At 44.0% G+C, this 144,179-nt stretch overlaps 1 protein-coding gene across 5 annotated transcripts; it reads left to right on the top strand.

Annotated features, from left to right (window-relative positions):
• The first annotated feature begins 36,851 nt into the window (after nucleotides 1–36,851).
• Nucleotides 36,852–139,966, top strand: ATP2B1 (ATPase plasma membrane Ca2+ transporting 1). Of its 5 annotated transcripts, none has more exons than XM_044280503.1 (22): nucleotides 36,852–36,929; nucleotides 66,031–66,458; nucleotides 91,903–92,100; nucleotides 96,323–96,577; nucleotides 96,654–96,779; nucleotides 101,423–101,554; nucleotides 112,617–112,655; nucleotides 112,847–113,002; nucleotides 115,200–115,414; nucleotides 116,490–116,732; nucleotides 118,168–118,409; nucleotides 119,720–119,957; nucleotides 120,076–120,255; nucleotides 120,339–120,426; nucleotides 120,588–120,694; nucleotides 131,057–131,248; nucleotides 131,810–132,023; nucleotides 132,328–132,539; nucleotides 134,270–134,377; nucleotides 134,640–134,822; nucleotides 135,175–135,261; nucleotides 138,539–139,966. In XM_044280503.1, the coding sequence occupies exons 2-22, from the start codon at nucleotides 66,260–66,262 to the stop codon at nucleotides 138,851–138,853; spliced, it is 3,729 nt and encodes a 1,242-aa protein (XP_044136438.1). In that variant the 5' UTR covers nucleotides 36,852–36,929; nucleotides 66,031–66,259; the 3' UTR covers nucleotides 138,854–139,966. The 5 variants fall into 5 exon arrangements, with proteins under 5 accessions (XP_044136438.1, XP_044136437.1, XP_044136441.1 ...); XM_044280502.1 differs by lacking the exon at nucleotides 36,852–36,929 and adding an exon at nucleotides 36,940–37,378; XM_044280505.1 differs by lacking the exon at nucleotides 36,852–36,929 and adding an exon at nucleotides 39,295–39,413.
• Nucleotides 139,967–144,179: the final 4,213 nt, after the last annotated feature.

The raw sequence follows: 144,179 nt of genomic DNA, 5'->3' as shown, positions 1-144,179 counted from the left end.
TGGTGGTCAAGCCAGATTCCTTACCCATGGGAGTCAAGGTAGAGAATTATCCTGAAGAACCCATGCAGCTGGGAATGACCAGAAAGGATCAGAGACGTCTAATGGGTGCCTGCTTTTATTGCGGAGAATCTGACCACTGGGTACGACAATGCCCTAAGACTCATCTCTCCCAAAGATCATCACGGCCGGACATCTTGAAGGTTAAGGTACTCCCAGAAGTAGATAATAAGAAAGTATTAGTACCGGTGGTTATTTCTTTGGGTTCTTGTAATGGTTCTGGGAAGGTGTTTATTGACTCCGGGTCTGCTTCTAATTTTATTGACCATAATTTTTCACTTTCCATTGGGGTACCCATGTTGTCTCTTCCTAACCCTGTCCATATTATTGCTATTGATTCTACTCCTTTGGTGGGCGGAACTGTGGAATTTTGTACTCCTGAAGTAACCTTGACTGTGGGTGCCCTTCATACTCAAATTTGTTCTTTTTTTATACTAAAACATTTACCCGTGGAGGTAGTTTTGAGCATGCCTTGGCTCCAGATTCCTAACCCAGTCATTAACTGATTTATGGGTGAATAAGAGAAATAGGGACTAAAATGTAATTCATACTGTCTACCTGTTATTCAGTCTGGAATCACTACTGAGTCGAAAACCCTTCCCCCATACATCGGTGACTTCGCTGATGTTTTTTCCATGTCCGATGCTGAGTTTCTTCTCCCTCATAGACCATACGATTGTACCATAGATCTTATTCCAGGATCCAAATACCCTAAGGGTTGTATTTATAATTTGTCCAGTCCTGAAAGACAATCTATGAGGGATTATTTGAAGGAAAGTTTGCAAAAAGGTCATATTAGACCCCCAGTTTCTCCTATGGGGGCAGGGTTTTTCTTTGTTGAAAAAAAAGATGGAGGATTGAGACTTTGTATTGATTACAGAGAGTTAAACAAAATTACTATAAAAATCAGTATTCTTTGCTGTTGATTCCTGACCTGTTCTCAAGTTTATCAAGTTCTTGGGGCTCACTGGTTTACCAAACTCGATCTCAGGGGGGCCTATAATCTCATTCGAATTAAGGAGGGGGGTGAGTGGAAAACGGCCTTTAATACCCCTGAGGGCCATTATTAATATTTAGTGATGCCAATTGGTCTAAGTAATGCCCCGGCGTTTTTCCAAAATTTTGTCAATGATATTTTTTGACAATTTATTGGGAAATTCATGATTGTGTATTTGGATGATATTTTGATTTATTCACCTGACTGGGATTCTCACATTAAAGGGAGTCTTTCACGCAGATTCACCCTATTAACCTAATAACAGTGCTATGTCCACGGCATCCCCCCTATTAAAACTGTGCTTACCATTAGTTCCTTGCTAGCATCGTTGTGCAGAAAAACACTTTTAATCCGTATGAAAATGAGGCTGTGAAGGTGCCCATGGGTCATTTTCATACGAAGCCACTCCCCCTCCACCGCGTCTGCCCGCTCTTAGTCTCTGCTCTAACCTCCCTCCTCCCGTCCGTAATCCTGCGCATGCGCCGATGAACGAACACAGTCGGGCCGGGGCATCGCAGTTTACTGTGCGTTATCGCGTTAATCGGCGCATGCGCGGGATTACGTATGGGAGGAGGGAGGTTAGAGCAGAGACTAAGGGCGGGCATACGTGGCGGAGGGGGAGTGGCTTCGTATGAAAGTGACCCAGGGCCGGCCCCTGGGCACCTTCACAGCCGCATTTGCATACGGATTAAAAGCGTTTTTCTGCACAACGATGCCAGCAAGGAACTAACGGTAAGCACAGTTTTAATCGTTGTGCAGAAAAACACTTTAAATCCATATGCAAATGCGGCTGTGAAGGTGCCCAGGGGCGGTGTTACAACGACCGGTGCCCAAGCCACTCCCCCTCCGCCACATATGCCCGCCCTTAGTCTCTGCTCTAACCTCCCTCCTCCCATCCGTAATCCTGCGCATGCGCCGATTAACGCGATGAAACACAGTAAACTGCGATGCCCCGGCCCGACTGTGTTCATTCATCGGCGCATGCGCAGGATTACGGATGGGAGGAGGGAGGTTAGAGCAGAGACTAAGAGCGGGCAGACGCGGTGGAGGGGGAGTGGCTTCATATGAAAATGACCCATGGGCACCTTCACAGCCTCATTTGCATACGGATTAAAAGTGTTTTTCTGCATAACGATGCTAGTAAGAAACTAACGGTAAGCACAGTTTTAATAGGGGGTATGCCGTGGAAATAACACTGTTATTAGTTTAATAGGGTGAATCTGCGTGAAAGACTCCCTTTAACCATATTAGACAGGTACTGGAGGTTCTTCGTGAAAACCAACTATTTGCTAAAGGTGAAAAGTGTATCTTTGGGGTACAGAAAATTTAGTTTTTGGGATATATTCTCACACCCCAATCCTTTAAGATGGATCCAGGGAAGGTGCGGGCTATTCTGGAATGGGTAAGACCCTCCTCCCTTTAAGCATTACAACACTTTTTGGGTTTTTATAATTATTATCGAAAATTTATTAAAATCTAGATCTAGTGAATTGGTCACCGGAGGCCATAACAGCTATTGAAACAGTCAAGAGGTGTTTTGTTAACGCCCCAATATTGGTGCAACCAGACCAATAGAGGCCTTTTGAAGTTGAGGTCGATGCCTCCGAGGATGGGGTACGAGCAGTACTCTCTCAGGGGTCATCAACTTCCACTAATCTGAGACCCTGTACGTTCTTTTCTTGTAAGTTCTCTTCCAAACTAAAAAGCAGGAAGTGCTCAACCCCATATGCAGTGGTGCATCTATACCGGGGGGGGGGGGGCAGATCCTGAACTTGTGGTCCACTGCTAATGGCAATCCCCAGCAAAAATGCATACAATGGAGGATGCCTGCAGCGGACCACAAGTATCACAATGGACATCCTACACAGGATAGCAAATGTGTGGATGTGGTAAACAGTATATATAATATAACAAAAACAAAGACAGGTGCACTCTGCGGTCTTACTAAGCCCTCAAACTGGTGTTAAAATTAAGAGATTAGTCAACATGTCCTACGTGAGGACATGTCTGAGCACGAGCACCGCACCAAGGTTTCTCAAGTAGCTCGGGACCTAACGCTAAACCTACCTGGGCCGTATGGGCAATACCAGGAGCCAGTGGGCGAATTACAGGAGCGCAAGGTCCGACTCAAAGCAATCTCCCAGTAACTTCCAGCATGTGACCATGCATACAATGGGAGGAGGCAGAGAGCTCTGAGCCCCACCCAAGACTGGCTGATATAGCCCAAGCCTCACATGTGCACCAGTATGCTGCCTGTAGATGTAAATAAAGGCACATTCAGACTAGGGGTTTCTACACCTGCAAAAAATTCCCGAGCCACTTGAGAAACCTTGGCGCGGTGCTCAGACATGTCCTCACGCAGGACATGTTGGCTAATCTCTCAATTTTAACACCAGTTTGAGGGCTTAGTAAGACCGCAGAGTGCACCTGTCTTTGTTTTTGTTATATTGTGAGTTCTCTTCCACTGAGAGAAATTATGATATTGAGAACTAAGAGTTACTTGCTATTAAATGGGCCTTTGAAGAATGGTGTCATTTTTTGGAGGGGGCTCAACATCATATTACGGTTCTTACGGATCATAAGAATGTATTGTTTTTGGAATCTGCTAAACGTTTGAATCCCAAACAGGCTAGGTGGGCATTATCCTTTACACGGTTTAACTTTTGTATTACTTTAAGGCCAGGAAGTAAAAATATCAAGGCAGATGCCCTATCCCGGAGTTTTTGTGCTTTTCAACCTCCTAAGACGCCATCAGAATCGATATTACCAGCAGGTGTCATTGTGGCTTCGGTCTCCTCCAACCTGACGACCGAAACAACTGCGGGACAACACATGGCTCCGGTACAATCCCTTGCTGATAAATTATTTGTCCCCGCTTATTTGTCCCCGCTGAGGCTAGTTTCACACTAGCGTTCGGCTGTCCGCTCGTGAGCTCCGTTTAAAGGGGCTCACGAGCGGACCCGAACGCTTCCGTCCAGCCCTGATGCAGTCTGAATGGATGCGGATCCGCTCAGACTGCATCAGTCTGGCGGCGTTCAGCCTCCGCTCCGCTCAGCAGGCGGACACCTGAACGCTGCTTGCAGATGTAAGTCAATGGGGACGGATCCGTTTGAAGATACCACAATATGGCTCAATCTTCAAACGGATCCGTCCCCCATTGACTTTCAATGTAAAAGTCTGGACGGATCCGCTCAGGCTAATTTCACACTTAGCTTTTTTTTGCCAATATAATGCAGACGGATCCGTTCTGAACGGAGCCACCGTCTGCATTAATATGATCGGATCCGTTCAGAACGGATCCGATCGAACGCTAGTGTGAAAGTAGCCTAAGACTGTTGGGTGAGTGCCATAATTCTGTGTTTAGTGGACATCTGGGTATTAATGCCACCAAGGAATTCGTCTCCAGGTTTTACTGGTGGCCCACTTTGTCAAGAGATGTCCACTCATATGTGTCCTCATGACAGGTCCAAGACTCCTAGGTCCTGTCCAGTGGCTGAGTTGCGACAGTTACCCATCCTGAGTAGACCTTGGTCCCATATCTCCATGAATTTTATCACCGACCTACCGGTTTCTATGGGTAAGTCGGTGGTATGGGTGGTTGTTGACTAATTTTGTAAGATGGTGCATTTTATTCCTCTATCAAAACTGCCTAATGCTAAGATCTTGCACTCCCTGTTTGTAGATCATGTGGTACACTTACACGGGATTCCAGAGAATGTGATTTCAGATAGAGGCGTTCAATTCATCTCAAGGTTTTGAAGGGCTTTTTGGCATAAGTTTAATATCTCTTTGTCTATTTCTTCGGCATTTCATCCTGAAACCAACGGCCAAACTGAACTTTGGAATCAATCTCTAGAACAATATTTGAGGTGTTATGTCTCTGACAACCAACATCGGTGGTTGGAATACTTGTCTGTGGCGGAATTCGCCATTAACAATCAGGTGAATTTGTCTACGGGGATGTCTCCTTTCTTTTGTAATCTTGGTTTCCATCCACAATTTAGTTCAGTTTCGCCGTTCTCCTCACAGGTTCCTGAAGCTGATGTAGTACTTAAAGAACTGTGCACAGTCTGGGCCCATGTTCAGTCGAACCTGAAAAAAGCTCAGGAGATTCAAAAAAGTTAAGGCTGACAGGAGGCGGTCGCGAGGAGTGGATTCTGGGTTGGGAGATAAAGTATGGTTGTCTACCAGGAATTTGTCTCTGAAGGTATCTTCAAGTAAATTTGCAACGTGCTTTATTGGTCCATATGAAATCATTGAAATCATTAAACCTGTGTCTTTTAAGTTATGGTTACCTGACTCCTTTCGTATCCATAATGTTTTCCATAAAGCATTACTCAAAAAGTATGTACCGCCTGCATCCGCTACTCAGGAATCTCCGCCACCAGTGGGGGTTGCCGGCCAAATAGAATTCGAAATTTCTAGAATCCTTGATGTGAGAAAGGTCCGGAATTCGTTGTAATATTTGGATCACTGGAAGGGTTATGGTCCTGAGGAGAGGTCTTGAGTACCAGCTAGCAAGATGCATGCTAAGAGGTGGGTAAATATTTTTCATTTAGCTCACCCGGAGAAACCAACTCCAGTGATGATGGGTCTGGTGGCCCCTCGAAGAGTGGGGGTACTGTCGCTTGGAGCCGGTGGCACGCTCTTCGCTCACAGGGCCACGACTGTATATATCAGTAAGTCCACGTGGCATTGTATTCATTTTGTTTATCTTGTTATATGCATTTTTAAGGTTTTGTCTTGAATGATTTGATTTGTATCTGATTTACGTTTCTGTTTGTAGGAGAGAAGATAAGAATGTCCATTATTAGCCAGAAATTGTGTTTTTAATATGTTACTTTCTCCCTGAATATCTGTGTGTGAATGGATTGTTGAGTTACAGGAAAGCTGGGTACTTGTATTAAGGGAGACAGTGGGGGTTAAGTAGCTGTGAGTGGAGTGACCTCATGACTGAAAAGGGATAATGGAATGTGTAGCTGAAGTGTTGTCCTCATAAATTGATTGTTTGAGTGTGTGAAGTTTGTAGACAAGGGCGAATGTGAATGGTTGATAAGTCACTGAGTGTTTAGAGAGAGTTAATAATCATGTGTGTTTTATGCGCTTTCATATAATGTGTATGGAGCTCCAGGAAAACCTATTGTTTGTTGTTAGTTAAAGGAAATTGTGTGTGTTAATGTATGGAAATGTTTCTTTGTGTCTGTCTCCAGATGATGTTTCTATGTCTGTTCTACATAGAATGCTATGTCGGTTCCTTGTTATGTCTGTGTGGAACTGAGTTCTGACCTTGTTTCAAATAGATTTGGGGTAGTACTCAGTGGTTCTGCACCCTGTAACCATAGGATCTACATTTGTTCATGAACAGTTGGGGCTGCAGCTAAATCTGTTAAAAAGCTGCAAGTGCTCCATGCGGTGTCTGAAATTTTACCAAACCAGACACCTGGCTACAGCTAGCCCAAACACCTTTCCAAGGTTAGATTAATCAGATATGAGGTTTCACTTCTCTTACCCTCCAATCTAGTTAAGTGTTGCAATATTCTGAATCCAACCAACTTGCTGCTCATTTAGTTGGGAAAGGGGGGGGGGGGGGGGGTTATGGAGAAAGCGGAGAACAAGTTGACATCCAGTCTTTAATTTTCCAATTAGTCAGTGAGGAATGCCCAGGTAACATGACACAAAAATATGATTGTATTGTTGGGTATGAAAACATTCCTGGTGTACCACTAAATAATCCTTCTGCTGAGTATTTTATAGATGGCTCGAGATCATGGGACAAAGACCAAGAAAGATTTGTCACTGGGTATGCCGTAGTCCAAACTACGATATAGAAATCACTCCCCTTTAGTTGCTTGACACAAGATGTGGAGCTGAAGGCGATCACTGCAACGAGTGTTAATCTGGGTAAGGGAAAAGAGGTGAACATCCATATGGACTTGAGGTACGGGTTTGGTGTAGCACATGACTTTGGAGCCATTTGGCGGAGCTGCAGTTTCTTGAGCTCTGTAGGTAAACTTAGAATACTGAGGTTGTACAACAGTTATTGGACTGATATTACATAAAAGGGCAGCCGTAGTGAAGGTGTCAGCATACACCAAAGAGCAGACCCGCTGAAACTCTGATGAATACATTGTCAGATCAGGCGGCCAGAAAGGCAGCATTACTCCCCTTGATGGTGGCTGCCTTATCGGCCATGCCTGCAGTAGAAGTAGAACTGCTATGGACCCTCCAGAACCAGACATCCCCTCATAAGTATGGATGGATGGAGGGAGGTGCCATACAAGGAGAAGAAGGTTCCTGGCGTATACGCACTAAGGTCTGTCTGCCCTGTTGTTTGTTTTTCATGATGTCCGCCAGTCAGTGGTCCATAACGTCATACCTTCAGTTACAGAACTAGTTTACCCCAGGGTTTCAGAATGTGGCTGAAGAAAAAATTGCACAGGGATGCCTTACATGTGCAAGGCATAACCCTGGTAAGCCTACCCGAGTACCCAGGAAGAGCACCACAGGACCACATTACCTGTTTCAGAGATTGCAGGTGGACTACATACAGCGACCCGAAATCCAAATAGTCCTGAAGAGAGCCACTCTTTGGGATCAGGATACTGGGTGGTCCTGAGGAGACCCTCAATTTGATGAACCCTTTCAAGTCTTCTTCACAACTGCCACTACAAGTAAACAGCTTGGGTCCATGCATTTCAAGAACGTTTTGAGTGTTGAAACTGGAAAAGATGATGCCTCTCATTCCCCTTGTGTGACTATTGATCTTGATGCCAACAATATGGACTCTTAATGAGACGTTGAAAGGGGACTGGGACAATAAGTTTCTTAAACATAACCAAATATTGCATAGAGACTTGAATCTTAGTAATTGCCAGATTTGTACCCACAGCCCTGTGAGCTCAAGGACTATGCATTTTCTTGCAATTCCTCTGACTTTTTATGAACTCGCCCATATGTCTTGCTGGCCATTTGCCTCAAAGTGGAGAGAGGGACACGATGACCAAAAATATAACTCCATAGTAGTGGCCCTTCCTATAACTGGGTGGGTAGAGGCCCCTTGGTGGCAAGCAAATGTCACTGCTCAGAAGGATGAAACAGTACAGGTGTGGGATTTTGATGGACAGAAGTGAGATAGAAAAAAGGTGCCACAACTTCATTTGGGAGATTAGGGTTCACTATCCAGGTATCATTTGAACTTTTAGAATGGCTAGGCAGTATGCAGGGGCTAGTCAGAACCCTCCACAACCAGTCATGGGAACAGAACTAGTTCTTTCCCCTAGGCAGTGAAGGTGACTGCAGGGGTTACAATAACAGGTCCATAATAGAACCAGGTTTAAATTACTCCTGTCAATTTGCTGTAGTATGGGAGGTGACTGATGACCTTTGCTTTGCCTGTGGAGTCGCAGCCTACAAGTGGATCCCTCCTGGGGCCTCTGGAACATGCATCCTGGTCCGGCTGATACCTGCCACTTCTATCTTACCACATGATAAAGTATGTGGTCTCCAAGCACACCCTATATAAGAGGGCAGCTGAGAATCACCTCAGACCAAGTGGGAGGCCACATGAAGTGTTGATGAAGGAGGCAAATAGATTTTTCTGTACACTATTCTTATATCCTATGGTGATGCATGTAATTGTTATGTAATTTGCAGGATGCTCAGGAGGGAATCAGGTGAAGAGGTAGCAAGTCCTGGATGTGTGATTAGCACATGTCAATGTACCTTCTGAGCAATACCTGAAATTATTCACAAAAGGGGGGATTGGTGAGGGAAATTATAAGGCGTCCATTTTGTATACTTATTCATCTTATATCTATGTTTAACCTGTACTTACACAAGAGGGGGATTTAGCCTTGGAAGGCAGGAATACCAATTCCACAATGGGCCCCTACTCCCCTTATGCGCAGGAAGACAGCATCTGGAGGATAAGGAAGAGACTCTGCCTCCCACGGACATTATACCCGCCAGTAGTCCAGTGGGCACATGGGGCTACACACCTATCTAAGGGATTGATGAATTACTTGATCAACAAACTTTATGTGGCCCCTGGGATAACTTCAGTGACAGACAGATACTACAAGTCATGTGCCATATCTGCAAAATGCAATCCAGGTCGCACTGAGAACCCCCCACAGAAACATTCAGCCAAACCAAGGACTGGGACGAGCATGAACCTTACACTAAACATAGAAAACCTCAGTCCTGGGGACGCAGGTACATATATTCTTGGTGCTTGGATGGCAGGGGGAACCAGAGGCAGACAAGGGAAGTTTCAGATAAAAGATATGTACAAATCTTCAGACTGGCAACCCGTGGCAACAAGTGCACCTGTTAATTCCCTAGAACCTCACGTCTCCACTTTCAAAAATATGATAGCCATAGCAGATCCCACCTTTGAGGACATTATGGCCTCAGAAACAGGATATTTAGATATCAACCTGTGGTTGGGGTGGATGAAATACAGTGTGAATTCACACAACCAATCCAACTGCTATGTATGTGGAGGAGCACGTTCCCACCTAGGTACCGTACCCCTGAACCTTCCCAAGGACATAGAAAGCTGTTTTCTCAGTCTTTCAACAAACACCTCATCCAATCACTCTACTTGTCAGGATTGGAAGGCTATATACCCCATAGTTACCAAAACCCCAAAGCCCGGTGAAGGTCTGACCATATACCTCGTTGATTACACCTGCTACACAAACTATGGGAAAGGGAAAAAGGTTCTTAGGGAACTTCACAATAGAGTACTGTTCCATCTATAGTGACCTGACAGGAGAGGAGACACAGAATCAGGTGCAATCCCTTGATGACATCTATTGGATCTGTGGGGACATGAAAATCAGAACCCGGTTAGAAGGTAACTGGACTGGTGAATGTGCTCTGGCAAAGGCCATTATGCCCTTGCACATCCTAGGAGAGAAGGCCCCTATGGCAGAAAACAAACAAAGGAAAAGGGGGTCCCGAGGGGGGGTACCAAATGAATTTGATTTGAGTCCTTGATTCCCATAATTACCATCAACAAAAATGTCAATTGGATAAACTACATATACTACAACTAGTAGAGGTTCATAAACTACACTAGGGATGCTCTGAAAAGCCCAGCGGAACAATTGTAATACACCTCTCAGATGACATTTCAAAATAGACTAGCTCTAGACATGGTTCTGGCAGAGAAAGGTGGGGTCTGCAAGATGCTCCCTGATGCTGGTGTATGCTGCACGTACTGTATATTCCAGACAATACTGGTCCAAATGGGAATGTCGCTCTAGCCATTAATAAGTTGGAGAACTGGTAAATAGAACTAAAAAAGAACTCAGGGATTATTGATCCCTGGGACCAGTACTTTAGTTGGATGAATGGGTGGCAGAAGATCCTTGCCCAAATAGGGATTATGGTTCTAATAATCCTGGTTATCCTAGCATTGGTAGTCTGTTGTGTCCTGCCTTGTATCCGGAAGATGATAGAGAAGACTGTTGAGGTAACCACACCCACCTTCCTCCAATATGATGATACCGAAACAGGAAAACCCTACTCTCCCTTACAGTCACTTCCAGTTAATTATCGAGTCATTCAGCCATGAGGGACACACATCTGAATTTTCTATGGCCAAAGAATGTAACAAGGGGGGTGGTGGACAAGCCATCACTCGTCTAAAAGAGTTCCTAGGCACATACTGTATATAAATGGACAGATGTAATAGGACAATTCATCTAGGGATAGTAAAATGTAATTTTAAGGGGGACTGTGAGGGACAGTGAGGAAATTAGAAAAAGCTCATTTCACTTGCCTATACATTCCTTACTCAAAAATGGTTGCCAGCTCTTCCTCTCCTCCCCCGAGTGAAGCTTACAGAAACTAAGATGACTCCTCCATTTGGGACCCACCCTATGCACATGAGATAAGGGCCCTGGGTGAAGACGACCTTATATGGAACCAGCCAATCATTAGTGATGAGCGGCAGGGGTCATATTCGAATTTGCGATATTTCGCGAATATTTTGTAGAATATTCGGTGAATATTCGCAAATTCAAATATTCGCAATTTTTTTCTAAAAAAAATCAGCAAAGTAATGATTGTGTAATATGCGAATTTTTGTAATTCGAATTTTCGGATTCGAATTTATTATTGCAAATTTTTCACCCTTCAACTATTAGACAAAGAAGATTATAGCACTATATTAGCTAAATTACTCTATATTCGATTTTTTTCGAATATTCACTATATTGCTATAACTTAGTTTTTTCGAATATTTTTTGAAAAAAAACGAATATAGAGCAATTTAGTTAATATAGTGCTATAATCTTCTTTGTCTAATAGTTATAATTTTTTTCTCATCTGGAGTTCAGATTGGAAAAAAATTACAACTATAAAAAAAAAGATTATAGCACTATATTAGCTAGATTGCTCTATATTCGTTTTTTTCGAATATTCGCTATATTGCTATAACTTCGTTTTTTCGAATATTTGTAATATTCTAAAACAAGAATATATTGCAATATAGCGAATATTCGAAAAAAACGAATATAGAGCAAAATTCTCAAACACTACTACTCCTAAAGTCAAGTATATTGCAGCCTTCTTATTGGCCCACAAGCTAGAAGCAGGGAGGGATCATGTGTACTGATTAAAAAATAAAAATAAAAAAAAGGATTTTTTTTTTCCGAATATTCGAAATTACGAATATATATAACTATATTGTAAATATTCGCAAATTTTCGAAGTACCTATATTCGCGATAAAAATTCAAAATTCAAATATTCGTGATCAACACTAATCATTAACTGCCAAATGTACTATAGCACATTGCCTGTGTAAACCTATGTTGTGTGTCCTATATAAGGCATCACCCCGCCCTATTAAAGGGAGAGAATCTTGGAAGTGCTCCAACTGAACAGTGTGTGTCAGTGTGTTCTTCCGGCGTGCACGCATTCTATTAATTAGGCTCAACAGCAGATCACCACATTTAATCTGAGGTTTATCAGATCAAAATCAGTATGTATACACACTTACACAAAGAATGGTATAAATCACTGATAACACCTCCCCTGTGTACAACTATCAGTGACTGACAGCTATCTCTGTAAACACACTTACACAGAGAATGCTATTGCTCACTGGTGACGCTTAGGGCTCTTTCACACGAGCAGATGCCGTGCGTGGAATCTGCAGCGTGAAAGACAGCCAAGCCCCACTCTGGACAGCAGAGACACGGACATAACATGATTGATAATGCTCTGTGCCTCCCTGTGATCTTTTTACTACAAAATCACAGTGAGATAAAGTTGTCACCATGATTTTGTAGTAAAAAGATCACAGAGAGGCACAGAGCTTTGTCAGTCATGTTAATGCTCAGTGTCTGCTGTCCAGAGCGGGGCTTGGCACTCTTTCACGCAGCGGATTCCACGCACGGCATCCACTCGTGAAAAAGAGCCTTTACCAAGTGTACAAATAAGTCATAAATAGAAGGGACTTAAGTGAATAAATTACATGTTTCACTGAATCCTTAACCACAAAACTATATACAGTATCAATCCACGAAGCTCCGGAAGCCGTATAACATGCTGTCTGCAGATTGTGATAAAGGTTCTCTTGAAATACTTTGGTGGTATTTTTTTTATTGAAATTCATGTATTTTTGGCTAAAAATCATTACTGTTACTTGTCAGGCCCTACACTGGCCATTTACATCCATATCTGGACTCTATGGGGTACCCCAAAAAGCACTGTACTGCTGTAGCTATCCACAGCATGTGCACGTCTAGATTTAATTGGATTGTAAGGTTTGATCTGTCAACTGTTATATTCATAGCCCCCACAGGACCTACAATCAATCAATGTTTGTTATCACTATAAATACAGTATAAAAGGCTATTCGTTAATCCCACAAAAATTTGACTCTAGTGAGAACCTATTGGTTCCAAAAACCGCTTCAAGAAGTTTTCTGCTGGAATTTTGGGGAGCTATTGTAACAGATGAATATTAGGCCTCTTTCACACGACCATATGGCTTTTTCAGTGTTTTGCGGGCCGTTTTTTCTGGATCCGTTGTTCCTTTTTGTGGTTCCGTTTTTCCGTATGGCATATACAGTATACAGGAATTACATAGAAAAAAATTGGGCTGGGAATAATATTTTCCATAGACAGTTCCGCAAAAAACGGAACGGATACGGAAGACATACGGATGCATTTTTTTTGCGGACCCATTTACTTGAATGGAGCCACGGAACGTGATTTGCGGACAATAATAGGACAAGACTCAAAATTACGTTTCCGTATGTCTGCATTTCCGTTCCGCTACATCTTGAGTCTTGTCCTATTATTGTCCGCAAATCATATTCCATTGCTCCATTCAAGTCAATGGGTCCGCAACAAAAAAACAGAACACATACGGAAATGCATCCGTATGTCTTCCGTATCCGTTCCGTTTTTGCGGAACCATCTATTGAAAATGTTATGCCCAGCCCAATTTTTTCTATGTAATTACTGTATACTGTATATGCCATACGGAAAAACGGAACGGAAATGGAAACACAACGGAAACTTGAAAAACGGTCCACAAAACACTGAAAAGGCCATACGGTCGTGTGAACAAGCCCTTATAGTGTCAGAACCTAGGCCCACCTCTTATATTATTCTGATAGGCCAGTGCAACTCTGGTACCACCTAAATACGGTATATCATATCTCTGCATCTCGGCACACTTATTTATGAAGCCTTCTACAGAAAAGGTCTGTTCCATATCTACAAGTTTGTTTATTACACCATCATTTTAGCTAAACCTGTTGAATAAAGTTTAACTATGGTTTTAAACCTAGGTTATTTGTATGTGCAGACGGAAGGGAAAAAAATGAACAATTTTCCAAGTCGTAAAGAAATATAAAAAGTTTTATGATCACAATGGAAAAAACGTAACAAGTTTATAATTGTAATATAACATATATTACATTTGTAAGGTTATTTTATTCAATTCAATCAGCAGAAGTGAACCGACTTTATGGATTTATTGCATATATTTCCAACAGAAGAGTTGCCTTCTTGTTATCACACATTTTATGAATGTCTGTATTGATTTGCATCCATGCTAATATGTTTTATTACTGCAATGTAATAGGTTATCGGCATGAAATGACTTGTTTCCAGTCACACTTTCCAAAGCAAAAACATTTTCCATAGCAAGTCGTATAAAAATGGTTTAGCACAATGCTCTTTAAGCCGTGTTCCTGAGGACAATAGTCAGCACATTATGAGACCCACTTCCTTTTAAGATATTGTAAAATATGAGGGAGACATTCTGCGTTTGCTGATAAGGGGAAATTTTCATGCTACAAAGTCAGTTCATAGTTTCGCATTCATATTTGCCAGAAAAGAGGAAGACAATAGAAAATGTTAAGGAAATGAATTTTGACATATCGTATTATACACGGCTTTATTTTTACAGAAAGGACAATGGGGCAAGATGGCAGTATACTTTTTTTTCCATAGAAAGTGTTATTCAGATTCTGAGCCAGGCAAATTAAAGTGAAGCTCCTCTTATGGGCAACAGTGTCCAGAATGTGAAAAAATAAAAATAAAAACAATCTAGAAAAGCTGGAAGTTCTGCTGCAAATGCTTGAAGAGCATCTGTCAGCAGTTTTGCACCTATGAAACCGGCAGACCTCTTGCATGTGTGCTTGGCTGCTGAAGACATCTTTGTTGGCCCCATGTTCATACTGTATGTGTATGTGAAACCGCCACGCCTCCTGCACTTTGACTGACAGGCCTAGACAGTTAAAACATCATTAGAGATGAGCAAATTATTGGAAAATTTGCGAAAAAACGCTTTGTGACTAATTACTTTGTCAGTAGTGGGTGCAGTGACAGGGAGCGGCAATTGTGACATTGTACCTCTCAGATGCCATGTTCATACATGATCACGGCAACTAACAGAGTGTTAATAAAAAAATCAAAAATCATACTTACTTATCCATTTGCTGGGCCGCCCGCTGTCATCTTGCTTGAAGATCTGGCACGAAATCTCATGAGGCCCGAGGTGGCGTCATCATGCTGGCTGATGTGGTGACAGCATACGTCACCACGCACGGGATTTTGTGCGAGATCTTCAAGCAAGATAACGGCAGCTGGCCCGTCGCAGGCAAATGGATGAGGTAAGTATAATATTTTAGTTTTTTACACTATTTCTGGTTAAATTGATTCGCTACCACGAAGCATGAGGAAATTTGGCTTTGCGGCTAATCAAATTTATCCTGAAATTCGTATCGAAGTGGACTTTGATTCGCTCAACACTAGTCATCATACCTGGCTCTGACTTCTAAAGTCTTGTGCTGCGCAGTGCACTTCAGTATCCAGCACAGTACAGGAAAGAGGCTCACCGACAGTTTTTTCTGTACTGCAAGCCTCCTTCCTGTACTGCGACTGCGCCAGATACTGGAGCGCATGGTGCAGCACGGGACTTTAGGGGGTCAGGTCCAGACGTGATCATTTACACTGCTTGGCCCTGTCAAAGTACGGCAGCTGCAGAGAGAGCTGAACCTCTAGGTGCAATGGCAATGCCCCCATTGCTCATAGAGGCTCATTTACATATTTTAAAACTTCATTTTTCTCAGCAATGCGGCCACTTATAAACATAAGACCAACACAGACATGCAACAGGTCAACCAGTTTCATAAGTGCAAATCTGCTGACAGATGTCCTTTAATACCACATTAGTCAAAGTTCTACTTTATGATTGACCTTTTTTTGTCACTAAGCAAAGTAGTATGACTTCTTGATGGAACATGACAATGATAACTTTATGATGAAGGGTATTTGTCTTTTTCAGTAGTTCATGTTCATAGTTTTTACACTTTTTTAATTAAATTGTGATCCTCACATGTAAAGAGGTTGCCCAGGATTAGAAAAACCTAGCTGCTTTTTTCCAGACGTGGTGCCACACCTGTCCACTGGGTGCATGTGGTATTGCAGCACTTATCCACTGAAGTAATTTGATTTCAGCGGCAAGATCACACTATTTCTGGAAGAAACTGACGTGCTGCGCCGGAACTCCGCCCCATCCCCATTATAGTGAATGGGGACGGAGCGGCGGTCCGGTGGCATGGCGAAATAGTGTCAGGACAGATCCGACAGGGTGAACAGCCTGTCGGATCCGTCCTGTCGCTAGTGTGAAAGTAGCCTTGGAAAGTATGCCATAATGTGCCAATGTTGTCCTTAGGTCCAGTCTTTCATTTTCTAACCTTCACTGGAGAAGAAAAGCTGGTATTTTTGTTTGCCCAGATTGGAGGAAAGTGCTGGAAGTTAGCCCGTGTTCATACATCTAGCATATTTCTCTCAGTTTGTGACCAGGCTAAAATATTAGCGTGGCAAAAGCCTACAATGAGCACTGTTATTTATCACCTCTTTTTAAAAAACTTTTGGCCTTTTTTTTCTGTGCTTTTCAACTAGCTTCATGATATATATAATCTGTGTACATAATTGATCATGATTCTTTTATAGAACAAAAATGCCTTATAATTTATGCAATATGCCACAAGCATCTAAGAGTATTGACCCGCTCTTTTAATATCAGTGTCCAGCATGCCTATTTCCTTGTGATCTAGCTGGAGACTGTGATAGTTTCTTTTCTGAAAGGGATGTGGAGACAGATAGGGTTAGTGACTGGTATCCAGTGGAAGAGGGAGGGATAGCCACATGGTTGGTGTCTAGTAGGAAGTCAATGCAAAAGTTAACTGCGGAACTGCTGGAAATTCTCACTGAAGAGCTGACATGATTAGCACACAGCGGCAAAATAGTTTAAGCCCACTGTGGTGCCATGTCATAGTGATAGCCAGCCACAAAGTCTATTAGAGACCCCCATACTAATGTTTGTTGGCCCCAATGGCTACCATAACATTGCCAGCCCAGCAAAATATCCTGTATCGATTTCAGCAAGTGACAGAGCCCCAATACTAAACTAAACCACCACAATATGCCTATAACCGTGCAAGTCTATCAACATGTATAAAAGTGACAGCCCATCACAGTGCTAAGTAACAGTTCCTGCCAGTCCCACAATCCACGTTATCTTCTTCACAATAGAGGATATGTACCTGAACTTTAACCTTTCCTGGGGTTTATTCTGATGCATTCTTCCAAGGGCTGAATACAATGACCCATTGTATGGTAATGCTGCTTGTGTGTCTTCTTGGATTACTGGTAAAGCAGAGTACTGGGGTGGAAAGCACTGCTAACTCCAGTCAGTAAGCTGAGCATGGCTGGTGCAGGTCTTGCAAAATCCGACATCTGACTAGTAACAACCCATCACTTATAGTGTTTGGGAAACCCTTTGAAGGAAAAAAAAAACCTTTGTCTCAGCTACCTTGCGACCAATCTATGTAGTCTTGCCCTCAAATTTCAATTGCTGTAAAATTGAAGGAGTTATGCTACTAATAAAACGTATCCCCTATCCACAGGATGCGTTTGATCGCTGGAGTTCTGATTGTTGGGACCCACTGTGATCACAAGAATCGGCGTTCACAAGTGCACACTGACCAATGATAATGATTGTGTCCTCCACTTCACTCACTTCTATGGAGCTCCAGTGAGCACTGTACTCGGCAGTCTCACAGAAGTGCATGGAGCAGAGGATACACATGCGTATCACCTCCCCATTCTTGGGTGCAGTTTGCAGGCACTTGCAGACCCCCACTCTCGTTGGTGGTCCCAGTGGTCAGACCCCCAGCAATCACTTTTCCCCTATTCTGTTTACAGGGTATAAGTCTAAATGAGGGCACATTCCCTTTAAATATGTCTCATGTTATTGATCACGTAGGTGCATGATTAGTGGTTGGATGGCAGCGGAATGGAGGGGTTGGAGCTTATATTATCAGAAGTTTTATTCTGTTAAGCACTTTTCGTGCAAGTGCACTGGGGCCGACCTTCAATGTGAAGTTGTCTCTGCTCTGGACATTGAGCTTCTTCATAGTGTCTCCTCTGCTCTGAGTGTAAGCTGGAGTGGTCTCCTGTTTGGATGCTACAGCTGTCACTCACAGCAGAGGAATGGGGCTATAAAGAAGCTCAATTTAGAGAGCACTTCACAGTGATGCATCACCTCCAGCGCACTTGCAGGACCAATGCCTAGCAGAATAAAGGTCTTTTTCACACTACTCCTGATACTAAAAACACTGCAAAATGTATGTTTGTCCTGCTCTCCCCAGTCACAAAACTGCTGCCAGACTCCCTTAAAAGGGCATCTGTCAGCAGATTTGTACCTTTGAAACTGACTGACCTGTTCCATGGGCACTTGGCAGCTGAAGACATCTGTGTTGGTCCCATGTTCATATGTGCCCACATTTCTGAGAAAAATGATGTTTTAATATATAGAAATGAGCCTCTAGGAGCAGTGGGGGCGTTGCCGTTACACCTACAGGGTCTGCTATCTGCAATTGCGGCTCCCTCTTCAATTTGATTGACAGACCCAGGCGCTGAAAACGACATCACACCTGGCCCTTGTCAGTCAAAGTAGAGATCGTATGTCAGCTGCAGAGAGGGACCATGGTGATAGACCATGTGATGAGCGCAGTGACGTCATCAAAGGTCCTTTAAGCGATCAAGTGGATGAGGTGAGTTAAATTTATTTATAATTTTTTAACCCCTTAATGGACATTTTACTTAGCATTCTGTATTAAGAATGCAAATTTTTTCCCTTATAACCATGTTATAAGGGAAAATAATAAAATAACCTACACAACACCGATCCCAAACCCGAACTTCTAAGTCCGGGTTCGGGTCTGGGTACCAAACATGCTGATTTTTCTCACACGCATTCAAAACGCATTAAAAAGCTTCGCACTCACGTGGAAAAATTGCGCATTTTCCCGCAACACACCCGCATCTTGTCCGCCCCTTACACGCGACGCCCGTGTGAAAGAGGCTTTAGAAGTTTAGAAGCAAATCTTGAAATTTTTCAGAAAATTTCCAAAACCCACTTTTTAAGGACCAGTTCAGGTCTGAAGTCACTTTGTGAGGCTTACATAATAGAAACCACCCAAAACTGACCCCATTTTAGAAACTACATCCCTCAAGGTATTTAAAACAGATTTTACAAACTTTGTTAACCCTTTAGATGTTTCACAAGAATTAATGGAAAATGGAGAGGAAATTTCTGAATTTCAATTTTTTGGCAGATTTTGCATTTTTATCTATTTTTCTCCGCTAACAAAGCAAGGGTTAACAGCCAAACAAAACCCAATATTTTTTTACCTGATTCTGTAGTTTGCAGAAACACCCCATATGTGGTTGTAAACTGCTATATGGGCACACGGCAGGGCGCAGAAGGAAAGGAATGCCATATAGTTTTTGGAAGGCAGATTTTGCGGGACTGTTTTTTTTTACACTATGTCCCATTTGAAGACCAACTGATGCACCCTATATGGTTTTTGGAAGGCAGATTTTGCGGGACTGTTTTTTTGACACCATGTCCCATTTGAAGCCCCCTGATGCACCCCTAGAGTGGAAACTCCCCCAAAAATTACCCCATTTTGGAAACTACGGGATAAGGTGGCAGTTTTCTTGGTATTATTTTAGGGTACATATGATTTTTGGTTGCTCTATATTTTTTGTGAAGCACGTTAACAAAAATAGCTGTTTTGGCACCATTTTTATTTTTTGTTATTTACACTGACAGCTTAGATCATGTGGTATTTTTATAGAGCAGGTTGTTATGGATGCGACAATACCAAATATTGCTTCAGTTTTACATAATAAAGCGTTTTTGAAAAACAATGATTTTTTTGTGTCTCCATATTCTGAAAGCCATAGTTTTTAATTTTATTTTGGGAGACTGTCTTATATAGGGGGATCATTTTTTTCAGTAGTATGAGATGACGGTTTGATGGTACCATTTTAGGGTGCATATGACTTTTGATCTCTTGGTATTTCACTTTTTGTGATGTAGGGTGACAAAAAAATGGCTTTTTTAACACAATTTTGTTTATGGTGTTCACCTGAGGGGTTAGGTCATGTGATATTTTTATAGAGCAGGTTGTTACGGATGCGTCAATACCTAATATCTATACTTTTTTTTTTTTTCACTTCAGCACAATAATAACAGTTTTGAAGCAAAAAAAAATCATATTTTAGTGTCTCCATTGTCTGAGAGCTATAGTTTTTATATTTTTTGACCGATTATCTTAAAGTAGGATCTAATTTTTTGCAGGATGGGATGACAGTTTGATTTATCCTATTTTGGGGGGCATATGCCTTTTTGAGTGCTTGGTGTTGCAATTTTTGTGATGTAAGGTGACAAAAAATGGCTTTTTTGGCACTGTTTTTATTAAATTTTTTGGTTGTTAGGTCATGTGATATTTTTATAGAGCAGGTTGTTACAGATGCGGGAATAGCTAATATGTATACTTTTTTTTTATTTCACTTTAGCACAATAATAGCAGTTTTGAAGGGGAAAAAAATCATATTTTAGTGTCTCCATTGTCTGAGAGCCATAGCTTTTTTATTTTTTGACCGATTGTCTTAGGTAGGAACTAATTTTTTGCAAGATGAGGTGATGGTTAGATTGATACTATTTTGGGGAGCATACACCTTTTTGATCACTTGGTGTTGCACTTGTGATGCAAGGTGATAAAAAATGTTTTTTTTAGCGCAGTTTTTATTTTATATTTTTAATGGTGTTCACCTGAGGGGTTAGGTAATGTGATATTTTTTTTATAAATCCGGTCGATAAAGATGTGGCAATACCGAATATGTCTACTTTTCTTTCTTTTTTTTTCCCCAATTTTTTAAAAAAAATTTACTTTATTTTCAGAAAAGGACGCTTTTTTATTTTTTTAAAACTCAAATTTTTTTTTTTTTTACTTTATTTTTTTCACTTTTTTGTCCCACTCTGAGACTTCAACTTTTGGGGGTCTGATCCCCTTTACAATGCATTACAATACTTCTGTATTGTAATGCATTGGCTGTAAGTATACCACTGTAATACGCTTACAGCCTACTTGCCTGTGAGATCCAAGGGGCTGGATCTCACAGGCTCTCCCAGAAGGCAGCCACAGAAGCTCGGGGACCCCATGGACACCGGCACCCCTGAGGATACCGCACCTGCCGCGGTCAGTGCTGACCACGGCCGTGCAAGGGTTAATGCGCCGGCGCATACAGCAGGGGTCCGGCTATCAGTGAAGCAGTATTGTTTGAGCCAAAATCAGAATTCAATCCAATCCTTTGAAATCTGGAAAGCCTCTAACTGGACAGGATGTGATCCATCTAGTCTTTCTTTATTTGGTATATACGGTTCCTACATAAAACTATAATAAACCCATGTTCCTTTTTTTATATCTATTTTATTTATCTATCTAATTTCCCTTACCCAAAATTCCTCTTCATGGGACATTCATGTACAAGGAAGAAGTGGAGTAACAGCAATTGTTACATAGATGACTATATGAAGAAACAAGTGGTGTTGAACCACTTGGAGGCACAATCATATCTGATATTGCTCCTCCATGTATAAATTAACAAACAAAAATCTGTAATATACCTTATCGAGAAGAAATTTCAATTTTTTCCTCTTCTCATCCCACTTTTTCTCACCCTCTTGCTTCCTAAACTAACATTCTCTTTGAATTCTGTGAAAAATCAATGTTGTGAGCTGCCTGCTCACTGAAGGATCAGATTACATCATACCATAGAAGGCTATGGGGAGGAAGGAGGAGGAGTGAGCATCATTACTGTAATGCTTAAGGCACACAACCATGTTTGCATTGCGGTTGATAAACCACAGAACAGCAAAATACGGACACCTTCAGTGTGTACTCAGCATTGTTCTCACTCTGAACACTAGAAATAACTATTCTTGTCTGCAATAAGGACAAGAATAGGACATGTTCTATAATTTGTGGAATGGACATATGGATGCACACAGCACAGTCTGTTTCACATCTGTGTTTTCCATTTTTCTGATCTGTCAGAAGAGAAAAATGAAAAATAACTGATACGTCTTATTTTTTGAGCATCAGTTGTGATCAGTTGCATTAGTTTGCATCAGTATGTTTCAGTGCTGTCAGACATCCGTTATTTATGACGGAAGAAAAAGTCCTACAGTTTTCACACTCAGTACTTCTGCAGGCTATTGCTTCCCCCTTCTCAGTGAATCCGTCAGAGAGCTGCTCTGACCGCTCGATCTGTAACCCTTATCTCTGAACTCATTACAACTGTTAGGAAAATATAGAGAAGGGCTGCAGATCAAGCCACAGAGCAGCTCTCTGAGGGGTTCTCTGAACATGGAGAAGCAATAGACTGCAGATGCCCTGGAAAGCAATAGAGTACAAAAGAACAGAAGAAAAAAATGATTTTTAGCCTAAAATTTGTAGAATGCAGTGATTAAAAAATTGCCCCCAAAGGTGTCCAAAGCCTTTAAGATGGACATAGACATTAGATCTACAGTACAGTTAAAATAATTGATTTTGGAGTGTTGAGCCTATCATCTAAGGGCTCATTCAGGCGACCGTATCCATTTTTTGTGGTCGACAAATTGCGGATCCACAAAACATGGATACTGCCCAATTATAGAAATGCATATTCTTGTCCGCAATTGCGGACAAGAATAGGACATGTTCTATCTTTTTTGCTTGGCCACGGAACGGAAGTGCGGATGCAGACAGCACACGGTGTGCAGTCTGCATCTTTTGCGGCCCTATTGAAAATGAATGGGTCTGCATCAGTTCTGCAAAATTGCGGATCCAAATATATGGTCATATGAATGGCCCCTAATGCATATGGGATCTCCCAGAGGGGAATATTGCTAAAAATGTGTTATTCCTTGTATATACACATAACAGCTTATTCTACAAAGTTACAAATCCGTTATGCAGCCCATAGACTTTTATTATGGCGGAATGAATAATGGAATGCCTCTAAAGGCATTCTGTTATGCATTCTGTCATAGAATTACGTTATGGTCCGGGGTAATGGAATCCATAACGCAACTCTGCTTTTACCACCAAACGAAGCGTCAACGAATTTCATAACATGAAATTCGCTCATCTCTAGTGATCTCCTCTGAATTCCCGTGTACAGAACCTTGTTTGTTTTCTGATTCTGCTCCTCGCTGCTTGCCCCAACCTTGTAACTAAGATCTGGATTATGCTTGTACTCAGCCTGCCCTGACGTTGGAACTGCTATCTAGAATATGCAAGTAGCCTGCCCTGACTATTGGACTGTGTTCAGACTACACTTTTTGTCTGTGTCCTTCGTACTTCTCACTGGTGTCTCTGAACTCCGTGGGTTGGCAGCCAACTACACCAGGACTACTCCAGAAGGTAGCGGCCTGGTTGGTTCATTGCAGCAAAGTCTATATCCCTGTGTAGGGGTTAAAGAGGTTGTTTAATCTTATGAAGTGATACTTATGTTGTTTAATAACCTAATAGAAGTAGCTTACCAATATACTCTACGTGACCATAATGCCTCCTGTTCTCACTTCTCCAAATTGTCCTTGTCATTATAAACTGCTCGTCTCTAGGGGATATGGCCACCGCTACAATGCCTTAGCGGTGGCCGCGCTTGCGCTGTGAAAAAAGCCAAAGCCGACCTTTCTGATTGCCAGGATAGCGGGAACGAGCGCTAGTCTCCCGCGCATGCGCATTAGCTCATGCCCCTGACCACCTTGTATTGCCTTGAGTCTGAAGTGCCTTTTAGTATTAACCTCCTATGTGGTATGGAGCTGCCACAGTGCTGCACCCCCGGCTATCCTTCTGCTGAGCCGAACAATGATTAATAGCCTCGGGAGTGTGGATGTACAGGCCAGGGGAGGGAATTACATCATCCCAGTGCCGCTGGCCTGTGCTGCCACTCATGTTAGCAGGCACTGCCCACTAGACCACCCGAAGTCCGGACCTGCGGCGCTGAACACAGAAGGTGAGACAACCCCTTTTAAGGGTGAATACCAGGGAACCGTCAGGACAATGCCCTTAGGTTTAGCCCAAAGCCAGAAGGGTTAGTTGGCACTGTGGGTCCACACTCACTGACTGTAACATTTGGGCACTCACCGAAATGTGATATTGGATCATTTTCCTCAATAAATAAATGACCAGGTCTGAAGATTTTGACTGATTTGCTTGATTTGGTTATCTTTATCTACTTTAAGGACCTGTGTGAAAATCTGATGACAATTTTTGGTCAAATTTATGCAGAAATATAAAAGATTCTGAAGGGTTCACAAACTTTCAAGCATCACTGTATTTATATAAATATACACATGTGCCTCAGCCACAGTATACATAGCTATGGGAGCTGATCTTCTATCACATACAAACATCTTCCTTTATCTAGATCCCATGAACCTATATCACATCTGGTGGTGGTAGCATGGGGACAACCATAAATGTATAGAAGGATGACATTCCAACTGTCCTTAATTGGACGTGTACAAACACATTCCTTCACTAAATGATGATATGACCAATTAGGACAGGCCACATTATAGTCATTTGGTAGAAGGTGGATGAAAAGTGGGTTCAAGCAGGAGGTAGGGAGGAGAAAAAAGAAAGGCAGATAGAAGGACATCGACCATCACCTCCTGGACAACAAGCAGCACCACGGACAAGATCCTCAGACTACAGGCTGATAAGTATCATAACCTACTGCCCTACACTATCCCACACACCCTTTCTACTTCTCCTTGTGCTCCTCTACTTTCTGTCCAAAGGCCTCTTAGCCTGATAGACTTATGCCTGTATAACCCAATATTTATTTAGTTTAATTTTATGCAGCTACTTATAGCGCTACTATATTCTGCAGCACTTTACAGACACTATCATCCAACTGTCCCCAATAGGGCTCACAATCAAAGTTCCCTATCAGTATGTCTTTAGAGTGTGGTAGGAAACGGGAGTACCCGGAGGAACATGGGGGAAGGGGGGGGGGGGGGGAGATCATACAAACTCCATGCAGATGTTGTCGGGTTGGAACCTAGGGCCCCAGGATAACCACTGAGCCAGCTTGCTAGATCCAAGTTCCCTTTATAAACTACCATTCTCCAAACCACATCTCATTCCTTGAGGCTGCTAGAGACTGGCAGTGCAGGTGCTTAGTCTACACTAAAGGATGCCACGGACATTATACGTGGACATTAGTGATGTGCATACTGAAAGAGGGTAAGCTGCCACCAGGATTGCTTTAGAATACTTTCTCCTTTGTGTCCCTCCAGTGGGCAGTGAGGTAGACACGGAACTTAAAGGGGTAATGCATGTTTAGGGAGGGTTTCAGAACCACCACCCGCCCTTTTGGGCAGACCAGCAAAGGGAAGCATACTTACTTGCTTCACAGCGTTGGCTCCTGTGCTCTCCAGCCTTTATTGCTCCGCTTGGGTCCCTGGATGTAAACTTCAGGTTTGACACCACTGCAGCCAATCATTGGCCGCAGCGATGAGCTGCTCCTCTTACGTCAGGTCAAACTGTCATGTGATGCAGGGGGAGCAGATCACCGCTGTGCCCAGCGGCATTGGCTGCAGCGGCATCAAACAGTAATCAAGGGAGCTGAGTAGAACAGAGGATGCCAGGGGGGGAAGGAAAAGGGAGATAACGGTAGGAAGCAGGTAAGTGTACCCAGGAGGGGGAGGTTTGCCAACCCCCTTCCCCACGAATGTGCACCTCTTTCCATTCCTTATCACAAGCCTAGTTATCAAGGTATAAAAAAAAATCTGGCTGCGGAATATGTGTAGAAATCACTATACAGATAATACTCCCCTATTAAACTATATTCATACAACACTTTTTACAGTCTGAAAAACACGATACTGGTTCTGAGAGAAGTCAGCAGCACATTTTCCAACGTTTTTCATTTTTGTGTGTGTATTTGATGAGTATTCTCTGCCTCCCATTGCCAATGAGAAAATCTGGAGCATAATCCACACAGAATACTTGTAAAGAAGTGACACGTCACTTCCTTCTTCATGCCGTGTGGGGTTCAAAAGAGCAGCACAAAAACATGTGATGTAAACCAAAGGATACATTTCCTATCGAAATCAATGGGATGTGGTTTGTGGGCATATTTTAATTTCAGATAAGAATATGCAATATTCTGCACTAAAACACAAATTAAAAAACATTGTGTGAACATATCCTTAAGGTGTTTTCCAGGACTAGAACATCTTCAGAATAGGCCATCAATATCTGATTGGTGAGGGTTTGACTTCCGTCACAGCTACCCAATTGCTGTTTGAAGAAGGGGGAGGTGCTCTGTTCCCTACTCACAGCATACCAAGCACAGCGATTGTATATAGCGGCTGTACATTGTATAGCGGCTGTGCTTGGCATTGCAGCCAAGGTCCATTCACTTGAATAGGACAGAGTGGCACATAGGTCATGTGACTAATTAATGTGACATCACTGGCCTAGGAAGAGGCGGCAGTGCTCCGTGGAGCATCTAGGCCTCTTCAAACAGCTGATCTGCAGAGGTTCTGGGAGTCAGACCCCCACCGATCAGACTTGATGACCTGTCCTGAAAATAAGGCATGATTGATGTAAAAAATGAGAAATCAGACATCATATAGTACAGGACAATCTTTCTAACAAAGCTAGAACCAGTCCTGTACTACATTTACTGCTCCAATTGCTCTGCTAGATTATCTCCAGCCTGGCAGCTCAGGGGATGTGTCCTTTCTGTTGCAGCTCAGGGGGCGCGTCCTTTCTCTTACAGCTCTCCCCCTGTAACTGCCACAGCTTCTAACAGAACACATGGCTAGTGGCAGTTGAAGGCACGTTCAACCAGCTCTTTAAGACGGACAAAGAATAAGGAAAAGAACAACCAGCAGGTGGCGCTATACAGATACATTTTATTTTATTGAATAGCTCACTGGCGATACTAAATGTTTAATTACATGCAATTTCAAAAGTATTCTAATGAAAAGTTTTGAATATGTTCGGTGACACAACCTTTACAATCTTACTCCCGGAAGACCCCTTTAAATCCTTCCTTTGCTCCAGCTTTTGTGGCCTGAAGTCCAGTCTCTGTTTAGCAGAAGCAATGACTTGATGCACCAACACATGATCACTGCAGCCATGTAGAGACCGGACAAGGGATCACTGGTTGCAACAGACGTGTGCCATTACTGCTGTGCCTAATGACCAACCATGTGACAGCACATCATCAGAAAGAGCTGCTGGAAATTGGGAATCACCAGCTTTTCACCTACACTTTCTACATCGCCCTTTACTGGAGCGAGAGCACAACATTTGATCACGATGATATCAAGCAGCGGAAAGGTTGCGCGACACAAAAATATGTGCAACTTCTTGTCGTGCGACTATTTTAGAGCTGGGATTTGGGTATAAAAGTATAGCTAAGTCGCAGGTGAGTCATGTGTCATGCGCAACTTACATTGAAGTCAATGGCAATAGTTTCCTACTTTTTGATGCAGGAACCCACATTGTGCCAGAAAAATAGCAGGCGCAGGTATGGAGCAGAACAGGGCATGTAGTATTGCACTGTACTGTAGATAGGCGCTACTAGACAGCCAATCATTGCATGCACGTCAGTAATACAGGTGTTTTACCTGTGAAACGTCCTTGCTGACTGGCTGCATCATCCAGACAGGTCTGTCTGTGTGGTGAATGAGACTTCCAGTTACAATGACCATTTCCATGTATTGCAATAAATGAAGGAGGGCATACGTGTCCCGGACCATGATTTTAGCGCCATCTGGGCACACGTTACGGCTTTAGGCATGTACTATCACAGGCCTGGAGATTTGCTGTTTGTGGAACAACTTGTAATCTTGTTTTAGTAAGAGATGGAACATTTTTACCACAATGTAAACGATTCCTGCTGCTACACTCCAGAAACAGGAAGACAAGTGTAAACCACAGAGCCAACCATCAAACATCTCAGACAAATGAGGAGTATTAGAAGAAGCCCTTTCTGGCCTTATTTCACATTAATCCTAAAGGGATTTATTCCTATTTTTAATTTCAGCCGCCAAGTATAGTAATGGAGTCTCCGCTGGGTATCTGAATAGTGCCCTAATTTCTGAAATACAATTGCAAACGTGCAAGAAGGGATTTCTGAAAATAGTGACTAGTGAACTAGATCAGGGGTTTTTAAGAAATCTGAAATACTGCAGAATGAAGAAAGTTCATTTATCATCATTGCGAAATTCATTGACAGCAGGCAAAGGTCTTAAAGGGCATCTGTCAGCACATGTATTCCTATGAAACTGGCTGCTTGGCAGCTGAAGGCATCTATGTTGGTCCCATGTCCATATGTGCCCACATTGCTAAGTAACATTATGTTTCATTATATGCAAATGAGCCTCTAGGAGCAACGGGGGTGTTGCTGTTACACCTACAGGCTCATCTCTCTCTGCCACTGCCACGCCCTCTCCACTTTGATTGACAGTGCCAGGCAGTGCAAATGTGATCACGCATGGCCCTGTCAATCAGAGAGAGCAGAGCCTCTAGGTGTAATGGCAACGCCCCCATTCGTCCTAGAGGCCCATTTGCATATAATTAAACATCATTTTTCTCAGCAATGTGGGCACATATGGACATAAGACCAACACAGATGTCTTCAGCTGCCAAGTGCACATGTAACAGGTCAGTTTCAAAGGTACAAATCTGCTGACAGGTGTCCTTTAAATAAGATGGCTGAATTTATTTGAAAATGGGCCCATAAATGTGACCAAATAATAAAAGATCAGATTTTCCAGTGCTGCTCCTCCAGTCCTCACCACCAATCTGTATCTGTAGGTTCCAGGAATGATGTAGCTGCATACAGCAATCACTGACCTGAGCAGTCTCACACTGTATACCACTGAGACCAGTGATTGGCTGCAGTAGTCACGTGCAATCAGGGCCGGCGTTGGGGGGGGGGGGGGACAGGGCAATTGCCCAGGGCCCCCTTTCCAAAAGGGGCCCTCCTGAAGTTAGATACTTAAGTATCCCCCCACAGACAGTCTCCCCACCAGAGCTCGGTGACAGGCCAGCATTATCCACAATCCTGATGCCACAGACCAGCATCAGGGCGTTCTGTGTGGGTGGAGCTAGCATAGCTCAGCCCCCCACCCTTTCCCTGCACTTGCTCCAGGCTGTAAGGCCCAAACGTCAGACTGGGATGATTGGCTTTTTGCTGTGTCCGACCCACAGGCTCTGAGCTCAGCTGCTGGACTGCAGGAGCTCCCAGGACCCTCCTATTAAAGCACCTGGTAAGCCCATCTAGTAAGAAGCATGCAACAGTGTCTATGGAGGGGGTGCAGGCTGCGGGGGTCACACTCTTATTGTAGCAGCCCTGCACTGCCCTCAACTACTGATGGTCACTGTCCTGTGAGTTCACACTGTCAGCTCTGTGTTTCCCCTATGCCCCCTCCTGTTAGGTCCCTGTGCACTCCCTCTGCCCCCTCCTATGCACTCCCCGTGTCCCCTCCTGTGCGCTCCCTGTGCCCCCTCTGTGTGAGCTCCCTATGCCCCCTCTGTGTGCTCCCTGTGCGTGTTTCCTGTGCCCCCCACCGTGTGAGCTCCTGTGCCTCTGTGTGAGCTACTTGTGTCCTGTGTGCTTAGTGTGACTCCAGGGCACAATCAAACGGCATGCTCGTGTGGTCCTTGTGACGTGGCCATGCTGCGTTCAATTACCACATGGCTGTCTGGGCTATAGAGAGCTCTAGTTAAACTAATGAAGACGACATTGTTTAGGTGGTCTGCATTGTTAATGGGGGCGGGGGAGCGTTGGAGTATAGATTAAGAACCTGAGTCCAAATTAGCAGTGTCTTTTTTTTTTTTTTTTTTCAGTACTTGGGGGGAGCAGACCAGGACTGCTAATAAAGGAATCTGTAAAGCTAAGTCAGACATTCTGGCCGTATCACAGACAGATACCCCATAACAGTGTGTTCTCCACAGGTCCCCCATAACAGTGTGTTCTCCACAGGTCCCCCATAACAGTGTGTTCTCCACAGATCCCTCATAACAGTGTGTTCTCCACAGATCCCTCATAATAGTGTGTCCTCCACAGATCCTCCATAACAGTGTGTTCTCCACAGATCCCTCATGATAGTGTGTCCTCCATAACAGTGTGTTCTCCACAGATCCCTCATAACAGTGTGTTCTCCACAGATCCCTCATAACAGTGTGTTCTCCACAGATCCCTCATAACAGTGTGTTCTCCACAGATCCTCCATAACAGTGTGTTCTCCACAGATCCCTCATAACAGTGTGTTCTCCACAGATCCCTCATAACAGTGTGTTCTCCACAGATCCTCCATAACAGTGTATTCTCCACAGATCCCCATAACAGTGTGTTCTCCACAGATCCTCCATAACAGTGTGTTCTCCACAGATCCTCCATAACAGTGTGTTCTCCACAGATCCTCCATAACAGTGTGTTCTCCACAGATCCCTCATGATAGTGTGTCCTCCATAACAGTGTGTTCTCCACAGATCCCTCATGATAGTGTGTCCTCCATAACAGTGTGTTCTCCACAGATCCCTCATAACAGTGTGTTCTCCACAGATCCCTCATAACAGTGTGTTCTCCACAGATCCTCCATAACAGTGTGTTCTCCACAGATCCCTCATAACTGTGTGTTCTCCACAGATCCCTCATAACAGTGTGTTCTCCACAGATCCTCCATAACAGTGTATTCTCCACAGATCCCCATAACAGTGTGTTCTCCACAGATCCTCCATAACAGTGTGTTCTCCACAGATCCTCCATAACAGTGTGTTCTCCACAGATCCTCCATAACAGTATGTTCTCCACAGATCCTCCATAACAGTGTGTTCTCCACAGATCCCCATAACAGTGTGTCCTCCACAGATCATCCATAACAGTGTGTCCTCCACAGATCCCTCATAACAGTGTGTCCTCCACAGATCCCTCATAACAGTGTGTTCTCCACAGATCCCTCATAACTGTGTGTTCTCCACAGATCCTCCATAACAGTATGTTCTCCACAGATCCTCCATAACAGTGTGTTCTCCACAGATCCCCATAACAGTGTGTCCTCCACAGATCATCCATAACAGTGTGTCCTCCACAGATCCCTCATAACAGTGTGTTCTCCACAGATCCTCCATAACAGTGTATTCTCCACAGATCCCCATAACAGTGTGTTCTCTACAGATCCTCCATAACAGTGTGTTCTCCACAGATCCTCCATAACAGTGTGTTCTCCACAGATCCTCCATAACAGTATGTTCTCCACAGATCCTCCATAACAGTGTGTTCTCCACAGATCCCCATAACAGTGTGTCCTCCACAGATCATCCATAACAGTGTGTCCTCCACAGATCCCTCATAACAGTGTGTCCTCCACAGATCCCTCATAACAGTGTGTTCTCCACAGATCCCTCATAACTGTGTGTTCTCCACAGATCCCTCATAACAGTGTGTTCTCCACAGATCCCTCATAACAGTGTGTTCTCCACAGATCCTCCATAACAGTGTGTTCTCCACAGATCTCCATAACAGTGTGTTCTCCACAGATCCCCATAACAGTGTGTCCTCCACAGATCATCCATAACAGTGTGTCCTCCACAGATCCCTCATAACAGTGTGTCCTCCACAGATCCCCCATAACAGTGTGTCCTCCACAGATCCCTCATAACAGTGTGTCCTCCACAGATCCCCATAACAGTGTGTTCTCCACAGATCATCCATAACAGTGTGTCCTCCACAGATCCTCCATAACAGTGTGTTCTCCACAGATCCCTCATAACAGTGTGTCCTCAACAGATCCCCCATAACAGTGTGTCCTCCACAGATCCCCCATAACAGTGTGTCCTCCACAGACTCCCCATAACAGTGTGTTCTCCACAGGTCCCTCATAACAGTGTGTTCTCCACAGGTCCCTCATAACAGTGTGTTCTCCACAGATCCCTCATAACAGTGTGTTCTCCACAGATCCTCCATAACAGTGTATTCTCCACAGATCCCCATAACAGTGTGTTCTCCACAGATCCTCCATAACAGTGTGTTCTCCACAGATCCTCCATAACAGTGTGTTCTCCACAGATCCTCCATAACAGTATGTTCTCCACAGATCCTCCATAACAGTGTGTTCTCCACAGATCCCCATAACAGTGTGTCCTCCACAGATCATCCATAACAGTGTGTCCTCCACAGATCCCTCATAACAGTGTGTCCTCCACAGATCCCTCATAACAGTGTGTTCTCCACAGATCCCTCATAACTGTGTGTTCTCCACAGATCCTCCATAACAGTATGTTCTCCACAGATCCTCCATAACAGTGTGTTCTCCACAGATCCCCATAACAGTGTGTCCTCCACAGATCATCCATAACAGTGTGTCCTCCACAGATCCCTCATAACAGTGTGTTCTCCACAGATCCTCCATAACAGTGTATTCTCCACAGATCCCCATAACAGTGTGTTCTCTACAGATCCTCCATAACAGTGTGTTCTCCACAGATCCTCCATAACAGTGTGTTCTCCACAGATCCTCCATAACAGTATGTTCTCCACAGATCCTCCATAACAGTGTGTTCTCCACAGATCCCCATAACAGTGTGTCCTCCACAGATCATCCATAACAGTGTGTCCTCCACAGATCCCTCATAACAGTGTGTCCTCCACAGATCCCTCATAACAGTGTGTTCTCCACAGATCCCTCATAACTGTGTGTTCTCCACAGATCCCTCATAACAGTGTGTTCTCCACAGATCCCTCATAACAGTGTGTTCTCCACAGATCCTCCATAACAGTGTGTTCTCCACAGATCTCCATAACAGTGTGTTCTCCACAGATCCCCATAACAGTGTGTCCTCCACAGATCATCCATAACAGTGTGTCCTCCACAGATCCCTCATAACAGTGTGTCCTCCACAGATCCCCCATAACAGTGTGTCCTCCACAGATCCCTCATAACAGTGTGTCCTCCACAGATCCCCATAACAGTGTGTTCTCCACAGATCATCCATAACAGTGTGTCCTCCACAGATCCTCCATAACAGTGTGTTCTCCACAGATCCCTCATAACAGTGTGTCCTCAACAGATCCCCCATAACAGTGTGTCCTCCACAGATCCCCCATAACAGTGTGTCCTCCACAGACTCCCCATAACAGTGTGTTCTCCACAGGTCCCTCATAACAGTGTGTTCTCCACAGGTCCCTCATAACAGTGTGTTCTCCACAGATCCCTCATAACAGTGTGTTCTCCACAGATCCCTCATAACAGTGTGTTCTCCACAGATCCTCCATAACAGTGTCCTCCACAGATCCTCCATAACAGTGTGTTCTCCACAGATCCCTCATAACAGTGTGTCCTCCACAGATCCCCCATAACAGTGTGTTCTCCACAGATCATCCATAACAGTGTGTCCTCCACAGATCCTCCATAACAGTGTGTTCTCCACAGATCCATCATAACAGTGTGTCCTCCACAGATCCCCCATAACAGTGTGTCCTCCACAGAGCCCCCATAACAGTGTGTTCTCCACAGGTCCCCCATAAGTGTGTTTTCCACAGGTCCCCCATAACAGTATGTCATTCACAGGTCCCCCATAAGTGTCATCCACAGGTACCCCATAACAGTGTCATCCATAGACCCCCCATAATAGTGTCATCCATAGACCCCCCATAATAGTGTCATCCACAGATCCTCCATAAAAGTGTCATCCACAGATCATCCATAACAGTGTGTCATCCACAGGTCCTCCATAACAGTGTGTCATCCACAGATCATCCATAACAGTGTGTCATCCACAGGACCCCCATAACAGTGTGACATTCACAGGTCCCCCATAACAGTGTGTCATCCACAGATCCCCATAACAGTGTGTCATTCACAGATACCCCATAACAGTGTGTCATCCACAGATCCTCCATAAAAGTGTCATCCACAGATCATCCATAACAGTGTGTCATCCACAGGTTCCCCATAACAGTGTGTCATCCACAGGTCCTCCATAACAGTGTGTCATCCACAGATCATCCATAACAGTGTGTCATCCACAGGACCCCCATAACAGTGTGACATTCACAGGTCCCCCATAACAGTGTGACATCCACATGTCCCCCATAAGAGCGTGAGTAGGGTGGTAGACGGAAATGAGGGAGGAAATGTATGGAGGGGCAGCGGTGAGGAGGTTGAACTGTATTCTGTGGTGGATGGGCAACCAGTGAAGTGACTAGTAGCACAGACTAGTAGCATCAGTGTAGCGGTTGGTTGGATGGATAGATGAGCCTGGCTGCAGCATTTAGGACAGACTGAAGGGGGGAGAGTTTAGTGAGAGGTAGTACAGTAGTCAAGACGAGAATGAATCAAAGTAACAAGAGTTTTTGCTGTTTCCATTGTGAAAAAAGGGAGGATTCTTGAGATGTTCTTGAGGTGCAGACGACACGTGTTTTATCATGTTTAGTGGGGCGTCACAGATCTCAAATATTTCGGTCAACCTCTCTAAAAATGGTGATAAAATGAAACAGAAGGAAAGTCAGAGCACATTGATGTAAAGGCTCATGCACACAAACATATTTTCTCTCCATGTCGTTCCGTTTTTTTAGGACCGTATCCGGAACCATTTACTTCAATGGGTCTGCAAAAAAAACTGAAGTTAGGGCTTATTGACACGACCGTGCCATTTTCTGCGGTCCGCAAAACACAGATGGCGCCCGTGTCTCTTCCGCAATTTGCGGAACGGAACAGAAGGCCTATTATAGAAATGCCTATTCTTGTCTGCAAAACGGACAAGAATAGGACAGGACTCATAATTTTTGCGGGGCCACGGAACGGAGCAATAGATGCGGACAGCACACAGAGTGCTGTCCGCATCTTTTGCAGACCCATTGAAATGGTTTAGTATACGGACCATATGCGGAACGCAAAAAAAATGGACCGTGTACGGAACACAAAATACGTTTGTGTGAACGAGCCCTTACTTCGTGTGCATTCCGTTTCCGTTCCGCAAAAAAATAGAACATGTCCTATTATTGCCCGCATTACGGACAAGGATAGTATTGTTCTATTAGGGGCCAGCTGTTTTGTTCCGCAAAATACGGAATGCACACGGACGTCATCCGTATTTTTTGCAGATCCGTTTTTTGCGGACTGCAAAATACATACTGTTGTGTGCTTGAGCCCTTAAAGGGTATTTCCATTTGAGGCATTGATCTCATATTGCGAGGATATGCTATCAGATAGGTGCAGGTCCCACCTCTGTGACCAGCTCCTAAGTCCAGTACTAGTCACCTGAAGTGAAGGGAGAGCAGGCACGCAACCAAAACCATCCTCCATTCACTGTTATGGGAGTTCCGAAAATAGACAAGCGCTGGTTTGTCTATTTCGGGCATTCCCATAGCGGTGTAGAGGTGGCCGTGCATGTGGGGTGCACTCTCCACTATGGGACTTCTCAAAATAGTCGAGTGTGCTTGCTCAGCTATTTTCTGAACTCCCATAGCAATGAATAGACAGCACGCTCGCTGTGCATACAGCGCTCTCCTTCGCTTCGGGGCGGGTTTCAAAGGTGGGACGCATACTTATTTGACACTGATGGAATATCCTAGCAATATGCCATCAATGTCTGACTCTGAGGCTAAACGGGATCATGTGTCTTGTGACAGATGTCTCAGAAAGTCTTGTGACAATAATAAGTGGCAGGTAACATGACTTGCAGTGTGGTCCACGAGAGCAAAGTTGTGTGTGACTGTACTTACACTGCACGCCTGGTGTCAGACCCCCATCCATCGCATATTGATCTATATTATTTCCAGGAGAACCCCTTTAACCTCATGTCTTAGCCAGGGTGGAAACAACCCACTCGCACTGTAATGCTTAACTTTCCCTGTGGTGGCGCTGCAGAGAAATTGGACAGGGGAGGACAGTTTGTGCAGACCCCAGGCTTTCCTTCACCTGGAGAAACGTCCAGTCATTGCCCGATATCTAAGTGCCCTGGCTTGCTGCCCCCTTCCTTCAGCTATCCCCGAATTTGTGACCGGCTGATTGTCAAGGAACGTAACAAGTACAGACGGTCCTTGAAGTCATTTTGAGGAGTTACTTCTGTCACACACGGACATTAGAATCCTGTGGTCTCTTCCCGTGTACCTCCGTGTGTAAGGCTCGCCATGGTTTGGATGTATGTTATCAGAGATACCATAAGCACTCATGCACACGGTCCGCAAATTGCGAATCCACAAAACACGGATGCCGCCAACAGAATGGGCCACCAATAATAGAAATGCCTATTATTTTCTGCAAAACAAACAAGGATAGGACGTGTTCTATATATATATATATATATATATATATTTAATTTTTTTTGCGTGGCCACGGAACGGAGCAACGGATGCGGACAGCACACATCGAAGTGAATGGGTCTGCAAAAAATGCGGCTCGGATGCGGACCCAAACAACGTTCGTGTGCACAAGCCCTAAGGCTGGATACATGGATGCAAATTAAAAAAAATGATAAAAAATAAATGATGTAAACGGTGCCTGAGGTAAGTGGACGGTAAGTTCTGGACTTACCGTGTGGTAAATGTACGATTTTACAGCACTTTATGCCTATGAAGTGTCTAGAAAACGAGGCATAATGAGATTTATCATACAGGGGGCGCCTGTACCTCTACTTCTTACATGAGTTCCTCCCCTAGAGAATGGTACAGTCTACCATGTAGTGTGAACAGCAGCGAGGGACCGCAGGACTGTGCGGGGCGGCACACAGCCGCGCACTGTCACCAGCTTCCAGCACTCCTCTATCTCCACACATAGAGACACAATGTGCAGGGCGACGTCATGGAAAGAACTACGTCACGACCAATTAGCCAACGGGAAGGGGCCGGGTGGGCGTGTCCAGTGGAGGGGGGAGCGCGGTAGGCGCGCACACTGCCAGTGCCTATTCCGGGGCGCGGACCAATGTCCAAGCAGAGGCGCTGAGGACGAGACGTCACAGCCCGGTGAGCGAGGACCACGTGACGGCCTGAGGCAGGGCGGGAGGGCACCACTAAGGGGGTGTGAGGAGGGTAGTGACCCTCCTCGTCCAGCGGCTTCTTTCTGTGCTCCTCCCAACGTGCAATTACAAAATAGTGAGCGCCTCGGAGTTCCCCCTACGAGTGCGGGCAGTGCCAGTGGACGCTGACAGCAGGCTAGCTGGGCTGCCCGCGGCCGGCTCTGTGTTTGTCATTTCAGTCAGGTCTGTGCAGCCAGCCGGTCCTCCCCCTCCTCATCCTGCTCACCACTCCCTCCTCCCTCCCCCATCACTTCTCCAGCTCCTGCCGCCTTCAGTCTGCGTGTGAGGGAGAGAGCGGCCGGCGGGGGAGCCGGGGGACACCATGCTGTGATCAGGCGCCTCCTCTCTCCCCCACAACTAGACCTCCACCTGCATCGCCGCCTCCTCCTCGTCCAGGTAAGCGGCCCAGGCTGACACATAACGGAATGGAGTGGCCATCCTCGCCGCCCGTGTCATTGACAGGTGCCCTTTGTACTGGTATGCCAGCCGCTGTCACCTCGCCTCATCCATCCACGTCCTCACGCCGCCTCCCCCCCTCATTGTCCGGCCAGATGCCTTCACAGGCCAGTCCTCTGCTCTGCTGATGCCACCACGGGGGAGGAGGAGGGTGATGGTGGTGGGATTAGATGGATGTGGCAGCAGCACAGGTCCCGCTCGGTGGAGGTGGGCGCTTGGACACCTGGTGCCCTCTGGCTCTGGGGGCACACACCAGTTGAATCTCCTGGCTGATGTGTGGTCGCTTTGACCTTGAATGAGAATTGTACCTTCATCTCTGTGAGGTAACCTTGGCTGTGCATTGATTGTGGGGAGCCCCTGGCATGCTGCAGGTCAGGGGGTCAGTGCCAGTAGGTGCCCTGTGCAGGTGCTGCTGCCTACTGGAGGTCTGCCCCAGGATTGTGACCACTGTTGGGACACATGCTGCTGCTTCCCCTGGGTGATGGCACTGTCAGCTGGAGCCTGGCTGCTGCTGCTACATGAATTGTGCTTGTGAACGGTTTTGCGTGTGCTGGTCGGATTAAGTAGCTGGGATTAGTCTCCTGGCTGCTTACTATTTCAGATGGAGGAGAGCCTTCCTATGCTGTGTGCTGGGGACACGGCCATAATCTGCAGTGGAACCTCCTCTCCGATTCTGACACTTTGCCTTTTAATCGCTCCCTGGTCCTGTTTAGGAGCCTCTGGATGTGTCTGTTACAGCTGGATCTGTCTTTTTTTTAGTTATCCATCCTATTGCCCCTTCTGGTTTACGCTGGAAATTCCCTTCTATGTTCTTATCTTTTATTTTACTTGTTCTTGGACTGCTCTGTAAGTTGGATTGTATATTGTAGGGTATGGTAGCCTGTGGAAGAATGCACCAGGTATTGGGCCAGGGGGCGTAAAAAGGCTGCTGATGCAGGTTGTGTTCTGGAATGACCAGTACGGCCGCCCTGAACATGGTAGATCCACTTCATGGGCTTTTAGGCTGTCACCAGACGCTGTAGATGTGATAGACTAGACAAGGAGCCTCAGGGCTATGTTCCTGCTCATGTTTCATAGTCATGAGGAGTATTGACAGCACTGCGATTCAACCAAGTGACCTGGTATGTGATGGTATTAATAAGAGTGGCGGTGGTGCCAGAGAGAGGACTTCTTCAGACCTGGTATATGATTGTATTAATAGGAGTGACGGTGGTGCCAAAGAGAGGACTTTTTCAGACCCATTATATGATTGTATTAATAGGAGTGACGGTGGTGCCATAGAGAGGACTTCTTCAGACCTGGTATATGATTGTATTAATAGGAGTGACGGTGGTGCCAAAGAGAGGACTTTTTCAGACCCATTATATGATTGTATTAATAGGAGTGACGGTGGTGCCATAGAGAGGACTTCTTCAGACCCATTATATGATTGTATTAATAGGAGTGACGGTGGTTCCAGAGAGGGGACCTCTTCAGGTTGTCGTCTTGAGCTTTGATCTCTAGCCTTTGATCTTCCTCACAGTCCTTCAGTATTTCCAGTGTGATTTAGATTAGAGGAGTGCAAGGGTTGAGCTTTGCACTCCAGTTGTTCTTATGGATGTTGCTTTTTTTGTATTTCTTCTATTTGACCGTTTTGGTTATGAGCCATTTGTATGGTTCACATCCCACATATTCGTAGTTCAGCTAATATTGCAGAATATATTCCCTTATTAGTGAACACGAACTAAGTGGCATACTGGTACAGAAGGGGAGAAGACCCTACTGGTGAGGGCTCACAAGGGAAGGAGGCAGAAGCTGCTCAGATGGTAACATACCGGCAGTAGGTTGTTGGGGGCTTCCCTGTTGGTTTTGAAGGTCGGGGAGTGTCTGTGTTGAGGCAGTCGGCTGCTGGGGGAAGTCTTGGAGACATTTACTTGTGCTATTTAGGAAGCAGTCCTTTCTGCCATCGCTCAGCAGATTGACCCTTTCCTACCTGGTAAGGCACAGGCTACCCCATTGTGTTTTTGGATATTATAAGAGTCCATCTGATAATCTGTATGTTAGTCTTTGTTATATTGTGGGGCTTGCATGGAATAATGTCTTTATTTCTGCTATGTACATAAGACAGGGAGAGCCTTCTGGCCAACAGGTCACCATGCTACAAGTGTTGGGCTTTCCGTGGCTGCCATGACAACAGGTGGACTCCTCATTTATCATTGTGAAGGGGTCAGTTGACCGTTTCTCCAGTGTCACCCTCCTATGCATATCTGCCAGTGTTAGAAGGAACCCTTTCAGAGAGTGTTGAGGTTCAGGGCACCTGCTGGCTTTGTGTCACCAGTACAGAGTGCTTTCTTCCACCCCTCCCCCTCATCTGATAAAAAGATGACTGCAGATTGACAGAGGGAAGTGAGAAAACCGCCGATAGATTTTCTGCTAAGTTGCCTTATACGTCATAATGTGATTTCTAGCCGACACATCCAGCTCGTTTCACGTAGCATTTCCCCACTCGTTTCTTGCTTGCCTAGTAGAGCTGGAGGCCTGGGATTCTTATAGGAAAGGAACCTTTGTGGTCGGCGGCTGAAATCGTAAACAAATGTAAGGTCCGATTAACAGCAGAACATAGTTCATACTGCGCACCTTGATATTGAATTTTTATTTTTTTTTGCCTTTTTAATGCTTTATAATCGAGATATTTGGCCATTGTTTTACATTTCAGTGTTTTGTGTCCATTTTATTTTGTGTGAGGTAGTCACGGGTCAGTGACCAGACTAATGTCCGTCTGTAATGGAGCATGTAGCATCGTATGCACGTTGTAGAGACAGAACGTTACTCGGATGGAGTCCATCCCCCTGTCAGGAGGCGAGTGAACAGTCAGTTTGTGAATTTGATGTGTTGGAAGCAAGAGAAAATGGGCAAGGGTGGGGATCTGACCCCCACAGAAAATATACTGTGCCCCAAATTGCTGCATGTGATTAGGACACAGTATGTAATGGCAGAAGTCACTAGAGTGGGCATCAAAAGTGGAGGCATCGCATTTACCTGTGTATCACGCATGGAAAGGGGACATCCCTGTGCGGTGAATAGGGCTTTTCATATGAAGTATTACTGCAGCATATGTACAATAGAAATATTGTTAGGTTTTTATGTATATTACCTTTTACTCTCTAGTAACCCCATATGCGTGAAATTCTGGTCCACCTTCTGCATTCGGTAGCGGACTTTATATGCTCAATAGCTTTCTTTTCTCTTCTGGGGGCCGGTGTAGTGTGGCATTGCATACCTTAGTGCTGGGGAGGTGTGTGCGGGACTCTTTTTCTATGTAGGGGAGAAACACAGGAATAGGACTTGAAGGGGTTATCCAGGTTGCGCCACAATCCTGTCCGGTGGCCACGTCTGTGGTCATGTGATCCTAACCTGGGGTTAGAACCCGCAGCGCATGTTTGAGTACAAATCTCTCGCCACAGCGCTAGCACATGATTCCGGAAGTGGCCACCGCATGGGATAGCGGTGCAACCTGGATAAACCCTTTTAACAAGAGATAACTGCAGTGCACTCCTGGGAGATGCAGGTGCTTGATGGTCACGTAGGATGAGCTACTGCCCACCCACAGAAAGGGAAAAAGGAGAACTGGAGAGTTGAATAGCAAAAAAGAATGAAAAAGGTGAAAATTATACAGGAGAGCATGATTTTTATTTTTTGCGTTTATATAGTTAAAATTGATGGTGTGCCTTACTCCAGATATTTTCTATTTATTTCATGGGCTAACCCTTTTAAATAGGCAGGCATGCTGCGGATCGCACACGGGTCTAGCCCCATTCCATGTGACTAATCCTGTGTGCTCATCTGCTGTGGTTTTCCTGAGCATGCCATCACGTGAATCTCCAGTCTGCAACTGGGAATATCGATGCCATATGAACTACAGTGGGAGTGGGAGTGTAAGCAGATGCCATGCAGATTTCAGAGTGCAATATGCGACAGAATCGTAGAAAACCTGTTGTGTGAACACGGCCTAATATGTCCCTAAACACAGAAAAACTTGTCAAGGGACGGTTTGAGGAACACGAGAAAGAGTTCAGGATGATGACTTTGCCTCCAAATTCACCATCATCTGTGGGATGTACTGGGGAAACAAGTCTGATCCATGGAGACCCCACCTCACCACTGATATTGATGACCAACCCGAGGATAGGTCATCAATATCAGATCGGCAGGGTGCTAGGAGTCAAAGCTGTATGACGAGTGGCGGTTGTGCGAACGCTGCCTCCATTTGGAAATCGCACGCAGTCTATTTACTCCTATTCATTCCATTCAAGTGAATAGCTGTAATTGCACTGTGCAGGTCACCAATATTGTAGCACTGCACAACTCCCCAGGATAGGCCAATCATATCTGATCAGCGGGGGTCCAACATCCCACCCCCACCTGCATCGGACCTACTACTTTTCAATTCTGTAGTGGAGCTGGTGGAAGTGAATGGGAGCCCCCAGCACCATCCACTACAGAAATGGACAGCAGCTCGGCGGTGGTGTGGGGTGTCGGACCCCCGCTGATGAGATAAAGCACCTGTTGCTGTCGTCTTCATAGTTCCTGCTTTGACGGGGGGAACCTGGGTAGGGCTTAGTTGTGCTTTCTCCTCGTGGAAGAGGATATTGTGCCTATTAATGATGACTGGATTAGCAGTGTGGTCCTTGACTTTTGTCCTGCCCCTCATGACTTGGTATTGTTCGCCTGCCGCCTCATTAATTGCTCCAACGAGCGCGTTGGCACTGACCCCGCTGCTTGCCAGAGCATTATTGCTACTTTTGTCAGAGCATCCTTTGTTACCGAACATTTGGGTTAGTTTGTATCAAGTTGCGTATTAGGAGCTGGTGACATGGACGGCATGTGACTGGAACAGGGGTTTGTCATTAGCAGGCGTCCTCTACAACCAGCGTCTCGAATCGCCGCTTATTCCGATTTTATCACTGGCATTTTCCAATTCATCAAACACTTGCGAAACGGCCAGAGTTTCCTCCTGTGAACTGTTGTTGTTTTTTTGTCTTTCTGACTTGGCTTAGATGCGGTTTAAGTAGTTTTATTTTTATTTATTTTTTCATGGTTTTTGCGCTGGTGTATGTACTGCACTTCTGTAATATAGAATATAGTCAGGGGCAGTTTTAAACAAAATGCCTTGTAAAAAAGGTCTCTCGTGTACTTAGTTTTGTCACCAATGAGAATGTGGTAACAAAATATGGTGTTTTCCATAAAAAAAAAAGCTTGTCTTGTAGCCGAGGAGGTAGGATATCATGTGTAGCTGCCATATGCCTCCTTCAGGTTTCGCATGAAAATACGGATCAAATAATACTTTTTTTTTTTTTCCAGCTTTTTAGTTCTGTATTGTATCCGTTTTTGTTCTAAATTTTGCTATAAATTGTCCATTGTTCAATTTTTTATTTTTTGTGTTGCTGAAATACAGATAAAAAATAAATAAAATGGAATTTGCATATGTGATCTATGCAACTATGGAGCACGTGTTTTTAAACTGCGTGCACCTCTGTGTTTATTTCACATTGTATGGAGGAGGGGGCTGGCCTAACTGGCCCATTCATGGGGGGCTGGCCCATGCACTCATCCATTTAATTAGAGCATGGTATAGCTGGATCCTGCTTCGCCCTGAATTCATTTTGCAGGCTTAGGCCCCCGGAGTGTCATGTTTCCATCTAAAGAGACTACCTTGGTGGGTGGTGGACCTACAAAATTTTGATCAAAATTGTGCGCCAAGCGCGTGATGCTCAGTAAGTATAGCGGTAGTGCCGTTCAGAATAAGCCATGTTTTCAGTGTCGGCGCGTGTCTTTGTGCATGGAGTAGTGTGTGGCTACGTGTAGTATTTCTTTTACGCCGCTCTTTGAGATCTTCTGTGCTAATTAGGCGCATCCTCCGGCAGTCCGTGTGCCGAAAGGAAATCTCTAGCATCTCAGAGTCTTCATATGCGCCTGGAAACTTGCGCAAACGAAATGTTCTGGGCCCGCTGGTACCCCCCACCCTCCCCCACCAAAAAGCAGGCGCAGAGAGAGATGATAAATCTCCCCCATGGTTTGTAATTTCCCATTGACTTCTGTGGGCTAAAAATGGTGCCAGTACTGCTCTATTGGAAGGTAACGTTCACATGACGTCTGAGCTAGAGATGAGCGAATTTCATGTTATGGAATGCGTTCACGCTTCGTTTGGTGGTAAAATCAGAATTGCGTTATGGATTCCGTTACCACGGACCATAACGCAGTTCTATGATGGAATGCCTTTAGAGACATTCCGTCATAATAGAAGTCTATGGGCTGCTAAACAGATCCGCCCCGTTTCCATTATGCAGAGGAGTCCTCTCCCCTGTTGTAGAATTGCGTTATGGTCCGTGATAACGGAATTCATAACTCAATTCTGCTTTGACCACCAAACAAAATATGACATTGGCTCATCTCCAGTCGGAGCCTTCTGTCAGGTGTACGCGCTGGGAGTCCTGCCTAACATACTTCTGATGGAAGGCTCCGACATAGGTCCACTGTACAAGCCTTTTAAAGGGCCACTAACTTTTTCTATAAACTTTTGATATGTCCTAGAGACATATCAAGGGTTTAGATCAGTGGAGGTATGAGTGCCGAGACCCCTACCAGTCCCTAAAATGGAAACCGCTTTATTTTCTAGATCCATGGTAAGTAGAGGTCGGCAGAGATTTCAAATTCTATTCTTTTTTTCTGTATCCACGTGGAAACTGCTTTCCATTGCTATGCCTTGTAGTTTAAGGCTACTTTCCCTTTCCGCTATTGAGATCCGTCATGGGAAAACACTTCATTGTTAATGGGGACAAAACTGAACTGAACGGAGTGACCAGAATGCGTTCCGTTTAATTGCGTTCCCATGACGCACACAGACGTGCTGATAGCAGCGTTTTTTGAGTGCATCCTGGGATGAGGAGCAAGACAGATTCGTCATGACTCGCAATGTAAGTCAATGGTGACAGATCAGTTTTCTCTGACGCAAAAGAAAACTCATCCGTCCCCCATTGACTTACAATGGTTTTAGAGACTGATCCGTCATGGCTATTTTAGAGATCATACAACCGGATACATTCAGAACGGATGCAGACGGTTGTATTATCATGATGGAAGTGTTTGTGCTGATCCGTGACAGATCCAGCAATAACGCAGATGTGACAGTAGCCTAGGGCGGTAAAGTTTCTGTGCCACGGAAAGAAAAAAAAAAAAAATGTTCCTTGACTGTATGGAGCTAAATCTGTGGCATACCAACTGCAAACCTTGGCAGAAAGCCAGTGGTCAGCCTCAGATGTCTGAACATACCCTTAGTGATCCCCCGGGAGGTGCCAGTCACTAGGACGGTATGCAGTATCATAGCTGAATCCATGGGGCAGTATATATAATGCAGATACAGGGCGCTGGCACCCTCTTCATTCTCTTCCAGCAGGCCCTCTAAGCCTATGCACCCGAGTCTTTTAGACTGAGGATTTCTCCTGCAGCATGTATGTACTGTATTGGAATGCTGCGGTCATACAAGGTCACTTTGCCAAAAATAGAAGCCTGCTACCTGTTAGCGTTATATAGAATTACAGGATCTCGTGCAAATGGTTCCTTTTGTCGTTTTCAGGAGGCCTGATCTGAAAGCGTCCAGGAAGATTTACTGCTGGGTGATAATGAAAAGGTATCGGGGGGGGGATGTCCCCATGTCTCCACCTTCATTATCGCCTTCACGGTCTTTGGTTACACACATTCTTGCTCTGTGTCATTGCAGGTGGTCAGGTATCGGAAAGCGTAGTGGCTTGGCCTGCATTGTGTACGAGGTATGGTGCGGAGTGGTCACCATGGCCACATACATAGGAGTTTGTGTTACTTCTGAATAAATAACACTTGTGCAGATATCAGATTACTGCCTGACTTGTAGAGTCTACCTTCCCAGTCATGTAATGACAATACGTTCTGAAATGAGATTAGACATTTATTAAGGGCATTACGCCACTATCGTGGTGTAAAAAAGTCGCAAATTATGACGGAACATATTTTAATAAATTGGGCACCTCTCACGCCAGTGCAGGTAGATCAAGACCGGCCGATGGGTACTCGGTGTTGATAAGCTGTGTTATGTCTGTAAGGACATGTTCACATGTAGGCACAGACTACTTAGGGTACTTTCACACTTGCGGCAGGATGGATCCGATAGGCTGTTCACCATGTCGGATCCGCCAGACTAAAAAGTCGGACACGCAGGACTTCTTAGTCCGGCGGCTTTCGCCGTGCTGCGCCGGAGCTCCGCCCCCGTCCCCATTATAGTCAATGGGGACGGTCCGGCGGCACGGCGAAATAGCCGCAGGACGGAACCGACATGCTGAACAGCCTGTTGGATCCGCCCTGCCGCAAGTGTGAAAGTACCCTTAGAAGACCTGTAACTACTTGCACTCCACATGTAATACCAATTCTGGAGCCTCTCTTCTTATGACTCTGTTGAGCCATTCCTTTATTAATCCTGCTAGAACTTATGAATAAATTGCTAGCTGTTTGCAATGAAGGTCCAGATGGGGGTGTGCCCCTACACAGTCTGACACTGGCAGAATGATTGGATAGTGTCAAACTATTCTGGGACCAACCCTCAAGTGATAACACTCATCTGGACCTGCTTTTAATAAATTCATAACGTCTAGTAGGAATAATAAAGGAACGGCACATCATTGTCATAAGAATAGGTGCTCCAAGCCAGACATCATATATTACAGCCCAGAGATAATTGCTTAGTAAATACTTGCATTTCTCATAAAGTAGTTCTCAAGGCCTTAGGCTACTTTCACACTTGCATTCGATCGGATCCGCTCAAATTAATGCAGACGGTGGCTCCGTTCAGAACGGATCCGTCTGCATTAGAACTTAGAAAATTTTCTACGTCTGAAAGTAGCCTGAGCGGATCCGTTCCGACTTTACATTGAAAGTCAATGGGGGACGGATCCGCTTGAAGATTGATCCATATGGTGTCATCTTCAAGCGGATCCGTCCCCATTGACTTACATTGTAAGTCGGAACGGATCCGCTCGCCTCCGCACGGCCAGGCGGACACCCGAACGCTGCTTGCAGCGTTCAGGTGTCCGCTCACTGAGCGGAGCGGAGGCTGAGCGCTGGCAGGCGGATGCATTCTCAGTGGATCCGCCTCCACTGAGAATGCATTAGGGCCAGACGGCTGCGTTCAGGGCCGCTTGTGAGCCCCTTCAAACAGAGCTCACGAGCGGACACCTGAACGCAGGTGTGAAAGGAGCCTTAGAACTCTCATTTGTACTGTTCCTCTGCTGATCCTCTTGGGCTGGTTTTGATTTCTTCCAGTTTTTCTTTCCAGGTATGGATCCCTCCTGAGAGCAGGAGCGCACGGCATCACTGGTTGCTATGACGCTGTGCGCTCCCTGCTGCCGGCACAGTACAGTAATACACTGGTATAGATCATACCAGTGTATTACTGTATTGCGGCGGCAGCAGGGAGTGCACAGCGTCATAGCAACCAGTGACGCCGTGCGCTCCTGCTCTCAGGAGGGATCCAGGCCGCGGTTCCACGGCCCGCACACGGCCGGCCTAAGAGTGGTGGATCAATGCTAACCGGAGGTGCTGCTGAGGTTCTTAGTGCTAATCTCCATCTGAAGCCTTCTTCACTCCAGCTGCTGCAAAACTACAACTCCCAGTTCGCGCACTTGTAACGGTTCTTGGAACTCCATCGAAGTGAAAGGAGGATTTTGGGAGTTGTATTTTCAGTACAGCCGGAGTGCTGGAGGTTGCTGATCCTTGATATAGGTCAGTATTCCAATTTTCTAGATATGTGAGGCTCGACCAGGGTTTGTCTACCTCCAGTTTGTGCTGGATGTTAGGAAAGCTCATTCTGTTAGATACCTTCCAGAAGAGAGGGAAACGTGGCTGAGCGCAGTCCACGTCCTCTTCTCTATCTGGAGATCTTGCAGCATCAACAGTTCAGAGAAAGGAAAAAATGTTAACAACTGTAGATTCTTCGATGGGCGTCTTATCTCCGCACACCATGCCCTTTGTACTTCTCTGCCACTTGTCATTTGCTTGTATGTTCTTTTTTTTTTTTTTTCCCTTTTTGTCTTTTTGGTAACTTCTTTTGGGTTTGTGCTAAGGGTAAAAATAGGAGGGCTAATGTTTTAGCGGAAGCCAGATGGTACAGTGTAGCAAATAGGATAGTATTTTACAGGATCTCCATTTCCATAGACAGTTGTAGGAATGTCCCGAACGTGTGCATGAAATGTATGCCCTCCTGCGGCACTGTTACCGCCATGTAAATGTAGCCCGAAGCCTGATGGAAGGTTAGGCCGCATTCGCAGACTCCTAGAAGTCCACACATTTTACCCCACCAGTGCATGCTGTGGACTTGGAAGTCTGCAGGATTTTTATGTTGTAAGTGAATGAAATGGAAAACTATTGTACTATACTGTACTTTGTGGGATTTCTGTGCAGATGCACATTGCTGGTGTTCTGCCAAATCTCTGTACCTTGCCAAAAGTCTATACCGGAAGTGACAAGATCGCCAAGGAATCAGCTGGAGGAGGGTGTGCGCGGCACTGCACAAGCGCATATCCACCGGCTTAGCAAAGAATTATTGCAGCGCCGCGATATAAGTACTTCGTACACGGCCAGGGCTCCAGATGGCGACCAAAATGGTCGCCAATGCGACTTAGAATTTACAAATGGCGACAACACTTTTTAGTCTTGTCGCCATTTGCGACTAGACCCGCCACCGCAGCTCTACCGTTGAACAGTGACGGGCACAGGAGCTGATAGTTCTCTGCCCCGCCGCCGATGTTCTCAGTCTGAGTCAGCTCAGTCACAGCACACAATAGCAGAGCCGCTGGCAGCAGGGAGGGGAGGGGCTCGGGAGGAGTGTAATCTGATCCTAGAGTGGAAGCTGCTTCTGCCAGCCCCGCCCACCAACCAATCAGAGCTGAGGCAAGGCAAGCACTAGCAGCTCTGAGTCTTGAGTCACTGACACAAGTGCAGGGAGTTAGAAAGAATCGAATGAGTCACAGGTTAAAAGAACTAAAGATCCAACTTAGTGACTCATTCGATTCTTTCTTAGACTCCCTGTACAGTGTGCCCCCCAACACCCCAGTATAAGAAACATTGGTGGCACAGTGTGCCCCCCCCAACACCCCAGTATAAGAAACATTGGTGGCACAGTGTGCCCCCCCCCAACACCCCAGTATAAGAAACATTGGTGGTACAGTGTGCCCCCCCCCCCAACACCCCAGTATAAGAAACATTGGTAGCACAGTGTGCCCCCCCCCCCCAACACCCCAGTATAAGAAAAATTGGTGGCACAGTGTGCCCCCCCCCCCTTCCCAACACCCCAGTATAAGAAACATTGGTGGCTCAGTGGGAAGTGCCAATGAGGGGTAAAAAATAATTTAAAAAAAATTAACTCGCCTCCTCCAGTTGATCGTGTAGCTGCCGGTCTCCTGTTCTTTCTTCAGGACCTGTGGTGACGTCACTGAACTCATCACATGGTCCATTACCATGGTGATGAATCATGTGATGTATCATGTGATGAGCACAGTGACGTCACCACAGGTCCTTTGACAGGTCGTGAAGAAAGAACAGGAGACTATCAATTGGAGGAGGTGAGTTAATTTTTATTTATTTTTTTAACCCTCATTGGCACTGCCCACTGCGCCACCAATGTTAATTATATTGATGGGGGGGCGCACTACGCCACCAATGTTTATTATATTGAGGGGGGGCACACTACGCCACCAATGTTTATTATACTGGGGTGTTGGGGGGGGGGGGTGGGTGCTCCACCAATGTTTATTATATTGACCTTCTACTCTGCATTCTGTATTAAAGAATGCTATTATTTTCCCTTAGAACCATGTTATAAGGGAAAATAATACAGTGAATAGACTTTCATCCTAGCAACCATGAGTGAAAATCGCACCGCATCCGCACTTGCTTGCGGATGCTTGCGATTTTCACGCAGCCCCATTAGCTTCTACGGGGCCTGCGTTGCGTGAAAAACGCACAACATAGAGCATGCTGCGATTTTCACGCAACGCACAAGTGATGTGTGAAAATCACCGCTCATGTGCACAGCCCCATAGAAGTGAATGGGTCCGGATTTAGTGCGGGTGCATTCCAGTATTTTGAATGCCAGATCCGGCACTAATACATTCCTATGGGAAAAAATGCTGGATCCGGCATTCAGGCAAATCTTCAGTTTTTTTCGCCGGAGATAGAACCGTAGCATGCTGCAGTTTTATCTTTTGCCTGATCAGTCAAAACGACTGAACTGAAGACATCCTGATGCATCCTGAACGGATTACTCCCCATTCAGAATGCATGGGGATATGCCTCATCAGTTCTTTTCTGGTATAGAGCCCCTGTGACGGAACTCTATGCCGGAAAAGAAAACCACTAGTGTGAAAGTACCCTAAAATATTTTAAATCCCCCCCTTTCCCAATTTTACATATAAAATATATAAAAAATAAACATATTACATAGCGCTGTCCAAACCATTACATTATTAAAAAAATATCTCCTATGCGGTTAGCATTCGCCATTTTTTAGTCACCTTGTCACCCCAAAAAATAGGATAGGACTGTTCTATTATGGGCTGAATGCACGCTGCTTTTTTTGGTGTTTCTTATTTTTTGCGCGGTATTGAGTATCGCAATACTTTTTTATGGTGACGAAAGCTAATCCAAATTTTGGTATCAAAACAACCCTATGCCGATCTGATCGGCGTAGTGTTGTCACGATACCAAAATTTTGATTCGGTTTCGATTTGGCGACTAAAAATTTGATTTGGCTCCTAAATCTTTCAGTTCAGGAGCCAATGGCTACTAGGTATTTATTTTAGTCTGGAGCACTGACGGCGCGTGCGCACTTAGGGGTATAGAGATTTTGCAGCGCAAAATGTTTCATCATATCTCCCTACCCCTGAGTGCGCAGGCGCCCACAATTCATCAGTTGCAGTTCATCTTTACTGCAGAGCTGAGTGCTGGATACCGAGCTCACCACATAGTAGAGCTGAACCGCAACTGATGATTTGTGGGCGCCTGCGCACTCAGGGGTAGGGAGATCTGATGAAACATTTTGTGCTGCAAAATCTCTAAGTGCGCACGCGCCGTGTACGAAGTACTTCTATCGTGGCGCTGCTAAGCCGGTGGATGTGCGCTTGTGCAGCGCCGCACACAACCTCCAGCTGATTCCTTGGCGATCTTGTCACTTCCGGTATAGACTTTTGGCAAGGTATGTGAATGGAGCCTTAAGATTAGGGATGAGCGCACTCAGCGTACAAGGTTTGGGTTATCTAAGAATTCCGTTACCACGGAATATTATCTTATTCCCGATAATCGCCTGCCTGAGAGCAGAGTTGATCTCTGTATTTTCATGCCGCTATCACCTCAGTATGGGCACAAATGATCACTACTGTGACTTTTGGTCCCCATACAGGACGTATTCATTGTTTGCTGGCAGGAGATCTCTGGCTCCAAAGGGCGGTGTGCTGCTGGCAACCAGTGATCCTAGGTGCCGCACCTGATGAGTGTCTGCTTGTCCATAGGGTGGTCAGCGACACGTTTATATGGTGAACGAGTGTTGGTTTGAACATTCCCGGTAATTGGTCCAAAAAATTATCTGACCATACAACTGATGGCCAGATTACTTTTTTAAATGACTGGTTGTTTGTGAGCAATAGTACCATTGCTTGCAGCCAACTCTCTCTCCCACCACCCCCATAAGTAGTGTACCATAGGTATCTTGTAGAAACCCTTCTTTCCCAGGGGACATATTTCTATATGAATGAATGTGTATTCGCTAAGCTCTTCTGGTTGTCCCTGCTCCAGGCCTGGCCAATCCCTGGTCATGTAACAGAGCTCCACAGGAGTGAAGGGGAAGGAGTTAACACCATACTCGGTGTTCTTGTGGAGTCTCGGAGGAGAAGGCATTAACACGTTGGAAATGAACAGTATCAGCTAGACAGATGGTAGCAAATGCATACTTCTGCCAGCAGCAAACACCGTTTGAGTCATCCTCACACATACAGTGGAGCAGATGGAGTTGCTCAGTAGAAAATAAGTTCATTTCACCAAATCTTTCCTTTGGAGTGTAACTTGAGAATCCAGCAGTGGTTCTGTACAGGCTGTGATCAAAGCAAGCAAGGAAGTCATGCACGTGGCTTGCGGACCGAGTCCCTGTGAGGCCGAATTACGGTCCAGTAGCCATGCTGTCCTACACTTACTAATTCTGTCTAATAGCTGAGACCAGGCGCTCCAAGACGTGCCAGATTTATCGCTCTGGTGAAGGCCTTGTGATAGATTTGACACTTTTCTTATTTTAAGCTAAAATGAAATTAAAGTTAGGCTCCATTCACACGTCCACAATTTAGTTATGCATTTATATGGGGCAGCACAATGTGCTGCTCGGATCCGCACTTCCGATCCCGAAAAAAATAGAACATGTCATATATTCTTGTTCGCAATTGCACGTTAACTATAAGGGGATCTGGCTGGTTTCCGGCACTGGTACCAGGTTTTGGCTGGATAAAAACCTGTGCATTCAGCAGTTTTTGTCCGCAGGAAACTGGCTGGATCCCATTATTGTCAATGGGGGTCTGCCAGTGAATGTCCGTATCGGGTTATGCCAGATATACAGAAATCTGGTAGTCTGTTCCTCTGCCGGAACAGATTACTAAATCGGGTAGTAAAGACGTGATTGTAGTATTAATTATCTTACTTTAGACCAGGGATGCCCAACCTGCGGCTCTCCAGCTGTTGTAAAACTACAACTCCCACCATGCCCTGCTGTAGGCAGATAGCTGTAGTCTGTCAAGGCATGCTGGGAGTTGTAGTTTTACAACGGCTGGAGAGCTGCAGGTTGGGCTTCCCTGCTTTAGACCATTATTTATTTATGGCAGAACGTTGGTGCTCTCCTGTAATAAGTCTACCGCATTTTACAATTCCACAAAAACTATACCCCCTTTCTAGACACATTTGAAAAGTTCCTAGTGAGGCCCAACCATCTGGAAATCGATAATAAGTAGTGTAAATTGATTTGCACTAAAAAGAGGGCACAACTAAGGCTACTTTCACACTTGCGTTTGATCGGATCCGTTCTGAACGGATCCGATCATATTAATGCAGACGGAGGCTCCGTTCAGTACGGATCCGTCTGCATTAATAACTTAGAAAAATTTCTAAGTGCGAAAGTAGCCTGAGCGGATCCGTTCAGACTTTCAATGTAAAGTCAATGGGGGACGGATCCGCTTGAAGATTGAGCCATATGGTGTCATCAAGCGGATCCGTTCCCATTGACTTACATTGTAAGTCTGGACGGATCCGCACGGCCAGGCGGACAGCTGAACGCTGCAAGCAGCGTTCAGCTGTCCGCCTGGCCGTGCGCTGGCGAGCGGAGCGGAGGCTGAACGCCGCCAGACTGATGCAGTCTGAGCGGATCCGCATCCATTCAGACTGCATCAGGGCTGGACGGAAGCGTTCTGCTCCGCTCGTGAGCTCCTTCAAACGGAGCTCACGAGCGGACAGCAGAACGCTAGTGTGAAAGTAGCCTTACACCCAGATGCTGGTGCAAAGAGCTTAGTAAATGTGTCCCTTGTGGTGTGCTGTCTCCTGGAAGCATTTACTGCTGTATGAGCCTACAGCATCCTTTGAGTACTGTACTAAAGGGGTTATCCGGCAATTAATATTGATGACCTGTCCTCAGGACTCCCAACGATAAGCTATTAGAAGACGCTGGCGCTCTGTGAGCACCCCAACTTCTTTCTAGGACGTGTGACGTCACCATACATCGGTCACATGGCCTAGTTGAAGCTCAGCCCTATGGAAGTGAATTAGACTGTGCTGCAATACCAAGCGTTACCACTATAAAATGTATGGCGCTGTCCTTGGCTTGCTGCTGGGAGCCCGCAGCACTCGCCAGAGCTTCAGTGAACATGGCGGCTCCCTTAAACAGATCGGCAGGGGTGCCAGAACCAAGACCTCTGCCAAAGTGATAATGGTGATCTATCCTGTGAATATTTCATCATTATCCATTCCTAGGTAATCCCTTTTAAGACAGGGCCATCAATATTTGATCCGCGGGTGTTTGACTCCAGGCACAGCCTCTTCATTGTTTACGTTGCTCCATACTGCACCACATAGTCTGTGCTGGGTACTGCAACTTTAGGGCATGGCTGTAATACCCAGCGCAACCACTGTGAAAAGTACAGCGCTGCGCAGTGAGAACCAGTGTAAAAAAAACAAAATGAAGAAAATGCAGCAGCAGTCAGTGCCCAGGCCCCTTGAAATAGCTCTGCAGATCCTCAGATCTGATATCAATGGCCTTTCAGCATTCATACTACATTACCTTGTAATATACTAGTGTGCATGAAGCATTAGTTGTGCTCTTTTATCTTTAGGGTCCATTATGAGACTGATGTGTTTGGCATAGTTGTACTGGTCCCAAGAATGATAGTGCTTCCTCTGCATCCTCTATACCTGCGATGGCTAACCTTTGGCACTCCAGCTGTGGTAAAACTACAACTCCCAAGATGTACACTTGCTTGGCTGTTCTCAGAACTCCACAGAAATGGAGCATGCTGGGAGTTGTAGTTTCACCACAGCTGGAGTGCCAGAGGTTAGCCATCACTGCTTTTCAGCTACATATTGGGAAGCTCATGGTAGTATGATAGCACTAGCAAAGAATTCAAGTACTGTTTAAACATTTCATTTTGGATTAAAAGTTTGGCTTGGTCTCTTTGTGTGTGTGTGTGTGTGTGTGTGTGTGTGTGTGTGTGTGTGTGTGGGGGGGGGGGGGGGGGGTGTTTTTTTTTTTTTTTTTAAATCTTAATCCTCAGTTAACACATGTTGAATTTACCATTGCTGTACTTCTGTTTCTCAAGACAGCAATACATTTCAATCAGTGTTTCCAAATTTTGTAATAAATCTTACCTCCACAAATCATGAGAACAAGCGTCCCACGTGCCCCGTTTCAATGGAGCGATGGTCAAGCATGCAAAGAAAAATTTGGGGTCAGTGAACACATCCAGTGCGCAGGTGCACGTTGCCATGGCTGAAAGCACAAAATATATACAATGTGACAGTACTCTGCAAACCAAATAAAGTACAATAATGCCAAAGTAATAGAAAGTATTCTGGTGCTAATGCTGCGCTAATAAATTTGAGATCCTTGGCAAATCATTTTGTACAAAATTATTTGGGCCCGTCTGCCAAACGTCAAGGCGATCTCAGTAAGACGTCTTACTGAGATCGCCTTGACGTTTGGCGGCGGGCCCAAATAATTTTGTACAAAATGATTTGCCAAGGATCTCAAATTTATTAGCGCAGCATTAGCACCAGAATACTTTCTATTACTTTGGCATTATTGTACTTTATTTGGTTTGCAGAGTACTGTCACATTGTGTGTGTGTATGTATATGTGTGTATATATGTATATGTGTGTGTGTGTGTATATATATATATATATAGCTCACTGCCTCGCCATTCCAAGTCTAATAGACAGCTAAGCGATGTGCTATCTTTACAGTAATATGGGAGCCCACGTCCCCATTCTTCATTTGGGCTCCTACCGATCAGTTACTTATCCCCCCCCCCCCCCCCCCCCCCTCATCCTGTGGATGACTTGTACTAACTTGAATACCCCTTTAATTGTGTCATGACAGATGCACCTGTATAATTCACTGTTTCACTTCTTCATTCCTCAAGTCAGTTCCATACTTTTCTGTGTGCTTCCAGTCTATGCATTTGGATTGATGTGGCAGGAAAAACGCTACTTCCCATTAAAAGAGAAAATCCATTTCATTTACCGACTATTTATGACAGAGCCGTCAAACTGTATAACAGCTATATATGGTTTTAATGTACGTGTTTAGAGGATTTGTAAGAAGATGACAAATTGGTGTACAGTAGCACCATTCATTGGATGTAAATTTCTCCTAGTACGGCAGTGTTCCTCATTCACTGAGAGCAAACAGAGGTATTCTTGTCAGCTTGGGTGGGAGGGTTCCAAAAAGGGGAACTGAAAGCTTTCTTAATGCTACCCCTGATGACCTCTGCTTTGTTCATCATGTGTAGGAGGTTTCATTACAGTAAAATATGTATCCTTTTGTATCTCAGACAGGGTGTTGCGTTTTGCATGCAACACGATTGGAACGGAATGGCCCCAGGGGGGCAGTTTACATGCGGTGAGGGACATGTCGCTTCTGACTGATTAGGTGACATGGGCGTCACTGTATCACGCAGGGTGATATACACTCTACCTGACCAGTCCAAGACCCCATACATTTAATGAGGAACATCCTCAGCATTTACAGTGCAAGCAACATGGGTGGGATTTTAGAAACCTCATCCACCCTCTGAAGAGGAAACCTGAAAGGTCCTGGCAGATCCGCTACGTGTGGCCAAGGGTTGGACCACTCCATATCATTTCTAACACTAATGAAACCTAAAGGATGTATTGATCCAGTACTTACCCTGGAGAAATCCTTTATTAGCAGATGAGTAGCGCTTTACATACAGGCTTCCCAGTGATCTTACATATATTAGTACTGGCTTCTGCTGGTTGTTTATATGTATTGTGGGAGTATAGAACCCACTCACGGGAAACACTCTCTGCGGTAATGGTGATTGGCAGATGGAATTTTGAGCATATCAGATCTGTTTTCTGGCAGACCTAGCCTTCAGTCAGATCAACTGGTCATTTCTAACCAATTTATGTCTCATGTACACGAATACGTCCTGCCGTCTATAGAACAGCCCTGTCTTTAGATGGACAACAATAGGACATGTATTTTTCTGCGGGTGCAACGGATGCGGACAGCACACTGAGTGCTGTGCGCAACTTTTGCCGCCCCTTTGAAGTGAATGGGTCTTTATCCATCTCGCAAATAATGTCGATCGGATGTGGACAAAAGCCAGTCGTGTGCATGAGCCCCCATAGATTGATAGTGGTCTGGCTGGAGAAGAACTAGCTGGAAACGCACTTTTTTTTTTTTTGGGCACATGCTTGTTTTGGTGCAATGTTTGCTGTAAAAACATTATCTCCAGATGATATATGGGACATACAAGCCTTTCCTTTTCTTTTTTTTCTCTCGCAGCTTTTCATCCCCTTCTCTGTAGGGTAAAAAGGTCCTACCATACATTTGTATTGCATAACTCACAAAAAAAATCTAGAAATTTCATGCGTTAGATGGTGTTTTTAGTGGTAAAACCAACACTGTAGACAAAGTTCGTGTGTAGGGGCCCTGGACTATGTTCTGCTAAAAGATAATGGTCTTTGGTCAGAACCAGTCATGTGCCAATCTCACAAAAAGACCACAGTAAAACTGTTATCTGTAGTAAGGTTGATGCCCATTTTTTCCACTCGGTGCATAATTTATGGCAAAATGACCTCATGCACACGACCAATGTTCTGGTCTGCATCCGAGCCGCAGTTTTTGCATCTCTGGTGCGGACCCATTCACTTCAATGGCACCGCAAAAAAATGCGGACAGCACTCCGTGTGCTGTCCGCATCCATTGCTCCGTTATGTAGCCCCGCCAAAAAATATAACTTATCCTATTCTTGTCCGTTTTGCAGCCAAGAATAGGTATTTCTAAAATGGGCCGCCTGTTCCGTTCCGCAAACTGCGGAAGGCACACGGACGGCTTCTGTGTTTTGTGCATCCGCAATTTGCGGCCCGCAAAAACCGGAAAGGTCGTGTGCATGAGGCCTAAAGGGGTATTCCAGTTAAAGTTAACTACGTCCACGGGATAGGGGATAACTATTAGATAGGTTAGGGTCCAACCGCTGGGGCAACCACTGGTTACGAGAACGGGAGCCTCTTACCCCCTGTAGCCCTCCTCAAGTTAACGGAGCAGCCGGTCACACATGTCCGTAGCCCCTCTATTCATTTCTATGGGTGTTCCAGGGGTTGCCAAATACAGCGCTCAGCTATCTCCCGAATTCTCTGTTCATTTCTGGGGGCTGCAGGGGGTACGGGGTCTCCATTCTCGTGATCGGTGGGGGTCCAAGCAGTAGCACCGATCTAATAGATACCCTCTTTTCTGTGGATAGAGGATTACTTAATCTAACCGGAATACCCCTTTAAGGCAGAGATCGAAAAAATTAAAGCAAGTTAGACCAACCATGAACGACATGACATTCAGAAAGTCTTTCAGGTAGAGTATTTTTCTGAAGCTGTCCGGTTTGACAGACCATAGCTGGCCGTGGCAGGACTAATGTGTATGGGGGCCTACTGACTCTCAGCACATACGGAGTGGACACTTGATGTCAGCTGCCCTGTCCTTTGGTTCTCGAGGAGATAAGCTGCTGACAGAGGTGTCTGTGATGCCTAAACTTTATTCTTTTTATAGTCTTCTGTCCCCAAATGACCCCTGTTTCTGATAATTAATGGTGATTGTCTAGCACTGCCAAAAACGGATTGTGGAAGATAACCCCTATAGCCCCTATTATCATCTTCTGGTTACACAAACTGGTTGGTCAAGCTGCTAGCAACATATGAATAAGCATTTTAACCCTACTGGTGCTGCTCATGAGTGTGGTGGTTGTTTAATGGCTTAACTCCGCAAAGTGGTTTGGAAAATCTAAATTTCTTTCCTCTGCTAGGAGAAAAAAAAAATGCCCAAATGGTCTTTTTGATACTATTAAATAGAATAGGAATGACCGGCGGTGTCTCTGACATCACCCGACTGCAGGCAGTCCTAATAACTCTGGGATTAGTAATACTGTAAGTACTGATATTTTCCTATGTCGGGGCTCAGGATATGTTCTGTTGATCTTAGACCTGCAGCACATAATGGCCTAATAGCCCCTGTGTACCTCACATCGGGCAAACAGAGGTCTTATTTGTCACATGGTGAGTTACGTTTAGGGGCGAATACATTAGTATATGGCGGTGCAAAGAGATGGGCCGCCATATGGGTTACTATACAAACATGTTATCTGAGATGTAATATATACAATGAAATTCTGTTAGGCCAGAACCTTCTGATGGTCGGACAATTCTAATAATCCTCAAAAAACAACAACTCATAACTGAGAGGAATCCAAAAGTAATTTACTGTAGATAAGATAACATCCTGACAGAGGCATCCGGATGAAGTCAAAACGTTATAACTTTTCATTATCTTTTATGTGCAATAAATTACTTATGGATTCATCATCTCCATGGTGAACAATCACTAACTGGACGTGCCCAGGTACTGGGCAGCCATCTCCTCCTCTTGTCCACTTTTACGTCTAATGTTGAAGTCTAAATTAAGAAATTCTTGTAAATTTGCTGTAGGAGAGTGGCCTTTCCCATTCCTCTTTCTTGCAATCCAGTGACTGGCTGTAACCGGAGACCTAGAGAGTAAAGCCCCATCCCTGTGCTATAAAGATGGAAGAGATCAACAGAAAGCTAACCCTTGAGTACTTTGCAGGATTTCTACAAGACTTGATTCAGAAACTTGCAGAAATCCTGTAGGGTGGACAATGCATTTCTAATCTCTGCTTGCAAGAGAGGTCTGTCACTGATTGCAGAATTTTTTAATTCTCCTCTAACAACCACATACTTTTCCTCTTTGAGAAGAAGTTCTTTAGCAGCTAAAGTTCACCTCAGATGCTGTGGACCACCTTTTTGACAGATTATGAACATTTCGAATCAGTAAGTGAAGGATAGTAAGGGTAGAAAAGTGTTTGGTCCATGGTTTAATAGTCAAAGGAAGTTATTCTTCGGCTTATCTCCTCGGCTTACAAAAAAAAAAAACCTTGGTCCCAACCCTTATTTCCCCTGTCATCTGCCACTGGGAAAAAGTTAGGGCACCATTTTACACACAGGATACTCAACTGGTCATGTCAAAGTCAGCGAATTATGGTACTATTATGTATACCTGAGTTAGTCTGTCAATGATTGTCAAAAAGGTCTGTAATTACCTTATAATAACCGCTTTAATTAATGTCCTCTGTCCCTTTCCACTGCTCCCTTAAAAGACCGTTGCTATGGCTTGTCTGTCTCTGGCTAAGAAGATAGGAAGACTGAGGGGCGGTCCTTCACACTGCATGCTTGCTTTAGGCTTGAGAGTGAGGAGCCTTGTCTCTCAGTAATCCAATCTGATTGTCTGGCAGGGAGCTGCTGACTACAGCAAGTGTGTATGGAAAGTGAGGGAAAGCAGTTTTGGCCTCAGAGAACTGGCAGAGGAGCCATCTTGAGAAGGTCCTCATAATTGTAAATGTGGACCGTAACTAAGGGAAAAATTCAAGGAAAACTGTGATATGTGAAAAAACTAATGATTGCTTTATGCATAATGCTGCTGCTGCAGTAACATATGCTAATATTGATTTTATTAGATTTTTTTAATGAAAACATGACCGTTACACTTCAAGTTACTAAATCTTGTCCTCCTTTGCAAATATCATTTCCCAGCTCCTCATACAAGAAAGCAGCTGTCATAGTTACTTTACAAGCCTCTGAGACTGCGATATATAAAGAGATGCCATCAGGGACCATGTTGAACAATGTTTTGCAGGAGTAATGAAATGCATTGCATGTACTGTCATCCTTTGTTTTCCAATTGGCCTACTTGTACAATGGCTTTCTAATTGTGTAAGATGGAGGACTGTAAAGTGAGGGGTGTATTCCATTTATAATGATGCCAGTATCTAAGCAGGATACATCGCACTACGCCAATGTCATACATTCTTCTTAGTGGTGGAATATGTGGATGAGTGGTTTGGCATTAGTGGACAGTAGGATCTTATGGGGCTGTACTGTCATTTTCATATATAGATAGTTAAATGCCATGATGTGGAGGTACCATGTTACACTGTACACAGCGTCTTTGGGTCGGCAGTAGGGGGCTATACTGTGTGCTGTACAGGCACTGTGCGAGGGCTGATGACCATGGTTTACTCTTGTGTTTGCCAAAACCACTGTTGGAAATGCATCTGATTCTTTGAAAATGGCATTTGGTAGTCAAGGGCGTTCCAAAGAAGCTTCTGCAGGCTGATGGAATTTGCCCTTGATATGCCAATGTGCTTGTTATCTGACGAGTATAGCCTTCTAGCCAATGTAACAGTTACAGTGATCCCTCGAGATCCAATGGTCTTGGGATACAATATTTTCAACATGCAGTGGTCTTTCCTGGGCAATTGTATCTATGAACTAGACTCGAGACACATTGACTCATCCAACTAATCAACAAGGGCATTTCTTGCAAAAAAACACCTTTACTGGCTGTTGAGTAGCTCCTTTGAGGTACTACAAGACCCTGAAGAAGCTCCTGTTCTCAACATAGAAGGTGACTTACAGTTTACAGCATCTATTCCAGTCTGCTTTATGAAGAGATTTGCTTTATTTGGATGACATTTTTGGTTTTGAAACGAATTACTGGTTTTCCAGAATTGTGGGCTCAATTTACAATGGTTGTCCCAGAACCAATGAATATTGTAATTTAAGGGACTGCTGTACTTGGTTTGTTGATCTGAATAACTTGGAATGATGTCATCTGTAGTTGTCCTCTGTGACATTTATTAGCCCCTGTATGTGAAACACAGTGAAGTTATTGGAACAGTCCAATATAAAGGAAGGGCTTCTCTTTCCCATTCCTACAGGATTCATTTATGGTTTTGACTTAATGTATGATTCGAGTCTAAGGGCTCATACACACGGCCGTTGCCCCGCCATGGCCGTATTCCGCCCCGCAAGCTGTGTGCACCCCGCACTACTTTTTTTGCGATCCACATGCGGTTGCCCCACGGTGCCTGTGAGGCCGGCCGGCACATAGTTGTGTGCATGACCCCCTTAAGGTGCATTTATATGTACCGACCAAGCGGGCAATGATCCGTAAGTGACCGTTCCTTACCAGTAAGGGCTTATTCACACAACCGTGCTTGGTCTGGCGAACACAGTCCATGTTTTGCCTGCATCTCCTGGACAGTCAGCAGCTCTCCTGACCTGTACTGAATAGATCAGTGTTTTATGATACTGACTGTTCCTATCAGATTGTGAGTCTTTTGTACTACGATGCAGTCAGTTCAGGGGAGCTGAGGTCACTCTAGGGTAGGGCGATGTCAAAAATATTTCCATGACAACGATAATAAAAAAATTATTGTGATAATGATATATTGCAAAAACTACCCATTTAGAAGAAAAAGCATTTGGGGCTAAAAGGAGACAATATATTCTATGGGGCAACGGTTCACAAGGAGACATTATACTATATTATACAAGTTGTAGCCCGAATACGATATACTGTCTTTGTTGCCCCCATAGTATAATGCCTATCACTGCAACCTCCTATGCCAGGTCAGCGGCAGCACAATGACGTGGTCATTGCGCTGACTGTGACCCGACACAGGAGGTCACTGACATAATCACTACATCCTGGGCCGTTCTACTGCCTCATGGGCTTTAGGGCCGAATGGCTGGGACGGGGACCAGAGGCTCCTGTGCCCCGCGGCCAACTGCTGCCCTTGCCTCATGGCAGAAGCAGGCATGACATCACTAAAATACAGCGCTAATTAAGAAACGGCTATATAGTCATATCTCCCTTTCTTAATACTGCAGTATATTGTACATACTGGTTACTCGCCCAACACTAGGTCAGTCCAGGAGACGCAGCCGACACAAGGACCATGTTTCCTGGACCGACTGTTCCATTGATGAGCAGGCAGTTAGGCAGAGAGCTGCGTTTCCATGCGGCGATCATGTCCTCTGTATGGGGACCAGTGATGGCTTTGCCCTTGCTCGTCCTCATACAGATGCACTGTTTCTGTGCAGAAGATCACACAGCACAATCTGCGTGCCAGAAACAATGGTTTAATGTGTCGCATGAAAGATCATTTAAGAACATTTTGCTCGTTCATTGGGTGATCAGGAGATTATTGGAAACGAGCGTCCGTAGTAACATTCTTTCCTGGTAATTGTGCAGGTAGATCTGCCTTTCCGGATTTGTAGGGTGAGTTGTACCAGCTCAGGGTGCCTCCCTGCAGGGGGTTTGTCTATGGGGGGGGAAAATACTGCATGCACTGGCTGAATTATATGGCGGTGTGCACCAGTGTATATAATCTCTTGGCGTTTGTGTATTTTGTATAGGTTTTTCCAGCAGTTAATAGTTGGAGCGTTAATGCAGTATTGGGGTGTTTCTGTGCAGAGTTTAATTGGCATGTACTACGGATGGTTTGCAGCCATTTCTTTAGAATGGCCGTATAGACCTTTTTTGTTTTTGGCTTGGATCCACGTGGCTTCATTGCAACAAGTGTCTACATAAAGAGTTGCTGGACCCTATATCTAATGCTGTAGGTACAGAATTACTTGATGGCACTTGCTCTGCTGATACAGATCCTCCTGTCTGTTCTGTGCGTTGTAATCGCCTGTGTCACACGGCCGTATAAATGGACCGCCATGTGTGGCACACCAGCCTGTAAACGGTCTTTTTCTCCCTGTTCAATGATGAGCTTTCCTGAGGACAGGTCATCAGAATCTAAGTTCCAGAAATATGGCCCCGTGCACACCGTGATAGCTGATTTTTGGTCTGCAAAAAAAGTGAGGTTCTTGGTCTGGGCACACAAACTTGGAAATTACGGATATATATGCGGCCTAGTGAATTGTATGGGTCTGTGTACCTTCTGTTTTAAAAATTAGGGAAAAAAAATCCAGTGGTGTGTTCGAGGCCTAACTTTAGAGCAGAATCTAGGGCGCTGCAGGCATGCATGCATACCCGGTGGCGGCTCGGAGAAGAGATACTTCTCTTTAGATCCAACAGCAGGCACATACGTTGAGGGAGCGGGCAGTATTAATTTTTGCTGTGTTCTGTAACGTCGCCCTGCATGGGTTTGTCAGGCCTCAGATGAACTAATTAGATTAAGCAAGAAGCTTTCCTTAGATAATCATTTCGGGAGCCATTGCTTGTGCTGGAGCTCGCTGCTGGTAATGTGCAGTTGAAGGTCAAATGCTTAGCAGAGGATAGCAGCAGCGGCTTAATCTCAGGCAGGCAGTGCTTTAACATTACTTAACGATTGGCTTTATACATATCCCGGCAAATCGTGCCCGGACCCCGGCATATACTGCAGTGCTGTCCGCTGGTGTTTGTCATCCGGATCCAGTTGCCCTTTAAATTAGACCCATTTGGCCGAGTTTGTCAATGAAAGCTGACTCTCACATTTATCAGGCGGAAGTGCGTGTAAGGGCTCATGCACACGACTATATATTTTGCGGTCCGCAAAAAATACAGATGACATCCGTGTGCATTTTGTATTTTCTGCAATGGAACAGCTGGCCCCTAATAGAACAGTCCTATCCTTGTCCGTAATGTGACAATAATAGGACATTTTCAATTTTTTGGGAAGAACACAAATACGGACGTACAGAAATGGAATGCACACTGAGTAACTTCCGATTTTTTTTTTGTGGACCCATTGAAGTGAATGGTTCCGCATATGGTCCGCAAAAAAAAAAACGGAACGGACACAATGAAAATACGCTTGTGTACATGAGCCTTAAAGGGGGGATTTAACACCCTAATTTTCTCTGTTAATGAAAATAATTGCAGAGTTTGTCACCACTTCTGGCCTTCCCTAACAGTTCTGGAGCGTCTTGTGCCATTCCTCCGGTATTGCTCCTGAGTATTTTTGAATTAAGTGACAACTGGGCATTACCAGTCCTCCAGTGGTGGCGCCATGTTGTCACTTTACAGGAGAAATACCAGGGACAGCACGACACAGCGGGGCAGATTTCCTAATTCTGAAGGTGGTGACAACTTAGACAGGTAGTCTAGACACGCACCTCGGGCCGGATGATATGTTTTGTACAGGGATAGACACTTTTTTGTGTAACTTTATACCAACTATTGGTTGGCACAGAATGCCACATGTTGAGCCCCACCCCCTCGGTGAGACAGACCCAGGGTATTTTTCAAAAACTAGAAGTGCCAATGTGGCGAAAAAATTCCGGACTAACATTAGTAAGAAAAGCTGCTTCAGGATCATTACGGTATATCATAATGTACGTACGTGTGTTTAGTAAATTAGACTCGTTGGAAGGCTACGTGGACATGCTGCGTATTTGTATGCAGAAAATCCGCACCAAAATTGCTTAAGAACATGCATAAATCACCACTATTTATTGAAGATTTTCTGTTTATTTTAACCCTATTGATGTTTCTGGGGAAACCCACTATGTACAAAGTGCGGATTCGCACAAATTTTAAGCCAAGAAAGGTAGTCGGCTCTGAAGGCATAAACCAAATGTTTCATAGTAACTAAAACACCAATAGTAGAAGCAGTCATAAAAAGGTTGATAAAATATATACTTAGGATATAAGTTACCACATGCTGCAGATATTAAAATCTCCACGGCAGATTTCACACGTTAAAAAGGGAAAGTGTAAATAAGATTTATCAAATCCCATTAATTTTTTAGGGCAGTTACACTTGAAGGGGTTGTTTATTGTAAAGATATTGGTGGCCTATAGGGTCCACCTCCCAGCACCCCTGCCGATCAACTGTTTGAAGGGGTAGCGACAATCTTGGTTGTCAGTAGTATGTGGATCCTCACAAATACTATATCAAACCAGTATTGTTAGAGGGAGGCAGCAGTTCAGTTTGCAGGCCGATGGTTTAAAGCGCGGCATGTCTCTTCTTGGCGCAGCGTCGGGACAGACGTCACTTGACATTGCGGCAGGTGTCCACTTGACATTTAGCTCCACTCCATGGATCAAGAGCAGAACGGCTTTTATTAAATGCATGCAAAGTGTAAAGTGTGTGTAGTCTAAGGCTACTTTCACATTAGCGGTTTTTGCTCTTCCGTTACAATAATACAACCGCATGCATCAGTCATGAACAGATCCGGCTGTATTAGGTCTTCTATAGCCATGACGTCTTGAACACCATTGCAAGTCAATGGGTGACGGATCAGTTTTTTACTGTGTCAGAGAAAACTGATCCGTCCCCATTGACTTAGTGTGTGTCAGGACGGATCCGTCTTTCTCCGCACCACATCACGGACAGAAAAAACGCTGCTTGCAGCATTTTTCTCTCTGCGATGGGGATGCAACCAAATGGAACGAAAAGCACTTTGGTGGATTCCGTTTCGTTCCGTTCAGTTTTGTAGCTATTGACAATGAATGGGGACAAAACTGAAGCGTTTTCTTCTGCTATTGAGATCCTATGGCGGATCTCAATAGCGGAATAGAAAACGCTAGTGTGAAAGTAGCCTTAGTTGTAAGTCTACAGCTCCTGCGCAGACTTGTCTCCACAGTAGTAGACTGGTCCTGTAGTCATGGCCATGCTTCCAGACCTAAGCTGTAGGGGACAGGTGGATGGCTGGTTTGTATCTTACCATGGAGACAGAGTCTAGCTCTAATGAACACTGTGAAATTGCATTTTTTATATTATGTGTTGAAAAAATAAAAAAAACTGATGTGAAGGTGGACTTTATTTGTGATTTAAGATTTCTGAATATATTGCCAACTGGGTGTGACCTTACAATAAATTAAAGCCGCCATTTGCGGAGAGCCGATGGGGCCTCTTCTGTATGCACAGTGTGTAGCGTTGGTTTCTTTGCACTGATTTTCACATTCTTTCTCTTTCCTTAGTGCATCCTGGATACCGTCACATGAAATGATGCAGAAGTTTACCATGGAGCAGTATTCACGACATATTGGTGGAAGTCCCCTTTGAGTTCCTTTTTTGGACACCCCTTTAACATGAACTTGGCATAAAGTTCTTACCAAGGATTGTTTCATCAGTTTGGCTGAAGACCCTGCTGGATTTCCCGAATCTGTCTGTTCCTTTGACTGCTCCAAGGGATTGTCTGTGGCAAACATGGCAAACAATTCAGTTGCATATAGTGGGGTCAAAAACTCCATAAATGAAGCAAATCATGGTGGTGACTTTGGGATCACGGTGGAAGAGCTTCGAGCTCTTATGGAATTGAGATCAACGGATGCATTACAGAAAGTCCAAGATTGTTATGGAGATGTCTATGGTATTTGTAGTAGGTTGAAAACCTCACCGCACGAAGGTAAATGACAATATTTCTTCTCATTTGCAAAAGCAGTTGATGTTCATGTTTTCAGAGTTCTGAGTGATTTGAAGACCTGGAGCTGAGACCATGGTTGTTTATGTATCAGATCACACCAGTGCTATACTAAAACAGGGGGGAAAACCAGGAAAAAACTTGTCTTGGGCTACATGCACACGACCGTATGTCATCTGTGTGTTTTTTTTTTTGTTTTTTTTTTTTTTTGTATATTTTTTTTTATTTTATTTTTTTAATTTGTAACAATCCCTAAAACGGACAAGAATAGAACTTGTTCTATTTTTCTTGCGGGCCCACGGAACGGACATACTAATGCGGACAGCACACGGTGTGCTGTCCGTATTTTTTGAGGACCCATTGAAATGAATGGGTCCACATCCTATCCGCCAAAAAAAAAACTGAACAGACATGGAAACGAACAACGTTTGTGTGCATGTAGCCTTAATCTGACCTAAAGGGGGTTGTCAGAAATGGCCAGCCTTTCAGACACACAGGCTTAGCCTCTCTCAAAGTCCAATCAGTGCTCCGTGGACTGCCAATAGTGGTCCACAATGCGCGGGCACCAGACGTATGCACTCTGTTTCCAGATGCGGACCTATTGACAGGAATGGGTCCGCTATCTGCAAGATATAGCTAAAGATAGGACATCTCCTATCCTTTGAGGTGCAGAGGCATGGCCCAGGAAGCCCGCGGCCACAGTACGGGCACGGAGCACTTATGGTTGTCTGAATGGACCCTTGGGCTAACTGCACACGTTAGGGATTTGTAAGCATGAAATTCAAACCAAAACACAAAAAAAACACACACAAATCTGCACTATTTATTTTCATTTTGTAAAAACGCTCCTAATCGGCGTTGTGTGTTCCCTTCAGCCTCTGTTTGTGAGTTGCTCTGTGCTCAAGGCAATAGAAGGGGTTCCCAGGTAGGGCAAACATCTGTGATGTCCATACATCCAGGGCTGGCTTCATGTCAGAACCCAACAAAAGTAATGATGACCCCCTGAAACCCAGTACCCCCGGAGTTTCTCTTGCATGTGCTGCTCCCTCCTCCACTGACTTCCCTCCATTATTGCAGCAATGTGCATGAAGCATGTGCGAAAACGTTACCTAAACCACAGTCCGAGTGAACGCTTAACCTATCCTCAGGACCCCCCCCCAACGACCAGCTGTTAGACTGAGTGTGTCTTCCTAGGTCATGTGACATCACCATACATCGGTAACATGGCCTAGTTGCTGTTTAGCCCCATTGAAGTGAATGGGGCTGAGCTGCAATACCAGTGGCAGCCGATGTATGGTGCTATGCTTGGAGAGGCGCTGGCGGGTGTGGCTGATCCCTGAAACAGCTGATCAGTGTGGGCCCGATTCCTGGGAGATCGGTCATCATTATCAATGTCTGGATAACCCCTTTTTAAGTGTGCTTAGAATTTCTCTGATCCTGTGTCTAAATGTCCGCTTTATATCTCTGAATATGTTATTTTACAATATGCAGGAGAGTGTGCTGGTAGCATCAATATCTGCCTGTGGGCACCCTGACCGCTTTACCGCACCCACCAGGAGCTCACCCAACCCCTCATGTGAATGTATTAATCCTTTCAATGATGCTGGGCAGCTCCTCCACAATCTTCAGCAGCATGTAGCATATAGTGCCTGGGACATTAATAAATGGCATTATCATGACTTTCTGATCAGCCTCAATCCAAGCATCTTGGTCCCCCCATTTATTTTACTGTCTGTGTCTCCCAGCCCCAGTATGCCCTCATGCCTTGTAGGAGAGATGAGGCCATGGATTTACATTTGTAGGAGGAATACCAGAGGAACGGCACAATGCAGAGTTAAGATTAAAGATGTTCCCGAGTTATTTAATGAGAAATACAAGTATTTACTAAGGGCTCATGCACACAAACGTATTTACTTTCCACTTCCGTGCCATGTGTTTTTTTTTTTTTTTTTTTTTTTTGGGTGGACTGTATGTGGAACCATTCACTTCAATGGGGCTGTAGAAAATACAGACGTTACTCCGTGTGCATTCCATTTGTCCGCATGGCCATTCCGCAGAAAAGTTGTGCATGTCTTATTGTCCGCAAATCATGGTCCGAGGCCCCATTCAAGTCAATGGGTCCGGAAAAAAAATACGGCACGCACATGGAAAACATCAGTTTTTTGCGGATCCATACTATAGAAGTGCTATGCCCAGCCCATACTGCTCATGTGTTTGGTGATTAATAAGTTACTGTTTCTGTATACGATCCGCAAAAAACTGATCAAATACGGAAACCATACGATATGTTTTGTGCAATAACGGAACGGAAGAGGTCTTGAATCGGAGGGAAAAAAAAAATCTGATACGGAACAATGGATCAGTGAAAAACAGACCGCAAAACAACAACTGTCGTGTGCATGAGCCCTAAAACAGATGTCAGGAGAGGCGACAGGTCCACTTTAAGGAAGAAGATGATCTCCTCTAATCTGCCTTCTCTTTTTTTCAAGAGCCCCATAGGAGCCGCAGGGCTAAAGGCTGAAACTATGGTCATCCCACCCCGCCATTTTTGGTGGAACTGCTGGTTGACAAAGTAATGTGTATTGGGGATCTCCTAACTCCCCCCAGACACCCAGTCCTGTTGTATTCAGGGAGATAACCCTTCATAGGTCTCTGGCAGCGGCTTGCTTCTTTCTCCCCATTGAACCGAGCATGCATGTGTATACGGGAGTTCATTACGAGCATACCTATTACTACAGTTGGCGTAGTCTACTTCTTATGCGTGCGTTGAGGTCTCCAGCCATGAATATTCTAATAAAACCTGCAGCATAAAGACTTGAGGTACACCTAGGAACATCCTGACATTTACCATTGTACTTCTTATTCCCTACAAGGCATTAAGTCATTTGCTGCCTGTATTTTACCAGGGCAGGTCAAAAATTACCCGCACTCTGGCGGTGGAATTATTTTAATCGACTTTCAGAAAAGACACCTACCTCCTTTTTGACATAATCTCCCCAGGCCGAGCTGTGTAGTCTTGAAGCGTTACGTCAGTTCATTTGTGACTGTGGTGCGAGAGACATCGGCTGCTTCACTTGTGATTTGCCAGAAAGAAGAGCAGCGTGCAGCGATTTTAGTTTTTTGTGCTTTGAGGGACATTTATCGGACTTCGTGCACCGTGTAGAGAAAGTGCTTTCTGTGTATGAATGGATGGAGAAGTGTGAACCATGAAGGAGCCAGATACCTGTCCATAACTGACGTGGGAGTGCACGTGAACTGATTGTTCGATAGATGTGTGACAGTGGAATATCGGCCACGGCTCTGCGGTGAAGACAGCGGTGCATTCCTGGCTCACAGCTCAGCCTAAAATATTTTTAATGAGGGGATATGAAAGCTTGTGGACAAGGTGAGAAGCAGGGAGATTATGTCAAAAATGATGCATTTGTCTTTTCTGAAAGCAGATTAAAATAAATTCTACAGGGGATTTTTGACTCAATATTTATAGAAAACCATTTTTTTAAAGAATTTTTGGCTCTTTTTATATATTTTTTTTATTTCAACAGACAAAATATTGTCCTTCTATAGCAGCACAAAGATAACTTTTGAACAGATAGGTATCCTTTACTGCTGCTGCGTGAGAAACTGTTAGTAGTAATAGTAGATTGGTAGAATTGGGATGACGTTGAGAGCCCTATTGTCCTGCTAGGACAAGATACTCTGACTCCCTCTCCCTGATCTGACTGAGAAATTCATGTGAGGCTGTGGAGTCAGGGACCAAGTAAGTATGACGCTTGGTTCACACCTGAGCGTTCGCGATGGAGCGCTCTGTATGCGCGATTGTATGGGCGTTTTCAATCGCGCATACAGAGACAAGCGAACGCCCATTGTCGCGCGTTCCCGCTGAAGTCTATGTACGGGAACGCGCGACAACACGCCCCAAAGAAGCTCATGTACTTGGGGTGTCGGGTGTTTTACAGAGCGATCGTACGCGCTGTAAAATGCTCAGGTGTGAACCATTCCCATAGGAAATAATTGGTTCTTGCCTGTTGAGCGTTTTACAGCGCGTAGGAACGCGCTGTAAAACGCTCAGGTGTGAACCCAGCCTGATTCTTCTATTTATGGAGCAGGCTGAGGGCATTACATAAAAAAAATAAAAAAAAAATACAAATTCCCAGAGAACCCCTTTAAGGAGAGAGGCTTGCACCGTTGTGGGCAGTGAAATCCCATTCATTGACTGCTTGGCAATGTAGTTTCATGCTCAGCATGTTCTTGGATAACCTGGCATTTGCTGAGCTTATGACTCCCATGGGGAGAACTTTCCACATTGTATGGAATCACTTGCCTCAAGTAAAATGATGGTTCTTGGTGACTATTTGCTCAGGTGGTGAGTTCAGAAACCTAAAGCGTGCGCTCCAGTTGCGGAGATTTGCTGCATGCCATTCACCATTCTGCCGATTGCTCCTCAGTATCTGACAAGTGCACACGTTCTAAGGAATTGCCGGTTGGTCACATGTGGATTATTAACTGGCTGACGTCTAAATGTCATTCAGATAATCTTTGTGCAAAATGTCAGTTTTTTCCATATGATATGTCGATGAGTAAAAGTAGATGTTAGGGGAGCTACCCCAGTCCGATATCTCCTGTGCCGCTGGACAGCGATGAAGCTTATGGCGAGCCTCATCATAAGGCTACTTTCACACTGGCGTTTCTGGGTCCGCTTGTGAGATCTGTATTAGGGCTCTCACAAGCGGCCCAAAACGGATTAGTTCAGCCCCAATGCATTCTGAATGGATAAGGATCCGTTCAGAATGCATCAGTTTGGCTGCGTTTGGTCTCAGTTCCGCTTTTGAGGTGGACACTAAAACGCAGCGTGCAGCGTTTTGGTGTCCGCCTGACTATGTGAGCCAAACGGATCCGTCCTGACTTACAATGTAAGTCAATGGGGACAGATCCGTTTTCACTGACACAATATGGTGCAATTGAAAACGGATCCGTCCCCCATTGACTTTTAATGTAAGTCAAGACGGATTCGTTTTGACTAAGGGCTCTTTCACACCTGCGTTATTGTCTTCCGGCATAGAGTTCCGTCGTCGAGGCTCTATGCCGGAAGAATCCTGATCAGTTTTATCCTAATGCATTCTGAATGGAGTGAAATCCGTTCAGGATGCATCAGGATGTCTTCAGTTCAGGACCGGAACGTTTTTGGGCCGGAGAAAATACAGCAGCATGCTGCGCTTTTTGCTCCGGCCAAAAATCCTGAACACTTGCCGCAAGGCCGGATCTGGAATTAATGCCCATTGAAAGGCATTGATCCGGATCTGGCCTTAAGCTAAACGTCGTTTCGGCGCATTGCCGGATCCGACGTTTAGCTTTTTCTGAATGGTTACCATGGCTGCCAGGACGCTAAAGTTCTGGCAGCCGTGGTAAACTGTAGCGGGGAGCAGCATACTTACCGTCCATGCGGCTCCCGGGGCGCTCCAGAGTGACGTCAGGGCGCCCCAGGCGCATGGATCACATGGCACGTCATCCATGAGCATGGGGCGCTCTGACGTCATTCTGGAGCGCCCCGGGAGCCGCACGGACTGTAAGTATACCGTCCCCCCGCTCCTACTATGGCAACCAGGGCTTTAATAGCGTCCTGGTTGCCATAGTAACACTGAAAGCATTTTGAAGACGGATCCGTCTTCAAATGCTTTCAGTACACTTGCGTTTTTTTTTCCGGATCCGGCGTGTAACTTCCGGCAAGTGGAGTACACGCCGGATCCGGACAACGCAAGTGTGAAAGAGGCCTTAGACTTTTTTTATGATCAATGCAAACGGTTCCGTTCTGAACGGATACAAGCGTTTGCATTATCTGTGCGGATCCCTCTGTGCAGATACAAGACTGATCCGCACCGAACGCAGGTGTGAAAGTAGCCTAAATTAAGAGCACCCTCCTACAGTCTGTGCACCAGAAAACCAGTGTAAGTGATGAATACTCCCTTTTTATAAAATTCACATCCCCACCCATCCATTGGTTGGTCGAATGACGGCTATACAATGTACGGCGCTGTGCTTGGTGAGCACGCAGGTGGCCACGGTGCTCCCAGGAACGCCAGTGCCTTCTCAAACAGCTTATTGCTGTCGGACCCCCACCAATCAGATACTGATGACCTATCCAGAGGACAGGTCATCAGTATTTAAATCTCGGAAAACCTGCATTTTTATTTTTTATTCCAGTTTCCCGAGAAGGGGGTGTAGTAAACGACCCCCAGCGTGTACAAACCGGTAAAACCTGCTTGGTCTTGGACCCTCTCAGTAAAATGGGTTAACCCAGCCTTACTCGTCCGCCCTGTTTAACGTCAGGCAGTTGACCTTTTTCTCCCAGGCCACTGACTAATAGAAGTTTCCAGCCATTATTGTCCAAGCCAATTTAGGTTTACCATTAAACGCTGTGAGCACGCTGCTGGAAGTATTGGCGGATTTCCTTTTAAGACTCCGTATAGAAGTGTGTGCCCTAAGTGCTTTGGTCCCTAATCAGGGAAAGGGCTTTTAGAAGTCTGTCCAATCTGAAGACTATTGTGACGCGCAGTGTCCGCATTCCTCACCGGCTCTCCGAGAGGAGGAGAATCCAGGCATGCCTCATTCACCATTGGAGTAGCTGGTCGGTTGCCATGGAAACTGAACAGTCATTAAAAAAACACTATCTTTAGATCCTGCGTTACTAAGACGCTCCATGATTTTAGTGATGTGGATTTTTCACTGCATACATTTACATTTCTACAAGAGGCTGTTAATCCACGGGAGATGGGCTGCTACTCATTAACTGCCCCCCCTGACTGGACGCAGTCTACCTTATCTCAGTGTGCAGTGCCTTTAAGTGCAATTTATCCTTTCACGTGAGCTCAATTTATTTTTCCATGTAAGCTATTACTTGAGGCTGAAGAGAGATGGACTGCAGTGTTCTTCAGTAGACCAGAAATCCAGCAAGGGCTGACCTTGTGATTGATACTTTGATCCAAAGCCCTCAAATAATGAAGGCAGAAGCTTTTTCGTATTAGAACCCTTATATAAACACATACAGTATGAATAAAAAAATAAATAAAAATAATATATATATATTAATTATAAATGTTTTAAATTTTTTTGGTTCTTGTTTACACGTTTCTATTTTACCTGTTCCTTGTCTGCTTTTTGCTTTTCTTTTCAAGCCTTGCTCTCTGTCCCCTTCCTTCGCTCTCGCACTGACATGGCTGTACAAACTGGGATTTCTGTGGGGAGATGGTCCTCCGAAGTGTCCTCCTAAATAGATAATGGGCGATGCATGACTGCAGGGTTTGTCTCCAGCCATTCAGCAGCCGTTACATAGAAGCTGACCGAAACAAAGGTTATAAGGCATAATGAAAAGGTCCAACCTGTAGGTTGCTGCCATAGGTCGTGGCTATGCTGCGTTTTGAGTGCGACAAAAAAAAAAAAAAAACGCATCAGCCAAAAAACACATTGCAGTTTTTGCAGCAGCCTATCCACATTTACGTTTCGTTTTCTTACAGCAGAGGGAAAAAAATTTGCGAATCGCACACTGCAAAACTGAATTACATTAATTACAAAACAGAGTTACATTAATCTAATTTAAGGCCTCTTTCACACGTTTTTTTTTTCCATTTTGTGGGCCGTTTTTTGCGTTCAGTATACGGAACCATTCATTTCAATGGTTCCACAAAAAAAACGGAATGTACTCCATATGCATTCCGTTTCGGTATTTCCGTTTTTCTGTTCCGTTGAAATATAGAACATGTCCTATTATTGCCCGCAAATCACGTTCTGTGACTCCATTCAAGTCAATGGTCAGTTTTTGCGGAACCAACTTATCCATCTATTAACTTATACGTTTTATGTATATGTTAAACAGATGGCAAGAACGGAATGTGAACCCACCCTAAGTCTGATCTCCCCTTGTTAGCTTTTTGGGCTTCCTAGAAGAAAACTAAAAAAGTGGGAAGTGATATCCCTTCATTAAAGTACTGCCAGATTGCATAGGAGGGAGACACCCACTGCTTGTGAGAGAAATGCATCTAGCTGAAACGAGGGATAATATGGCTGAGGAAGATGGTATGGAAGCCCAAAAGAGACCTGTTCCCTCAGTTATGATTTCTACAATGAAGCACAGCCATTAGGCAAACTTTTTTTTATTTTATTTTTTACTCTGGTATGCTTTAAAGCATACCAGAGTAAAAAAAATAAAAGTTTGCCTAATGGCTGTGCTTCATTGTAGAAATCATAACTGAGGGAACCTGCTTCAGAGTGTAGCAAGCGCCATAGCCACCAGTTTCTGCTGTTTCACACAGCAGACATTTAGCCCCTCAGATATTGCGGTCAGTTATGCCATGCTCAGGAGGGTTTTGCCCTCCTGCTGTCCAGACGGCTTCTCTGCACTTCTTTCTCTCAGAGGCAAGTAAATGTTTTTAAATATAAACATTTTTTTTTATTAAAATCATCCATTTCTCCATAATAGAAACAAAGATAATTTGCAACGCCATGTCCCAAAACGCCTGAACTGTTAAAATAAAAATTGCAGATTTGCTGTTTAATTATCCCCTAAAAATTGAATAAAAAGCGATCCAAAAGTTATAAACACCCCAATGGTATCACTGAAAATTACAAATCGTCCCTAAGAGTCCTCACGCAGCTCTGTAGATAAATGTAAAAAACTTATGAGGGCCAAAATAAGGCGATGAAGACAATTTTTTTCCAAAGTTTTCAATTTTTAAAATATTTAAACACAAGAAAAACTCTATAAATGTGGTATTGCTGTAATATACTGGCCCAGAGAATGAAGGGCACAGGTCAGTTTTACCACATAAGGAACGCCATAAAAACAAAACCTATAAAACCTATTTTTTTTTTTCCAGCTTGCCACAACATCATATGCAGTGTTACGCTGGGTTCAGACCTGAGCGTTCTGAAACGAGCGCTCTGTATGCGCGATTGTACGGGCGTTTACAATCGCGCATACAGAGACTGGCGTTCACACATTGTCGCGCGTTCCCGAATTTCTATGTGCGGGAACGCGCGACAAACGCCCAAAAAAAAGCTCAAGCACTTGTTTGAGCGTCGGGCGTTTTACAGCGCGATCGTACGCGCTGTAAAACGCCCAGGTGAGAACCATTCCCATAGGGAATCATTGGTTCTTGCCTGTTGTGCGTTTTACAGCGCGTAGGAAAGCGCTGTAAAACGCTCAGGTGTGAACCCAGCCTTAGGCTACTTTCACACTAGCGTTCGGGTGTCCGCTTGTGAGCTCTGTTTGAAGGCTCTCACAAGCGGACCCGAACGCATCCGTCCAGCCCTAATTCATTCTGAGTGGATGCGGATCCGCTCAGAATGCATCAGTCTGGCAGCGTTCAGCCTCCGCTGAACTCAGCAAGCGGACACCCGAACGCTGCTTGCAGCGTTCGGGTGTCCGCCTGGCCGTGCGGAGGCGTGCGGTTCCGTCCAGACTTACAATGTAAGTCAATGGGGACGGATCCGTTTGAAGATTACACAATATGGCTAAATCTTCAAACGAATCCATCCCCCATTGACTTTCAATGTAAAAGTCTGGACGGATCCGTTCAGGCTACTTTCACACTTAGAATTTTTTTTACACTATAATGCAGACGGATCCGTTCTGAACGGATCCACCGTCTGCATTATATGAGCGGATCCGTCTCAGACGGATCCGCTCTGAACACAAGTGTGAAAGTAGCCTTAAATGGTACAATTACACAGTACAACTTATCCCTCAAAAAACAAGCACTCCAATGTCTGTGTGAATGGGAAAATAAAAAGTGGTATTCCACAGGATAGGAGATAACTATTAGATCAGTGAGGGTCCTACCACTGGGCTACCCAAATAAACTCTGCACTTCATTCAGTTCTATGGGAATTCTGGAGCTAGCCAAGCTCTGTACTCCACTATCTCTGGAACTCCCCTAGAAATGAATGGAGCGGCCACGCGCATGCCCAATTCGGGTACAGGGACCCCATTCTTGTAACTGGTGGGGGTTCCAGTGGTAGGACCCTCAGTGATCTGTTATCCCTTCCTGGAATACCTTTTTAATGGGTTAATGCATTATTATTTTTTTTTATATATTTTTTTGCAATGTTTTGATGTGTGGCAGCACCCTTAGGCCTCCTGCACATTATATATTTTTTTGTTTACATTCCGTTTTTTTGCGTTCTGTATATGGACCGTATACGCAACCATTCATTTCAATGGGTCCGCAAAAAATAAAATAATAAAAATGTACTCCGTATGCATTCCTTTTCCGTTCCTTTTAAAGATAACGTGTCCTATTGTCTGCATAACGGACAAGGATAGGACTGTTCTTTTAGGGGTCAGATGGTCTGTTTAGCAAAAAAAAGGAATGCACACAGATGTCATCCATATTTTTTGCGGAGCGCAAAATGCTGGAAGCCATACGGTCGTGTGCAATAGGTCTTAGGCCCCTTGCAGACGAGCGTGTTCAGATTAGGTCCGGATGCATCCCGGTGCCTTGTGGCAAACCCGCGCGAGTAGGTACACAATTGCAGTCAGTTTTGACAGCGATTGCGTTCCGTTCAGTTTTTATCGCGCGGGTGCATCGCATTTTGCATGCCCTATTGTACTATGCATTCTGTATTCAGAATGCTATTATTTTCCCTTATAACCATGTTAGGTGCTAAGGGTATGTTGCAGTTAGTCACAAAATCTGGCCGACATATATCAAAAGTATAATAAAAACGAGCAACGTAAAAATAACCCTTAACAGCTATACAACAAGATGAATGAATCCACGGGGGCCATAGGGCAGGAAATTCCTCAAGGGCTCCTTGATGCATATACACTGTTTTGTGAGTAAGGGCAGGAGCTACTCGCGCTTTGAAGCCACGGAGCGCAGGTTGGTACGTTATTAGGGATGAACGAATCGACTTTGGACATCCAAAGTCAATTCGCATAAAACTTAGTCTCAATACTGTACGGAGCGAGCTCTCCATACAGTATTCAAATGTATTGGCTCAGATGAACCAGATTACCAAGTGGTACTTGGGAACCGAACCTGAGTTCGGGAAATTGTTTTTTACAGTAGAAACCAGTTTATGAAGTTTTTACCCAAAGTCTCGCGAGACTTCGCAAAGTAATAACTTCGGCTCATCTAAGCCAATACAGTCTAATGTACAGAGCGCTCGGTCTGTACAGTATTGAAACTAAGTTTTATGCGAATAGACTTCGGATGTTTCATCTGAAGTCGATTCGCTCATCCCTAGTTATCATTCACGCAATGTCAAGCAATCGGCTTTCTAGCCAGGAAAGCTGCTCCTGCAGGGACTGGGAGTGAGATGGGGACAACGGCAGGACATCCAAAAGCCCTAGAAGACAAATAAGTGGAGACAGAGGGACAGGGACCCCCATGAGGTCATTCAAAAACGTTATTATCTGAGCCCAATACCCCTGAAAATACGGACATTCATATTAAGTGGTAGACAGTGCCCGGTTCTTTATTACATTTAGGTCAGATTCCCGTCTACCGGGCAGTAAGTAGCAGCTCTAGCTGTAGATGGGTAGGATCATTGAGTGCCCAGTACAGAGTATTTAGGGGACTATGAGAATATCATCCAGGCCTCTGCAGATATGTTGTCCACCAGAAGGCATCCATGGAGAATAGAAATACTACCCTTCAAGGTACTCTCCTGAAAAGAGGCGGTATAGGAAAGTCACGGCCTGGGAACACAATGGAGCAAGATGGGCATGTCTCAACTGGATGTAACCACGTCGGCTATAGTGGGGACGAGTAAGGGCGCTTTCACATGAGATGCAATGTTCTGAATGGACAGAATCCTGACCCGATCATTTCACTGGGTCTGTCACTTCAGCAAGTGGCATTTATCATGTAGACTGAGTTAATACAAGGCACTAACTATTGTATTGTGATTGTCCATGTTGCCTCCTTTGCTGACTACATTCATTTTTCCATCACATTATACACTGCTTGTTTCCATGGTTACGACCACCCTGCAATCAATCAGCGGTGGCCGTGCTTCAAAACTATAGGAAAAAGCACCAGCCTGTGTGCGCTCCCGCTGCCTCGGCCACTAGAGAGGCTGGCATTTATTTTTTTGATCACCGATCATCTTTGCGTTCAGGAAAAATCGCGGTATGTTCCATTGTGTTTTATTTTTTTTATTTTTTCCACACAGCCCTGCGGCTTGTGTGAATAACGGAAGGCACCCGGATGCAATGTGTTTTTCGCTGGTGATTGCTAGATGTTATCCTACAGATTTTCTTCTTGTGCGTGACAGCTCATTAAAAAGTGATTGCTTCCACGTGGAAACAAAGAAGGATTTAAGTCCCCCACTAGCTGTGATTTGGGCCAGACAGCAGGATCAGGAAGGGGAACAACTCGAGTAACTGATATTAAACCAACAATGGTGCGGGGGACCACCATAATAAGAGAGAACTGCTTAGCTTGCTGCAGTATCAAGTTACATTTAAAGCAAAGAGCGGATACTTAAGCATATGTAGAATCGAAGATTGACGTGGACGGGTCATCGGTTACCAGCCCATAACCCTCTGCTGCCCCACGCCTCCCAAAGTAATAGTCTGAGATAGCTGTGCCGCTATGTGGTAAAGTGGAGCATCAGCAACCGCCATCCCTGGGGTTCGGCATTGTACACGAAGATGATTCACCACCACACAAAGGCCATAAGAAGGGAATCAAGAGTTTGAAAGAATGTCTGAGAAATACACTCGGGGCAAATGAGTCCATGTTTATGTTTTAGATCTCACAAATTCTGAAAGTGGGGAGAAGTTCATGGCTATAAGATGCAGAATGTGCCGACTGACCTGAATGCCTAGATGGGAGCTACACCACTGCGGAGGTACAGGCGCAGTCTAGAATCATAAGGGTTTTATAGCAATTATTATCGAGACTGGAAATTGTTCAATTAGATGTAACGAGGGACATGGATCTGCATAAAGACTCACCCGTTCCTTCAACCCATGCTCCATGTAGGAGGGGCGACAAGGGAAAGGGGTCTAATAACCAACCATTTACAGGGGCACCCAAGCAATACATACAGGCCAACACCAAATATCTCTAAGGTGGCCCTCAAGTATGGCCAGTGGACACTAGTGCCAGTGTTAGGGCTCTTTCACACGACTGGATGCCATGCGTGGAATCTGCTGCGGGAAAGAGTGCCAATCCCCGCTCTGGACAGCAGAGACACGGACATAACATGACTGATAATGCTCCGTGCCCCTCTGATATTTTTACTACAATATCACAGTGAGATAAAGTTGTCACTGTGATTTTGTAGTAAAAAGGTCACAGAGAGGCACGGAGCATTATCAGTCATGTTAGGGTACTTTCACACTTGTGTTGTTGGATTCCGGCAGGCAGTACCATTGCCGGGCCTGCCTGCAGGATCTGGTAATCAGTATGCAAACGGATGGCATTTGTTTCCGGATCCGGATGTGGATCCGTCTGGCAAATGCATTGAAACACCGGAGCATGCTGCGGTATTTTATCCAGCCAAATACCGTAAGAGTGACACTAACACATCCTGATGCATACTGAACGGAATTCTGTCCATTCAGAATGCAATAGGATAAAACTGAAGTGTGTGGGTTTTTTTTTTTTGTGGCATTGAGCCCCTGTGACGGAACTCAATACCGGAAAACTTTTAACGCATGTGTGAAAGTACCCTTAAGGCCTCATGCACACGACAGTTTTTTTTCACGGCCCGCAAAAACGGGGTCCGTGGGTCCGTGATCCGTGACCGTTTTTCCGTCCGTGGGTCTTCCTTGATTTTTGGAGGATCCACGGACATGAAAAAAAAGTCATTTTGGTGTCCGCCTGGCCGTGCGGAGCCAAACGGATCCGTCCTGAATTACAATGCAAGTCAATGGGGACGGATCCGTTTGATGTTGACACAATATGGTGCCATTTCAAACGGATCCGTCCCCATTGACTTTCAATGTAAAGTCTGGAGTTCTGTTATACCATCGGATTGGAGTTTTCTCCAATCCGATGGTATATTTTAACTTGTAGCGTCCCCATCACCATGGGAACGCCTCTGTTAGAATATACTGTCGGATATGAGCTACATCGTGAAACTCATTTCCGACAGTATATTCTAACACAGAGGCGTTCCCATGGTGATGGAGACGCTTCAGGTTAGAATATACAAAAAAACTGTGTACATGACTGTCCCCTGCTGCCAGGCAGGTGCTGCCAGGCAGCTGGGGGCAGACCCCCCCCCCCCCCCTGTTTTTAACTCATTGGTGGCCAGTGGGCCCCCCCTCCCCTGTTGTTAACTCGTTGGTGGCCAGTGTGCGCACCCCCCTCCCTCCCTCCCTCTATTGTAATAATAGCATTGGGGCCAGTGTGCGCACCCCCCCCCCTCCCTCCCTCTATTGTAATAATAGCATTGGGGCCAGTGTGCGCGCCCCCCTAACCCCCCCCCCCTCCCTCCCTCTATTGTAATAATAGCGTCGGTGCCAGCGGAGTAGAAGATTCATACTTACCTGGCTGCTGGCTGCTGCGATCTCTGTGTCCGGCCGGGAGCTCCTCCTACTGGTAAGTGACAGGTCTGTGCGGCGCATTGCTGTCACTTACCAGTAGGAGGAGCTCCCGGCCGGACGCAGACATCGCAGCAGCCAGTAAGTATGAAAATCTTCTACTCCGCTGCCACCGATGATCGGGGGGGGGGGGGGGGTGGTGTGCGCACACTGGCCCCAATGCTATTATTACAATAGAGGGAGGGGGGGGTTGGGGGGGTGCGCACACTGGCCCCAATGTATTAAAACAATAGAGGGAGGGAGGGGGGGGGTTGGGGGGGCGCGCGCACACTGGCCCCAATGTATTAAAACAATAGAGGGAGGGAGGGAGGGGGGTGCGCACACTGGCCACCAACGAGTTAACAACAGGGGAGGGGGGGGGCCGCACAATGATATTCAAACTGGGGAGGGGGGGGTCTGCCCCCTGCTGCCTGGCAGCCCTGATCTCTTACAGGGGGATATGATAGTACAATTAACCCCTTCAGGTGCCGCACCTGATGGGGTTAATTGTACTATCATATCCCCCTGTAAGAGATCGGGTGCTGCCAGGCAGCAGGGGGCAGTCTTGTACACAGTTTGTAGTGTATTCTAACTAGAAGCGTCCCATCACCATGGGAACGCCTCTGTGTTAGAATATACTGTCGGATCTGAGTTTTCACGAAGTGAAAACTCAGCTCTGAAAAAGCTTTTATGCAGACGGATCTTCGGATCCGTCTGTATGAAACTAAAACCTACGGCCACGGATCACGGACACGGATGCCAATCTTGTGTGCATCCGTGTTCTTTCACGGACCCATTGACTTGAATGGGCCCGTGAACCGTTGGCCGTGAAAAAAATAGGACAGGTCATATTTTTTTCACGGCCAGGAAACACGGCTCACGGATGCGGCTGCCAAACGGTGCATTTTCCGATTTTTCCACGGACCCATTGAAAGTCAATGGGTCCGTGAAAAAAAACGGAAAACGGCACAACGGCCACGGATGCACACAACGGTCGTGTGCATGAGGCCTAATGCTCAGTGTCTTTGCTGTTTGGAGCGCGGCTTGGCACTCTTTCACGCAGCAGATTCCACGCACTGCATCCGCTCGTGTGAAAGAGCCCCAGGAAGGCTGTCGGGGCCTGGAGACTTGCTGTTTTTCAAAGACAGAATAGTAATAGGGGAATCTAAACAATTATGCTGTTCAGTAGTGAGTTTCGGAACAGCGGCCAAAACCGTGCAGGCATCCTCATAAGTGGTAGTGCAGCTACATACTGCGACGCAACAGGTTGGATTTTTCTGCAACTGTTGTGTTGAAGTTGCAATTTGTGGCATGTCCCATAGCGACACCATTGAAATACATTATTTCAAAATTTTGCGACTCATGACTTGATGTCTCCATGTAGCTGGCCCCTTAGGGCTTATGTACACACATGTCCGCATTTTTCGTCCGCATTTTTTGTGGGTGGAATGCGGACACATTCACTTTAATGGGGCCGTGTCATCTGTAAAAATATAGAACATGTCCTATTCTTGTCCGCGTTACGGACAAGGATTGGACTGTTCTATTATGGGCCTGTCGTTACGTTTAGCTAATTGTGCAAAACACACAGCCGGTATCTGTGTTTCAGATCTCCAGTCTGCTGCAACAGAAAGGACACACTCCCTGAGCTGCCAGTTTAACATACATCTAGTAGAGCATGGATGTCAAACTCATGGCCCTCCAGATGTTGCAAAACTACAACTCCCATCATTCCATGATAGCTGTAGTATGCCCAGGCATGATGGGAGTTGTCGTTTTGCAACAGCTGGAGGGCCACGAGTTTGACATCTCTGTAGTAGAGTAATTAAAGCAATGAATGTGAGGTCCAGGGCTGGTTCTAGCCTTGTCATGTACTATATGGCAGCTGACTTTAATGTTTTATGGGATAACCCCTTTTAAGCATCTGAAAACGAGGTGTTAGAACTGCCTATTATGTATGTGCCTTGTTGGCGTACACATGAGCAGGGTGTGGCCATCGCATGTCCTGTCACTATACCCTCCTGTTATGAAATGGTGGGATTTTCGCAGAAAGGATATGTAACCCATTACTGAAATCTATTGCTACATTCAGGAAAACGGACTGTCCACAAGTCACTGGCCTTACTATGTGCTTTTAGGTTACGAGGCAAGTGACAGTATTTCAGGAGATCACCAGGCTCCCCAAGTCATCATCCATAGGCCATAGTATAAGGTAGTACCACTGCACTAATGTGCACTGCTGTCCAGCACCTCGTCAGGGACTCAATGAATGCTGCGCTTTCTACTTGTACCCCTCCTCGAAAAGGCGAAAAGGCCTCAGGCCTGTGTCCACTTCCATAATGTCGAAGTCTATGGCCCTGATTTATCATGCTTCAAGAACTCCAAAAATGTTGCTTTTGCGACACCGCTCCCTCCAGTTTTGTATTGTGGGTGGAAAATTAGGTGTGGTTAGCAGTATTAATGAGTCATTCCAGATATATCATTGAGACCTTTTTTTTTTTTTTTTTTTTCTTTTTGGGAGACTTTAAAAAAACAATCTCACTCCAGAAGGAGGGTGGAGTAAAAAACTGGAAGAGCTTCTTTAGACAAGTGTTAGGTCTAAGGATGAGACAAATTTATCAAGTAACACGAGACATTTTATAAATGTGGCATAAAGTACTCCAAAGTGGACTAGTATTCCTCTCATGATAAAGTGTCCCCCCCCATCGTCTGTTGCATGTACTGGATCGGAAACGGGTCTTTCCACAGCTCCTGCAGACTAGACCATGACCACCATCATCAATAACCCCAATATGTTCTAGTACACAGCTCTGTGGTGGCACCTGGGCCCCGGGCTGCAAGTTGCCAATGTTTGCAGGCAGCCTGACTTTGTTGTTGGAATATCTGGGTAGAAGGCCAGCTTACCTCTGTTTTTATACAAATATGCAACGTGACTTTTCTGAAGATGTTCTCATGAGACAAGAAGTCTAGATCTACCCTTTAGGCAATGTGTGATGTGCACACTGTATTGTCAGAATGACTCAACTGGCATAATGTTGGCACGTCAGTCACCTTTTACATCAGGGGCTTTCCCCACTCCGTTCTGTGTAGTTGGGTGTCCCAGCGGTGGGACCCGCACCCATCAGACAATGGGGGGCATATCCTAGCAATATATCCCCATTGTCTGTGATGAGAATACACCTTTTAAAGGGGTTTTCTGAGGATGATATTGATAACTCGTCCTCTGGACAGTCAGCACCCTGCCACTCAGCTGTTTGAGGAGGCCGTACACCCTGGCAAGAGTTGTGGCCTTCTCGCAGCTTATTGAGCACATCGCCACCCATAGGATGGCATCCGTGCTTGGTGTTGCAGCTCAGCCCCATTCACTTAAATGTAGTGAGCTGCCCCCCATTCCACGTGTCTGATGAATGTGACGACATGGCCTAGGAGGAGGCCGTGGCCTCTTCAAATAGCAGGGTTGCCTGGAGTCGGACTCCCTGATGACTTATCCCTAAGTATTAAACCTTCTTAAAACCCATATAAAGTATGGCTGGGTGATTATGGCATAAATCAAAATTATGATTGAACATTTTACCATGTGTGACTATTGAAAGATTTTGTTAGTTGTGAGCTGGCAGGTGGCGGGCCCCCTCCTGTTTCCATGCCTGGCAGCACACTAGATGGCGTACATAGGGAAGCAACAAGACCTGGATGGACTCGGCAGCAGTCTGGAACCCCTGTAGTATCACTGGCACTGCTGCTATTAATGGGAGTACCACCTGTGAGTGGGAGGGCAATATAGACGCACCTTGTACCCTTTCTGATACCACAGTGCCTTTCTATATTGTGTATACTATACTAATTACTAAGTCTTTCCTTATGATAGTACAACATATCCGGCATGAAAAATGGCCATATAAAGATGGTCACGCGGTCCGTGCTAGCCTGTGATTTTGGTTAATGCTGCCTAATATATACCCACTGGTACTCTTTAAAGGGGTAACCCGCCTTAAAGCAGCCATGTCATAATTGCATTTAGTTTAGATAGAGGACCTTGTTTTTGTGTTGCAGAGGACATGGCATATTCTTGGCAGTAGACGTGAAGGACACAACTCCCCCCTCTGCACACATTTATAGAACTAAACATATCAGGTTTGCACATTTTAGAAATATGCACTTTCCTCTACCTTTACATTTTTAAGGGGTTATCCACTCCTAGAGATAATCCATTTTGTAAGGGAGAGGCCATCACTATCTGGTGGGGGGGGGGGGGGGTCAAACACCCCCCCGCCCCCCCCCCATCTTGGTGCTGGAACCACACAGTTCTATCTGGTGCTGCTCTCATTAGTTTCAGTGGGATCAGTGCTGCAGTAACCCGCTGTGTCCACTGCACAATGGACGGCGCACAGGAGCTACTGCAGAACAACTGATCAGCGGCGGGAGGGGTGTCAGACCCCACTTGCAAAGGATCAGGCAACCCCTTTAAAGCTACATAATAAGCAAATGTGTCAGATATAATAAGCAAATGTGTCACAATGTGTCAAATGTGTCTGGTTCAGCCACCCAAACACTATTGTGTACGAGGGTCTTAAAGGACAGGATTATTTTTTGTATTTTTTTATATCGATGACATATCCTCAATATAGGTCATCGATATCAAATCTGCATGGGGCGACTGCCAACACCCCCGCGATCAGCTGGTTGAAGAGACGGCAATCAGGTGTACTTACAGTTATTCACTTGAACAGGAAGGAGCCATCTGATTGAAGTAAATGTAATTACACTGCTAGCCGCTGCAAAGTCGTCTGCGCTCAGGTAAGCAGAGAAGACAGCGCTTGTACCAGCCCTGTGGTCTCTTCAAACAGCTGACGTGCCAGATGTCACCCCTCCTGAGGATAGTTAATCAATCTAAATGAAGCAGACATCCCCTTTAAGGCTCAGACACAACTACCCAACTCCATGTCAAGATGGCTGCTGCTTGGCTGTTAAATTGTAATTGCCTGTTAGAGGGGTAGAGGGCAGTATTCTCTGGTTCGCATGCCTGTATGGGCATTTGTCTGGGTGAAGGTACATGGGCACAGCTATATGATGGAAACTAGTTTATTCTTTGTGGCTGCAGCAGTGCTGTAGGTACACGGGTATGCAGGGGCAGTACGGTGGCTCGCCAGTCATGCTTTGCTTGCAGTCGGGCAGGATTCATATTGCAATGTCAGTGTCTTTTTGAAACCTGCCGAGAGCCCATTCACTCAATGGAGGCCAATACAGTGTCCCTTTGGCCTCTTGATGCTGTAAGGACTAGCGCATCAGAGCCTATAGGTGACGTATATCACTCTATGGGTATATGTCTTCCCAGTGGGTTCCTCCAGCGTACAGTAAAAACGTAGTGTGAGCATTACCAAGCAATGATCGATTGGGAAATTCCGGGTGACGTTCTGGGTACTATTATTTCATCTCGCACTCTATAAACAGTTTGCATCTGAGAACACGGATTGTCCTGATGCTACAACCACGGGTAATTCACACCGCAATAGACGCCAGAGTAGATTTTGTGGTTTTATGCGTCCATTATTTTGGCGCTCTAAGCGGCGGTAACATTTTTCCTCTATGGAAGCCCGTGAAGGATTAATTGAGACTTTAAGGGCCTAAGTTATGTCTCTTCATTCTGTGGTTAGTGGTACTATGGACCAGGCCTTTTATTACTTTAACCCCTTACTAGTCTCTTCTGCTACGCTGGTATTCAGGACCTTCCTGCGCTCGGTTTAGCTACTTTGCACAGTGTTATCTGACATGGTTTGGAGACAAGTATTGGTGCACATGTCTTTGAAGCCGTCGCGTGTTGTGTCCATGATAATGGCTGTGTTCAAGTACTTCCACTTTGCTACTCATGAGAACGTTGTGCTGGTGAATGTCACATCACCTCGGCCGAGAACGGTCTATTGGTTCTGGCTGATTCTCCATTGAACACACATTCACTGTGTTTTTTATGTCATATACTGCATTCATACTGTCAGTGCCATTGATTGTCCTGACGACACTTGTGTACTTGCTTTAAAAAGCCATGTCAGAATAGTCGTATAATGCTTTATGAAAGTTTCCCATGTTTCATGTCTAGAGGGCTCATAAGGCAAGGTATATTTAGAAGCTGAACTCGGCCTCCACCCAGCTAGAGCATGACGAGCTCCTCCACCCTTGCTCCTTCAGTCTTCCCCCTGCTCAGTACAAGGTGCAGTCTGTCTACATAGTTCTGGGGTGAGCATGTTGTCCAGCAGTAGTATCGGCATAGCCTGCAGCTTCTAACTCCACCTGCTGCATTCTTCTAATCAGCAGCAGGGGAGGAGGTGCACCAAAAGGAGCTTTTGAGTTAGGGGGCCTTCACATGCTGCAGATATTGTTGCAGAATTTTCCACAACTAAAAATCGGTTCCATTCCCTTGAATGGCGTTTTCAGAAATCCATGTGCTTGCTGCCTCATTCAAGTGAATGGAACAAATTTTCAGTTGCAGAAAATTCTGCAAAAAAAAAAAACTGTCTGCAGCGGGTGAAGGCACCCTTAAAGGGAACTAGTCATGTGGATATTTGATTATAATCGAACTAATTATATACAATCATTAACTACTAAAAAGTGCCTTAGATGTATTCACTTACTGGTGTGACAGATGGTTACCTCATAATATACACACAAAGATGCCACATGCCGCATTCTAATGAGCTGATTTGAGTCCGGCGTGATGTCATTGAGTCCAGCGTATATTTCAGATTATAGCCACTCCCCTGCCCACCTGCTGATTCATATGGAAAAAAACTGTCAATCAGCAGCAGGTAGGTGGGGAGAGTCAGGAGCTCATGAATATTCAGGACTCCTCATTATGAGCTGGAGCTTTTCAATACAAGCTGTTGGCAGATTGACTGGGTCAATTAAAGAAGGTGACCCTGCATTTTGCTAAGAGAATCAGTCACTTATTTATGTTGCCCTTAGTTAGGATACCATAAAACTGGTGACAGGTTCCCTTTTAAAAAGGACCTTTCACCGATCCTGACATTGTGAACTAAGTATACAGACATGGAGAGCGGCGCCCGGGGATCTCGCTGCACTTACTATTATCCCTGGGTGCCGCTCCGTTCTCCCGCTATGCCCTCCGGTATCTTTGGTCACTAAGTTATAGTAGGCGGAGTCTGCCCTTGTTCTGCTGTAGCGCTGGCCAATAGCATCGCAGAGCTCACAGCCTGGGAGAACCTCCCAGGCTGTGAGCTCTGCGCTGCGATTGGCCAGCGCTACAGCAGAACAAGGGCAGACTCCGCCTACTATTAGTGACTGAAATCTCCGCCTACTATAACTTGGTGACCGAAGATACCGGAGGGCATAGCGGGAGAACGGAGCGGCGACCAGGGATAATAGTAAGTGCAGTGAGATCCGCGGTTGCCGTTCTCCATGTCTGTATTCTTAGTTCACAATGTCAGGATCGGTGAAAGGTCCTCTTTAAGCTTTAGGCAGGTGGAGATTGAGTTTAGCTAGTAAATACACTAGATTCATGAGCTGGACCAGACTCCTAAAAAGGTTCATTTCACTATACAGCGGGATTTTTTTTTCAAAAAGGGGTTTTAGAGCCATTGGTACTTCAGCATCATCAGGTCTAAGATCATGTGCAGGATGCAGTGTGTTCTGTGGAATCTGATGACAGATCAGACTGTGGGCTGCATAGTATAGGGGACAGATGCGTGCTCTTATTGGCCAAAACAGCACAAAATATATTGTAAAAAGAATGTCCTTGTGCACACTACCGTTGATGAGCCACATTTTTTGCGGAACTGGTGTGGACCCATTCACTTCAATGGATCCGCAAATGATGTGGACAGCAAGAATAGGCATTTCTATAATGGGCAGTCCGTTCTGTAAATTAAGGAACGCACACAGGTGGCAACCGTGTATGCGGATCCGCAGTTTGTGGTTGTGTGCATGTAGCCTAAACCGCATACTCCGTTTTCAGTCCTTTTGGTTTTTGGGAGCAGAGCACTTTTTGCCTCTCCCAATTCTCCTCATAGTTTCATGGGCTGCTGTGTATGCAAAATCGTAGCAGCCAGCCTACTGGCCCGCTCGTCAGCTACGCATTTACTGTACTGTGTTCTGCTTTTGGCAAAAAAAAAAGTTGCGTGAGTGGTGTGGAAAAAGTCAGTCAGAAAACTGGCGTGGGGGATGATGATAAATTCCCCCCTATGTTTATGGTTTCCTTGGCAATTGCTGTTCTTTTCTACCTCTTGACCACCGTAGTGCTCACTTAACCTTACAGTAAATGTATACATAATGTCCACACAGGACAGGTATCATGTGGATTTTGCCGCCCTGGTGGTCACAACCATCTGTAAAGGGGTATTCCAGTTGTAACAACTTATCTACATGATACGGGATAACTATTCGATTGAGGATAACCTGTTACAGCCAGAATACCCCTACTTTTCTTGTATACTGGAATGCACTGCACCAACACATCAGATGCTCCTCCACCTTCGAAACCTTCAAAGGCAACCTGAAAACTCCCCTCTTGAGAAAAGCCTACGATGTCCCTGCTGCGGGTGTCATGCCATCTGAGCAGCTTCTTCCCCCTGTCCTTGTAGACTGTAAACCCTTGCAGGTAGGGTTCTCTCCCTCTCTACCATTCTGTCACTCAGTTCTTTCTTATACTTTTACTTTTTCATGATTATTTTCCAGGTTCTGGCTATTGATGGCCTTTCGCTAGGCCTTTAATATCAGATTGATGGGGGTCCAACTCTCGGCTCCCCTGCTGGAGGTGCTGCAGCGCCTGATTCTTTACGTAGAGCCATCTTCCTGTCTGTATTTAGTGGCTCACACAAGTGCCATGGCCCATTTAAACAGCCAGTTGGATTCGGGTCCACGAGCTGGATGTCCTACTGATCTGATATTGATGACCTGTCCTATCTGAGTATCTTCATTGTACACTCGTCTTGCCTATGAGAGGAGCCAAAGTGGTCATGTCCACTGTTTCTTTGCAGGTGGCTGTTGCCCTTTGCAGCAGTTGTAGCCTGCACTTTACATCAGTCTAGACATGGACCACCTCTATCCTGCTGCCCGGCTGGCATATGTTGTTGCATAATGGGGGATATTGTAGATTTATGTACATGCTAGTGAAACCTCTCCAAAACCAGAATGCATTCAATAAAATGGATAGATTTCTTATTAATATGCGTATCAGTAAATTCTTCGAAGTGGTGACAGATTTGAAATGTCATATTTATTTATTCCCTGTTGATGTCCATGCCCAATACATTACATGTAGCCATATGTTTTAGGCCTCATGCACACGACCGTTTTTCGGGTCCGCATCCGAGCCGCAGTTTGTGCAGCACGGGTGCGGACCCATTCACCTCAATGGGGCCGCCAAAATATGCCGACAGCACTCCGTGTGCTATCTGCATCTGTTGCACTGTTCCATAGCCCCGCAAAAAATATAACATGTCCTATTCTTGTCTGTTTTGCGGACAAGAATAGGCATTTCTACAATGGGCCTCCCGTTCCGCAAAATTGCGGAAGGCACACACGGCTTCCGTTTTTTGCGGAACGGTTGTGTGCATGAGGCCTTAATATGATGTTTAAGCACACCAAGGGAAATGTGGGCCATTTATATTTTCTTTCCTATTAGTTTCTTTCCACTTGAGTTATTACAATCCATATCTGATCTGCTCCCCACCCATAATTCTGCTTGCTTGTGCCTATTTTTTGTTGACCTTGGGGTAGTTTTAGGACAAATGTTCACACTTGGCTAAGGCTACTTTAACATTAGCGGCAGGCTGTTCCAGCGGGTGAACAGCCTGCCGGATCTGTGCTACTGCTAGTCCGCTGCGTTCTCCAAGCCGAAAATCTGCAACACATTGTAGGAAAAACTTGCCATTACAAAAGGTGAAAATCTAAGATCAAAGTCTTAATAAGTATGGTGTCGATCCATCGGAAATGCCGTGCTTGTTTGCATGGAGCAGATTTACCCTGTGTGAACAAAGCATTAAAGGGGTTGTGTCCCGAAACACATTCTACATTTTTCAAACCAGTACCTGGATCTGAATAATTGTATACAATTAAAAAGTTAGTATAGCCAGTGAGTTATTCAATAAAATGTATTTGTATAGCGCCACCTGCTGGTAGTTCTTTTCCTTATTTTTGTTTGTCTTCCTGAGCTAGTTGAACATGCACAGCTTACACTTTTAACTGCTGCCCGCCATATGTTCTGTTAGAAGCTTGGTAGTTAGTTAAAGGGAGAGAGCTGCCACAGAAAGGACACCTCCCCTGAGCTGCCACAGAAAGGACACCTCCCCTGAGCTGCCACAGAAAGGACACCTCCCCTGAGCTGCCAGCTTGATATAAATCTCGCAGAGCAATGAATTTGGAGAACTCAAGACCCATGTGAGGTCCAGGACTGGTTCTAGTCATCTTAGAAGGCTATTGTCATGTACTATACATCAGTCATTTCATAACCCCTTTATAGGGGCAGTCAGTAAATAAGTTATCCCCAGTCTCCTCGCCGTTAAGTTAATTATCTCCTTTCCAGTGGATAGAAGCTAACTTTTAGTTACTAGGACACCCCTTTAATGTACCCTTTAAATCAAAAAGAGTTAGTGCTTTAACATGGCTCCCGGCTGTTCCTTTTTATCCAGGACTTTCCTGAGAACCTGGTTCTGAATTTTAAGTTTCTCCGTGTGATTTGGATCACTCCTGGTCCAGGTGTCAATGTACTGCAGTTTGGGATTCAACGTCTGGGGGGTTTAGATACTGGTGTTAGTCCTGTAAATTCTCTGATGTTCATGGTAACAGTTTGCGGGGCTTTCGGTTCCTACACTTCAAGCCCTTTGTGCCGTTTTCATTTGTTCCAAGGTTTGCTTCTAATTTGTACCTATTCTGTATTTTTCTCCGCAGGTTTGAGTGGAAGTCTGGCAGACCTTGAAAGGAGGCAAGAAGTATTTGGAAAGAATCTTATACCTCCTAAAAAGCCAAAAACATTTCTTCAGTTAGTATGGGAAGCACTACAGGATGTAACATTAATTATATTAGAAATAGCAGCCATAATCTCTCTAGTCCTTTCTTTTTACCGTCCCCCTGGTTCGGATAATGAATGTGAGTATTAATGAAACAGTGGCACTGGATTCTGCTTGATGCTGTAGTAATGTTCTCAGTGGTGGGTCCATCGTAAAATGAAATTACAGTACATCTGGTGAAATGGATAAATCTGCTAGAACTAGTGCTAGAAGTTCAAGGATTTTTTTTTTTCTTGAGGATTTTTAATCTTATGTAATTTGTATACATTTCAATATTTAAGTGTCTTATTTTATTAGTGATGTGTATATTCATTTTTTATTGAACGGATACTTTTTATGAAATTATAATTAAATTTAGTATAAATAACTTGGCTGCATTATTCTATAGTATTGGTGACCAACTTGTAGCCCGTGATGCCTGGCTTCCCTTTGTACATGGTCTGCCTACTTTGAAATATCTTTAGACCCCAGTGGCATCATCCGCACTTTTAAAGGGGTTCTGCATCATTTTTGATCTGAGGGAGTCCGGCTGAGCGATGTACAATCACTGCACATACGTCCTGCATACCTTATCATTTAGGCCTAGTTCACACTACAGTTATTTGGTCAGTTATTTCCATCAGTTTGGGTCCATTCACACGTCCGTAAGTGTTACCGCACATGGCTGGCCCTATAATAGAAATGCCTATTCTTGTCCGCGATTGCTGACATGAATAGAACACGCTCTATCTTTTTTGCGGGGCCACAGAACTGAACTACAGATGCAGAAATCACGCAGTGTGCTGTCAGCATCTTTTGTGGTCCAGTTGAAATGAATGGGTCCGCACCGGTTCTGCAAAATTGCGGAACGGATGCAAACCCAGAACTATGGACGTGTTAATGGACCCTTATTGTGAGCCAAAACCGGTAGTGAAGCCTACTCAGAGATTAGGTATAATGGAAAGATTTCCTCCTGTTCTGTGTTTTTGATCCGAACCTGGTTTTGGCTCACAATAAGGGGTCATTCACACGAATGTGTGCTGCCTGTTGCCATTTAGCTTCTGCAATACACGGGCACCGTTCCGTGTGCATTCCGCATCACTGATGCGGACCCATTCTCTTCAATGGGTCCACAAATCTGGAGATGCGGAACAGAAGCACGGAACGAAACACTACGGAGTGCTTTCTGGGGTTCCGTTCCATGCCTCCGCACCGCAAAAAGATAGAGCAAGTTCTATCTTTTTGCGGAACGAACGGATCGCGGACCCATTCAAGTGAATGGGTCCGCGATCCCCATGCGGCTGGGCCACGGTCGGTGCCCGAGCATTGCGGACAGCAATTTGCGGTCCACAGCACGAGCTTCACACGGTCGTGTGAACAAGCCCTAACTGATGGAAATAACTGAAGTGTGAACTAGGCCTAAGTGATAAGGTATGCAGAACGTACATAATGCGGAGTGACTGTTTGAAGAGATTGCTGCACTTGTGTTAGCGCTGCGTCCTCTTCAAAGTTTACCTGCACATCATCTCAGTGGCAGGGTAATTACTGCTTCTTCTCCCATTCAAGGGAACTGAAGAGAGGTGTAATTACACTGCATCGTCTCTACGAGGGAGGTGCATGCAGGTAAGCTCTGAAGAGAGCGCAGTGCTTGCACAAGTGCTGTGACCCCTTCAACCAGCTGATTGGCAGGGGTTTCAGGAGTCAGATCCTCAACGATCTGATATTGATGACCTCTCCTGAGGACAGGTCATCAATATCCTGACACTGAGCAACCCCTTTTAAGCAGTTGTCTGAGTGGAAAAGGAGGCCAAAACCACTGAATGTGATTATGTAAAAAGCTATACTCCTAATAGATCACCCCCGCTGTTTCCAGCACTACTGCTCCAGTCTTCCCCAGAGAGATTTGTTTACTTGATAGATATATACAGCATTGAGACCTTAACCAGCCTCAGAGGTACACGGCACAAGATTTGCTGCAGCGGTCAGGTGGGTCTACGGTTATGTTGGCAATACAGCTGTGTAAATGCAGACATGTATTGTGCATGATATGCAACCTGTATGATATTTAGACTTTATCTGTATCTCCCAACAAGGTTATTATAGTTATTTTTCAGACATTGACATTTTGAGACCTTGTCACGCTGAAACGGAAAAGAGGAAGGGTGACCATGCCAATTTAGTGAACATTAGGCATTGCATATGGTGGTGTGCTTGACCATCTGTGACGCGAAAGTCATATGGTTGCTCATGTTATTTCCAGTCGTACTTTAGAACTGGGTAGTGCAGCTTGCGCTCTAAGGGTTCTTTCACACTTGCATTGTTCTGTTCCGGCATAGAGTTCCGTCGTCGGGGCTCTATGCCGGAAGAATCCTGATCAGGATTATCCCCATGCATTCTGAATGGAGAGAAAATCCGTTCAGGATGTCTTCAGTTCAGGACCGGAACGTTTTTATGGCCGGAGAAAATACCGCAGCATGCTGCGCTTTTTGCTCCGGCCAAAAATCCTGAACACTTGCCGCAAGGCCGGATCCGGAATTAATGCCCATTGAAAGGAATTACTCGGGATCCGGCCTTAAGCTAAACGTTGTTTCGGCGCATTACCGGATCCGACGTTTAGCTTTTTCTGAATGGTTACCATGGCTGCCAGGACGCTAAAGTCCTGGCAGCCATGGTAAAGTGTAGTGGGAAGCGGGGGAGCAGTATACTTACTGTCCGTGCGGCTCCCGGGGTGCTTCAGAGTGACGTCAGGGCGCCCCACGCGCATGGGTGACGTGATCGCATGGATCACGTCACCCATGCGCATGGGGCGCTCTGACGTCACTCTGGAGCGCCCCGGGAGCCGCACGGACGGTAAGTATACTGCTAGCCCCGCTCCTACTATGGCAACCAGGACTTTAATAGCGTCCTGGGTGCCATAGTAACACTGAACGCATTTTGAAGACTGATCCGTCTTCAAATGCTTTCAGTTCACTTGTGTTTTTCCGGATCCGGCGTGTAATTCCCGGCAAATAGAGTACACGACGGATCTGGACAACGCAAGTGTGAAAGAGCCCTAAGGCAAGTTTTTATATAATTCAGTTTTCTGATGCGCACCGATTTTTATATAAAAATGTATGTGTGTATGTATATATATGTATGTATATGTGGATAGAGATAGAGATATAGATATATATATATAGATATATATATATATAGATATATATATATATATAGAGAGATAGATATATATATATATATATATATATAGAGATAGATATATATATATAGATATAGAGAGATAGATAGATATAGATATAGAGATAGATAGATATAGATAGATATATATATATATATATATATATATCTATATATATATATATATATATATATATAGTTAGTGTGTGTGTGTGTGTGTGTCATGTTGATGATTTTAAAGGGGCTTTCTGAGACTTTTTCTTTACTGATGACCTATCCCTTGGATAGCAAATACTACATTCAGAGCAGCACTTAAATACCACGTAGACTCTAACTAGAATGCATCAGCCCATCCACGACCCCAGATCCACCTTGGTCATCCGATCAGCATACAAACAGAAGTTGATGGCAGCACATCCAGAAGTGAACTTTATTCACAGTGGGTCCAGGAAAAAATGTGCAATAACTCCAATAAAGTGCAACGTTTCGACTACATAGTAGTCTTTATCGAGCATAACATGAAGTGAGATCAAAAAAGCTTATGTAGCATACATTGTACCTCCTCTAATGCTAGATAAGCTTTTTTGAGCTCACTTCATGTTATGCTTGATAAAGACTACTATGTAGTCGAAACGTTGCACTTTATTGCAGTTATTGCACATTTTTTCCTGGACCCACTGTGAATAAAGTTCACTTCTGGATGTGCTGCCGTCAACATGTGTTTGTATGCTATCCCTTGGATAGGTTATCAGTATCTGATCAGTGGGGGTCGGACTCCTGGGAACCTCGCTGATCAGCAGATTGAGAAGGAGCCGCCACGCCTGTGAGCTCAGTGGTCTTCTCTCAGTTTTTCCTATGCCAGTGGCGACACATTCATGTGTCATGTGGCCCAGGAGCAGATCAGCCCCATTCAAGTGAATTGAGCTGGGTGCAATACCTAGCACGGCCGCTATACAATGTACGGCACTGAGCTTGGTATGCTGCGAAAAGGCTGTGGTGCTCCCAGGAACACAGGTGCCTTCTCAAACAGCTGATCATCGGGGATCCCAGATGTCCCACATGTGTGCGTGAAATTGCTGAGCCTGTTCTTTAGGAGGGCTGACCACATTACTGTATACAGATTGAGTGAACCCCTTTTTCTGTTTCAGTGTGTGGAGCATCCACTGGTGCTATAGAGGAGGAAGGAGGTGAAGCAGGTTGGATTGAAGGAGTTGCGATCCTTGTGTCCGTTGTATGTGTGGTGTTGGTAACTGCTTTCAATGACTGGAGTAAAGAAAAACAGTTCAGAGGACTGCAAAACCGAATTGAACAAGAGCAAAAATTTACAGTCCTGCGGGGAGGTCAAGTTATCCAGATCCCAGTGGCTGATATCGTTGTTGGAGACATTGCACAAATCAAATATGGTAAGTGCACCTATTGCATTGACTCGTGATGTGACCTGTTCTGTGTCCTAGGTTTCATTTATGTACTGTACTCTAGGTGATCTGTTGCCTGCTGATGGAGTTCTTATTCAGGGGAATGATCTTAAGATTGATGAGAGTTCGTTAACTGGAGAATCTGATCATGTTAAGAAGACACTGGAGAAGGACCTTCTGCTGCTTTCTGGTAGGTTACCCATTCTCCCTTTTTCTTTTATTACATAGGAGCCCTAAGATGGCCTATTTCTATGAAGCTCATTTGCTTTATGTATGTGTCTCAGTAAGACAGTTTTTTTTGTTTTGCCAAGTACACACTTTCCCATTACAGCCATAGGATAACCTATTTATACTCTCCTAATCTTGTACTTGCCTTCAGCTTGGATTGCAGATTGTGCAAAAATCACACTCACAGTCCACACGCAGATACTCTGCCACCCGTTATTGATTAGTGATAGGTCGTAACACACGCACCACTTTCCAGCCGTCAAAAGGTTTAATGCTATGAAAGGCTAAGGATTCTTTTTGAACATACAAGGACCAAACTTATTAAGGCTACTTTCACACTTGCGGCAGTGTGATCCGGCGGGCAGTTCCGTCGTCGTAACTGCCCGCCGGATCCCCCGATTTTGATGTGACTGAAGGCATTTGTGAGACTGATCCGGATGCGGATACGTCTCACAAATGCTTTGCAAGAAGGGATCCGTCTCTCCGCTTGTCATGCAGACAGACGGATCCGTCTTGTATTCCCCCTTGTATTTCAGTTGTGCGCAGGCCGGAAGGATGGATCCGGCATGCCGGTATTTTGAATGCCGGATCCGGCACTAATACATTCCTATGGGATAAAATGCCGGATCCGGCATTCAGGCATGTCTTCAGTTTTTTTTTGCCTGAGATAAAACCGTAGCATGCTGCAGTTTTATCTTTTGCCTGATCAGTCAAAACGACTGAACTGAAGACATCCTGATGCATCCTGAACGGATTACTCTCCATTCAGAATGCATGGGGATATGCCTCATCAGTTCTTTTCCGGTATAGAGCCCCTGTGACGGAATCTATGCCGGAAAAGAAAACCACTAGTGTGAAAGTACCCTAACCTGCCAAGCTGTAATACAAACGGTGGCGTGCTTCTTGATTCTTGATTGGGGGGGGGGGGGGGGGAAATAAGAAGAAAAAGTTATCAAATGGAAGAAATTACAGGAAGAGAACACCTACAAGGGGCTCTTCTGCTTCTTAAAGAACAAGGAAACTGGAAAAGAAGGGTTGCATGGTTCAGGCTTAAGGCTCATGCACACAAATGTATTTTTCTTCAGATTTTTTTTTTTTTTTTTTTTACAGGTCCTTTCACAGAACCATTTATTTCAATGGGGCTTTAAAAAAAATGGAAACGATGAGTGTGCATTCCGTGGCCGCATGTCCGTTCCACAAAAAAAATACATGTTTTATTCTTGTCTGTTTTGTGGACAAAAACAGGATCCGCACAAAAAATTAATGCAATACGGATGTTATATTGTTTAAAAAAAATAGAAAAAAGTGTGCATGAGCCTTTAAACTGAGCATTAGCCCTAGAAGTGATGAGACCTACACTAGCAGATTAGAAGCCATGTATCGATCACATTCTGGGGTCTGTTTTTAAGGGTAAAATGACATTTACTAGATCTGTTCTGTTAGGGCATCCTATTTGTACCTCGTTTTAAACTATTTAACATACAGTATTTAAAAATACTGATGATAAACCCCATGGTAGCTCTATACCTTAGGCAAATTTGGGCTGAACCACTTTTTTAGTGTGTGTGGTGTCCTCAGAACTCCCTTTCCCCCAAGGCAGATGACACTGTAAAGTAAGATTGGGCATGCTGGAATTCAACAGCGCCTTGTTCCTCTCCTCCTATTAAGGGTACTTTCACACTAGCGTTTTTCTTTTCCGGTATTGAGTTCCGTCCTAGGGGCTCAATACCGGGAAAAAAAAAAACAGATCAGTTTTATCCTAATGCATTCTGAATAGAGGGTAATCCGCCCAAAATTCCAGAACACATGCCGCATCCGGCCCTTTAAAAATCTGAAAAAGATAAATACTGGATCTGTCTTTCTGGATGACAACTGGAGAGACTAATCCGGTATTGCAATACATTTGTGAGACGGATCAGTCTACAAATGGTAATTTGCATACAGATTGCCAGATCTGCCTGCCGGAATCCAGCGATGCTAGTGTGAAAGAACCCTAAAAATAGGAAGAACAGTTTTTTTTTTTTTTTTTTTTTTTGTTTGTTTTTGTTTTTTTTGTTTTTGTTTGTTTTTTTTCTTCCTTTTGTGAGTTACGGACTTGCTGCCCATTTTATTTATTTTATGCACTTTTATAGCGCTTCTATATTCCACAGCGCTTTTACAGACATTAGCATCAGCTGTCCCCAATAGGGCTCACAATCTAAGTTCCCTATCAGTATGGCTTTCCTTCCTAAACATTCCCACCAGGTTTCGAAATAGTTTTTTTTTTTGGGGATATTTGAAGTAAAAAGGTAACTACCGTAAATATTTAGCTGCTTTATATAAATGATTGAGATACAAAAATATAATGGGTACGCTCAGCTAACGCTTATGAAATAGTGTGGTCTTTAACTCCTTAGTGACCACCCATACATGTTAAGGCGGTCACTAAGGGGCCTTGCAGCCCTACTTGGCTGGAGTGCCGATCCAGGCTGTTTAACACTTTACATGCCGCAGGCAATGGCGCCCACCGCCTGTAAATTGCTGACTAGGGTTGTTTCGGGTATCGAATTTTCAGTACCCCATCAATACTTTTGTCTGGTATTGACCTCGATACTGGAATTTGCCTTTTTTCGATACTAGACTTCGCTATTGCGCAGTCTAGTATCCGGGAACATGGAACACGCTGCTCTCAGCTCCCTCCGTGTTCTCAGCAGCACAGGGGAAAAGGAAGCACTCTCTCCCTTTCCCCTGTGCTGCTGCCACCAATGAGGAGAGAGGGGTGGGCACACTGCGCCACCAATGAAAGTAAACATTTAATACAAATCCAGGAGGCGGGTTCCGGCGGGCAGCTGCAATCAGCAGCAGTTAACCCCTCAGGCGCCGCACCCACCTCCTGTATAAAAATGTTAATCATTTTTTTCCGCGTGGTATCGAGTATCGCAATACTTTATGGTATTAAAACCGAATCAAAATTTTGGTATCTGTCTCCCATCGGCACTCGCCAAATGCGATCGCGGGGTGTCTGTGTGTGGAGGCTGCCTGATGTAGGCCCCAGACCAGCCTTCAGTAATTTCCAGCAGGCTGCACAGTCTGCTGGTCAATATTGGAATAGCATTGCCATTTAAAATGCAATGTACTATAGGAATAGTGCATTGCATTTTAAAAGCAATCAAAAAGCTGTCTGTTATAGTCCCCTTGTGGGACTAAGTGGTTAAAAAAAAAAAAAATTATCGCAGTAAAAAATAAGACAGAATTGCTAATTTATTCTTAGTTGCCACCGAAGAAACTTAATAAGAAGCGATCAAAAAGCGCCATTTACTCCACAATGATACCAATGAAAAATACAAGTCTTCCTGCAAAAATCAAGCCTTTACACAACAACTCCATAGAAAGAAAAAAAAAAAAGTTATGGGTCTTGGGAAGCGGCAATGCAAAAAGTTTTTTCTTTAAAAAAAAAAAGGGGGGGGGGGTTTATTTAAGAAAAAGCTGTAAAATGTAAAAACTATATAAGGCTAGTTTCACACTTGCGGCAGGACGGATCCGACAGGCTGTTCACTATGTCGGATCCGTCCTGTGGCTATTTCGCCGTGCCCGCGGACCGCCGCTCCGTCCCCATTGACTATAATGGGGACGGGGGCGGAGCTCCGGCGCAGCACGGCGGTGCACGGAGAAAGCCGCCGGACTAAAAAGCCTGACATGCAGTAATTTTAGTCCAGCGGCCTTTCTCTGTGCTGGGATGGAGCGGCGGTCCGCGGGCACGGCGAAATAGCCGCAGGACGGATCAGACATGGTGAACAGCCTGTCGGATCCGTCCTGCTGCAAGTGTGAAAGTACCCTAACCATATGTATTTGGGATCACTGGAATCGTACTGACCCAGAGAATAAAGATATGTTATTTATACCAATTTAATGAATGCCATAAAATTTAGAACGTAAAAACGCAGTGGCAGTATTGCTTTTTTCCCATCTCCTTCCCAGAAAGAGTTAATGAAAGTTAATCAAAGTTGTGTGTACCCCAAAATGGCACCATTAAAAGCTACAACTTGTTCGCAAAAAATAAATAAATCATAAAGCTATAAAAATAAAAAAGCTATAGCTCTTGGAATGCGACGATGAAAATGGAAGAAAAACGCTTGGTCAGTAAGGAGTTAATAGTCTGGTGACAAATTCTGTTTGAGGCCAAGTCAGGAAGAAATCGTTAAGGATTTAGAGCACGGTTCAGACTTTAGACTTTCAGCAAAATCCCCAGTGGAAAATATCTGCTATGTCTTTGTTTAGCCTGCCTCTTCATGTAGAACAGTGTGTGCCCATAAACCGTTATTGCGATCCCTACAAAACAAGAACATTGATGGTTAGTCAAGTTGAAGGAAAGGATTTAGTCAGGTAGTCGGTCCTGTTTCTCCGACCATTGTGTATGAAAGGGTCAGTTGTGCCATGTGCCGTTAGGCCAGATGTTTTCCCCTTCATCCACCCAGTACTGAGCAGGTAGAAAGCGCTTAGGTTTTCTGCCCAGCTGTGCTCATGAATGTGTGGAAATGTTAAACATGTATGAACAGATAAGATGAGGCTGATGTACGTATGGCTTAAAGCCATCTTTGTTTTGACAGCTTTTTTTCTGTTTTAAAGGTACACATGTTATGGAAGGATCGGGAAAAATGGTTGTCACTGCAATTGGAGTGAATTCTCAAACTGGAATTATATTCACTTTACTTGGGGCTGGAGAAAATGATGAAGAGAAAGAAAAGAAGGAAAAGAAAAGTATGTTGCATCCACCTGACATTGTTGGTTGTGATTGCACCTAGCTCATTAACCCCTGAGCAGGGCTCAATTACGGAACCCCATGGCATGCACAAGTACCCTTTTAATGTTCACATGCTTTTATCTATAGCACTACCTTATTAAGGGCCCCTACATATGATCTAGCATTTTTGTTCCTTAAAAAAATGTCATAGAAAGCTTACATTTTTATCTATGCTACATGTTTTTTATGGCTTTTCTAGCTGTTTTTTTTTTTTTTTCTCACCGAAAATGTGGATGGACACAAAGATGTAAGCATAGCTCAAAATATATAGACAGTCTTCAACAGGCAGCTTTTTATATGAACCTAGATACCCCCAAAAAGCTGCCTAAAAGGCTATTGTCCTGCATTTTTTATTTCCTGTGCTGGTAATTTTACAGCAAAACACACCATTAAAAACCTCTGTGCAAACATACCATAAAAGGGTTTATCTCACAAATTATGGAAAACATATCTGGGGTAATCCTTGCTATTACTTTAACTATATTTGTAAATTTCACCTTTATCTTCTTTACTCACCAGTCTGCAGCTCTGATCACTTCATTTTCTGTAGGCGGGCAGCAGCTTGTCCCATCTGATGATCCTCTGGTGATCTCCCCAAAGTGCAGTGCAGTCAGCTCTTGCTTAAGCTCCCCAATTTCGAAGTGCTCTGGTCTTCCACAGTCCAAGCAGTTCCACTAGTAAATAGTCCCCACTCCCCCTATTTTTTATTTTTTTTTCTCCACTGTATAATGAGAGAGCCATATATTTCTATACATTTAGAAAGGAGTGAAGGAAATGTGTCTGGGCCGCTTCACCTGCTTCATTTTGTGATCACTAGACCAGCACTTAGAGGAGGAAGGAAAGCTACTACATATGTCGGTCCGACATTGAATGCAGGGGTAGCTGGACGAATTTTTGCCACCGGAAAAACGGCAGGGGGTGCTACCAGAGCTGAAAATGTAACATACATAAAGACCTAAAAATATTTTTATTGTATGTATGTTTCAATACTAAATTTGACATGTCCTAGTCACTGCATAGTAGGGGTGGGCGATATAGACGATATGCGATATAAACTATATAAATCTGGGCAACGATAGAGATTTAGTTTATATCGCCATATCACAGTAGAAAATGGCATGCGCCGCTCTCGGCACTCACCATGTTCTGCTGAGCCGGCACAGTGGAGAAGGAGGGAGTCACCTCCCCACTGTGTGATGCTGCGCTGACCACCAGTGAGAACAGACTAGGAGGGGGAGGGACAGTGGCCACTGCGCCACCAATGAGAACAGAGAGGAGATGGGGAGGGACTGAATACAAACGTAGCCTGCATATGCCGGCTATATCCCATACCTGGCCTCTATTACTGTGCACCGTGATCTGCCGTAATTAATTGCGGCAGATCACTGCGCGCAGTAATAGAGGCCATATTTGGGATATGGCCGGCATATGCAGGTAGCTAGGTTTGTATTCGGGCATATTAACTATATTCATTGGTGGCGCAGTGGCCACAGCCCCTTCCTTCTACTCCCCCTTTTCGAAGTGTTACATTAATTGCGGCCCCACCCCCCTCCACACGATTATATCGTTGGTGGCAGTGGCCCCAGGGTGGTAGCTTCTGATCGGAGCCCCAGCAGTGTAATCCTGGGGCTCGAAGCCCTGGCTGCCATAGTCTGCTCCCTGCTGCTGTGTGTACTATGCACAGAGCAGCAGGGAGAGTGTGAAGTCCTATTCACCCTTATACAGCTCTATTAGGATTAGTAGGACAAGGGTTCTAGCCCCTAAGGAGGCTAATAGTTATAATAAAATAAAATTTAGAAATATAGAATATATCGCACATGCTTAAAATTATATCACAATATAGATTTTAGGCCATATCGCCCACCCCTACTGCATAGTAATACTTTTCATGGGATAACCCCTTGAGATTGCGCTTTACTGTGGATAGATGCAAAAAGATGTAAGCGCATCTCTCAGAACTGGGTTGGTGGAGTCTGTTGTAAAATGTGACCTGTTTTCAGCAATCGATATTATTTTAAAATGCCAATTTTTAGCAAATACTACTTTAAAATAGGAAACTTCATTACAGAAGATGACATTTGTACATGTTCATGCAGTGGGACTCCCACCAATGACTAGTATGAAGGACATATAAATCTCAGATCTTTTGGCCGGCTAAATCCCTGGTTCACTTGTGGATTTTGACATATCAAATGCTTTGATTGGTGGAGGTCTCAGCACTCGGACTCCTAGCGATCAAAAATGTTGATGTTTCTCTGACAATTGAAAAGTTTTCTGAAAACTCACTGACCCTTCAAGCTTATGCCAATAGTGGTTGTAGTTTTTAGTACTTACAACGCTACAGTGCAGGTCTCTGTAGTACTTCACAGTCTGCACCCACTCATGGCAGAGATTTGTTTTAATTGAAGAGTTTTCTCCATATATAAAACCTCTCCACAGGATACAATGCATTTGGAAAGTCTTCAGACCCTTTGACTTTTTTTTCGCATTTTATGTTCTGGCCTTGTTCTAAAATAAAAAATGTTTCCCCCATCATTCTGCACTAAATACACTATGATGACAAAATGAAATCAGAATGTTTAGAAATCATTGCTAACTTTTTGAAAAGGAAAATTTAAAACGTTGCTCAGTACTCAGTTGAAGCACCTTTGGCAGTTATTACAGCCTCCAGTCTTCTTTGGTGTGATGCCACACGGTTTGCACACCTGGATTTGGCCATTCTTCTCTGCAGATTCTCTCAAGCTTTGTCAGGTTTATTGGGGAATGTCTGTGGACACCTATTTTCTCTCCAGAGATGTTTGGGTTCAAGTTAGGGTTCTGGCTGGACCACTCAAGGACATTCACAGACTTGTCCCTGAGCTACTACCCACTCTTGGCTATTCTTAGGTTCATTGTCTTGGAAGGTGAACCTTCGGCCCAGTTTGTTGTTCAGAGCACTCTACATCAGTTTTTCATTAAGAATATCTCTGTACTTTGCTCTATTTAGCTTTCCCGCGTCTCTGACCAGTCTTTCTGTCCCAGCTGCTGAAAACGCCCCCAACAGCATGATGCTGCCACCACCATACTTCTCTGTATGATTGGTAATGGACTGTTGATGAGCAGTATCTGGTTTCCTCCGGACATGACGCATAGAATTGAGGCCCAAAAGTCCAGTCTTGGTTTCATCGAACCAGGGGTTTTTTACCAACTCTAGGTGGGCTTTATTGTGTCTTCTACTGAGGAGAGGCTTTTTTCTATCAGCTCTGCCACAAAGCCCACATTTTTGTAGTGCTGCAGTGATGGTTGACCTTCTGGAAATTTCACCCATCTACACACAGGATCTTTGGAGCTCAGCCACAGTGACCGTTGGGTTCTTGGGTCACCTCTTTTACGAAGGTCCTTCTATCCTGATTACTTAGTTTAGTTGGGCGGCCAGGTCTAGGATGGGTCTTGGTTGTTCCAAACCTATTCCATTTAAGAATTGCAGAAAATTTTGCAGTGCTGTAGAAATTTTCTCTCCTTTTCTAGATCTGTGTCTACACACAATCCTGAGTCTGAGCTCTACGGGTACTTTTTACTTCCTCAAGGCTTGGTATTTGCTTTGATATGCATTGCCAACTGGGAGACCTTATATAGACAGGTTTTGTCTTTCCAAATCATGTCCAATCAACTGAATTTAAAACAGGTGTACTCCAAGGTGTAGAAACATCTCAAAGATGATCAAGAGAAATGGGAGACCCCAGAGCCTTGCAAACATTTCTAAAATTATTTGCATTTTTCTCATTACTAGGTGTTGAGTGCACACTGAGAGGAGAAACTTGATGACTTTTTATTTTATTCATTTTTTTATGCAACATAACAAAATGTTTAAAAGTGAAAGGTTCTGAGGACTTTCCAAATGCACACTGTAGGTGATAAATTGTCTGATTGCTGGGGGCCACCACGGATCACTGGAAATGGGGCAACTAGCCACTTTTTTTCTGTTTGAATGGAGCAGCAGGGTGCAAACTTAAGCACCCTTACATTGAGTGTCTGTGGCTGATGGAGCAGGTGAGTACTATGTGTTTGTTTTTTGTTTTTGTTTTTTATATTAAACCCCTTAAATAGCTGCACTTCGTGGAATTACTTTATAAAGATTCTCGGGGTGAAATATCATTGAGAAGTCTTGCACAATACAAGTACTCTACTGCATTTTGATGGCGCTCGTAGCAGGAATGTATAATAAAGTGTACATTATATTCCCTGCTAGGGGTTGCTAGCAAATACTTATGAGCCCCATCTGCACGGATTCCCTGGATTGGGAACAGTTTCCCTTGAAGTCTCATGTCAACAGCATATAAGGAAGGATGACATTCAGTTGTACGGCATACATGTCATTTTGGCAGTGCAGTGTTGCCATGGCGACAAATGACTTAAAATTGAGAGCCTCAGTTGACAGACGCTTGCTCGGCAGTAGATTCCTGAATCTGTAGTCTGTAAGTTATTGTATTATGAGGCTGCAGTCGTTCTGTAGTAAAATACTGTTTATCCAAAGTGACAATATGCATTGGATGTTGGACGTGTAGTAACCAATGGTACAGCTAATGACTTGTATCCTGCTTAACTTAAAAAAATGAGTGGCAGACCTGCAAACATTACTGATGTTCTGCCCGGTTGCTGTAAATGGCATCTACTGTCCTGTCATGCACAGGACGCTCTGTGGCTTTCAGTGGAATCCCCAACAGGGTTTTCCCTGGTGTAAGGCAATGCTTACTGCTCCAAGGGATATGTCTGGACTGTAATAGACATAGTAGCTACATCTAATAATAGCTGCCATGTCAGATGCTGCTACTTCTGCATTCACTGCATCTCACCGAAGACTGGCTTTTATGATACTTGTATAGGGGAACATGTCTGCCTTCGCAGTGATGTGTTTAGGAATAATCAGACCCTCATTCCTCATCAGACCTCAGATTAGACCCCCAAATCAGACTATCAATCCTAATCAGACTTCAGATCACACCCCTATTCATTATCCGAGCCCCATCAGAACTATGATCACACCCCTAAATTAGACCCCATTGATAATTGGACCTCAGATCAGACATAAAATAAATAAATTAAAGGGGTTGTCCGAGTTATTTTTTTGTATGTTTGTAACTGAGGACACATAAGGTGTTTACAATTCACTTTATCTGCAGCGGCTCCTTTCTCCTATTTCCCCCTCATCCCCACTGGAAAGTTTAACCCTTTCTACCTTCACCATCAGCAGCACAGACTCAGGGCTGGAGGCTTTGCTGAGCAGCTGCAGGCAGTGAAGAGACAAATGCTGGGCACAGCATTTTCCCTCCTGCAGACACAGCATTGACAGACTGGAGGAGTTCTGCAGAACATTGCACAAGAACAGGTAGGGCGAAGATCCTGTGTGTATAAGCAGTGTCATTGTACAGCTGGGGCTTGTAGTCTTACACATACAACCTGCTGCTGAGTGTGCCAGCAGTCAGACATTTAACTCAGGGCAGCACTTTTAGGCCCCTTGCAGACAAGCGAGTATTCCGCGCGGGGTGCAATGCGTAATGCGAACACATTGCGCCCGCACGGAATCTGGACCCATTAATTTCAATGGGGCTGTGTACATGTGCGTTGGTTTTTACGCATCACTTGTGCTTTGCGTGAAAATCGCAGCATGTTCTAAATTTGCTTGATTTTTCTTTTGTTTCAAAAATGCTGTTATTGTGTAAAACTTAAATAAAAGTATACACTTCCGTAACTACCTGCTCTATAAAAAAATATCACATGACTTAACACCTCAGGTGAACACCGTAAAAAAAAGTGTCAAAAATGCAATTTTTTTTGTCGCCTTACATCACAAAGTGTAATGGCAAGTGATCAAAAAGTCATAAGCACCCTAAAATAGCACTAATCAAACTGTCCTCATACCGAAAAAAATGAACTCCTACATAAGACAGTCGCCCCCCCCCCAAAAAATGCATTTTTTTTTTTGTTACTTTGCCTCACAAAAAGTGTAATATAGAGCAACCAAAAATAATCTGTACCATAAAAAAATACGAACAAAACTGCCACCTTATCCCGTAGTTTCCAAAATGGAGTCCCTTTTTTTGGAGTTTCTACTCTAGGGGTGCATCAGGGAGTCTTCAAATGTGACATGGCAAGTTAAATTTATCCCAGTAAAATCTGCCCTCCAAAAACCATATGGCAGTTTATGACCACATATGGGGTGTTTCTGTAAACTACAGAATCGAGGTAATAAATATTGATTTTAGTTTGGCTGTTAACCTTTGCTAAGCAGAAAAAAATTAACCCCTTCAGGACCCTGCCATTTTTCACCTTAAGGACCAGGCCATTTTTTGCAAATCTGACATGTCACTTTATGTGGTGATAACTTTAAAACGCTTTTACTTATCCAAGCCATTCTGAGTTTGTTTCCTCGTCACATATTGTACTTCATGACAGTGGTAAAATTGAGTCAAAAAAACATTTTTATTTTTAAAAAAATGCCAAATTTACCAATATCAGAAAATTTCCAAAACCCACTTTTTAAGGACCAGTTCAGGTCTGAATTCACTTTGTGAGGCTTACATAATAAAAACCACCCAAAAGAAAGAAGGAAAGGAACATCATACGGTTTTTGGAAGGCAGATTTTGCTGGACTGGTTTTTTTGACACCATGTCCCATTTGAAGCCCCTCTGATGCACCCCCTAGAGTAGAAACTCCCAAAAAGTTACCCCATTTTGAAAACTATGGAATAAGGTGGCAGTTTTTTTGGGCACTATATTAGAGTACATATGATTTTTGGTTGCTCTATAACACTTTTTGTGAGGCAAGGTAACAAAAAATAGCTGTTTTGGCAGTTTATTTTTTGTTATTTACAACATTCATCTGACAGATTAGATCATGTGGTATTTTTATAGAGCAGGTTGTTACGGATGCGACAATACCAAATATGATAACTTTAAAAAAAATATATTTTTGGTTGGTTGTTTTACATAACAAAGTATTTTAAAAAAAAAATTATTTTTTTGTCTCCACATTCTGAAAGGCGTGTTTTTTTTTTTTTTGTTTTTTTTTTTATTTTTTATTGCGACTGTCTTGTGTAGGGGCTCATTTTTTTCGGTATGAGATGACTGGTACTATTATAGTGTGCATATGACTTTTTGATCGCTTGCTATTACACTTTTTGTGATGTAAGGTGACAAAAATAGATTTTTTTTTACAGTTTTTGTTTTTTTACGTTATTCAGCTGAGGGGTCATGTGATATTTTTATAGAGCAGGTTATTACGGATGCGGCGATACAGAATAGGTCTACTTTTTTTGTTTTATTTATGTACGTTTTACACCATTTCATTTTTGAAACTCAAAAAAGTTTGTCCATATTCTGAGCCATACTTTAGTATTTTTTTTTTTTTTGGGAGCGATTGTCTTAGGCAGGGGCTCATTTTTTGCAGGATGAGGTGACTGTTAGATTGGTACTATTTTGGGGGTGTACGCCTTTTTGACCGCTCGGTGTTGCACTTTTAGTGATGTAAGGTGACCAAAAAATTGTTTATTTAGCAGTTTTTATTTTAATTTTTGATGATGTTCACCTAAGGGGTTAGTTCATGTGTTTTTTAGAGCCGGTTGATACGGATGCGGTGATTCCTAATATTTCCCTTTATTTTGGCAAAAGGATATCTTTTTATTTTTTTATTTTTACTTAAAACTTAAATATTTTTTATTTATTTTTTTGAAAACTTTCTTTTAACTTTTTTCACTTAGTTTTTTGTCCCATTTTGGGACTTCAACTTTTGGGGGTCTGATCCCCTTTACAATGCATTCCAATACTTCTGTATTGGAATGCATTGGCTTTATGTGTAATACAGTGTGTATTACTCATACAGCTTCCTGCCTGTGAGATCCAGGGGGCTGGATCTCGCAGGCTCTCCCCTGGAAGGCAGCCACGATGACTAAGGAAGGCATCGCGCTGCCTTCCGTGCTATCAGGTCCCCGTCACAGCAGCACGGGGACCCGATGGCAGCTCTGATACCCGCAAGGACATCACCACCGCGGCACATCAGGGGTTAATGCAACAGCATCGGTGATTTCACTGATTCTGGCGCGTGCAGCAGGGGTCCAGCTATCGGGGACTGCCAGACCCCTGCCGCAGATTGGGTGGGCGCATCTCCTGCACCCGCCCGATCACAGCGCTCTACATGTACTGCGCTGGTCCTTGAGTCATGGACATCTGTCCTCTACGGGTCCTCTACGCATTAAAATGGAAAATCTGCCAAAAAAAAGTGAAATTCAGAAATTTCCTCTCCATTTTGCATTAATTCTTGTGGCACACCTAAAGGGTTAACAAAGTTTGTAAAATCAGTTTTGAATACCTTGAGGGGTGTAGTTTCTAAAATGGGGTCCTTTTTTGGGTGGTTTCTATTATGTAAGCCTCACAAAGTGACTTCAAACCTGAACTGGTCCTTTTTAAAAAGTGGGTTTTGGAAATTTTCTGAAAAATTTCAAGATTTGCTTCTAAACTTCTAAGCGTTCTAACGTCCCCAAAAAATAAAATGCCATTCACAAAATGATCCAAACATGAAGTAGACACATGGGAAATGTAGAGTAATAACTATTATGAGGCATCACTATCTGTTTTAAAAGCAGAGAAATAGAAATTTTGAAAGTTGAAAGCACCAAAGTTTTCAAAATTTTGGGTAAATTTGGTATTTTTTTTTATAAATTAAAAATGAAATATTTTGATTCAAATTTACCACTGTCATGAAGTACAATATGTGACGAGATAACAGAATCAATCTCAGAATGGCTTGGATATGTAAAAGCGTTTTAAAGTTATTACCACATAAAGTGACACATGTCAGATTTGTAAAAATCTGTCTGGTCCTTAAAGGAAACCTGTCACCTGGATTTTGCGCATGGAGCTGGGGACATGGGTTGCTAGATGGCCACTAGCACATCTGCAGTACCCAGGTCCCATAGCTCTCTGCGCATTTATTGTGTTAAAAAACCGTTTTGAGTGATATGCAAATTACCTGATATGAGTCCTGTAACCGGAGATGAGTCCAGCGGAAAGGAGCCCAGCACCGCCCCGCGTTCTCTGAATCTCCTCCTTGCTGGCTGACGTCACATAGCTGGAGCGCCGAAATCTCGCGATGCGCGAGCTAGCGCATGCGCAGTGTCAGCATCATGTTCATTCCCTGTACTGGCATCAGCACAGGGAACGAACTACGCATGCGCTAGCTCGCGCATCGCGAGATTTCGGCGTTCCAGCTCTGTGACGTCAGCCAGCAAGGAGGAGATTCGGAGAACGCGGGGCGGTGCTGGGCTCCCTTCCGCTTGACTCGTCTCCGGCTACAGGACTCATATCAGGTAATTTGCATATCACTCAAAACGGTTTTTTTAACACAAAAGCGCAGAGAGCTATGGGACCTGGGTACTGCAGATGTGCTAGTGGCCATCTAGCAGCCCATGTCCCCAGCTCCATGCGCAAAATCCTGGTGACAGGTTTCCTTGAAGGTAAAAAAATAACCTTAAGGGGATAATATATATATATATATATATATATATATATATATATATATATATATATATATATATATATATATATATATATATATATATATATATATATATATAATTTTTTTTTTTTTTTTTTTTTTTTTTTTTTTACATAACTCGGACAACCCCTTTAACTAACTTCTTCAGCTCTTGACAGGGCCACAGATCCAGGCTCTTCCTGCACTTGCTGCTCCCTTGTCTTCTCCAGGTGCCTTGCTGCACTGTAACCTGACTTCGCACAACGTCGGGTCATAGTGCGTGCATGAAGTCAGGACAGCGCAGCGCCTGAAAAAGAGAGTACAGCCAGTACTGGTAACGCTGTATTTACTGCTCCCTGGGAGGAAAAATGCATCTTATTTCGGTTTCTGTTTTTATTGATCTAATAGCCTGCACGATTTCCCCTGGCTTAAAGTTTCACTGTATTTTTTCCCTTTTTATCTGCCAGTTATATGGCAATTTGATTTTGTCATATCCATTAGGCTTCCTTTATTTGTTTTATGCATTTTGTCAGGCTTCTAAAGAGTATTATTATTATTTTATTATTTTAGTTAGTGCTTTTTTTTTACTTAACTAAGGCTACTTTCACACTCGCATTTTGGCTTTCCGTTTTGTGAGATCCGTCATGGGTTCTCACAAGCGCTCCAAAATGGATCAGTTTTGCCCTAATGCATTCTGAATAGAAAATGATCAGCTCAGAATGCATCAGTTTGCCTCCGATCAGTCTCCATTCCACTTTGGAAGTGGACACCAAAACGCTGCCTGCAGCGTTTTGGTGTCTCTTGACGAAACTGAGCCAAACTGATCCGTCCTGGCACACAATGTAAGTCAATGGGGGACGGATCCGTTTTCTCTGGCACATTAGAAAACTGATCCATCTCCCGTTGACTTTCAATAGAGTTCATGACTGATCCGTCTTGGCTATGTTACAGATAATTATTATAATTCAGACTGATCCGTTCATGACTGATGCATGCGGTTTTATTATTGTAACAGATCGGCCCAAAACGCAAGTGTGAAAGTAGCCTAGAATTTAGTGAAAACTCTAAAAAAAAAAAAAAAAAAAAAAAAATTAACTAGTTGGGTTTGATTTTGGCGACAGCCTAGCCGTAGCAGTAAAAACTACTATCCTTGTGGATCCTGTAATAATGGAACCTATGACACCAGTGTGCACAGAGCCGAAATACAATGCATCTTGTTTACCCAGAAGATAGAGATGGTTTACAGACTAGGGTGACCAATTAGACCATAGAGCCTGGACAAAAGATTTTGAAAAAACATTTATCTACAGGATAGTAGCAAAACTACCTTTTCCTGATGCAAAAGATGATTTGTCCCCCTAATCCTGCATCGAAGTAGGCTTGTTGGTGCTCAAACCTTAGCAGCTATACGATGCCTGATACCGAAAATGAGTGTTATCCCTGCTGCAGCATTCCATTTTATAAAGCTTCCCGTAAGTGTTTTAATATGGATGCATATATTTATTTTACAGGCAAAAAACAAGATGGCACCATTGAAAATCGTAACAAAGGTATTTTTTCTTTTTAGTAATTTATTTTAATCTTGAAAGAAAACAAATTATATATATATATATATATATATATATATATATATATATATATATATATATATATATAAAAAAAAAAATTTAATCTGATTTTATGCTTTGCTGACCTAATAAATACCAGTAAAACCTGAGGGTCTTTTTTTTTTTTAATATAGCAAAAGCTCAAGATGGCGCAGCTATGGAAATGCAGCCCCTTAAGAGTGAGGACGGTGTTGACGGAGAGGACAAAAAGAAATCAAATTTGCCAAAGAAGGAAAAATCTGTTCTGCAAGGAAAACTTACTAAATTGGCTGTTCAGATTGGCAAAGCAGGTACTTCAAACCCTCCTTGCTATTTAATAGCAAGCTGTTTCCAATGACTTTCTCGCTATCTATAGATTGTTATTCTGGAGAAGCTGCTGGCAGTCGACAAATGACTTATATAGCACGCAGATTTAAAAGTATATGTTGTGAGCGAGAGAGCTTTCAAACTGCACACAGAGTTCATTAAAACATGTAGATATAAAAGATAAATACATATAATGTAACTAGTAGATGGCCCAAAAATTTAAATAATTGTATCATATGACTAGTTATGGTCTCTTCTTAACAGAGCGATGACAAGTATGATGGATCTGTTTTTAGGTAGATCTCATTGCTTATAATGGCATCCGGTTTCTGTTTTTGATGGCAAAAATAGCCCTGCAGATGGCTCAATTCTTCCCATTAGAAACATAATGGAACCCTGTGCAAGTGTTAACATAGCCTGAAGCTGGTAATACACACTGAATCTGTAGATTACATTTCCCCCTCCCTTGTTAATTGGTTTTCACTTTGAAAAATGCTTTCAATTCATCTTGAGAATGGATATCTCCATAGCATATTAAACAGAATAATAAAAGTCTATGGAGAGGGGTGGGGAGGAGTGAGCAGGAGCACAGTGAGGCACAGACAAAGAGACCGCACAGCTACATAAGAAGGTTATAACTATGCAGAAGTGCTTCATTCTCAACCATACAGGCTAGTCATCCATTATCCAAGGGCTGCTTCTGAGTGACTGAGACAGGAAGGATATTCTCCTTTGCTTTCTGTGTGCAGTGGATGGCCACCACTCTGCACCCGCTGTGTCTGAGAACTGCGAACTAGAGTTACAGCATGCACAAAGTAAAACCGCTAGAAATGGCAGATGCAGGTGATATAATGGCCAGAAATAGTGTTACTGTTGATGCAGAGTTTGTTGAAAGGTTAGTTCTGCTTTTAAGCAACCATACATCACCGCCAACTATTCCTCCCAATTACTCCACCATCACTACCACCACCAATACACGTGGGTGCATGTGCTCTCAGTGGAGAGAGTGAAAAGCTGGCAATGCATATTACTGCTGGGCAAACTCTATTTTGACTGGCCATCTAAAATGTATGGTGGTTCAAACATCAAACACCCTCTCAACAGAAGATGTCGGGAAAGAAGGATTAGACTGTTGAGATCAGCATGCCCTATACTGTTGTTCTGACTGTAAGCAGCCTACTCCCCTCTCCCCATTCAGAACACATACATACTTTCCCTACACAAGCATTCATGTTTCAGGGGAGCTGTTGGCTGCATGAGCGTTGGGCCAGCATCTACCTAATGTGTATGACCATCAGACGACCCATACACATTAAATGTCAGCCTCACCCCGACAAAATTGTCCTGTTTAGGCTGATATGTAGTTAAAGGGGTTGTCCAGGTTCAGAGCTGAACCCGGACATCCCTCCATTTTCACCCCGGCAGTCCCCCTGACTTGCGCATCGGAGCAGTTCATGCTCCGATGCTCTCCTTTGCGCTGCGCTAAATCGCACAAGGCAAAGGCATTTTCAAGAGTTCCGATGACGTACCGGGCTCTCCATGGGTCTGCCAGGAAGCCCGGTGAGGTCACGGCACTTATGGGCGGGCTTTAGCGCTGCCCTAGCCAGTAAAACGGCTAGGGCAGCGCTAAAGCACGCCCATCAGAGCCAGTGACGTCACCAAACACACTGCCGGCCGGAAGCTTCCGCCCGGCAGTGGTGTTGTAAACAAAAAAGACTGTTCCCTGCGCGATCTAGTGCAAGGCAAGGGAGCACATCGGAGCATGAGATGCTCTGATGCCAACATCGGGGGTGTTGCCTGGGTCGCAATTGGGGTATGTCCGGGTTCAGCTCTGCCCTTTAATGTGTGGGCAGCTTTAGCTGAATCTGCCAATGGTCTGCAGATAAATATCTCCGGTCTATGGACAGCTTACTGTAAACTGATATAAACTGTGTGTAAATCTTAACATTTCATTTATCAAAAAGTGTTATGTCTAAATCAGAAAGCTCTTTAGTTTCCCAGTCTTAACCAAACACAAATCTGACTTAAGAATTGCTGGTAAGGCCTTGTTCACCCGGTTCAGTTTCTGCATTGTGTGACTGGCATATCTAAAGGATCTCCTTTTATTTTGTGTGGCAAGTGTCCGTCTGTCGCGTAATCTGTCATGTACTGCAAACCTAACATTGTTGTCTGCTCTTTCAGGTTTGGTGATGTCTGCAATAACGGTCATCATCCTTGTTCTGTACTTTGTGATCGACAATTTCTGGGTTCAGAAGCGCCCCTGGTTGGCGGAGTGTACACCAATCTATGTCCAGTATTTTGTGAAGTTTTTCATCATCGGAGTAACTGTTTTGGTAGTAGCCGTGCCAGAAGGTCTTCCACTTGCAGTAACCATTTCTCTGGCTTACTCTGTTAAGGTAAGGGCTTTCTTCATCTGACTGGGAATTGTCTATGGTAGACCAAGCATAGCCTAGACTTGATAAATGCATTACATAAGATACATCCATGCATTTGGCATGCATAGTGCTTGCCAGTCTCTTTCCTGGGATCCAGAGATCTCCCCATTGCTACAGTTGCTCCTAGGGGGCATGCACTTTCTCAGAGGGCGTCTCCTTTCTGCTGCACCTGGTGGCAGTTGAAGGATGGAATTTAGCATGTGTTTCTATCTCAGTGAGCAGGACAGGGAAATTATAAAAAAGACCAAGCAGCAGGTGGTGCTATACAGATAGAATTCAGTTTTTTACCGTTTGAAAACGGTAGAAAGTTTTTCATGGGGCAACCCCATTTTAGTAGTATTTTTAAGAGCTGCAGGCTTTCTCTCATACAAAGAGGCATGTCAATGGTTCTGGTGCTGTTAGGGGGGCACGTCACCGCTGTGGCCAGTCGTTGGCTGCAGCGGCGCACAGCCCCGCATCCACTTTGGAAGTGGAGAAGCAGGGAACTGGAGCAAGATGGACCAAAGGAGCCAGAATTGAGTGGCGGGGAGCAGGTAAGTATACGTCCACGTGTCTGTGGGGAGGGAGGGAGGGAAGGGCTGCCCAAAAGGGTTTCAAAGGTGGACACCCTCTTTTAACTATGCATTTCTTCACTTCATGTGACTGAAACTGCTGATGACAGAACGTGTTGTAGCGATCGGTGGGACCCCTAATTATCGGACATTTATAACTTGTGGATAGGTGATTAGTGGCCAGCAAATAATACACTACATATGCATCAGGTACATAAATCCTAGACATGAATGGTTGTACTTGTCCAGTGAAGGATGGAATAACAGAAGCATATGCAGCAGTGTGCCAGTTATCCCATCTAGACCACGAAACAGAAATCTCCAAAAATTGATGTAATGGGGATAGATGATTTTTAGATGACTGTTTTGTGTGTATTTCTGTTCTAGAAAACTATGAATGCAATCTGCTGTTGGCCAGGCTTGGTCACAAGCTGCCATTGTGCTTCAGTGGAGTGAAAATGTATTTTTCTTCTAATTCTTTGTAGAAAATGATGAAAGATAATAACTTGGTCAGGCATCTGGATGCTTGTGAAACCATGGGAAACGCTACTGCAATCTGTTCAGATAAAACTGGAACGTTGACTATGAACCGAATGACTGTTGTCCAGGCTTACATGTATGAGAAACATTATAGGAAGATTCCTGATCCAGAGTCCATCCCGGAGAATGTGCTGCAGCTCCTTATAACTGGGATTTCTGTCAACTGTGCTTACACCTCCAAAATCTTGGTAACTATCCGTACAGCACTACTAGTATTCTCTTCTTTATGCATCTAATCCCATGGCCTGTGTTTGGCGTATATACCTTGAAAATCTCCTGGACATGTGTGAAGTGTATCTCTCGGGCTTGGACTTTTGGTCTCTATCAGGCCAGTATACATTGGTATACCTTTATGGTATGTAGACGGTATAAATGATATACCACGTAATTCTTTTATAATTGGGCCTCTTTAATGTAAGGACTCGTACGAACGTATTTTTTTTTTTGTCAGCATCCGCTCCATTTTTTTTGTGCAGCTTGTATGCCGAACCATTCACTTCAGTAGGGCCGCAAAAAAAAAAAAAATGAATCCGTTGGAGTTTCATGTCTGTTCCACAAAAAATAGAACATGTCCTATTATTTTCTGCATTACGGACAGGGATTGAACTGTTCAATTAGGGGCCTGCTGTTCCGTTCCACAAAGTGTAGAATGCACACAGCCGGTATCCGTGTTTTGCGGAGCCGCAAATTGAAGACCGCAAAACAGCCAACAGTCGTGTGCATAATCCCTAACTTGGAGCTCCCATGAAACACTGCAGTATAAAAACCCTTTCAAATCTTCTTTTCTGAAGATGCATCAAACTTTTATGGGGATTTCCTTTTTACTTTCCTTGTTATGAAATGTCAGCAGTTTGCAATAAAGGTCCAGCAGGGTAGTACCAGTTGGGGGATGTCCCTACCAAGTCTGACACTATCCAATCAGTGCTGCCAGTGTCTGATTGTGCAGCTGCTAACACCCAGACAGACCTATATGCAGACTGCTGGCAATGCATCCATAAGCCTCTAGTTGGAATAATGGAGTGATGGTCCAGGATTATTTCATGGGGAATGCAAGTGTTCAGGTAGTGACAGGAGAATGCAAGTAACAATTTGCTGTGATGGTGAAGTCTTAAAGGGAACCTGTCATGTGGATATTTGATTATAATCTAACTAATTATATACAATCATTAACTACTAAAAAGTACCTTAGATGTATTCACTTACTGGTGTGACAGGTGGTTACCTCATAATATACACACAAAGATGCTGCATGCTAATGAGCTGATTTGAGTCCAGCGTGATGTCATTGAGTCCAGCGTATTTTTAGTTCAGAGCTATAGCCACTCCACTGCCTACCTGCCGCTGATTCATATGGAAAATAACTGTCAACTATCAGCAGCAGGTGGGCGGGGAGAGTCAGGAGCTCATGAATATTCAGGACTCATCATTATCAGCTGGAGCTTTTCAATACAAGATGTTGGCAGATTGACTGGGTCAATTAAAGAAAGTGACCCAGCATTTTGCTAAGAGAATCAGTCACTTATTTATGTTGCCCTTAGTTAGGACACCATAAAACTGGTGACGGGTTCCCTTTAAGTGTCTTAATTCCCCACCTAACGGATGTGACTGATCTCATTTCACTAGCCTCCTGAAAAAGAAGGTGGCCTACCACGCCATGTCGGGAACAAAACTGAATGTGCCTTGCTGGGATTTATTTTGGATCTAAAACGGGATTATCAAGATGTCAGAAATGAGATCCCTGAGGAAACCTTATTTAAAGTGTACACTTTTAATTCTGTAAGAAAATCGATGAGCACAGTGTTAAAAAACAATGATGGCAGTTACCGAATGTTCAGCAAGGGTGCCTCTGAGATTGTCCTCAAAAAGTAAGTGCCCATGGTAGTATTATTGGGGGGACGGGGTGTAAAAATGCAACATTTTATACATTTTAGCAATTTTTGGACCTTACACATTGCTGCAAAATCCCCTGGAGGCCAAACAGCGCTTCTTTACCTTTATGTTTTGGTGTACTAAGGTGAATTGTAAAGGTGTCTCTATACATTAGATGAATGTCAGTCCTGCATATGTCGGGGGGGTAAAGAAGGGGTCAGACTTGTTGGATTTCAACATGCCTTTTGTTCTCGAGGGAGAAGGGTTGCTACCAAAGGTGTTTGGCAACAGCTTATTTCCCTCTGCATATTTGGCTTCTTAAGTGACAGCCTATTCTCCGGATAGGCCATCACTACTAGCTGATTGACCTGGGTCTGCCACCCCGCCCCCCACCAATCAGCGGTTTGGAAGCATATGGCTCCGTCTATTTTGTGATACCATATCCTGAGAATAGGCCATCACTTGCTAAAAGGTGGACAGCCCCTTTAAAAACTAGCATCGTGTCTCAGCATAGGTTTTTTTTTTATTATGGTGGGTACATTTTCCAATTCTGTTGGTAGTCACAGAAAATCCAGTAGGTCACATACATGTGAGCTGACAAAAGTTATCTGGCAGGTATTGTATTTCAGGCATGCAACAGAATGCCATTATTTCCCTTTTACGTCACTGTATCCTGTGCTTGAGGTAAAAGAATGAATACTTTATTACCTGCGCTGACGCGCTTCATTACAGATGCAGGAGATGCGTTTAGGGTCAGAATGAGATTGCCTGATGCATGACCTACCACAGGAAAGTGCTCTTGGCTCTTAGTTTCCAGTGGAAAATATTAATGCCAGTATAAATGTAGGGTAGCCTCCCTCTTGATTATTAAAAAAAAAAAAAAGCTCTAAACTAATTTTACAAATGCGCCAATGTTTACTGGCATTATATTTTTAGTCGTTACTCACGATTAGACTTCAGTCCATTTATTGCATCACACTACTTGGAATCGTGTACTTCCTTCTGTACTGGCCAGTGTTAATAGCTTGTGAATTTAAATTAGATTACTTCTATTAAAATTTCAGGTAAGGCCTTGAGTCACTGAGTAACCCAGACATATAGGTACCTGGTTGGGGTGGATTAATGATATAGTCGGCCAGAAAGTGAGTCACTGATATTGTATGCTTTCACATAGCGATTTCCTGCCAGTAATCTAAGCAATAAATTATGCATGCATTTCTTTGTCAAATGTTGGCCGTGTTCATATATAATATGAGGATTGTAGCCGATGAAAAGTGAGGCTTTCTCAACTCTTCTGCCCTTTTAGGTGCTTCAAAATTATGAGTGCAAGTGGTGAAGCCAAAGTCTTCAGACCGAGGGATAGAGATGATATGGCTAAAAGCGTGATCGAGCCAATGGCATCTGAGGGCTTGAGAACAATATGTTTGGCTTATCGAGATTTTCCTGCAGGAGAACCTGAGCCTGACTGGGAAAATGAAAATGATATTTTGAGTGGACTCACCTGTCTTGCTGTGGTAGGGATTGAAGACCCTGTCCGACCAGAGGTACGTGGGGATGCGAAAATGAGCGTTTGTTATAGCTGAATTCAGTTCACTTTGAGTAGTTTAGCTTGTAATAGCCACATATGTGCAGTGCATCTTACAAGGCTTCCACCTCCCCTAGGTACCGGATGCCATAAGAAAATGTCAGCGTGCAGGCATTACCGTACGTATGGTCACAGGGGACAACATAAACACGGCCCGCGCCATTGCCACAAAATGTGGAATTCTTCTCCCTGGAGAGGACTTCCTGTGCGTAGAAGGAAAAGAATTCAACCGGAGAATACGGAATGAAAAAGGAGAAGTAATTAGTGTTCTCCCTCCTCCTGTTCCCTGCCTCTTCCTTGTATTTTATTTCATTTGCTAATACTTTGTTTCATGTAACAGATTGAGCAAGAACGAATAGATAAACTTTGGCCGAAGCTTCGTGTACTGGCTAGATCATCTCCAACTGATAAACATACATTAGTGAAAGGTAAGAGCTAATGTTCTGGCTTCTCCACACAGTGTTTGGTTTCATGTTGTATTCTTACAGATAACTGCTTATATAACTTTTTTTTAAATATTTTATGCTGTGTATTGTTGGTGTTTGTACATGTAGTTTCCTGCAATGATCACCTATATCCTTAACTTCAGGTATAATTGACAGCACTGTCTGTGAGCAAAGGCAAGTGGTAGCAGTAACTGGTGATGGGACCAATGATGGGCCTGCGCTAAAGAAAGCAGATGTTGGATTTGCCATGGTAAGATTGGTATTATTGAAACTTTTTTGGATGCTGCACTTATTTTTCAGCTCTTTTGTGCATTTCAGTGCCTTAAACTGCAAAGGGCTATCTCCCAGAACAGTCTCACTTAATGGCTCCCTATGAGTCATAGTCTGAATTTTTAAATAGTCTTGGGACATGACGAGGGAAAATACACAGACCAAATCTCCATACTTGGCTAAACATCAACATAATTTGGCTGTTTTTCCTTGTCATGTTCCAGAGCTTGTTAAAAAGTCAGACTTTGAGGTAGCTGCTTCCAAAAGGTGGCACTTTCTGAGAGACACCACTTTGCATGTTGTTTTTCCATGGAGCATTGCCACGAAGAGTCCATACACAGCTGGTCTCTTTAAAGGGGTTATCCAATATCAATAACTGTCTCTCCCCCCCCCCCCATATGCCGGGACCCCCATGTTGAATATACTTACCTGGGTTGCCACTGCTGGTCCCTGCAACTGCACAGCTAGATGTATTTCACTCAGAAGCAGGTAGTGTATCCCATCTGTTGTCACTGTACTACTGTGACATCCATTTCCTTACAATTGAATACACACAGGAGGCTCCTGTGATGTTCTGAAACTGTGTAGAAGCAGATCTTTTATCAGGCTTATGATCTCAGCTAGCTCTGACACCCCCCCCCCCGCTTCCTCTCTGTCGTCTGTGTCTCTATTACTAGGCATGGATCTCACCTGACAACAGTCAGTGGACTGCAACTTAGGTGGAAGTGAGATCTCTAGTGGCCATGGCTTTACAGCTTTTTTTCAGGTGGATACAGGCATATTTAGTGATTTAGAAATTTGTTGCAATTCTCTATTAAATTAAATTGATTGTGTGAAAGTACAGTGACTCTATTGAAATCTTTGGCTTTGGACCACTTGTGTGCCATGTTGATACTCTAGGTATTACCTTGATTGTTAGGCTTCCTTCATGCTTTTTTTTTGTAAAGTTTTTTTCTGCATTCTTTTAATAAAATGTTATGTAGTTTTTGTTTTTTATTGTTTTTCAACGTCCATTGAGGTGCCTAATGAGGAAAACCTAGAACAGTCTGCAGTTTAAAAAAACACTTAAAGGATAACTGTCATATTTTCATAAAAAAAATCAATTTTAGCATATGTTACTGCTGCAGCAGCATTATGCAGAAAGCAATCTTTAGTTTCTTCACATACCACTGTTTTTCTTGAGTTTTTCCCTTAGTTACGGCTGTTTTGAATCCTACATTGAGCATCTTCTCAAGGTGGCTCCTCTGCCAGTTCTGAGGCCAAAACTGCTTTTCCTCAGGTCATATACAATCTTGCTGTTGCCAGCAGCTTCCTGCCAGCCAACCAGATTGGATTACTGAGACACGCCTCCTCACTCTGAAGCCTAATGCAGGCATGCAGTGTGAAGGACCGCCCCTCGGTCTTCCTAGCCGGAGACAGATGAGCCCTAGCAATGGTCTTTAAGTGAGCAGTGGAAAGGGACAGAGGACATTAATGAAAGCTGTTATTATAAGGTAATTACAGATCATTGACAGACTAACTCAGGTATACATGCCCAGCTCTAATAAACTAGCAAATAAAAAAAAAATGACAGTTATCCTTTAAAACACACATACAATGCAAAACAAAATTTATTTCTGTGGAATTTCATAATTCAGTTTACTTCAAAGTAACATCTTGTTGGCAGTGTCAGCTGTGCAGCATTTTTTTGCCTGCATCGTCGGATCTGTATCCTATTACCCAAACCCTTCATATTGTAAGGCATTACTTTATCTCTTTTCTCTTCCTGATGTCAGCCTGTGCATCATGGAACAGGTAGATGGCGGTTTATAAACTCACACGTATATTAGGTCTGTGACACCCTCAGTCTATTTTAGATTTGTCAGAAATGTATACCGTATAACAAGGCTGGTTGTAGTACCGCAGCTGCTTTCTTTTTGGTTATAGGGTATCCTTAAGGACATGCTCAGCTCCATGCATTTTATGTAGTGCTTGGTAAAGTCTTGTTATCAGACAAGAGATGTCCTTACAGCTTCAGACTTCTGTTGCACTGTATCAGTTTCAAGGTGATCTTTGTGTTGCAAAGTAACTGTTATGTGGTCATTTGTAACTCACTGTATTGCATTTCTCACAGTCATTGTTCTTTCAGTATGGCATTTGGGTACTTGGATTTAGTTTTTCTGGTTCTAGAGGCGAATGGGTAGAATTTGCATATAGTCAAGTGTCAGATGCACTGGCCTATGGGCACACAGGAGTCTAAGTCACCGTTGATGGCAGTGAGTAGGATTTAGTTCCTGCCATCTTCAGAGCTGTAAGTCCCTGGTATAATGAACTGTTAGGCAGTGCTAAAGTAGTGGCATCTGCACTCTACAGCCTCAAATTTCTTCTCACAAATTAAGAGGTGTTTACTTTGGACATTGCGTTCCCATACACCCTGTTACTTCTTGTATAGGTAATTGAGAGGACCAGCCTAGACTAATACTACCATATTACTGCTGTGTACAACCTCAGTCATGATGCCACACCTGTACAAAGTCTATGGGACCTTATTATGTTGCTCACTGCATATGAAGGCAGAGGCTTTTATAGAAATGAGAATTAGAAAATAATGACATGTTTCATCAGACGCTGTATTTCAACACATTTCTTCCATGCACGTACAGCAGCACATGCTATACCTCTGTAGTACTGCAAGGACTCTGTAGGCCCCTACACTCCATGTTCTAAAGGCCTTTGACCCTACTGTCACTCTGGAGGACCACTGACATTGGCTAATGAACGGATACTAAATCATTCACTTGGCACATACATTGACAACATCCTGCTGGCTAGTGACCAGGACATACTGTACTTTCAATGGGAAGGAAGGGTTGTCTAACGTGGGCATCTTCTGTACTTGGAGAAATGTCTCATTTGTTCTTTACTATCTTGGTTGCTTAGAGGCTCTCAAACACATTTCATTGAGATGAGGAAAAGCTTGAATCACACAGCTGAAAAATTGAAACGCCAAAGTTGGTTGAAGGCAGTTTAGCAGAAGTTGGTGTGTTCTGTATTTCAGCCAAAATAAATAATCAGATTCTGAAAACAAATGTAGGTGGTAAACCTTTAAACCTATAATGTCACCTGCACATTTAGGTGTGAGTAGAGTGCGACCAGTAACCTCCAATCAAGTCAGGGTCCAGGAATCTGCTGGACAGGTTTTTACACTGGAGGTTTAAATAAGGGTCCATTCACACGTCCATGGCGTGTTTTGCGGATCCGCAAAACACGGACACCGGCAATGTGCGTTCCGCATTTTGCGGACTGCACATTGCCAGCACTAATAGAATATGCCTATTCTTGTCTGCAGTTTCGGACAAGAATAGGACATGTTCTATTTTTTTTCGGGAACGGAAATGCAGACGCGGAAGTGCGGCATAGAAATTAATGGGTCCGCAATTCCGTTCTGAAAAATGCGGTACCAAATTGCAGATGTGTGAATGGAGCCTAACTCACTCTGTGCAGGTTATTTTCTCCTTTTCCATAGTGGGCAAAAAGTTCAAAACAGGAAGCTGTCTTACAAGTGTATCTGTATATACAGTATATATACAGTTGCTGGTTTATAAATAGAAGCAGTGACTTGACTGACTGCTGTGGGTACTCTTCCCATTTCTTTTCTGTTCATATTTCTTAAATTACCTCTATCCTTAGTGTATTTCTGGCTATAAGTGTATATAGTGTAAATGATGGTTTATTATGAGTGTTGCTTGCCAGAAGTTAGAATATCTCTTTGAGCAGTGTGTGTATGTCTATGTTGTGTTGATGTGTACAGTATAAGTGCTGGAAGGTGTGTATATCCCACCCAGTTACCTCGGCTGGGTGAGATAAATAAAATCCAGAAAGCTGCAGTGGTTTCAGCAAAGCGTAGTTTGTGGAGACTGTTTTGTTTACATTTTGTTCTGGGCTGGATTTCATTTGGGCTGGTGGATAGGCTTGGTAGTGGGATCTGCCAGTCCACGTATTGTCTTTTACCTAAGGTCATCGCAGGTGAGGCCTGCTGTAATCAAAGAGGGATAAAACCAACCCTCTGTGTGTCAGTCTGGTAGAGAAAACTTGGAAACAGAGGCTCTGTGTGGTCTCATCCAGGAGTGCTGAGGGGCCACGAGGCTTTGTTTGGGGGGCCCAACTACGCCTACGGAAAGAGGGTCACATGATTAGAGTCAGGAGGACTTCTGGACCATCTCCCCCCAAGGGTGCTGGGTGGTCTCAAAACACGCACACTGCAATGTGCGTTCCACATTTTGCAGACCGCACATCGCCAGCGCTAATAGAATATGCCTATTCTTGTCCGCAAAATAGGACATGTTCTCTTTTTTTCGGGAACTGAAATGCGGACCCGGAAGTATATAGAAATGAATGGGTCCCTAATTCTGTTCCGCAAAATGCGGAAAGACATTTTGAACGTGTGAATGTGGCCTAAGACAAATTGTCTATAAATGGAGAAAGTTCAGCACTGCTGCTACTCTCCCTAGGAGTGGCCGTCCTGTAAAGATGACAGCAAGAGCACAGTGTAGATTGCTCAATGAGGTGAAGAAGAATCCTAGAGTGTTGGCTAAAGACTTACAGAAGTCTCTGGCATATGCTAACATCCCTGTTAGTGAATCTACGATATGTAAAACACTAAACAAGAATGGATTTCATGGGAGGATACCACAAAGGAAGCCCCTGGTGTCCAAAAAAAAACCCATTGCTGCACGTTTACAGTTTGCACAAGAGCACCTGGATGGTCCACAGCAGTACTGGCAAAATATTCTGTGGACAGATGAAACCAAAGTTGAATTGTTTGGAAGAAACACACAACACTATGTGTGGAGAAAGAGGCACAGCACACCAACATCAAAACCTCATCCTAACTGTGAAGTATGGTGGTGTGGTGGTGGGGGCATCATGGTTTGGGGCTGCTTTGCTGCATCACAGCCTGGACGGATTGCTATCATGGAAGGAAAAATGAATTCCCAAGTTTATCAAGACATTTTGCAGGAGAACTTAAGGCCATCTGTCCACCAGCTGAAGCTCAACAGAAGATTGGTGTTGCAACCGGACAACGACCCAAAGCAAAGAAGTAAATCAACAACAGAATGGCTTAAACAGAATAAAATACGCCTTCTGGAGTGGCCCAGTCAGTCCTGACCTCAACCCGATTGAGATGCTTTGTCATGACCTCAGGAAAGCGATTCACACCAGACATTCCAAGAATATTGCTGAACTGAAACCGTTCTGTAAAGAATTACTCCTGACCGTTGTGCACGTCTGATCTAGAAACTAAAGGAAACGTTTGGTTGAAGTTATTGCACCTACACTGTTAATGTTTACATGGTGTGTTCAATAAAAACATGGTAACATTTAATTATTTGTGTGTTATTAGGTTAAGCAGGCTGTGATTGTCTATTGTTGTGACTTAGATGATCAGATCACATTTTATGACCAATTTGTGCAGAAATCCATATCATTCCAAAGGGTTCACATACTTTTTCTTGCAACTGTATATCTATCTAATATATATTACACACACAGACTACTCCTGAAAAGTTAGGGATATTTGGCTTATGGGTGAGATTTCAGGATGGACCTAAAATGCACTCTAACCTTTACGGGTGAACTTAATGTGACCGTCTCTAAACTTTTGAACGCACATGTCCAACTGTTTAATGTTTCAGTACTCTTTGCACAACTCTCTGTTCTCTAACAAGGAGCTTAATGCAAAATTCACAAAAGGTGTTTGATCCATTAATCCCCCAATAAATTTCCTGGTTTGATTTAGAATTGGCATTTAAACAGTCCTCTTCATCATGCTGTTTACATTTTGACATTATGAAACCAAGACTACAACTAACAATCGATCAACAGTACCTCGCCATTGCAAGGCCTAAAGCAGGATGTTCTCAGACGGAAGTGGCCACTGAGCTTAGTGTCATAGTGTCATCAGTGTGTTGCAACAGATATACAGAGACTGGAAGAGTCACAGAAAGGCATAGAGATGGATGTCCTTTGGCCACATCCCACACTGATGACTGCTTTGTGAGCAATGCCTTGTGGAACTGGATGATGAATGTCACACAGCTCCAGGCACGTTTAAGGGAGGTTAGAGGCACCCAAGTGTCACGCCAGACCATTAGAAACCACTTGCATCAGCGTGGTCTGCGTGCTGGATGACCTGCAAGTCTACCTGACCACTGGTGTCCTCGTCTTGCATAGGCAAGGGAGCATCTACGAGGGACCAATGGGCCTCAGTGCTGTTTACTTATGACTGTCGATTCACGATGAGCAGAAATGATGGCCGCCAATGATGTTGAAAATGTCAAGAAGAGCGCTATGCATCAGCCGCTGTTGTCACCAGACAAGCCTTTGGTGGTGGTGGTACAGTGTGGGCAGGTGTGCATGGTCAATACAGAACTGCCCTACACTTTGTGAATAGTACAGTGACAAGCCCATACTACTTTAATAACATCATTAATCCTGTCATTGTTGCTCTGCATGAACAACACAGGCCTAATTTAATCTTCATGGACAAGAATGCGCTGCTGGAGACTGGGGTACCTTAAATGGATCGGCCTGCACTTTCTCCAGACCTGAATCCCATTGAAAACCTATGGGACCAGCTGAGTCGCTGTGTAGAGGCTCATAACTCTGTACGCCAGAACCTCAATGACCTGAGGGCTGCCCTTCAAGAAGAGTGGGATGCCATGCCTTAGCAGACAATAAGTTGACTTGTCAACAGCCTGATACGTCGTTGTCAAGCTGTAATAGATGCTCAAGGCCACATGACGACAAGTTATTGAGACTTTGATATTTGTTGTGAGGGGTATGCCCACCACTGTTATGTTGGCTTTTGTTTAGATAACTTGTTTGAGATGAGGAAATCACCATTACATGCTTCTACAAGGTGTGCTCACATAACTGAATACTAAAAATACAGCTAGCCCGTAACTTATGTAATCCCTTTTTGAGAATTTGTTATATCCTTACAAATGTGGTGGAGTTAGTCTATAGAGACAGTGGAGTGCATAGTGCACCCATACACGGTCTATTGAAATGCAGCCAAATCGTGCCGTATCTTTACTGCTCAGATATGTCAATCCCATAAGCAGCTTTCAGCGCTTGTTTTATTGGGGTGAGAAAATTAGACATTTTAACATTTTACTACAATAGAATGTGTTTTAACTTTAAAAATGAAGTTCATCTTAGGCTACTTTCACATTAGCATTTTTTGAGGATCCGTCATGGATCAGCAAAAAACGCTTCCGTTACAATATTACAACCACATGCATCCATCATGAATGGATCCCGTTGTATTATGTAATCTATTGCCAAGACGGATCCGTCATGAACACCATTCAAAGTCTATGGGGGACGGATCCGTTTTCTATTGTGTAAGAGAAAACTGATCCGTCCCCGTTGACTTGCATTGTGTGTCAGGATGGAGCCATCTCGCTCCGCATCCCAGGACGGACAGAAAAATGCTGCAGGCAGCGTTTTGTTGTCTGCCTCCAGAGCGGAATGGTGACTGATCGGAGACAAACTGATGCATTTTGAGCGGATCCTTTTCCATTCAGAATCAATTAGGGCAAAACTGATCCATTTCAGACCGGTTGTGAGAGCCCTGAACAGATCTCAGAAACGGAAAGCTAAAACGCCAGTGTGAAAGTAGACTAAGGCTACAAAATAATTTTTTACTTTTGGTTTTATTACAGATTACTTTTAGACAGCAGTTTAAGTACATATTATCACCATGTAGTTTGCTTCCTACAACGCCTAAAATGTATTTTTACGGGCAGTAGAGCTGTTCAGTTCAGACAGGCTTGTTAAAGGGAAACCCCACCCAATACTAATGTTGCCCATATGTTTCATGACTAACTCCATGTGTCGGTCTCTCACCATTTCCTCATTTTGCAGTTTCTTTCTCTACATATCACATTATTGCATAGCAACAGTGAATCGGGCTTATGTAACATGCTTTTTGTATCTGAGTTTCTGCAGATTTGGGTCAGTTGTACAGACACTAGAACTTCCCGTGTAATGAACTTGCATGGACTGTTCCTTGCAGGTTCTTCAACGGGTTGGACAGAAGGTCCTCTCAGAGCTGGTTGATTAGACAGCTCCCTATCATACAGTTATAGTAAAGATGACAGTGCCGCCTTCCTGGATATATACTTTACTTATGTTAGGTTATTGAACATTATATAGAAGGTGGTTAATTACACTGTCCTTTCCTGCAGGCAGGGATGATACTGGCTCTAGCAGGAGGTCACCTCATACGGAGATGGTAGTGAGAAGTAGCTTTTTAGAAAAGTGATGTGTTTTCAGGGGCTGTGGGACTTTTTCTATTTAAAGGAGTTTGTGTGGTCTCTTGCATGTGTTAAGGGAAAGGTTAGGTTTGTGGTGAGAACACAGGCTCTGAAGACTCTTTGAGGCCGGGCCTGATTTTCCTAGGAGCCCAAACGTTCTAAGCACAGCAGTAGCGGAAGAAAAACCATGTGAAAATTTATAGATGAAATCCAGTTGAATTGTGTTTAATCAGGAGCAGATGGGAGACTGGACAGCAGGGAAGTGTGTGCAATATACCCGAAAGTGCAGAGTATTATAGGCAAGTAGGGGTGCAGGGATGAAAAGGAACTGTCAAGTTTTTCATCATGCTAGACTGCTGACATTACTAGGTAGGGGCTGGGGAGAGCAGTTCAAATGTACAGTTTGCCAGGATCTGCTCCAGCAAGTGCCCAGAGACGTGGTGCTCTGTGCACTGAGCTGTGTCACAGCCTCTGCTCTTAACAGCTCTTCTGGTCTCCTGGTTGGATGATATAGCGGTCACTGTAAAGGGGAGGGGCTGTGAAGCTCAATGCAGAGAGCACTTCAAAATCAAGCCCCACCTCCAGGGAACCTGCAGGAGGGGAGGCTGGTAGAATGAGTGTTCACATTCACACTACTCTTGATGATAAAAGCTCCAGAAAAGGTATGTTTGTACTGCTGGCCTCTAGCGCTATTAACAGTTTAGCATGATGAAAACTGCTGACAGATTCCCTTTAAAGGGAAAATTCCGCTCTATAATATCAGCTGAAATGGGAGATCTAAAGGTTATTTCACATCTGTGTTAAGCAGATCCGGCAGGCTGTACTGGCCAGGAACAGCCTGCCGGATCAGTCGCTGCTGGAATTCCACCTAGCCCCTTAAAATATATATTTTTAATAATATGCAAATTAGTCCACGCTCACTCTACTGCAGGCCATGCATCTCACCACTTTGTCTGACCGGGCCAGGCAGTGAAGACATAATCAAGCCTGGTCCTAAAGTCCTGTGCCTTTGCTTCAGTGTTTGGCGTACTACAGTACAGAATCCATTGGCTGGGCCGCTTCCATACTGTGCCTGTGCCAAACAAATAAGGGGGCAGACACTTCATGGCCAGGTGTCATTACGTCTTCGCTCCATGGCCTGTAGGACAGTGAGAGGGTCCTCTGGGTGTAACAGCCATGCCCTCGTTACATGCAGGATCTAATCTGCATGTTATAAAAAACAGTGCGGCCAGAGTGAGCCGGGGCCAGAGCCATTAGATTCGGCTATCAAGGGGCCATCTCTCATGTCAGCCGGTTATATTGAGAGGGGTTTAGTGACGGATTCCCTTTTTAAGTTTCAAGTATAACACATCTTTAAATGGACATTAATATTTCCATAAACTTTTCAAAAATCAATGTAAGATTTTATAATATAACTTGTGTAATATAACTTGATTTTGTAATAGAAGTGTTTCTCCATTTAGCAGCTCAAACGAGACAGACTTCGCAGAGCATGTTCATTTTAGGAGGGGGGAAAAGAGGCCTTTTTCTGATTTAAAAATATTCTGCTGTACCATTGGTTTATGCATTTCTTGATGCTGAAGCAGCATATTTGCCGCTGTTTGCAATGCTGGGAGCATTTATCATGTCATCCGGGGAGACCATCATATTTGAATACCACCTTATGTCTAAAAACAGGGGTTTATGCTTGTCCACCTGTTACACTGGTAATCCCAGAAATGTGTTGTGCAGAATTATCCCATGTATATCCATGGGGATTGTTATCTCTTCTGCGACCCTCTGAAAGTGCACCATAACCAAGACTTAAGTCGGTTTCCATGTCCTTGGCTAAATGCTGCTATTTATGTGTCTTGGGATTTTCCCACATCACTTAAAGGATGCAGAAAGCGACAGGCGTCGAATCCATTTCTGAGTGCACTTGAGGCAGGCAATTCTCCAGTTGTTCAATAATCCATCATTTAGCACACTTATCAGCGGTGTAGCTTGAGGGAATGCGTGCGTTTTATCCATAACTTTTATATTTTTTTTCTCCCACTTAGGGTATTGCTGGAACAGATGTTGCAAAAGAAGCGTCTGATATAATTCTCACAGATGACAACTTCAGCAGCATTGTAAAAGCCGTGATGTGGGGAAGAAATGTGTATGACAGTATTTCAAAATTCCTCCAGTTCCAGCTTACCGTCAATGTAGTCGCTGTCATTGTAGCCTTCACAGGAGCGTGTATCACACAAGTAAGTCCTGTAACTCAGCTGCTCTCGCCTCGTTTCCTCAGTCCTATTAAATATGCAGCACTTGACAGATGACGGTGCTCTCTGTATAGTGCCGGGGCTTGGGTGACTCCGAGAAAGATGGATCAGGTTACTGTTAGGTAAACGGTCGAGCACTGCTACCTGGTTTTAGGATTTGTTTTTGTCACAATACTGTAACATCCATTTTTTGTTGTAGTGGTGGGACAGGATAGATTAGTTTAAGAACCGTTCCATGAGAGGTTATCCAGGGCATTACTGGTGGAACCATTGTTCCTAATGAGATCTGACAGAACATCAATGTGAACTCTACGTTGGTCTACATCCCAAGCAGCCTTATGTAGCTTTCCAGCTCTGGTATAGTGCTACAAATGGTGAAATGCTGCTCTTAAACTACAGCAAGCTCATCGGGGTGGTGCTGATGTGTACTGGATACTAAACGTTTTTTATTCCCAGGATATTATGCTGTGTATAAAGTGCCACTTCCCATTTCTGTGATTCCGCCATTTGTTTTCATGTATGTATGCATTCTGGTCCATTTAACAGGACTCGCCACTTAAAGCTGTGCAGATGTTGTGGGTTAACCTTATTATGGACACTTTTGCATCACTTGCTCTGGCAACTGAGCCCCCAACCGAATCTCTGTTGTTGAGAAAACCCTATGGAAGGAACAAACCTCTCATATCCCGTACAATGATGAAAAACATCTTAGGTCACGCGGTCTACCAGTTAGTTGTGGTCTTCACTCTTTTATTTGTGGGTAAGTACTTCCCTTGTATCACATTGTCATAGTATAAGCAATCTTTTTTTTTAAAGGGGTTATCTGTCTTTTTGGCCTTAACCCGACTGATCTATCCTTCACTTCAGTGGGGCTGCGCTGCGCTTGGGCCACGTGACCTGTGAGAAGGCTGTGGCACTACTGTGAAGCACCACTTCCTTCTCAAACAGCTGATCAGTGTCTGATACTACTGACCTGTCCCATTGTCTATGGCTACTGTGTGAATAGACTGTGCTTGTTAATAATTGACTCTGCTCAGTAAATATGATCCTCCTTCGTATTGCAGGGGAAAAACTATTTGATATTGACAGTGGGCGAAATGCTCCTCTTCATGCCCCTCCATCCCAACATTACACCATCGTGTTCAACACCTTTGTGATGATGCAGCTATTTAATGAAATCAATGCAAGGAAGATTCACGGTGAAAGGAATGTCTTTGAAGGGATATTTAACAATATCATCTTCTGCAGCATTGTATTAGGTACATTTATCATACAGGTAAGCGCATGGTCCGTCCGTTTTCAAATTATACAACATCTGACATTTCATCTTCGGTTCTTGAAGAATTTAGTGTAGCAGGCTCCATATATGAAGTGATCTTCATTGCTAAAACGTCTTTGATGGACATGTATAGCTGGCACCTAAGACATTGGGGGGGGGGGGTGTATGAAACAAAATTGAGCTCTGAAAAATGAAAGGTGGAATCTGGTTGGGTGCCATGAGCAACTAAGCCAGTTTTTCTTTACACCGGTTTTGATAAATCTCTCCTAATGTTTTCTTTATTCTGGAAGAGAGTAGGGTTGTCACGATACCAAAATTTAGATTCGATACTATAAAGTATTGCGATACTCAATACCACGCAAACAAATTAAAACCCCCAAAAAGCCGCGTGCATTACGCAATTTATGGAACATCTGGCCCATAATCGGACAGTCCAATCCTATTTTTTGGGGGGACAAGGTGACTAAAAATTGGCCAATCACGCTGTTTTTATTTCTGTTACGGCGTTTACCGCATAGGATATATATTTTTTTATAGTTGGATAGTTTGGACTTTTTCTGATGTTGTAATATGTTTATTATTGTTTATATATTTTATATGTCAAATTGGGAAAGGAGGTGATTTATACAAAAAGAAACTTTTTTTTTTTTTTTACTTTTTATTTAATAACCATTTTCCCCCTTAGGGGCTATAACCTGGGATCTTTTAATCCCTTGTCCTATTCACCCTAATAGAGCTCTATTAGGGTGAATAGGACTTCACAATGTCTCTGCTGCCCTGTGCGTAGTGCACACAGCAGGAGGGAGCTTACCATGGCAGCCAGGGCTTCAGTAGTGTCCATGGTAACCGATCGGAGCCCCGCAATTACACTGCTGGGGCTCCGATCAGAACTGCCACTGCACCACCAATGGAGGGGAGGGGGACCCTGTGGCCACTGCCACCAATGACTTTAATACTGGCCGGTTGGGGACGCACTGCGCCACCATTATTTTTAATACTGGGGTTGGGGGGGTTGGATGCACTGCGCCACCAATGAAGATAACTAGCATTTAATACAAATACAGGAGGCGGGTGCTTGCGGCCGAATCACATAGCCGACACCTGATCTCTATGACAAGGGGTTAACTACCGCGGATCACAGCACCCGGTCATAGAGGTCGGGTGCCGGCTATGTGATTCTGCCGCCGGAACCTGACGCCTGTATTCGTATTAAACGTTACTTATCTTCATTGGTGGTGCAGTGGCCACAGCTCCTCCGCCCGTCTTTTCTCATTGGTGGCAGAGGCACAGGGGGAGGGAGAGACCCTCTTCTTCTCCACTGTGCTGTTGAGGAGAACATGGCGTGCGCTGAGAGCCGCGCGTGCCATGTTCTCTGATACTAGACTGTGCAGTAGCACAGCCTAGTATCTATAAAAGGCAAATCCCGGTATCGAATTGATCTGAGTGCAAAAGTATCGATTGGATATCGATAATTCGATAACCGGTGCAACCCTAGAAGAGATTCCTCCCCACCTACCGTACTGAAAAATGAACTGATGCTTTGTGTGTGAATGAAGTGATTGAGTTATCTAACAATTTCTGCTGCTGTTTTTAATTACCATTTTCTGATAGTCATGTCATAGGCACCGTAATGATCTGTAACTACAATGTCTCTGTCATGGTATGGCTTTTCTCCTAGCTATTAATAGTGTATTTAAATGCTGACACTCCTTGGCCTTCTTTTCTAGATCGTTATTGTGCAGTTTGGTGGAAAGCCTTTTAGTTGTACAGAACTGACAGTAGATCAATGGCTGTGGTCAGTTTTCCTGGGTATGGGAACATTGCTCTGGGGCCAGGTAATGTCAACATGCTTGCATGTGCTGCCTTATTTAACTTTGTAATTGATTGATGTCCAGCTATATAGTCTTATCGCCTCTTTCGCAGGTTATGTTTGTGTCCGTAGTGAAATCTTTAGCTTTGTGTCAGTCTCTGTACCTGGAGTTTACTTTAGAGTATTGGCACTGGCTGAAGAAACGTGGTTTCAGATTAGGATTGTTTGGGTATTTCTGGTGTACACATAGTTGTAGCTCCTTTAATCCGATCTTTACCTTTGTTTAGCTGGTAACAACAATACCAACCAGTCGTTTAAAGTTCCTCAAGGAAGCAGGTCATGGAACACATAAGGATGAGATACCAGAAGAGGAGCTTGCGGAGGATGCGGAAGAGATTGACCATGCAGAAAGAGAGCTACGTCGTGGTCAGATCCTATGGTTCAGAGGCCTGAACAGAATCCAAACCCAGGTATGGTTATGAGTGAGGGAAGGGCTCTGTAGGGAAGAATATAATTTCTAAGGGCTCGCAGCTCATTTGCTAGGGCTAACCAGATTGTAATGTGACTGGTATGTGTGTGTGTGCGACCTCTCCCTTGTCTATATTTTCCTCAAATCGCTTGAAAGAAAGAACCTCATTAGTTTCACATGATCTTCCTTTTACCTTACTTCAATTTTGCTTTTATTAGCTACTCTATAAAGTGCCTTTTTTTTCTCTTTTTGCTTTTTTTTGTTTTTTTTATTTGTTGTAGATGGGATGGTCCTTTCTCTTGTTCTCTCTCTCTCTTGCTGAGCAAGCTGTCACAATCTCTGATTCCTTGCAGATGGATGTAGTGAATGCTTTCCAAAGTGGAAGTTCCATTCAGGGGGCTTTAAGGCGGCAACCCTCCATCGCCAGCCAGCATCATGATGTAACAAATATTTCTACCCCTACACATGTAGTGTTTTCCTCCTCTACCGCTTCTACTACTGTGGGGTGTGAGTGTGTGTTCCTAAGTGCATGAAATTAACACATCCTAATTCACACACCTAACGTTTCTCATTTTCTCCTCAGTAAGCTCATTGTTCGGGCTGCTCATAAAGCTTTCCCTTCACAAGGATAATACACCCTGTGTGTTTATTTTTAGAGGGCTAAATAACTGGTTTATTAGCAAATGCAAGCTTAAAAGTATGAGATCCTGCACGTTTTTTTGTTCACTTTCATCAGTTTTTTTTTTATATGGATGTATCTGTATATATTGCAAATTATGTTCTAGTAAATTTTCGAGTATATGCCTAAGTGTACTTCTATACATGGGACTTTAGGAATATCTCAGTATAAGCCATAGATTGGGGGGGGGGGGCGCGCATCTTTACAACAGTTTTTCGTTGTGCCAGTGAATTCACATTTAACACTGAAGCAACTTTGTGAATAGTTGTTACTGGCCTACAATTCTTCTCTAAACGTATGTGTCTCCATGACAACAGACGGCAAACAGGCAGTCACAAGCCCTTGCACTTGTGCTAACCTGCCGACTGTAAGTGAGCATTATGTAGGATACAGATAGAAAGATATGCACAGACTGCACAGGATTAGTGTTGAGCCAACTGGCGATTTGCAAGTTCAGCGTACAGGTTCTAATTGGCCAACAATTCCGTAATGGATTCCTCTACCATGGACCATAACATAATTCTATGACAGCATGCACCATGGAAGCCTATAAGAGGCATTCTGTAGTCTGTAGTGCATGCTGGCCATAGACTTCAGTTATGACGGAATGCAATACCGAATGACCCTTATAGGCTTCCGTGTTGCATGCAGTCATAGAATTCTGTTATGGTCCATGGTAACGGAAACCATTAAGGAATTCTTAGATAACCCGAGCTTGCAAATCGCAAGTTCGCTCAACATTACACAGGATTTGTTTGCAGTCTATTATCCATATTTCCAGCATTTAATATCAAAATTAGGACACCCTCTGCCTACAAGCTGGGCACCTTTTGGTGTGGTTTGCATAGGCCCCACCCCTTTTACCCACCAGTCTGCAGGGTTGTCCTAGCAAAATCAGGGTGTTGGCAAGTATGGTTACCATGGAGACACATCTTCATAGAATATGCAGACTTGCAACTCCTTGCATGTTTAATAAAAACAATTCATTTTGCTTCATGTTCCATTTTGAATGGCTTACAGCAATACAAAATTCTGACCATAGCCTTTAATCTCTGTAAGTTACACAATACACAACTTTCCAGCGGTCCCCTTTCTTTCTTTTTTTTTTTTTTTTTTTTTTTAATTCCTCGCTTTTTTCAATATGTCTGCTTCTGTAAGCAAATACAATAATGTTGAGACTGCATCCGCCCTGACCACAGCAACATGCAGAGAAGGACAGTACAGATTTCGGAGCTGCTACTGTGTGCATGGCTGCCTATTCTTATAGTTTATAACAACCTGCAGCCTCTGGGTGTAAAATGTAGCGTTTCCATTTACTGACCACTAACTACAGAATAAGCTCTTTTTTTATTGACAAGAATTTGATATGGAAGAAGCATCGTAGTCTGGTTCAGATACAGAAGCCTTATTTCCATGGTTGCTACCTGTCAGAATTTGGAGCCATAATCTCCACAATGATTTTTCTGTCCTATGTTTAGCTGTAGGCTCGTGCCTATGCAAAAATTTTGGCTCCTACAAGATTTTTGTCATTTAAAAAAAGCACTCCACAAAAATGTATATTCCCTGACCTGATAGAAAGGTGCATGTTTTATACTGTATTGAAGGTATTTGTCCTACCAGTGACTGTATTTGTGAGTTATAACCTCCCTTCTGATCCTCAGCTGTGTCATGTGACCAACACTCAGACTCCAAATAACAGCATCTTATATGTGGACAGGAAGCCAGTTTTTTCTATATCCCTCCCTATGGCAGCCTCGGTGTAAGGGCTCATGCACACGACCATGCCGTCTTTTGTGGTCCGAAAATTGCGGATCTGCAAAAAATGGGTGCCGCCCGTGTGCCTTCCGCAATTTGCGAAACGTAACAGGAGGCCCATTATAGAAATGCCTATTCTTGTCAGCAAAACGGACAAGAATAGGACATGCCTCATAATTTTTGCGGGGCCACGGAACGGAGCAACTGATGCGGACAGATCAGAGTGCTGTCCGCATCTTTTGTGGACCCATTGAAATAAATGGTTCCGTATACGGAATCAAAATATGGCCCGTATACGGAATGCAAAAAACTTGTGTGCATGAGCTCTAAGTCTCATAGGAATGAATAGGGAAGTAACTGACTTCCTGTCCTGTGTCAGTTGGAGAGCAGAGTGCCGGTCACATGACGCAGCTCAGGATCAGAAAGGAGGTTATAACTCTCAAATCCAGTCACTGGTAAGATTACCTTCACTACAGTTTACATCATGTACCCTTCTAACAGGTCAATGAATAACATTTTTGTGGGAGTGCTTCTTTAACGTTTATCACAATAAAAAAAAAAAGGTATGATGTAAAGAATGCATTGTTTTAAAAAAAGGGCAGATATTTGACCATGAAGGGGTTTTCTGTGTCTCTTCTGCTAACCTAAAAAAAATACAAATTTCCAACTTTTATGTAACTGTTTGGAAATTTGGAGAAGGCAGCCCTGGTATATACTCGAAAATTTACCTTTTTGAGGTATTTTACACTGTAATTTAGTTTGTTTTCTGCATGGTTTTCTGCAGCTTAAAGTCCATTATACCATTCAGCTTACATATGCTTGGCTCCATAGTTGGTATCCTAATTCCTGGCATGAGAATTGGTTTACCTGTTGTGCTAATGATTGACATATTTTTTATTTTTTCTCCTAAATGTATCAGTGAAAAAAAAAATTGAAATAGTTTTGCACATGCTCGAAAATATTTTTGCAGCACCCAAGTTTTCAAATTAAATAGAATGGATTAGTGCTTAGTAACTACTGCCGTCCTAGAGTAAATATTACACATTGTTATCTGCTACAAAGCATCAGTGTCGGCTTGAGTCTATTGACCAAAATGTTTTTTTATTCCTTTATTTTTACAGTATGTTGCAAGTCCGCACTGCATTTTGCACAGTTTGAGTTCATTGTTTAGTATATGTCAGTTCAAATTCACATAAAAACCATTTCCATGCACACACAACTTCTGCTTTGTAATATGTATTTCTCTGTCTTTTTTTCCCCTGTTTTTACCATGTGACCTTCAGATTCGAGTGGTGAATGCATTTCGTAGTTCCCTATATGAAGGACTGGAAAAACCCGAGTCACGAAGCTCAATCCACAATTTCATGACACACCCGGACTTTAGAATAGAAGACTCTGAGCCTCATATTCCGCTCATTGATGACACCGATGCTGAAGATGATGCTCCCACCAAACGTCACTCCTCTACTCCACCACCCTCTCCAAATAAAAATAACAATGCGGTCGATAGTGGAATACATCTTACAATAGAACCGAACAAGTCAGCTACCTCTTCATCCCCAGGCAGTCCACTACATAGTCTGGAGACTTCACTCTGATTGTAAGATGATTGTTAAGATTCTAGCTGATTTGCAAAGAACACTGGGTCCTTTTCACACATTGCGGCAGGCAGGTGAGCGAGCCTGCCTTATGGACTTCAAATGAAGACACACTTGTATGAATGTAGATTTATTTTTTTAAGAAAATGCTTTCTGCCAGACTGAGGGTGCTTTTCTCGGGAAGGAAAGGGATGGGCTTATTGGGATGACCTCTGACTGATAAATCGTAACCCAGCAAAAGTGACCTGCAGAACGTCAGTTACACTAAACAATCATTGGCCTGGACAGTGTGTTAGCAATGCTCTAGTTTATATTGATCCTCGTTATTATTATTAATATTATTTCTGGGGCCCTGGGATGTTCATTTGATTATTTATGTTATAAATGATACAGATCTGTTTACAAGGTTTATAGATATTTTGTTCCTGTTCATAGAAGGGAAGCTTCCTTATATATGATGACAAAGAAAATGTCCTTTAAACACTGCTGTATTTTCAAGAAAAAAGGGGTGTTTCTATTGAAATTGTTCAAAATTCTTGCCTGCAATTTACTTGTTGAATATTGTAGATAAAGTTAATAGCCAAATAGAAAAAAAAAACACTATAACACTAAAGCATCAGACAAAAGTGAGCTGCAGTGTTATACTGAAAATGATGGCCTCTCTCCTTAGTTTAAGAAAACTCGTTATATTCTTAATGGTTTTCAAATTATGTATTTTTTTTTTTTTACGTTGGAAAAAAATGCTAAAGAACTTATTGTTCCAAAGTTAAATGGAATTTGTGAAATGCAGGACATCAATGTGTGACGGATCTTGCTTGAAATCCTTTTTGCTATCTCCGTCAAAATATATAAAAATCAAAATACATCAAAAATTAGTCTTCTTAATTATTTTTTTTTTGTTTGTCTAAACATGTTAGTTTTAGAACTGTCTTGGTGAACTGTGAGTGGAACCGTGTTGATTTTCTAATAAATCTTTAGATGACCTTCATACAGCTTGAGGGGCTGTTGGCATTTTGGAAACAAATACTACTAGGTAGTAGTACAGTCATACATGTTTTCCTTTTTGTTTTTGAAACTTGTTTGTAAACACAATAAACATGCCCTTTTATTAAATACCCGTGCAGCCATGTTTTCTTGCCAGCATTAGGTGGCTGTATATATTTCAAGATGGCATTGCGGTGATGTAGAGTAACAAAATATCTGCAGCCAAATAATGGTGGAGTCGGTGCATAACAGAGGCAAAAAATTGCAGTTCACGTGGTAATTGAGACTTTTCCTCTTCTCTTATTGAAAAAAATAAACCACTTAAAATGTTGAAAATCACTCAGGGAATACTGTATTTCCTTATGGAGAGCGCCTCATTGGCATGAGGAGTCTTATAGGCCAGGCAGTGCTCCTCTGGAATTCTGGGACGATGGTATGCAATAAGCTCTGCCTATAATGCCACCAGATGTAAGGCAGCTATCCTATAAGTCAGTGTTTTACCCTTTTAAGCGTTGAAACATGACAGCACCTCATCTGCACTTCTCCATAAGGAGATAGTGTCACCTGAATCCTCACCTAGGCCTCTCACCCAGTTAAGCCAGTACTCTCTGCTCTACACTTATGAAGAATAATCACCCTGAAACAGCTGTCTGCAGATGAGATGCTGGCTTATTTAATATCAGTCATGTCTCAAGGTCAAACATTGACTTATAGGATAGCTGCCTTACATCTGGTAGCATTAGAGGCAGAGCTTGCTAAGAGCTCATTTCTATTCCTTCTTCTGAAAGTGACTTGTAAATTTAAGGAATTGAGTTATCCTTTTATGTCAATTATGTAGCTGCTTGATGGCTTTTCCGGAGAGTTGTCATTCAGCGTTTATAGATTTCCCTGATGGAGAGCTTTCTTAGGTAGCGATATGATAGAGGAGGATAGGGTAACTGCATAGTAAGTCAGATTTGGGATTCACGAGTCTGGGCCAGTTGGGTGACAACCCCTTTAGGGCAGGTAATGGCTACCAATATCTTCTAGAAATAGATATAAACCATGAAAAACATTAAAGGGATTCTGTCACCAGGATTTACCCTACAGAGAGATTCATATGTGCCCATCGGTCTCCTTGTTTTGTATTAAATGATCCCACTCTTACTGCGCAGTTGGATCGACTAAGTCTGTGCCAGTAGTTTGCACGGGCGCAGACTACTGTGTACACTGCACCTGAGCGAGATTACGGCGCTTTAAAGGAATGACGTCAGGGCAAGTGCAGTGAATAAATTAACTGGTAGGCGGTGCTGGGCTCTGGAACGATGGGCGCAGCTGGCCTCCAACACATCGTGGGATAACCCCTTGGGCTCCTTATCAAGGTAATTTTGCATGGCAATAAAATCGCTTTTTTGACGAATAAAAGACACACAGAGCAATAAGAGTGTGATCATTTAATACAAAACAAGGAGACCGATGGGCACATATGAATATCTCTGTAGGGTAAATCCCGGTGACAGAATCACTTTAAGAACTTAAATGGGGCAAATTGTGAACTTGCTGGTGACACTTTTTGGGTAGTTTTTGTCATCCGTTTAACATATACATTGGGGGGAAAAAACGCTCAAAAACTCAGCACATTACGCTTTTGTATTCTGCAGTGTCAGGTAAAAAAAATGTGTATGTTAACTTCATGTGTGTTTTTTACAACGGAACATCCATGTTGAATGGATGCCACTGTATGTTATCAGTCTGAAACGTCTGTTAACACATAGGTTTTTTGTATAGGTTAAACAGATGGCAACAAAGTGATGTTAACCCACCCTAAGTGTAGTATTTAAACCATTGTTTTTAGCAGAACTGCCTAAAGAACCATATTTGACTATGGGAAGAACCAAGGTTTAGTTCACCAACATTTGTGTTCTAGGTTAGAGGGGGTTAATATTTTAGTCCATAGTGGGGATTCAAGCCTGTGGTTTAGAGTATACTGGGTGGCGAGTGGTAATATTTTCCCTTAATAAATACCTTTTTTACATGTCGCTATCAGGTTAGGGTTGTCCTGGGGGAGGTGCTTGCTTAGCTGTTTACCCAACCCTTAGACCATGGATAGGCAACCTTCGTCACTCAAGCTACTCTGAAATTGCAACTCTCAGCATGCAAAAATGCATAGAAGTGAATGGAGCACTCTGAGTTGTAGTTTCAGAACAGTTGGAGTGCCGAAGGTTGCTGATCCCTGCCTTAGACTATAATGGACAACAGGCCACATATATAGCCAGCTTTCCCCTGCTTACCCCCTTTTGCTTCTTATGTTGGCCTGTTTCTGCAACTAAACTGATGTGGACCTCCATAAATGCCTCATAAATCATTTATCATTTTCTTTAAAGCAGTGTTCCTCAACTCCAGTCCTCAGGGCCAACCTGCCGGTGCCACTTCTTGATCTATACAGATCACCTCTGTATAGATAACAAAGAATCCACAGTTCACAATAGGTGATATCACAACTTATACACTCCCTTCTGACCTCTTCATAGGTCACAGAGCATGCCTAGAAAAATCTCCAAGTCACAGCTCTTGTCTGTTGTGTCTATGGCCCATGCAGGGGCGTCGCTAAAGGCTCATAGGCCCTAGTGCAAGAGTTCAGCTTGAGCCCTTCCCTCAGTGCTTTGTGGCAAAGGGCAGGGGTCCACCTAGTCTTTCTGCTGCCTGAGTCAAAAATTGAAACTGCACCCTCTAACCCCTTCCCTCCAGCCCTTAGGCTAGGTCTACACGGCGACATTTTGTTGCACCAATGTCGCGCGACAATTTTTATAATGGCAGTCTATGGTGTCGCACTGCAACATGCGACATGCTGCGACTGTGACGCGACAGTCACAGAAAATCCATTCAAGATGGATTTTTCTGCGACTGTCGCAGTCGCAACATGTCGCATGTTGCAGTGCGACACCATAGACTGCCATTATAAAAATTGTCGCGCGACATTGGTGCAACAAAATGTCGCGCGAAAACTGTTGCGCCCTGTCGCGCGACTTTTTGTTGCGCGACAAATGTCGTCGTGTAAACCTAGCCTTAGAAAACATTACATACAGCTCTACAAAACATACAGGGAAATACAGCGCCACATGCCTCTTACATCCAGTGACATCTCCTGATGTAGACGTTCTATTTCTTCAGCTTCTCCTTTCAGACCAGACTGCCATGATGATTTTTCAGCCATCTCTTGTCTTTGCAGAGTTTGACAAACGGACATCTTAGTTTCCTACTTTTCCATCATTCTCACACCTTCTTAACACCCCATCCTACACACCAAATACTGTGCCTACTATGCTTCCCAATACTATACTGTAGAAACGGCCCCCCTGTAAATACTAGTACCACACAGATGGTGTCCCCCTTCAATAATTTTTGGCACAGTGCCCTAAAAATAACTGTGCCCCCCAAAAAAGTGTCCCTGACAAAGTGTAAACATAATGCCCCCCAAAAATAATTGTCCTAAGCTGATACTGTGCCAGGGCACCCCCAAAATCCCACTAATAGAAATAATTATCTCCCAGAGTGCATAGTGTTAACAGTGCACCAATAGTAATAATGCCTTATTGTTCCTATACTAGTAATCCTGTTCCCCAAAGCCCCCCAGTACTAATACTTCTCCTTATGTGTGCCAGTAGATAAATACCCCATAATATGTGCCAGTAAAAAAATACTCCCTTACTTGTGCTAGTACACAAAATACTCCCTTATAATGTGCACCAGTACAATCCCCTTTATCTTTCAGATCAGACCCTCATATCACACCTCAGATCAGACACCCATATCGGATCAGACTTCCATATCGGATCATCAGATGAGCCCCTCTTTAGACCTTCATGTCAGACCCCCCCACCCCAATATCAGACCTCAGATCAGATCCCCGTCAGACCACCCTTTCCCCACCCCCATATTAGACCTCCATGTCAGGCCTCAGATCAGGACTTTGTCAGCCCCCCCCCCCCCCCCCCCCCTCTGCCATATCAGACCACCCAAGTATCGGACCTCAGATCAGACCTTAAATAAATTAACTTAAAGGGGTATTCCCATTACAGACAATGGGGGCATATCACTAGGATATGCCCTCATTGTCCGCACCTACAACAAGAACAGAGTGGGGAGACCTGTGGCTGGAGGACCCCGGATTTTCCAGTGTCCGTCCACCACCAAACGCTGCTCCCACAGAAGTGAATGGGAGCGCACCGCGCACGCGCAGCCCCTGCTCCCATTCATTTCTATGGGGCAGACGGAAATGGCTGAACCAGTGCTCGGCTATTTTCGGCGGCCCCATAAAAATGAATGGAGGGCGGCTTCGCATGCGTAGTGCGCCTTCTGTTCA

Source organism: Bufo gargarizans, chromosome 2 (assembly GCF_014858855.1).
Source record: "Bufo gargarizans isolate SCDJY-AF-19 chromosome 2, ASM1485885v1, whole genome shotgun sequence".
NCBI lineage: Eukaryota > Metazoa > Chordata > Amphibia > Anura > Bufonidae > Bufo > Bufo gargarizans.
Note: the sequence above shows the minus strand (reverse complement) of the source record. Positions and strands in the feature narration are given on the sequence as shown.

What these genes read in the sequence shown, in the direction of transcription:
- ATP2B1 (XM_044280503.1), top strand. Translation starts at nt 66,260, where the DNA reads ATGGCAAACAATTCAGTTGCATATAGTGGGGTCAAAAACTCCATAAAT. An exon ending in GAAAACCTCACCGCACGAAG is followed by an intron (nt 66,459 to 91,902) that starts GTAAATGACAAT and finishes TTTTCTCCGCAG; the next exon opens with GTTTGAGTGGAAGTCTGGCA. An exon ending in TGTTCAGATTGGCAAAGCAG is followed by an intron (nt 113,003 to 115,199) that starts GTACTTCAAACC and finishes CTGCTCTTTCAG; the next exon opens with GTTTGGTGATGTCTGCAATA.